This window comes from Colossoma macropomum, unplaced genomic scaffold (genome assembly GCF_904425465.1).
Source record: "Colossoma macropomum unplaced genomic scaffold, Colossoma_macropomum, whole genome shotgun sequence".
NCBI classification, from domain to species: domain Eukaryota; kingdom Metazoa; phylum Chordata; class Actinopteri; order Characiformes; family Serrasalmidae; genus Colossoma; species Colossoma macropomum.
The window spans coordinates 26,861,527-27,003,955 of record NW_023494788.1 but is presented as its reverse complement, the minus strand read 5'-3'; the positions used below and the strand labels follow the sequence as shown (position 1 = coordinate 27,003,955).

The 142,429-nt window shown below is 39.7% G+C and overlaps 10 protein-coding genes and 1 long non-coding RNA gene across 15 annotated transcripts; 7 read left to right on the top strand and 4 right to left on the bottom strand.

Moving 5' to 3' along the window:
- The first annotated feature begins 34,398 nt into the window (after positions 1-34,398).
- clint1a (clathrin interactor 1a) lies at positions 34,399-47,890 on the top strand. Its single transcript, XM_036568969.1, has 12 exons — positions 34,399-34,597; positions 37,973-38,077; positions 38,220-38,316; positions 38,407-38,515; positions 39,081-39,245; positions 40,287-40,458; positions 40,814-41,036; positions 41,563-41,650; positions 42,451-42,528; positions 44,143-44,405; positions 45,630-45,813; positions 46,092-47,890. The coding sequence occupies exons 1-12, from the start codon at positions 34,557-34,559 to the stop codon at positions 46,427-46,429; spliced, it is 1,863 nt and encodes a 620-aa protein (XP_036424862.1). The 5' UTR covers positions 34,399-34,556; the 3' UTR covers positions 46,430-47,890.
- A 2,833-nt stretch (positions 47,891-50,723) lies between these two features.
- lsm11 (LSM11, U7 small nuclear RNA associated) lies at positions 50,724-56,344 on the bottom strand. Its single transcript, XM_036568966.1, has 4 exons — positions 55,830-56,344; positions 55,576-55,715; positions 55,382-55,465; positions 50,724-51,213 (listed from the first exon to the last, which is right to left on the bottom strand). The coding sequence occupies exons 1-4, from the start codon at positions 56,293-56,295 to the stop codon at positions 50,884-50,886; spliced, it is 1,020 nt and encodes a 339-aa protein (XP_036424859.1). The 5' UTR covers positions 56,296-56,344; the 3' UTR covers positions 50,724-50,883.
- Positions 56,345-56,873: 529 nt separating this feature from the next.
- On the top strand, positions 56,874-60,017 carry zbtb3 (zinc finger and BTB domain containing 3). Of its 2 annotated transcripts, none has more exons than XM_036568965.1 (3): positions 56,874-56,980; positions 57,419-57,498; positions 57,882-60,017. In XM_036568965.1, the coding sequence occupies exon 3, from the start codon at positions 57,895-57,897 to the stop codon at positions 59,692-59,694; it is 1,800 nt and encodes a 599-aa protein (XP_036424858.1). In that variant the 5' UTR covers positions 56,874-56,980; positions 57,419-57,498; positions 57,882-57,894; the 3' UTR covers positions 59,695-60,017. The 2 variants fall into 2 exon arrangements, with proteins under 2 accessions (XP_036424858.1, XP_036424857.1); XM_036568964.1 differs by having other exon boundaries at positions 56,900-57,108.
- An 816-nt stretch (positions 60,018-60,833) lies between these two features.
- Positions 60,834-63,859, bottom strand: rnaseh2c (ribonuclease H2, subunit C). The gene is made up of 5 exons (XM_036568968.1): positions 63,725-63,859; positions 63,329-63,482; positions 63,119-63,231; positions 61,825-61,944; positions 60,834-61,717 (listed from the first exon to the last, which is right to left on the bottom strand). Exons 1-5 carry the CDS (start codon positions 63,761-63,763, stop codon positions 61,694-61,696), a joined length of 450 nt encoding a protein of 149 aa, XP_036424861.1. The 5' UTR covers positions 63,764-63,859; the 3' UTR covers positions 60,834-61,693.
- A 1,398-nt stretch (positions 63,860-65,257) lies between these two features.
- trmt12 (tRNA methyltransferase 12 homolog) lies at positions 65,258-70,938 on the top strand. The gene is made up of 7 exons (XM_036568963.1): positions 65,258-65,774; positions 65,876-66,056; positions 66,153-66,351; positions 68,416-68,566; positions 69,169-69,278; positions 69,366-69,523; positions 70,465-70,938. The coding sequence occupies exons 1-7, from the start codon at positions 65,722-65,724 to the stop codon at positions 70,879-70,881; spliced, it is 1,269 nt and encodes a 422-aa protein (XP_036424856.1). The 5' UTR covers positions 65,258-65,721; the 3' UTR covers positions 70,882-70,938.
- A 552-nt stretch (positions 70,939-71,490) lies between these two features.
- On the top strand, positions 71,491-82,533 carry sytl4 (synaptotagmin-like 4). 2 transcript variants are annotated; one of them, XM_036568961.1, is made up of 18 exons: positions 71,491-71,630; positions 72,871-72,975; positions 73,636-73,774; positions 74,743-74,958; positions 75,115-75,224; positions 75,463-75,577; positions 76,149-76,256; positions 76,355-76,472; positions 77,525-77,621; positions 78,124-78,224; positions 78,771-78,863; positions 78,964-79,142; positions 80,009-80,111; positions 80,667-80,828; positions 81,034-81,139; positions 81,228-81,336; positions 81,438-81,646; positions 82,044-82,533. In XM_036568961.1, the coding sequence occupies exons 2-18, from the start codon at positions 72,933-72,935 to the stop codon at positions 82,184-82,186; spliced, it is 2,151 nt and encodes a 716-aa protein (XP_036424854.1). In that variant the 5' UTR covers positions 71,491-71,630; positions 72,871-72,932; the 3' UTR covers positions 82,187-82,533. The 2 variants fall into 2 exon arrangements, with proteins under 2 accessions (XP_036424854.1, XP_036424853.1); XM_036568960.1 differs by having other exon boundaries at positions 73,588-73,774.
- A 20-nt stretch (positions 82,534-82,553) lies between these two features.
- Positions 82,554-90,760, bottom strand: srpx2 (sushi-repeat containing protein X-linked 2). Its single transcript, XM_036568962.1, has 10 exons — positions 90,539-90,760; positions 87,646-87,735; positions 87,259-87,450; positions 86,340-86,516; positions 85,915-86,038; positions 85,704-85,825; positions 85,089-85,268; positions 83,553-83,686; positions 83,342-83,463; positions 82,554-83,173 (listed from the first exon to the last, which is right to left on the bottom strand). Exons 1-10 carry the CDS (start codon positions 90,609-90,611, stop codon positions 82,993-82,995), a joined length of 1,395 nt encoding a protein of 464 aa, XP_036424855.1. The 5' UTR covers positions 90,612-90,760; the 3' UTR covers positions 82,554-82,992.
- A 1,405-nt stretch (positions 90,761-92,165) lies between these two features.
- tspan7 (tetraspanin 7) lies at positions 92,166-97,069 on the top strand. Its single transcript, XM_036568959.1, has 8 exons — positions 92,166-92,347; positions 93,342-93,530; positions 93,730-93,804; positions 93,890-93,985; positions 94,292-94,447; positions 94,725-94,808; positions 95,007-95,084; positions 95,962-97,069. Exons 1-7 carry the CDS (start codon positions 92,261-92,263, stop codon positions 95,073-95,075), a joined length of 756 nt encoding a protein of 251 aa, XP_036424852.1. The 5' UTR covers positions 92,166-92,260; the 3' UTR covers positions 95,076-95,084; positions 95,962-97,069.
- Positions 97,070-97,405: 336 nt separating this feature from the next.
- On the top strand, positions 97,406-99,240 carry mid1ip1l (MID1 interacting protein 1, like). Of its 2 annotated transcripts, none has more exons than XM_036568957.1 (2): positions 97,406-97,638; positions 97,979-99,240. In XM_036568957.1, exon 2 carries the CDS (start codon positions 98,042-98,044, stop codon positions 98,528-98,530), a length of 489 nt encoding a protein of 162 aa, XP_036424850.1. In that variant the 5' UTR covers positions 97,406-97,638; positions 97,979-98,041; the 3' UTR covers positions 98,531-99,240. The 2 variants fall into 2 exon arrangements, with proteins under 2 accessions (XP_036424850.1, XP_036424851.1); XM_036568958.1 differs by having other exon boundaries at positions 97,524-97,638; positions 97,938-99,240.
- Positions 99,241-105,556: 6,316 nt separating this feature from the next.
- LOC118806449 lies at positions 105,557-107,554 on the top strand. Its single transcript, XR_005007119.1, has 3 exons — positions 105,557-105,660; positions 106,396-106,442; positions 107,293-107,554. It is a non-coding gene; the product is annotated as an uncharacterized LOC118806449 (long non-coding RNA).
- Positions 107,555-117,937: 10,383 nt separating this feature from the next.
- On the bottom strand, positions 117,938-139,704 carry bcorl1 (BCL6 corepressor-like 1). 2 transcript variants are annotated; one of them, XM_036568956.1, is made up of 12 exons: positions 139,517-139,704; positions 128,881-128,969; positions 126,083-128,731; positions 125,805-125,940; positions 125,213-125,674; positions 124,806-125,014; positions 124,295-124,555; positions 123,913-124,079; positions 123,561-123,706; positions 122,990-123,067; positions 122,565-122,739; positions 117,938-119,231 (listed from the first exon to the last, which is right to left on the bottom strand). In XM_036568956.1, exons 2-12 carry the CDS (start codon positions 128,884-128,886, stop codon positions 118,919-118,921), a joined length of 4,602 nt encoding a protein of 1,533 aa, XP_036424849.1. In that variant the 5' UTR covers positions 128,887-128,969; positions 139,517-139,704; the 3' UTR covers positions 117,938-118,918. The 2 variants fall into 2 exon arrangements, with proteins under 2 accessions (XP_036424849.1, XP_036424847.1); XM_036568954.1 differs by lacking the exon at positions 139,517-139,704 and adding an exon at positions 135,122-135,281.
- Between the last annotated feature and the right edge of the window lie 2,725 nt (positions 139,705-142,429).

Genomic DNA, 142,429 nt, shown 5'->3' with positions numbered 1-142,429 from the left:
GGTTTGTGTGTGTGTGTGTGTGTGTGTGTGACACTCCAGGCTCTGTTGTTCTTATAAAATACAGTACTTAAAATGCTGCTGTCGTCATTGTTGCCATCAGTGCATCGTTCTATTTTTACAATATTGTTTTGGCTGTGTTGTGTTTGCGCATAAACGGGCCACATGAGACGAACGTACGTTTTGTAAGTGCTAACTATGAAGCTTTAATCAGAAAATGATGAACCTGAATCCAAACTAAAAGGCCCACGGTGTGAACACAGGCCACAACAAGAGTTGGATCATCATGTGAGTTCCGCCTCTCTCCAGAACTTAGCCCAACTTTCCGAGTAAACATGAGTTACAGCTCAAATATCAGCGCGGGATCTGTAAACAACAGCGCCCATAACCTCATTAAAAAATTATTTATTTTCATCGCTGCGGCGGCGAACGGGCACTTAAAATCTGTCAGCGTTCTGAAATGCCAGCGATTGTGCCATGGCGTGATTGCTCCATTTCTCAACAAAAATATGGCCTATTGTGCATAAATAAATACCAGGGCCTGGTGCGGAATTATAAAAATGTCACCACAAACCAACAAGTGCCGCCGATGCATATTAAGACGCTGCGTCGCGAGAAGAATGGGAAGAAAAATGTGACGCTTAAGAGTCATTAAAATTGTATGATGTTGTGCTGCATGCAAGTCAAATATGACTTCTTCTCTGTTCGTAGCGGAGGGGTTGCGGGGTGGGCGGGAGTGGTGTTTGGGGGGTGCGGATAAACAATGCAAACTGCCACGCAGCATGGTCCATAAATGTCTCCAGTATAATGTTTACATCCGAACTGATCTGTCATCAGCCAGAGCCGTGGCTTTTAGTACCCCGGTCCAACAGCCTAGCGCTCCTCAGATCCCCCCAGCATTGAGAGAGAGAGAGAGAGAGAGAGAGAGAGAGAGAGAGAGAGAGAGAGAGAGAGAGAGAGAAAACATTCCATTCTGGCCCTTCCTGGAATCAGATGGCTTGTTTTCACGACAGCGTCAGTCAAGAACTAGAGGTCTAGATTTATGTCTGCACTGGAATAATATTTGATTTGATATTGTTTCTCTTATATCTAATTTCAGTCATTACATTTATTTCAAACCACAGCTTATACCTACTAAAAAAAAGGAAATATAGAACACATGTGAAGTTACTAGTGAGTGAAATGTGACGTGTTCTTTCTGGCTGTGGGTTTTAAAACACATTCATTTTTGTGTATTAGCGCACAAAATTATGCATGCTATAAATAATGTCTTTTATTAGCGCTTTATTACGGTGTCATAAATCAGTTTCGTGGATTGTTTGGATGAACTGGTCGGAATGTAGACTGAAATCGTAATAGTAGATAAGGTTTTCAAAGCACGAGAACGTTACTGCAGTTTAAAAGTTTGGCATCATCTATAAAATGAACTACTGCTTTGAAAATATTGTCCAAGCATATTTTGTAAATTAAGTATATGTACAGTTGAAGTAGCATATGCTTTTATAAAGTGGCATATGAATTTTAACATGCAGACTATTTGTTTTAGGCATGCCACATATCTGAACTGGGCAGTATTACAATGATAATACAAATAATTGTCATTATTATTATTATTATTATTGTTGCTGTTGTTGTTGTTGTTGTTGTTGTTTGTTTGTTTGTTTATTTGTTTTGTTATTACTTTATTCGTCTATCCATATGTCCTGCGCCCTTTCATTTTCTGATTTGCACACAAACGCTATGATTTTTTTTAACCGTTTTCAACGAACACGTATAACGAGGAGCCGGTGATGTGCCGCTGTAACTGAATCCAGCTCAACATGTCATGTGCTCACGCAGAATTCCTAAGATCGGTTCCGTGGAGTCAGCTTTGGAAAGAGAGTGCGTCCTCTTATCAGCGGCTCTATGCTGCCCTCTTTTGGCTAGATGAAATCATATCAGATAGGGTCGGAGGTCAGTGGGAGAACAAGCGGAAGGAACCGAGGGTGGTCAGGGATAAAGAGGAACACTGACCAGGAGAGTTTTCTCACTGAGATAGGAGGATCAGCATGGAATGGGTCAGACGCTTCAGTTTACAATTCCATTAACACCAAGGTGTAGGCTTCTGCTATGTGTGGACAGACCTGGAGAGCAAGCCATTGGGAGCGGAAAAAAGTGAGATAAGGGGAGTGATGTCTCCAACATATTCCCAAACTGGAAAACGCACGTTATAGAATTAGACTTAAAGGGAAAGTTCACCAAAAATCTAATTTACACAATTTTCCCATTACCCGCAATGTAGTGGATCAGCCAGGACATGTTTGGTGTCTGAGGTTTGCTTCTGTACTTCTGCACTAGAGCTACAAGGCTAATACAATAGCAGTCTATGTCACCCAAAAAGATTTCGGGTGACATAGGCTTCCATTATGTTTTATCTACATTAGCCTCACAGCTCCAGTGCAAAACTAAAGAAGATTTACCAAAGGTTTTTCGGTGAACCGTTTCTTTAACGTCATTGTTTGAACGGCCTATTCAAAGTGCCAATCTGACAAATCCATTGCCCTCTGTCGTCCCGGGCATCTTGGCCATCTCCATTGAGCTTTTTGGAGTGCCGGTGTCCCCTCGTAGACGAGGCTAATCTGGGCCGCCCTGCACCACAGTGGGAAAGCATATGCTCTGGAGGCTCTGGACCCTGTCCCATTCGCCCCTTCTTTGAGGACTGACACCAAGCCCTACTCTGCCCCACCAGCTGCTGTGAAAGACGCCTGCCACCAGGGACGACTCTCTCTGGGAGGCCTCCTGAGTGGGAGAGAGAACAGAGAGAGAGAGAAGGAGAGAGAGATGTTGATCCTGTTTTGCACTTGTATGCTTATCAGCGCTGCTTAGCGGCCTTTCTCCTGCTCGCTAATACGCGCAAACAAAAGCGGCATTAGCAGGGCTGCTGCTGGGCAGGGAGGGAGCAGCAGAATGGCTGTTGCCGGAGCAGGATCTCCCTGTGTGTCCCTGCCGGGAGCCGAGCACAGTTGGAGTGTTCGGCCTCCTGCGCCATGAGAAGAACAATTGCGGCCGCCCTGTGAGCATATGGGTGCAACGGGTGAATTATGTAAATGTGCGCAGAGCAGCTTGTGGGGCAGCGCTTACAGACGCCTGAGTGCGGCAGGTCACCACCCTCTTCCTCACACGCTAAAAGCCCTCTGTCACCGGCAAAACAAAAGCCTGACACATTTTACACCACGCATTTACAGCTCCGTGACATCTATATCCACCACCAAGCATGAAGATGAAGGCGGAGAGTCTGTGTGGCGCTATACAGGTTCCTGAATGGTTCTCGACTCGGAAAGTTTGATTCTAGGAAAAACATTCTTCTGGTATAGAGGCTTTACATCATGGTTCTATGAACTTTAAAGCGGTACTTCGCACTTTTAAAAGGTTCTTTAGGGAAGCAAAGGTGGTCCTTCGATGGGAACACTCCAAAAGTCCCTTTTAGACACGTTAATTTTTAGAGTGTACCTGGCTAAAAGAAAGCTTACAGTTAAAGGGAGATTACACACCGATTTTAAAAAAATCACTTGCATAATTTAATTACTAAGATGTAAACAAAGTCATTCAGAGTAGTCTGATGTTTTGATGTCTTTATTGTTTACTATGGTTGCGATAGGAACCAGAGGTCTTTAGCGTTTAATGCTTCTCAAAGGTCCCTCATAAAATGTTCTCACATGGAAATGATTACGAATTACACTGCCTGATGCCTGAAACATGGTTTCAAAATAGTTTTAAGACAAAGTTTTGGTCTAAAACGTCATGACAGAGAGGTACATGCAGGACGTTGTAAAGAAATCCGAGTCAGTACGTTTCTCTGCAATGAACCATTTCACATCAAAAACTCTAAATGACTTTGCTTAGATCTCAGATACTGATTTCGGCGGAATTCCGCTTTTAACACGTGCGCGCGCCTTTTCACATTTTCTAAAGCAAATTAATAAAATGTTTTAGATTTCTACAGAATGTTCGCAGATGTTTATCTCTACCTGAAAGTCTCAAGAGCTCTAGTTGTTTGACTTGTTTCTCGTCTATCCCGCCTCAATCCTAAAAGAGGGGATTTGTGTTTGTTTCCTCCAGCCTTTGGGGCTTTCTAAAATAATTAAAATGGGGAGGCGAAATACAGACGCGTCATTAAATATTCACGTTCAGCGGTCACCCAAGCATGCTGTGTCTCTCCGCGGTCTTTTCACATGCTAAGTGTTAATAAACTCCCAGAAGAAAGCAGACTTGATTGAATTTCTCATGGACGGCGCTGGTTCGGGCCTGTCGAGGCAGAGCGCGCGCACTCGCCTAAATTGTTCCTGATGCGTTTCGTACTAATTACCGCCGCCCCGAGGAATCTCCCCAGATTACTGCAAGCTGTCACAAACAGCGCGCGAGCGGCTCGGCGCGCCACCGGGGGACGGAGGTTTTGTCACTTTTTATTGTTGCTCCGCTTGCTCTGACAGTGACGAGCCACTGAACGCGGGGTTAATTTGCCCCTCCCGCCCCTCGCGCACTTCGTTATCTCCCCGCAGATCGAGCCGCTGCTTCGGCGCGTCCCCGATACAAGCGGAGTTTTAAATTCATTTTACTCGCTCGGCGGCTTCCTCTCGGTTTCCGCCAGGTGCTGGTCGATTGGCTTTGACACTGTTTCGGAGAAGCTGGAGTTCGAGGTGACTCGGGGAGCGCTGGGACTGCCCCCATAACCACGACCCCTGCTCGGGGAAACACATAAAGAGAACTGCTGTGATCGGCCGGTCAGAGGCGCCTATGAACCCTCAGCACTACTTTTGATCTGGAGCGACAACCCGCACACTCTTAAAACAGGGTTCTTTAAGGGTTCTTTAGTAAAGACAAATGGTTGTATGCAAAACCATGAACACTCAAAGAAAAATCTGCATGCTTATATGGTTCTTTGCGTGGAAGATTTGCACAGCACCACGAACGGTTACAAGCTTGACATTATAACAATAGCCGAACCCTTTGTGAGCTATATAGAACCATTTTCAAATAGGATTTATATAGAACCATATACAACACATTTTTTACCAATCTTAAGAACCATTTCACCATGCAAAGAACCACTCAAGCATTCAAATGGTTTTTGGAGTGTTCATGGTTCTATATAGAACCACTGTCTTTACTAAAGAACTCTTTAAAAAGTTCTATATAGAACCATTTCTCCATGCAAACAACCATTTAAGCATACAAATGGTTCTTAGAGTGTCCATAGTTCTATATAGAACCACTGTCATTACTAAAGAACCATTGAAGAACTGTCTTTTTTAACAGTGTTTATAGAACCATTTGCATGCTTAAATTGTTCTTTGCCTGGGGAAACGGTCCTTCGCATTGATAGAGAATGTGTTAGTTCTATATAAAATCTTTTTGAAAAGGGTTCTTCTATTGTTATGATGTCTGGCTTGTAACAGGAGAAGAACCCTTTTTGGTGCTATATAGACTCACTTTCAAATAGGTTCTAAATAGAACTGTACACAACACATTCTCCATCATGCTCCAAGGACCATTTCACCATGCAAAGAACCGTTTAAGCAAGCAAATGGTTTTTAGAATGTTCGTAGTTCTATGTAGAACCATTGTCTTTATTAAAGAGTTCTTAAAAAGATGGTTCTTCAACGGTTTCTTCAGTAAAGACAATGGTTCTATATAGAACCACTTCACCATGCAAATAACCATTTAAGCAAGCAAATGGTTCTATAGAACCATTGTCTTTACTGAAGAAGTCTTGAAAAACTGTCTTTTTTAAGAGTGTATACAGAACCATATGCATGCTTAAATGGTTCCTTGCCTGGGGGAAATGGTTCTTTAGACTGATGGAGAATGTGTTCTATATAGAACCTTTTTGAAAATGTTTCTGTATAGCATTGTTATCATGTTTTTGGTGCTATATAGAACCATTTTCAAAACGGTTTTATATAGAACCATATACAACACATTCCCCATCAATCTGAAGAACAATTTTACCACACAGAGAACAATTTAAGCATGAAGTGGTTCTTTACAGAAATGATGATCCTAATTAGAACCATTGCCTTTACTAAAGAACTCTTGGAGAACCATCTTTTCTGAGTGTGTATAAATTATAATGGAGGTAGATAAATCTTAGTAGGTGGAGGCTGACACAGGCGCATTACCGGAATCTGTCATATTGGCCTAAACGATCACATCAGCAGTCCAGAAATACACATGCGCGTCCCCAGCATCCCTGTCTTTGATATTAATTGGAGTGCTGCTGTCTCGCTATCAAAAGAGAGAGCTGAATGAAGAATAAAAACAAACAAACCAACAAACAAGGTGAGGGACAGAAGCAGTTGGTGTTTGTTCCATAAGCTCGTCTTCAAACGGCCATGAAAGCGAACCAGAGAGTGTGTTAGACCTGACAGACACATCCAGCGACTCGTTCCCTAATGGGAAGTGAATACAAGTCAGCCTGTCCACAGCTTTGAAGAGTCTCGCAGCATATCAAAAGGGAAAAGAATGCACTGCAGCACAGTTGCTGTTACTGTTTTCTCACTACACACCTACATAAAGGAGAGGCAAAGATGAAGTGCTGATCCTCATTCAAGCACTGAGGTGTTAAAACTGATCAGTCATGTATTTACATTCACTGTATAGTGTAGGGATGTGGCAATGTCACATTTAAAATGTGTGACACTTTTGTTCAGCTCATTTGAGAGAATGAATTTCAAAACTCTATTAACTTCTCTCACAAGATCTGAAAAATCTACACGATTAAAAGGACCGTTCACCGAAATCAAACATCTTAGGTGAGTCAAAAGTTCACTCTGTATTTTAGATCTGCTTCTCAGTTAGCTAATAGTATAAGTTGAGTTAACTCAAGCAGTGTAATCAGTTACATTATCATTTTAAGTTGAGCTGACCTCTTTTTTTAGGGTGTAGTTAGAACAAGCTTATGTTGGTAGTTGATCTCAGATTGTTGCTGGTTTCAGATAGTATAGGCTGGTGTTGGTGGTCTAAGTTATTGGTGGTCTAAGATGTTGAAGGCTGTACATCCAGCTGGTCAAGGCAAGGCCAGCTGAACCATCAAGCCTAAATCATAAACACTTCCTACTTTGGTCTACCAGTTTAACCAGGTAGAACTGACCCACCTCCCTTAGTTTTCAGCAGAGAAAAGACTTTAAGCGTCTGCATATGTACACACATTAACCATTTTTATTATATATTGTCCAGAAATGGGTATGATAAAATGGATAATTCCTAAAATCTGATTGGCTGAGCCGCATTCAAAGCCATTGTAAAATGATATATGCATACCTATGACCGCCTCATAACAGCTAAACTCTGTATTACTGCACCATGCCACGAAAAGTCCCTGTGCTGTGAATGGAACAATCTCTGACTCTGATGCTGCCCACATGGAACACCAAGTCTACTGATGAAGTAAGAACCCATTTGTGTTTAAACTGAGGTGCTGACACTTTATGTTCTCAACTAGAACCAGGCTGGTCAGCTAGCTAACAAGCTAAAAGATAGCAAATATGCTAAACAACTCCAACATTAATATTACAGGCTTGAATAGAAGTACTTACGATATGATGCAATGTAAAACGGCCATATAAAAGTCTAAAGATGGTCACGTGAATGGCTTACACGCTTCAAATGTTTGTGTTTCAGTCAGAATTAGCATCAAATTCGGGCTAAGTCTCAAACGGCTCCATACTCCCTAAATAGTGTGCTATGTAAGTTTTGTTATGTAAATTCTAGCTTCTACATCCAAATAGTGCTGTATTTGTTTAGTATGGATGTGGTGGAATCCCACATTGCTATTTTTTAGCGATATTATGCACTGCTGGGGTGCAGGAGTCAGTACATGAATTCCTATGTAGTGCACTATGTAGGGAGCAGGGAGCCATTTGAGATTCAGCCTCAGCTCGGGAAGAGGGGTGCCATTAGATTGGCAGAAACGACTTGCAGTGGGTATTTGGTCACCAAAAAGTATTATAAAGCAAAGTTTTTTGCATTTAACAGTGCTATGTTATGATATGTTCACTGTTATATAACAAAAAGTTAAAAAAATTCATGAAATGACAGCAGTATACAGTCATGGAAGACCAAACATTCTTCTCCTCATTCAGCAGTCCATGGTCGCTTGGCAACAATACCATACTCTAAAGGAACTATATTTTTGGCACAATAATTGTTTATGTCAATTATTATTAATAATAACTTTAAAAAAATCCTAAAACATTGTGTGTCTTAACATATTTTATGTTGGCTGCCATTTTATAAAAGCGATAAGTCACTCAAGGCCATATGTTACTGCGATTTAATTACAGGGCAGGGGGTTTAGGCATGCCTAAATCTTGCCTAGGAACACTCTAGTCTGGGATAAAACTGCAGCAATGCATGGCTTCAAGTGGCTTATTGCTTTATTAAAGCAACAAAAAATTAATAAAAAAAAATACAATTTGTACCTTATTATACTTTTACTCAAGTACATTTTTGGGAAAGGGCTCTACTTTTTTTGGGAAAGGGCTCTGCTTTTTTACTCAGTTCCATTTCCACTATTGGTTCCAAACTTGCTGCATAATTAGATAATTAAGATGTAAGCAAAGTTATTCAGACTAGTTTGATGTGAAATGCTCCGTTCTAGGGAAACTTGCAGAATTTCAGTCAGAATTGTTTACAGTGTTGGTGACAGGAACCAGACATCAGAAGAGTTTAATGTCTCCTAGGGCAACACCACAGGAGGTTATTACATGAAATGGTTATAAATACGCTGCCTGACTCCTGAGACATTGTTTTACGACAGTTTTCAGGTTAAGTTTTGACCTAAAACAAATATTTATTGAAATCCATTCATGGCAGACGGGTATATGCAGGGTGCTGTAAGGCCAAATACTACCCTAAAAGATTTACCACTCTTCTACTATTATAACATCACATACAAAAGACACGTGTAGGTTCCCTGATGGTTTTTGGTAGTACATAACATAGATATGTGTTTTAGATTGAGACCCCTGGTTCCCATCACCATTATTATAAAGAAATTTGAAATCTAGTAATTTTCTTTACAATGCACTATTTTACATCATAACACTCTAAATGACTTTGTTTACATCTCAGTGACTGAATTATGTAGAAATTTTGGAAAGCTGTTGGAATTCAACTTTAAATCATCAACATTGCTTCTTGTGCTATGACTTGTTGGTAACAGCATCTGTACTGCTGTGTGATTGGGCGTCTCTGACTTTTGTGCTTTGTAAATTCATTTTAGATTAAGACAGCATTAAAACGAGAACAATAACACATAATAAACTCCAGTTCCTGTGTTGATAAATGCAGGATGTACGAAAATGTTCTGCTGCAGTTGTATAAGTTACTAGGTATGTAAGTAGTTTTTTGACCTGGTACTTTTGTACTTACATACCCTTATAATGATGTTACCTTTTCTGTAGTAAGACTAATTAAATTGACAATAATGTTTGTGATTACCTTGAACACTGTACAAACTCAACACAGACACTGGCAACACTGATCCAACATCCCAGCTCACATTCACTGAAATAATATTTTGTATCCAGTTTCCACTGAATCCATTCATCTGTGCTAAAAAGGCACTGTGCTGTGATTAAAATAAGAGCATTTAACAGGTCCCGCGTCCCCAGCGACTCTGTGCCTCTTCACATCTGACCTTGGTTTTGACTGGCTGACTGACTCACGGCTACATTGTGGCTGCAGGAACGCAATCAGAGTGCTGAGACAATGCACTCTTCCGCCCCGCGCTCCCCTGTGTACCCTCTTCACAGAGCAGCCCTGTTTACCGCCTCTCCAATAGGCCCTTAATTCCTCTTTTGTGCAGGGAAATGGGAAATGGGAAAGATCCCCCTTGTGAGAGCGCCGGCGATGGATGAAAACTAATGGAATCCATTCAAAGGATGGTGTCTCCTGTGGAACGCATGCAAACGCCTCTGTCTCCGGCTTTGACTCCTCTTTCTCAGACACAAAAAGCAATTACGGCCCAAGCCTCCCAGATGATAGCCCTCGCTAAGCTGCTGTCCCACAGGCAACACTATGCACAGTACTTCATTTCCCAGATCTCCCTGCTTTCTCCGATTGCAAATGAAGAGCTCCTTTCGCTGTGTAGAATGGATGGGATTAACACGTAGACTAATTGTACTGTATTTGCTTGGACCAAACACATAGCAGTGCCGCTGTCCACTTCCATGGATTTCGCTCAAAGGTGCAAATTTCCATTGCTTCGTTCTGCAAGTGGGAACCTGGAGTCTCAAAACTGGCATAAAACAATGTCCCAGGCAGTGTATTTGTAACCATTTCATGTAATAACTTTCTGTCAGGATTGGGATAGCTACTGAAAAATTAGTTGCTAACTACTTAGTAGCTACTTTCCCGAAATTTGTAGCTAGCTACAATTTAGCTACTTTTCCAGAAAAAGTAGTGGCTACTTTTTAGCTACTTTCAAAACACGACTGTCAGAATGTTTGTGAATCTCCATCTGACACACCAAACAAGCCCAACTGAAAGTGTGAACAAGACACTGCATTTAATCATGTGCCAGAAAGAAACATACAATTGAAAAGCTGCAAATATACAAAAAGATCACCAAAACATTAGTTTAAGTATAACCAACAATCAAACTTACACAACCAAAGACATGATATCTAACAAAAATTTAGACTAAGTAAAGGCAACATCAATCATTCCAGGTTTTTCCTAACAATAACCAACAAAAATAACCAAATATCAAACAATTTTGTGCAAAGCATTGTCAACTGTTGAAATAAAACTGTTCCAATTTAAACATTTCAGCAAGATATGTATAGACATGACACACAGAGTCCTTTGTTAAACTTCAGCAATGCTTTAGCCTCAAAATTCTCATCACTGACGCTGGTTCTGTTTAGGGTGAGAATCAGGCCTGAATAATCTCTCCACTGCTGCAGAGCTGTTGCGGCTCCACAGCAGAACTAGATTTTCAGGTAAAATAACATAATCCTCCTTTGCTGTAAAATCGTTATAACACACCGTTCTAACACAGTTTTTACAATAAATGGTCTTCAATGCTGGATTTTATAGCATAACTGCTAATTCACCAACCTTTAACGCTGAAGACTGACACACAGACTGCTGGTCACACAGCAATGCAGATAACAAAACAGCAAAGAGAGAGATTTAAGACGAACATCGATAATTTGGAGACAAACGGACTTATTTGCATTTATAAACACTCGGCTGGTTTCCTTATACATTTGATCTGCAACAACTCACCAAGCTGAAGTCAGCTTCTCATTCGCTGGTGAATGAGAAGCGACTTCAGCCTCATAAAAAGTCGAACATTGAGAGACATTTTACAAGAAACTTGAGGAGAATTGGTTTCCTGAGATGTGAGAAAAGCGGCTATAGCTGAGCTAAAGCTTAAAGCAGAGCAAAGTATGTCTGCATTTTTGTTTATATTATATTTTTAGCCTGTACTAGTACATTAGCACATTCTGAGACATTTATAGCCAAGATGGTGAAATGGACATAAAATGCTGTGGCTCCCAAGTTGGTTTCATTTTTGTTGAAAGGATAGAATGACTCTTCTTAATATTTTGGTTGCCAACCCCTAAGCTAAGCCTGCTAGTAAGGGGTGATCAGCACATGCCCGTTTGCTCAAGGTGTCCACAGTTTAGTCAGGATTGCACAATCGCCACCAGCCCAGTTAATGACCGCGTTCTATGATTTACAATTTTCACAGATTGCCTAAAGCCTGTAGTGAAATTGTAGCAAAAATTATCGCTATAGCTACACAAAAATTTGTAGGCGCTACAGCTATTAGGTACATTTCATAAAACTGTAGCGGCTACAGCTATTAGCTACAAAATTTGTAGTTAGCTACAAAAAGTAGCACTCTACTTAGCTAACCCCCATCCCTGCTTTCTGTGAGGTAGCTTTTAGAGGCATTAAACTCCTCAGATGTCTTTTTCCTATCAGCACCCCTGTGAACAACTCTTACTCAGTAAGTTTCTCTAAAACAGAGCATTCAACATGAGAAATATTGATGGATTACCCCTTTAAGCAAATACTGTTACAGTCTTTCAGAAGGAAAATGGGTAATAAGAGAAAGAGATTGAGTTTTAAAGCATTTGTATCATAAATGAGGGCTTTCTGGTTATGGTTTCCTCTAACTCTACACTTTTAAAAAAGTCGGTTCTTCAAGGGGTCTTTCATAAAGAAAATGGTTCTTTATAGAACCATGAAAACTTAAAGAACGCTTTGCATGATTAAAGGGTTCTTAACAATGTGAAAGGGTTCTTCAGATATATGTAGAATGTGCTGTAGATGGTTTTGTATAGAACCTTTTCAAAAAGGGTTCTATATAGTATAATAGTCAAGACAGGACTAAAAAATACTAAAATACTACAAATATGGTACAATTATGATCCCTAGCTAAAGGTACTGAAGACAAACCCCAGAGGGGATACTCTCAAAAAAGGTGCCACAAAGGTTTCTTTTAGTGATGCCATATAGGAAACAAATTTGGTTTCTTAAAGATCTATGTTAAATTTCTGGGTTCTTCCTGGAACCTTTACATTATGTGAATGCGCTTTTAACCTTAAAAATGTTCTTCACCCCCACACATCTCATTGACATAAAAAGTCCTCTAAAGGACCATAAACTAAAAGGTTCTCAAGGGAACTAAAAATGGTTCTTCTATGACATTGTGCAAAGAACTCTTTGTGGTATCTTTATTTATAAGAGTGTAACACCCCGTTTGTATAAAAAATATACAGTTTTACTTTTTTGCTGGGACTGTATCAAAAGAACTAGTGATAATGAAAAAAAATATGTTGTTAAGCAACAGATGTGTTCCAACACATCTCACAAAACTTATCAGCTAATCAATAAGTTCAAAAATGAGTTCATTATAGCATACTGAGAACCAGGATTGGGGAGCACTGGAAAAAGGACCAGGACTAGATCAGAGTCTATCACACTGCACCAGACACTTTCATTCAGCAATTCTGCAAATGTAGTGAATAACGCATTTATTTATTGCATTCTATAAAATGTCTACACAGAGCTGTTTGTGTCAGGAGCTTTAAGTATATGGTATTTGATGTATGTGTGTGATCTTGTCCTTGAGTGTGCTACACTCGTCCGACAGCATCCCTCTCTAAACACGGGACAGTGAAGGTCATGGTTGAGGAGTGTGAGTGTGCTTTAGTCCATCACAGCTCCCATGTGAATTTACAGAACAACTTCAGAGCCTCCAACACCTGCACACAACTCCCTGTTTCCTATTTTCCTGTAGAGGAGAGGACAGAGTCAGGGTCAGTCATGGTGCCTGAGGCCAGGAGATGCAGTTGGCATGATGCATGTGGTAGCTGTGTGTGTGTGTGTGTGTGTGTGTGTGTGTGTGTGTGTGTGTGTGTGTGTGTGTGTGTGAGAGAGAGAGAGAGAGAGAGAGAGAGAGAGAGAGAGAGAGTTGTTTATGTATATTTTCAGAGTGAAAAGTCCTACAGAGACAGAGAAAAACAGAGATAGCCTACCCTGTCAGCACCAGCAAAACATTCTTGATTTTGTAACAAGTTTTTATGTAAAAGCTACTTGTTACATGTTAAAGGGTAATACCACCAATTTGACAACATTTCTAGAGAAACTTACAGAGTCAGATTTGTTCACAGTGATGATGATAGGAACCAGACCACTGAGTTTAATACCTCTAAAATCTGCCTCAAAGAAAGTTATTATTGAAATTGGTATGAATATGCTGCGTGACACCTGAGACATTGTTTTCTGATAGTTGTGGAAAAAAGGCCTAAAATACATTTTTAAAATCCATTTATGGTGGAAAAGTACATGCAGGCTGCTGTCCAGCAAATATTTCCAAAAGAAAAAAATGAACACTATTTTACCAGTATTAACATTACATATAAAACTCAGAAGACATGTAGGTTCACTGGTGATTTTAGACAGTAAATAAAATGACTATATTTGTGTTGTAGACATTGCAACCCCTGGTTCCTATCACCACCACTGTAAAGCAATGTGAGTAAGTAAGTTTCTCTACAATAAACCATTTCACAACAAAACACTCTGAATGACTTTGTTTACGTCTCATTTATGCAGAAGTATTGAAAAATCAACAGAATTCCTTTTTAAGGTTAAGTCAAGTTTAGAAAACTCTTATCATATAAACACTAGGTGTTCAATAATTGGCAATCACCATTGTTTTACATATGTAAAATTACTTTGGTTGAAAATACATTGATAAAAAAATTCTATTCTATTATGATGTTCCAACATACGTTTCAATTAATTTGTGAGAAGCAGTAAAAAATGAAGAAATGTTAGGAGGAATGGTGGACAGAGCTACAAGCGAGAAGGACCTGTGTTCAACGACCAGGGTCCGTTTTGTGTGGAGTTTGCGTGTTCTCCCCGCATCTGCGTGGGTTTCGTTCCACGTGACATGACATGCAGTCATGCAAATTGGAGATGCTAAATTGCCCCTAGGTGCAAATGTATATGTCTGTATGTCTGCCCTGTGATGGACTGGTGACCTGTCCAAGTGTAAACAGGAAAAAACATGTTTTTACAACTAATGTCAGTGTTGTGACCAATTCAATGTACTTTGCATGTGCATATAATATCTGGAACACTTCTTTAAAGACTTTGCTTGTGTGCATGTGTATGTGTGTATGCTTATACATACATGAGCATGAGTATGTGTGTCTGTGCTGCGTGTGCTCGCGAGTGTGTGTTTGTGTGGGTGTACAGCTGCCACTCCTCCATGCTCCTCGGGTCTATTAAGAGGGGCAATTAAACAGAGAATATCTTTCTGTGAGCAGTTAATGAGGTTTAGTCCCATGAGGAGGCGGCTGATTGGCTGAGACTACGGACTGGGGGAAGTCAAGGGCACAGGGTGAAGCGGTGCATTGTGGGAGATGATGACATCGTGCACCAGGAGACTAGTAGCTTCTACAATCGCTGCCTCCAGGCCTGTTTGTCTCTCAAGAAAATAAGTGTCTTATAATAGGAAGCAGAAGCGAGTATTTACGACAAACTGGAGAATGATGTAAATAGCCACTCATTCTGCAGTGCGTTTGTGCAACCACTGGACAAACAACCTTACTATGACTTTTAGAATTGCCTGAGCTCTACCTGGTCTTGTTTTGAGACATGACCGTCATATATATGTTGCAGTTTTGGATCATTGACCCATAGGTGGTGTTTTGGTGAATGGAGACAGTTCAAAAATCAATAATAGGTCCATGTTTTAGTACAATTATAGAATGATAACTTTAGAGGATGAAGACAAAAACGTCCTTCATTTTAATGTATGTTAATGTAACAACATTTTATTCTAAGTAATTTTGGACTGTTTCTATTGGTCTGTTCAATATGAACATTAACACAATGAAAAGGGAAGCTGGCATTTTTAAATGATATAAAAAAAACTAAAAGTAGAGTTACAAGGTTTGATATTGCAGCAACAATTAATAATTGTGAAGGCTCACTGTGGGTTTTGGCATGGTACCTAAATTCATTCTATTCAGAGTGGATATGAGAAACATGGTTTCACTGATTCACTAAGATATTCATTTCAAAATCAATTCCAAACACTAACTCCAAAATCTGGAGACATCCAGCCAGTTTGTGCCTGCTGCAGGGCTGCAGGCACTCTCAAGAAATGCACAGAGGCATCGAGATTTTCTGCAGGATATGAAGAATATAGAACTAATGCATTAGAAATGACACAACTCTCTGTGGAGGCATAACATGGGTCCTTTTCCAGTGTAATTTAACACTAAAACACAGTGCAATTAAAAGCACAAAGCCACTTTGTTTAGAGCCCAGTTAAAATGTGAATGATTTTGCATAATATTATGCCTATGAAATATTAACAAATCCTGGGGGAATTAATCTGTTCTTTTAAACACATGCAAATTATTTGATTTTGGTTTTGTGGTTCTGGTGACTCTATGAGTTGTGTTTGGATAATTAAATGAATATGTGTGGACTTAGAAATGCCAACCTATCACATCATAGAGCTCCATTTCTATAGTAATTGCAAATGCTTATAAATCAGTGTGAATCATTTTCTTCATCCTGCTTCAAATTTGGTCACTTACAACTTAGCAGTATTATAGCAAAATTATACATCATTCTCTGATCTCATTTAAAGAAAAGCATAATAAATAGGCTGTTACAGCATTATGATGACATTAATCACCAAGCACATTTCTCTCTCTTTAGTGAAGTGAAGTCAAAATTTATTTGTATAGCTCTTTTTACAACAGGCATTGTCACAAAGCAGCTTTGCAGGAAATCCAGGTTCATGCCTCAGTGAGAAAGCCGAGGGCGACAGTGGCAAGGAAAACTCTCTAAGAACAAGATGAAGAAGTCTTGAGAGGAGCCAGGACTCAAAAGGGGAATCTATCTTCTTCTGGTTGGCACCGGATAGCAAACAACAACACAAAAGCAATATGAAAAGATGTCAGGACATCCTGTGAAAAAACAGATATTTACCATTTCACCTTTTTTACATTATCAGTTATTTTGTTTTCTATTTTATTTTGTACAATCTTTGACATTAAAAAGCCATACAATGCTTTATTTACAATTTTGTGGCCCTTTATTTTAAAAACAGGGCATCAAACAATGCCATACCATGCTTATATGATTTTTACAAAAAGTATCACATAAACTGTTTTTCGTTGCAAGGGCTCAATTAATGTATGATATTGTATATAGAAAAAAAAGAAAACAGGATATCATAGGACAGAAACATTTAAATTAACCAATGATAACCAATGACTACTGCTAGTGGCCTATCAGAGTAGCAATGAGAAATAGATCTATGAAAATCAGTTACTGTTACCAGTGTCGACCAGTGACCATTGTTAGGAGTGTGTCGCAATGAAAATGAGAGTTAAATCCATAAACATCAATGACTACTGTTAGAATGTCTTTGATTAAATTGTTCTACTTTGAATCTTTGCAAGCAGCAGTATCACCAGGAGGGAGAGTGGGGCATGCAAGTGAATCTTTCTGCACAGCAGTAGACAGCAGGAAGCTCCATGGTGATCGAACTTATCCAGAAGGTGGTGAGCAGGGGCACCTGCTCAAGGCATTTGAAGCAACAGCAACTGACTGCACAGGGTGAGCAGCTTGGCAAAGAAACATACAGACAGTTAGCAGAGTGCAAGCAGAGACTCCATCAGGCCTAGCCATTACAATCTAACTAAAAAGGGAATACCAGAAGGCAGCAAAGACATCAGGGGTCCTTGAGATGTCAGTGCCCTTCCACTCGACCGTCAACAAACCTGAGTGAGTGTGTGAGAGTGGCAGACACTACTGAGCTGGGTTTCTAATTTATTCTTTAGTTTTCTTTGTTCTTAGTTTAGCAGCTCTGTAGTCTACTGTCTACTATCTCATTCATTCACTCCTGGAGGTTTACGTTTGCATTTTTACACTAGTGGAGCCAAAAGAGCCAAATTACTTCAGTACCTCAAACTTGTCATGTTTTCCTACCATTCTAGGAACATTTGATCCCCACAAACACCTACATACATGTCCACTTTATTTGGCTCAGTATAACAGCTGCCCCTAACTTCCTTTCCCTTTCTTTTTTTCCACAGGATGCATGCAGGGTCTTAGGGTCCCCTCCAATTTCATATCCCCACATTTGAGTTTAATTGCCCCTGTAATTGGCCTGTTTTCTGGCTGAGCCTGCAGTGGGTCTGGGATATTGGCAGGCTGGTGGCTGGAGTTTGACTCAGTGCCGTCTTAACGCCTCCAATACTGGACCATATTGTGGACAAAAAAAGGAATGCTCATGATTCAAGAATACCGCCTCATCTGTGAAGTGGGGTGGCATGAACATTTATGGCTGCCAGTAGAACTGGTTGACTTGTCTTTAATAATGATGTATCAGTGGCAACTAATTCTTAAGCATACAGAAGCATCTTAACTGCTCAGATCCAACAAAATAACTCAAAATTCAGATGGAGGTGCTTCAATTTGCCACAAATAAAAGCCAAAACATATTGCTAAATCAACTGCTTTCTATGTCCACATAGTGGAATGTTCAGGTCTGACCAAGTAAATCAACTAATCTGAGCCCTACTGTGCATGCATTTCAGAGTAGACTGATGGCACAAGCTGAAACAAGCAATAACTGAAAATGGCACAGGCTTAAACAAGGAAAGAATTAAACGTAGCAACTTTATTTATAGGAACAGTTAAGTGAAAAAATCAAATTTATAAAATTTTCTACTTACCCCAGATGTAGTTAATTAGCCAAGACATGCTTCGTGTCCAAATTGGGCATTTTTAGTTTAGCTGGAGCGAAGCACTTAATGCTGCTTGCAAACACTAGAAGTCAGTAGTTACACAAATCTTTTCCACAAATACATGCCCAAACCATCTCTCAACTTGTTCAAATTACATCCAGGTCTTCATTCAGGTTGCACAATTTTGTCAATGGTTTAGACTTTATTGTAAACAAAAATGAAGAAAACACTTGCTGCAGCAACACATGAAGAGAGTGAAGTTTTGTTAAGTTTTATAGTTCATAAAAAAGTCATAATCTGTTCTAAACAATATCGACAGGTCTGCTCTACCTCAACAAAGACTTGAGAGAAGTGCAGGTTAAGAGAAGTTTTGGGTGTTATTTTATGGAAAAAAATTGGATGACTATTGACTTCTAGTGTTCATTAGCAATGTTAGCCACCTAAAAATACATTTAAAAGTGCTATGATTTCTATATGATTCACCTGTTACATATATAAATACCTTCAAATTTAAGTTGATGTTCTTCTATTTAACCTCACAGTCAGTGTTTTATTTAGTTCATTCACGACTAGCAACTAAATTTAATTTGATAAAAACAAAATGGCACAGAAATTGTTTTGAATGTCTAAAGTGTTGTCATTGTGTAAAGTTACATATTGGATGAACATTTGATTACTCATGGGCCAATGTGAGAGCTAATCACATTTTTATTTGTCTTTTTGGGATTGCTTGCATTTTTTATACTTTTATTTTTAGTCAAATTTGGATTTTGTATTTAATATGATTAATTAAATGCTTGGCCATATGATTTGAGTAATTTCTTCTGATTTACGTTCAGGTAAGCTCAGAGGGATATGGACCAACATATGGACAGATGGACCAAAGGAAAGTTTGAATATCAGTTGTGTACTCTATGTACTACGGAGCCAAAACAACAAATATTCTGACACTGTCCAATTCCTTGTGGACTGCACCATATGTAATTTTCAGAGCATACTCATAGAATTTGTCTTCATTTTCTAATACTCCAGTCTAACCCAACACGCGTAAATTCAATGATTTGCTTCCTACTATTATCTCATTCCAACATAAAGGTCTCAACAAATTTGCCCAAGCTGAGGAACAACTACCACAGCTTTATCCCCCAATTTCCACCGTTTCCACTTTTCCCATCTACTTGGAATTCCCAAATCTCGTCCTTCCCTAATTACCATATCAGTTCAGCCCCCTTGCATACCTTACCCCCTCCCTACACCCTCTCTCCCTCCGCTTTCTGTCAGTAAAGCTGCCCCATTAGCCCCAGTGCAGGAGTGTTAAGAGTAATGGCCCTGCCAATGTGAGAGCCAACACAGGGGAAATAACGCTTCCCTTGCCTGGCCTGGAAACCTCAGTGCAGGGTAATGAATCCTTATGAGAACCAGGCAGGGGGATATTGTTCCCTCCTTTGGGGGGGTGGGGGTGAATGGGGGGGATGCGGGCGAAGGCGAACGGAGGAAATTCGCGAGCCGACATTGTTTTTGCAAGTCATTAAGCCTGCGTTAATCATTTCGAGCGTTTTCATAAGTTTGCAGGGGAAATTAAGAAGGATGAAGGGATATAGTGAGGGAAAGAGGAGATCGGAGAAGTCAGAGGGAGAAAGAGGCAGTGGAGGGATTTGGGTTTGGCGTATAGATGTCCGTGCTTCCAGGCACATTATTTGTGACAACGCTTCTCTGCTGATTAGCAGGAATTTTTGCTAATGGAGGTCAGCTTAGAGAACCTAAGCTAGACACAGTGTCTTTGCTGAGATCACTGTGGCTGGACCATCCCCGAACAAACCGCTCCAACACCTTGGAGGACCAAAAGAGCACTCTGTAAATCTGAATGCCAATGTGTAAGATTTATGGTCTGTGGTTTATGGTTTGAAGACTTTTTGAACCTCTGGCCAAGTCTCAAGAAAGCACTGCCTCAGCCTAGTATGTGTTGTATCGATGAATTACCATTGACTCTCCTTCACACTACATTGTATTACACTTTAATTTTGTGGAATATCCAGAGCACTTCACCGATTGGTGCTTCAAAAGGAGGGGTGGTCTTTTCCCCTTACAAGCGCCTCTGTGCGTTTAAGAAGTACAAGGGCTTCTGCACTGAGGATGGAATTTGTGAAAAAATTAGAGGAAGTTGGGTGTCGTTTGTACAGCAGTGCTATGAGAAGTAATGAGAATCGATGATATTGTGTATGGAGACAATACAGCAGAGGGCTCACTATTAAGCACTGAGAGCTTTGTTATGACTGGTTGAAGATATCAGTGGATGAGGTGGAGCTTCTCAAGGAAAGGTTTTGTAAAGCACTCGCAAAACCAAAGCAATCCTATACTTCAGTTGTGACCTTTAGTTACATTATGGACTGTACTTTTGGAACTTATGGACATGGGCACCTTGTCAGTTTTTATTAAGATCACTATATGGCGTCCTCTGCCAAAATCCCTATGAAAGACTTGAAATCATGAACAACACCTATGAGATCTATGAGTGTAGACCTCTCTTTCCTCAGGCACAACATGAGTCCTCTGCTTATTAACGCACAACACATCATGAATGTCAAATCACTCCTTTTTTCAGCTTGGAGGTCAGTTCCCACATGTTACGGGACATGAGATTGCTCAGTAAATAACTGAATTCTTCTTCAGGCATCATTTTTAATGTCCTCACTAACTTCAGGATAACAAATTGCACTCCTAATTTATAGTGCCAATAATGGCACAAGTAGATGTGTTATTAACATTTAAAGCAGTCTTCCAACAACACATTTTATATGCGAATTCATACTAAATAAACATAATCTATTCGAGAATAAAGCCCCCACGTACCTCATATTTGCTTTAAAAATATTTTCCATGCAGAGAACATTTCTAATTGCGGCCTGGCACAGGAGCTCCTATAAACCTCGCGCACTGAACCCTGCTTCCCTAACTGTGGGAGCTGACCATCTTTATTTCTCTGGCTCAGTAAATCTCTGCTGTTTATATAAAACCTACGCGTTTCAAATGACATCATTCGCAGTTTGCCTGCAATTTCTGCTGGGTCTTTAAAGCCCAATCAGGAATGGCTGCAACTGGCAGGCTGTTTTTGGTACACAACAGGTTTTTAAAGGCCTACATACTATAATGTAGAAATGTGTAGGCCTATGCTTATTTTCTATGCTTTGTGTTAGCTGATCTACCAAGCTAGTCTTCAGATTGCCGTGTCATGACATATCTTTGTTAAATACTCTGCTGTTTGAAAGTTCTTCTTGATTTTCCAGTAAAGCAAAAGCTCCTTTTGGTAATTCTCATTGGGAATAACTGTAGAGTTTAGAATCTAGGAGAAGTTACTGTAGGCTAAATGTACTGTTTGTGGTTTGAATGATAGGGAGAGAAAGACTTTTTTGTCACGTTTGTATAGCCATTACACCCCCTTGTGGCCTAGCTAATTATGTATCCTCCACTCTCTCTGCCTCTCTTCCTCTGTATATCTTGTTCTCTCTCTTTCTCTCTCCAGCAGTGCCTCTCCACAGCTGGATCTCATTTACTTGTCTTATTTCTCTTCCCTTCAGCTTTTCTCTTCCTTTTCTTTTTTGACACGGAATCATTTTTCTTCTCATGGCAGCGATACATTTGTCTGTTGTATTTGGTTTTTGTACAGTGCGAGTCTGGGGTGTGAGAAGATAGAAAATAAAGTAATCACCCCCACCCCAATCCCCTCCCTAACACTTTTTGGCTTGTTTCATCAAGCAATAACATTGAACAGCAACATTTTTTAAAGCAGCATATTGAACATTTCAGCTTTTTAATGATACTGCAGGTGTTTCATCATTAATGTACAGCCCTACAGCTAAAATGTCGTTAGATTACAAAATATTTCTTATGGACAGGTTGGGATTTGTTATTTATCATATATGACAGTACTTTCTTTTTGGAGAGCATCTGTGATCTTCTACTGTCCAGTCGTACTGTATTTTAATATGTATGTTTGTGCGTGTGTCTGTGTGTGTGTGTGTGTGTGTGTGTGTGTGTGTGTGTGTATTCATTGTTTGTCTGTGGAACATATTTGCCATGTATGAAGCACTCTAGGAGTCCACGTCCTTGAAAATCACACACTAGCATATTTTCCCATCTCCCTCCGCCTTCAATTTATCACATTAACAAGTAACGACTCCAGATGTTTTCTCCTCTTTTTTATTCAGCTAAATTGCTAATTGAATCTGGCCATAAAAGAGCAGATGCTTTCAGACCTCGAACACAGTGTTTCAAGGTAGAGATATGACAGGAAGATGTTGCAAACTGGCTTCGGATTTAACCCTTTCTTTGCCAAGTTGCACTAACATGAGCCTTAATGTTTTTCAGTTTTTATGATCCAGAAAACTGCATTGATATTATAAATTGAAAATCTCTAATATTACAGCTTAATTCCTCTTATTATATTCCTATTATTCCTATTATATGTTAGAATAGCTATATAAATATGCTTAAGTTTATCGTAGCACTGGAGTTAATGTTCAGTATAAACCAAATTAAGCCCACATTTCAGACATTTCAGTATTTAAAAGAACACACAGATTTGTATGCACAAGTTTAGGTACCCTGTCAAAATACTAATAAATGTGACCTGTGCAATGGCTATTGCACCTTTTATATTTAATTTGTTTCTAATATGTTAAACTGTGCAGAAAAAGACAGTTAATTTTGCTCTCTGTAGAGGATGTATTAACTTGTTTTCACTCAGAAAATCAGCAAAACATGTCATTCGACCGCATACACCTTTGCATACACCTGTGCAAAGAATTAATCCAAATGTGTTTTATATTAAACAAAGCAGTTACAATCTCACTGAGACTTCCTACAGTAAACCTATACTACATCACAGCATATATCTACATTGTCATGCATGCACCTGATGCAGATGTTACAACAAATAACATTTTCATGCTGAATTTCGACACGTGTAACACAGGCTTGCTGGCAGACTCGCCCGAAGAGACAAGAGCATTCTGGATTGAATTAAAGAGGATTAGAGGACAATGAGTGCTTGTCAGTTTCCATAACTGTTAAAAAAAAGGAAAGAAAAAATAGCACCGTTTAAACTATTGAATTTCCCATGACAAATGTGGTCAGAACATCATTTCAGAGCAGGGAATGTTCTCTGAACCTTTTTTTTCTTTCACACAAAAGAAATGCATGCAGTTATACACAAATCAACCATGATTTTTTTTTTATCCTGCATTTGTTTCCAATTTGCAGAAACACAGCATGACTGGGTTTTTTCCCCTCACTTTACAATGCCATTACAGAACAATGTTCTTTGTTTGTGGCATTTGCTCTAATTTTACAGTGCTTATGCCGAGCCGTGCCCACTGCTTACTTCTCAGCTTCACAATCAGTGAGTTGGCGGTGGGATATGGGGACTCTTTCCGTGCTGTTTTATTTAAGGATGTTATTGTTGGCCTCCGTGCAGCCCACAGCCAGCCCTCGGGTCTTTTTCCCAAGCGATAGAACCCACCCACATGTCATCCATCATCTGACCCCTGTCTGCATGACAGGTCACTTCTGCTTTTCCACCAGGATGCTCTCTCTCTCTCTCTCTCTCTTTCTCTCTGTCTCTCTCTCTCTCTCTGTGCATGTGCATGTGTGTATTGACAAACAGTACTGGGACAGCAAGTATAGGCCTAAGAAGATCCTATTACAGCAAACTCATCATTACTGCTATGCATATCTTTACTCTTATGCTATACTTGCTGTGTTGTTCTATGTAAGTACAGCTGCCAAACGCTAATTTACATCAATTATGGATCATGGACACACACTGCTAAAAAGGCTGATTACTGAATTGGTTGATTACCATGGAACTCCGCTACTTCAAATGAAGCTGTTACAGATGATGTTGGGATGTGAATGTAAATAAGTATGCTCATCAAAAGCATGAATACAGTGAAGTGAAGTGGATTTGCAGTAATAGAATCATTTCTCATGTGATGTGACACTGCCCCCTACTGAACCATTTCTACCATATATTCTGTATTCTGTCTTTGAAGAACTATGTTGTAAAAAGAGCCGTATAAAGACACCACAATGTGAGTTTTTGTGTGATTCTGCACAAGAACATTATTTCTGATCCTGCCATTCACTTTTTATGCAAAAGATGAAAGCTTTTATGCATTCAAAGCTACTTCTCAGTGAAATCTGGATGTTGATTCAGGGACTTTCTTGTTAGATCACATATCAAAGTGAGGAAGGCTGCTTCTTTGTGGGGGACGTTTTACACAACGAGGCCTTGGCAGTAGCTGAAAGATCTCCATTACATATCCTATATGAATTTGTGTACATTTAAAGCAATTTACATTTCCAAGCTTTATCACTTCCCTATTTGTCCTCTTATCTCCCAATATCTAAAGCAAAAACACAGCATGTCTGTCCATATTAAAACATCCCACTGCTGTGATCAGTTGCACATGCTGTGCAATGCAAAAAAAGTCTACAACCATGTTAAAAAATCTGGGATTTTTTTTTCATTCAAAGTTGGAAATACACAACAGATATCATGTAAAAATGTTTCCTCACTTTTTTATACAACTTTCAAACTTTCAAACTGTACCATTCACTCCTCAGTGCATTCAACCCATGTATTTAAACTAATTCCTTGTTTTTGTGATATATCCATGAATTTACATACATCCACATATTTAGTCTAAAGCAGTTTAGTTCAGTCTATACACGTTATAAGGAGTGTTTCAGCCTAGACTGCATTTTAGTAGGGCGCAGTACAGGGTATCCGATCAAAGCAGAGGTTGTTTACACATATCGGTCTTAAAGGTACAGCAGCAAAACTATGCAAATGTCATATGTAGACTTCAGGAGGAAAATAAGACACAAGAAAAATGTATTATATCGGCCCTATAAAACAAAGAAAAGTTGTAATATAAAATAGAAATACTCAAGATACACTCAATATTCCGTACTACTCAGGAAATACTCAAGATTTCTATATCACTATTTAAATATAAGCACATTTGTGATACTGACCATGTCAATGTCTTTGTAGAAAGAAGGCTTACCCCCTCCATTGATGCTGGTCTTCAGATGACTCAGATGGATTTGATCAACTCATCAGAGGCTTTTGTACAAACTTGTGGAGTTCATGCCAGCTTGATTGCATGCTGTCAGTAAAGTAAAAGGGGGACATACCAAATACTAAGAAATTCTAAAGTTAATTTAAATTATTTCACAGATTCACATTTTTCACTTAAATTGTTTTGGACATAATATAATTTGTAATGAATTATAGTATTCAGCTCTACATGTTGCATATGCATTTAGATCCATTTTATGGGCAGTCTTAGTAAAGATGGGGAAAAGGTCATCAAATTGTCTTTAATTATCTCAATCTCACACTGAAAATATAAGCAAAAATCTAACCTTTAACTGATGGAAGTTTAAAAAACCCTTTAAAAATGTTTTTTAACCTAACCACGTCATGATTGCACCATTGCATTTGCTACTTCACATAACCTCTCTTTGCCAGCATAACAGCAATGAGTCTTCTCTTATAATGGAAGATTGGAGATTTTAGAGTACAGAGCAAGAGGCCACTCCTCAATATAAAATCTCTCCAGATCCTCCATGGTCTATATTTGCTCTAGATTTTGGACTCCTCTTCAGCTCACGCAGCAGGTTTTCAATGGGGTTTAGGTCAGGGGACTGGGATGGCCAAGTCAAATACTTGATTCTGTAGTAAATCAACCACTTTTATGTGGACTTGGATGTATGTTTTGGATCACTGTCCTGCTGGAAGGTCCAACCATGACCTAGATTTTGCATATTTAGCCCAGAATATGAATATGACCACAAAATGCTACTATCTTCAGCAAATCTCCAACTGTAATCCCCTCTTACGATTCCCTTCATTGTGCAACTTTAAAAAGTGAAATATAAATAAAGACATGCTTCAGTTACATTTTATTCAAAAGAATTTCTAGAGATGTTAATATTGTGACACATGGTTTTGTATGAAAAATATAGTTTTTTTATTTATTTTTGTGATCAACTTTTTATTGCATTTTTTTTTAGACTAAACTTCAATTAAAGTTAGAGTTCCTTCATATATTCCGTGTGAGAGTGATAATTAGCCATGACCATCATGACCTTTTTACATCTTTACCAAGGGTGCAAATAATTATGGAACTGACTATATGTTAAGTGTATGTAAATGCTTATAATGTAACTGTACATAATATACCCTTTGCACATCTTACATATTTTTCTTTATTTTGTGTATTTTACATATATATTTCCTATATTTCATTGAAATTTACACTGATGAGCCAAAACATTATGACCACTCACAGATAACAACACCACTTGAGAAGGTCTGGGATATATTAAATGGTAAGCAAACAGTTGGTCAATGTGTTCCTAATAAATCCTATTAAATGGCAGATGTGAAGACCTGAGCAACTTTGACAAGGGCCAAATCGTTATGGCCAGATGACCAAGTACAGCAAGGCTTGTGGGGTGCTCGCAGTCAGCAGTGGTGAATACCTGCTTCAGTGGTCTAAAGAAGGACAAGCCATGGGTGTTGGGCACCTAAGGCTCATGTGAGGGCAAAGCAAGTTATCCTGTCTGGTCTGTAGTGATAGAAGGGCTACTGTGGCACAAGTCACCAAATTTTTATATGAGTTTATACTAGGAATGTATCACAACAGACAGTGCATCATACCGTGCTGTGTACGGGGATGCATAGCCTCAGACTGGTCAGACTGCCCATGCTAACCAGTGTCCACCGTCAAAAGCACCTACAATGGTCATGCAAGCATTGGAACTGGACCCTGGAGCAATGGAAGAAGGTTGCCTGGTCTGATGAGTCACATTTTCTTTTACATTATGTGGACAGCCAGGTACATGTGTGCTGCTTACATGGGGTAGTGATGACATCAGGATGCTCTCTGGGAAGAGGACCAGCAAGTGGAGAGAGTGTGATACTCTGGGCAAAGTTCTGCTGGAGAAATCTCTCAGTTCAAGCATTCATGTGGACTTAAATTTGACATGTGCCACCTAATTAAACATCGATGTGGACTAGATACACCCCTTCATGGCTATGGTATTCCCTGATGGCAGTGGCAACTCCACCTCACAATGAACAGGACTTTAAGGATCTGCTGCTAATGTCCTGGTGCCAGATGCCATAGTCCATGCCACAGCGGGTCGGAGCTGTTTTAGGCTCTTTGGCATACATAAGAAAAATTTCTTACATAAAAAAATTTGGAATAAAGATCCCAAATGTTTTTCTATGACTCAAGATCCTCTTTGGTTAACGCTGGATTTTGCACATAAGATTTCATTTGCTTTCATTTGCATTTGTTTTCATTTAAGCTACAATGCTGTGAAAAAATATTTGCCCTTCACCCAATTTCTTCTATTTTTGCTAATTTGTCACAAATGTTTCAGATCATCCAAGTCCTTTTAATAGAAGATAAAGACAACACAAACACAGAATGCAGCTTTTAAATGATCATTCCCCTTATTGAAGAGAAAGATTTATTCAAAGCCTGTATCACCTATGTATAGGCTCAAGCTCCCACGTGGCCCATAAGCGGCTTAGAAAATGTGTTTTTGTGTGTGTGTATCACGTGTGTAAAAAAGTCATTGCCCCCTAAACCTAATAATTGGTTGTACCACCTTTGGCAGCAACAACTGCAATCAAACATTTGCGATAACTTGTGATGAGTCTTTTACATCATTGTGGAGGAATTTTGGCCCGCTCTTCATTGCAGAATTGTTTTACTTCAGCTACATTGGAGGGTTTTTAAGTATGAACTGCCTGTTTAAGGTCTTGCCACATCATCTCAATGGACTCAAGTCAGGACTTGGCCACTCCAAAATCTTAATTTCGTTTCTTGTGAGCCATTCAGAAGTGGAATTGCTTGTGGTACTTCAGGTCATTGTCCTGCTACATAACCCAACTGTGCTTGAGCTGTAAGTGATGAATTAACAGCAGGCCATTTTTTTTTTAGGATTTTCTGTTAGAGAGCAAAATTCATGGTTCCATCAGTTATTACAAGTCATCCAGGTTCTGCAGAAGCAAAGCAGCCCCAGACTGTCACACTACCACCACCATGTTTAACTGTTGGTATGATGTTCTTATGATGGAATGCAGTGTTAGCTTTATGCCAGATGTAACAGGACCCATGTCTTCCAAAAAGTGTCACCTTTGACCCATCAGTCCACAGAATATTATCCCAAAAGTCTTGGGGGTCATATAGAAGATTTTTAGCAAATGTGAGACAAACCTTGTGTTCTTGTTGGTCAGCTGTAGTTTGTGCCTTGCAACTCTCGCATGGATGCCATTTTTGCCCAGTGATTGACCTTAACCAAGACAAGCGAGGCATGCAGTTCTTTAGATGTTCTGGGTTCTTTTGTGACCTCCTTCATGGAAAATGACTCTCTCTATGGTTCGCTGGAGTCTCAAAGCCTTAGCAATGGCTTTGTAACCCTTTCCAGATGAGCAGATTTCAATGACTTTGTTTCGCATTTGCATTTGAATCTCTTTAGAATGTGGCATCATGTGTTGCTTTTTGAGATCTTCTAGCTTGCTTCATATTGCCAGACAGGTTGTATTTAAGTAATGTTTAGATTCAACAGGTCTGGCAGTAATCATGCCTAGGTGTGGCTACTGAAACTGAACTCAGCAGTCAACTGAATTTGGTTAACTGGTTGATTTAGTGACTAAGGGGGAAATCACTTTTTCACATATGGCCAGGTAGCTGAACAGCATTTTTCCTTCAATAAATGGAATCATCACTTCAGCATTTTGTGTTTACTTCAGTTGTCTTTGTCTAGTTTTAAAAGTAGTTTGATGATCTGAAATATTCAAGTGGGAGAAATGTACAAAAAATAGGAGAAACTGGGAAGGAGGTAAATATTTTTTCACAGCACTGTATAAATTGCAGTACACTGTGTGATGGTTGTTTGATCTTTGCATTACTGATGCCATATCAGTATCTTTCAGCAAATATTTCCTTATTTAAATCAAACTTTTAGCCATATAAACCAAATAGTAATATTTTCTTACTGTTTCAAAGACCATATCATTACTAAACAGGTCTTTTGACAAAGAAAGTTGCCACATACTTGGATTCTTTTGTATAGCACTTTTTAATGAACATGTAAATTTTCTAAAGACTTATTTTACTACTCCCATGGCCTTGCAATTGTAAGTGCTTTATTTGGTGCTCAGAGCATTCGGTACAGATGGTACTGTCAATCAATGACACACCTCAGTGTCTACAAGGAAAATTGTTTCTGAAAGATTCTGTCACTGAAAGCATTTTCTCTTTCTTAGCCTCTATCTCTGCAGTCACTCCATCCCTGGTTTTCTTCATCGGATGTGCGACGGTAATTGAGGCAGTTCCCATGGGTGTGGTGCATTTGGGAACGTTAAGTGCTGTCTCTTGTCACACAGTATTTTTTGTTAAATGGGTCTTTTTTGTCAGTTGTGTGCATTTTTTTCTTCATTGTTCTTTTTTTCATTTATTTATTTATTTATCTTGTTAAAGTGTGCAAGAAGCCCCTAATGGTTGTTTTCCATAAGAGGTTCTCTTCTGTCTCAAGGGGATATGGGCCTGGGAGGGCATCCATTTCACAATGGCCCCTTCACCAGAACACACAGAGCCATGGTGGCTCACCTCCTGAGAAATGGACTGGCTATTGGAGCTGACACCCAGAGACCTAAGCTATTCCTTTGTCCCACTGTTGGTGTCTCTAAGTTGTCAAAAGTGTGTGATTGACAAAGGGTGGCAGAGACACATTCCATGTAGTACAGCAACATAGTAAGAGGTTATAGTAACAGGTTATGGATCTGGAATATTTGGAATATACACCCACTGGCCACTTCATTAGATGCACGTGCTTTGTATCTTGTCCATATTATCAGGTCCTCTTACCATATAGGTGCATTTTGTATTTCTACAATTATGGACTGAAGCCCATCTACTTCTCTACATAGTTTTGCTAGCCCCCTTTACCTAAACCTAAACCTCAACACTCATTAAAGCCCCCGTCAACATGGTTTGAAATGTTAAAATTTTTGTTTTGATAGTAAAGATATAGCACAGCAAAATTGGTTACTAGTGTTATATGCAAGAAATACATATAACAGAGAACAATTTAACAATAGATAAATGTTCCAAAAATTCAGCGCTGCTGCCTTCTCTTAACCCTCTAGGCGTGTTAGATCACAAAATGATTGTCAGTGGTGTTTCCCAGGCAATATAAACAACGTGGCTCCAGTAGCAGTGGGGACTGACACCAACAATTTGTGTGGTGCAGGTCTACACATTTAAGCATCCCTCAAAGAAAAAGACTGTTTTGCTCTTCTTAACCACTCTGTCATTGGTAAGTGCTAAATGTAGAACAAGCTGTCGAATGGTCATCTTAGAGACCACATTTTGCAGATAAGCATTTCATTTAATGACAGGTATATCATGGACACATCTTGTCAGCTTAGCAGCACTAACATTATATGCCTAACCTATGGCTAGCTAGCTAACTGCTGGGCCGCGCTCTTGAAACAGAGATCACACAAGCTCCCACAGTCAGCACAGTCATATTTGCGGACATGGTGGAGAAATTTCTTGTTTGACTCATTGTGCACCATGCCTGTAAAGTACAATTGTACAAATACAAAAGTAGAGGGAAAAACTGTGAGCCTTGATGTTAAGGGGCAGTTAACGTGTTAGCTTTTTCTTCCTACATTTAAGTTACCTATCGCACTTAAGTAAATGAAGATAATTGCTTATAGTGGAATCCAGCAACAAGTGACTTACATAAGTAGGAAGCAGCGTCTAGCTACTAAACAAACAATGATGTAATAAACCTTCTTAATAAGCACCGTTAATAAGCACCGTTAACGTGTAGAAAAAATTAAATAACCTGCTTGCTAGGAGTTTTCGACCACGACTCAGAGTAGGAGAACAGTGACATCATGTGAGAGAGAGCAACGCAAGTAGCTGACGTATACATATTGCTAACTCTGGTTGGTACTTTGGCATCACTTGACATCACTTGCGCCAAATTTTGTCATGCCCAACTCAAATTGAACAGAAGAAAACAGCAGAATTTTTTTTTTTTTAAATCTCTCAACAGCAACTGCATTGTTTCTCATCCCGTTCATAGTAAAACCACATTAACAATGCTAGGTGATAGTTCATCATGAAAAAACTCATGAAAAATCAAGAAAATTAGTAGAGAGGGGCTTTAATAATGCGTAGATCTGTGAATATGCAAATTGTAAACCCCGCCCCTTCCCCCTTACTGTGCACACTGTCTCTATCTGTGTTACAGACTGAACAGACTGAGATGAGGCAGAGCAGAAACAAAAATAAGCTCCCACTCTAACATGAACAATCAGAAAGTGTCAATATCAACATCATGTGCCTTTCATGGCCCCAGCACAGTTGTTTAAATTTCACACAATATTGTGAAACAATTCAATTTTCAAGTCTGATGTGCTGCATAGTTACTTTGACTAAATGACTCTTGTAAGTGGTTAAATAACACAACTCTTTTACATTTTTTAAATATTCTTAAAGTTTTAACTAAATTTGTTAATAACTTCATTCATTATTCATTTTCCTTTTTCATAAAAATATCAAGCTATTAAAACCATGAATCCAGTGAATCCATGAAGTCCAAGAATTGCTTTCCACCCTGTCATCTTGACCTCTGACATCAGCACCGTCACAACCTTCATATTGTTTCATCTTCAATGGACTGAAGACAGCTGCTGCATGTTCAGTAAATGTATAAGTTAATTTTATAACGTAATATTTCTCACATTGTCTCTATACTTAACTGAGGTTTAAAATGCCCACCCTGTTATGGTGAAATACTGAGTTAATTAAAATAATATTAGAATATCAAAATATATCTTTGAAACAAAACAAGATCATCTTGACTATTTCAACATGTCTGCGACTGTAGGACCAACCATGCTTTCATTGACCTACAAATGCTAACTTTAGCTAAAATTGTCCACCCTGTCATTGTCCATGCATCTTGCCATGACAGGTTGGATGCATGCACAATAGCTGGACATATACATGCCTTTTGTTGTTTTCATGTTTTTTAAATAAAATAGTAGGTCTTACTAACTGTTTAAATATTGATGTTTTAAGTGGCAAATTGTTTTTGCAAGGTTTTAAAACAGGTTCACTTTATTTCCTGTAATTCATCACACTGCAACAAAGAGACTTCAACAGTAAGCATGACCAAAACACAGACACATTCAGTCACACACTGTCCCCTGTCAAATATAAGCTTAGGTGTTTATTATGAACACACTGTTAATGAAACTGCTGCCATTTTTGTAAATATGAAATGTTCTTGTTTTCCCTGTCATTTTCATATTTTATTAAAATAAATAGTAATTCTTCACAGGTGAACAAACTGTTATAAGTGATTTACTATACATAACAGTGGTTCAAGTAATTTTATTCCTATTTTTGTGCAAAGATGTTTATTTTTGCTATTGTTTGGAGAAAAAAAAAGGATGTCTGATGCAGATACGGTGAGGAAAGAAACTAATTTTATAACAAAATCCATAACCCATAAACCCCAAAAAATTGAATTGCTGTTGGAAAAGGGGACACAACATATCTTAGAAATAGACCCTATAGTTTCTACAAAACTTTATATATGTAATTTATATATTATATGTTTGTCCACAACAGAGTGGACACAACGTGTGGTTGCGTCAAAAGATGTTGGCTTGCCATTGCAAAATAAAGAGTTTAAGCTTGACACAGATATTTTCTGGGTAGTCTGTTGTTTTATCACTTTGATGAATCTTCAAAAGAATTAAAAATCTTTTTTTCAAATTATCAGGTCCCAATGGCACAGTATGCTGATAATAACCGCAACTGATTTAAACTTAACACTTTACAGGACATGGCAGAAACATTCTCAGCTTTTATTGAGGGTTACTGTAAAGAGGTTTTATTTCAAGTGATTTTGAAGTGATTCTATTTGTTCTTTTATGAAATTTTCACACAATTATGTCGATTTTTTTCAAAAATCCACAAAAATTAAAATACATGTTCTTTTTGGACAGCGATGCTATATAACCAGCCAACCAAAAGAAGATAACCATTTAAAAAACACATTTTTGAGAGCAGGAGGTCTTTAACCAACTCAGTGTTACTGCTGGGCAGATAAGAGTCCACCACCAAAAAATATGCTGTAAATGATCTGTGGCCAGAAACAGACCTCTGATAAAAGACTAGGGCAGGGTTTGGGAACTCTGGTCCTGACTAACACAAACTGTACAGTAGTTGACCTTTCATGTCTGACTTTACACCTACAAGGTGGACCAACAAGCCAGGTGTGTCTAACAGCAGCAGCACTGCTGTGTCTGGTCCACTCGTACCAGTGCAACACACATTAACCACCACGTCTATGTCACTGCAGTTCTGAGAATGATCCACCACCCAAAAAGTACCTGTTCTGTGGAGGCCTTGTGAGAGTCTTCCTGACCTTTCATAAACAGTGTAAAAGGGGACTATTAAATTATGCAGAGAAACAGATAGACTACAATCTGTAATTGCAGAACTACAAAGTGTACCTATACAGTAAGTGGAACTGATAAAAAAGACAAAGAGGGTACACAAGCTACAAGGAAGGTGTATCTAATTAAGTGGCCAATAAGTACAAACATTTCAGTAAATTTATAAGCAGGGCGCTGTCTGCCTGTCTGTGTGTAGTTTTTACATAAAGTCTATTCTGTACTACGACATGCACGTGGTCTATTTAACTTTGCTTCACAATTCGTCGTTTTAGGTTCAAATTTGAAGTGAAATCTTATTTTAGCTTGCTGTTAAAATCACTGCAAATCATACAAAGACTTTTTCCACGAACCAAAATGTAATTTTCCCTTTAAACTTAACATTCTCGCAAATAAGCAGGTGTCGAGAAACTTATTTTATTAAACTCTTGCTATTTTTTTTAATACAAATGACTAAATGACAAGCTTACAAGTTCAACCAACTAGCCAAGCTGCTACCTTACGCAATGCACGTAAGTGACGTTTCTGGTTCATCTCCGTAGTAACCTGTCTGTCCGGCCCACAGTGAGACTCCACCGCAGCCTCAAGTACTTTTTGAGAGTTCAAGGTTTTGCTTTCGTGACAGCTCGGCTGGCACAAACGCTGGATAGAAAAGGGCTGGAAGACGTGTTACCGCGACGGAAAGCCTCGTCATTAACGACAAGATGTTGAACATGTGGAAAGTTAGAGAACTGGTTGATAAAGCGTAAGTATTGTTCGTGTTTTTGTCGACATTCCGCGCTCGCTACTTGTTCTAAACCTGTTCCTGTTCGACTAGAGACACGTCCTCACTCTCCGACGTCACCGCCACACTCTTTTCAGAGTAGCTAGCTCGTTAGCCGACGCTAGCTAATCACAACAAGTTTACTGGCTAATTTAGCTACTTAGCTGACCGGCTGTTTGGGTATAGTTGACCTTCTCAGTTGACGAAATTGTTGGCAGCCAGGTCTTCGGTGCTCATATAGCCCGTATATTAATGTTTTAGAAAAGAATTCTCAAGTAGAAAGTCGTTCACGTAAAACATTAACCCCAACGTTAACATTAGCTAAATAGCTAGCTGCTTAGCTAGCTAGTATCGCTACTGGCTATAATAATTCATCCAGTCCAGAGAAGTTAGCACGCTAGCTGAGAGTTTTGAAAGTACTTTCTGACCAAAATTGTAGACGGCTATTAACGTCCATACAGACAGACGCTTCATTATGTGGGGTTATTGCGAATGTTTTAGGCGAAATTGTAGCTAATAAATGGCAAATTTAGATATTCTCAGGGAGTTTTAAAAGTACAGTTTTGACAGCGACTCGTTTGACATTTAACGTTAGCTGACTTTATATTAGCACTGCTAACATGACACAGTGCTAGTCTTTATCAAGTTTCTGTGTGGGCCAAGTCAGTGGTTAATCGATTACTTAGCTACAGCGTCTGTTTATCTTAAATGTTATGAAGTTACATATAAATGTTAGCTGGCTAAGTAAGTTGTGTTTTCTGGTGTACGTTTACACTGTAGGTTAAGTTTTTAACATTTAGCAACTTGTTCAGCGCAGGTATGAGTTAATAAGAGTAGCTTAAATAGCCTGTTCGTGTTGTTAAAAGTTCCCATTGTGGATGCTGTTGGACTTTTTGTCATCTAACTTAATAATTTCTTTCTCAGTTACGTCAACCATATATGGTAGTGATGGTTAGATACCTGTAGTGTTTGTGTCATTTGCGAACATAACAAAACTGCCTCTTTCATTGGGAGGCCTGTGGACATGGCCTACTTTGTTCAGTTCTTAACAACGAAGAAAGCTTGTTAGGATGCAAAGTAAATGCCCCCGTTTGTCTTCAGTTAAAAAAGCATTTTATTTTCAGTGAAACTGACCTGAGATTCCTTTGAGCTAGAGCTACTGTAGGTCTGTTTCTGAAGAAAAATGTTCAGTTTGGGGAATTCCAAGTCATTCAGAGTAACCTGACCTTATACTCAGAAACTTGTTTTATTCACCATTTGGACCACAAGATAAAAACTTGCCTGAGAAAAACAGAACTTTTGTAGAGATTTCTGAGTCTAACTCTCTGAAATGCTTTGTGATAATGCCTGAATTTTTCAGGTCTCAAGCATGAGATGTGAGCGTTGAAGAGGATATTGCATAATGCCAACGCAAGCTAAGCAGGTTGCTTTGACGTTGTCATTTATATTTTTCTTATGATGGTTTTGTAAAGGGACTTTCACTATCATTTTTTCCAGGACTCAGGATACAGTTTGGTAATAGCAATAGCCTGTAATAATAACAGTATTTAATTATTTCACAAAAAGTATTAAGGAATTACCTAACAGTAATAATAATTCAATAATAAATCATTCAGTGTTTCTTCTTTTAATGGAAGAGTTTAATAAAGTGTGGAATAATTTCTTTTTAATATGGTGCTCAGTAATAAACCTCTGTTTTCCTGAGTGTTCAAATACTATTGCACAACAAATTGTCGTGCTGTTCAGTGTTTTTCTAGTATTCCTTGGTCAGGGTCTCCTGATTTATGTAGACGGTGAAACGTCTATTTCAGTTTGTGTTCTCAGCCTGTGGTCAGCCATGTTGGCAGAGTCAGTTTAGAGAAGTGAAGGAATTTAATTTTGTTCCCCAAAGTTCTCTCCTGATCTGTTCCCTGCAGTTTGACCTTTTACAACTTGGTATTCCCAGTTTGTCAAGCATAATTCAAGAGTGCCTGGGTCCACTTGTACTAAAGGAAAAAATTACATAATAAAACGTTTTTAGACCATTCTGGTATTGTCTGTTACAAAAAGGATTCTAAGGGTTGCTCTACGTATGTTTGTATGGTACATGAACATAAACAGCAGATACCGAATGAGTAGTGACTCTAGAGACCAACACAGTTCTCATGAAAACCTGCAGCACATAGCAGGAAGTGCAGAAAGTGCAACACATATCATTGCAACTGATCTTTGTTGAGGAGAAATGGCCAATATGGAGAAAAATGCCCTGCTTTTGGAAAGATGAAATAGCTGCACCTTATGTTTGCGGATAAGTAGAATATTTCTGATTTTCTTTTTTTAACCAGCATTTTTACATAAAATCTAGTTAAATTTTCCTTGGTGCTTGTGGGTGTGATGTGTGTGATTACTCATTTTCAGGTGTCAGCTATTTGTTGCCTCTGTTGTGCTGAAATGTGATTGAGGTTGTTGGTAATTTTTTTTCTGCTTAGTAGAAAGTGTAGCAGATTGTATGGGGATTTTAATGTTCGTGGTAGCCTATTTACTTTGTTATTTGATCTTAAGTAATTTTCATATTATACTACATTTTCATAACACTTTTTTTTTTTGTAATGTAAGAGGTAAAGTATTGTTTATAGGAATGCATTAATAAAACACCGGCTCACCAGTCTGTCCAAAACCAGTTTGGATACAGCACACAATAAAATATTTTGTAATATGTCAGTGTGCTCATTTGTACATTGCTGTCTTCTGCAGTATCAGCATTGCAGAGACTAATCTTGTGGTAAAAATTCACAACTGATATATTGTAAAATATGTGCATAGTGTTTGCACATATAACTCTGTATGTTTAGACCTTATACTATCTCTCTTCTCTTAGAGGAGCCGAACATTAAAAATAAAAAAACTTACAATGAGCTACATGGAGTGAAGTTTCATGGAACACTTGTTTGATCCACCCTTTACACTCAATGGGACCGTTTGGTCTAAATTTTCTGCACCCCACCCAGTTACTGAGCTCTTTTGTGTCTTGCACAATTAGACTGTTTTTTTGTCTGTCATTTCAGTCCCTGTAGTGCAAAACAGGTTTCACGTATTACTAGTGGACCTGCCCTTGTGACCAGCTGCCTGAATTATTTGAATAAATGCTTGATTGTACTGATACTTTTTTTAAGAGTTATCATTTGAATATTGTGGTATTCCTCCTTTAGCTTTACCATGAGAGCTTGGTCATTAAACAGGCCTACTTGTGTGCTGTCTAAGGCCTAATTATTACAGGATGCAACTGAATTGAAGCTTGTTAATATTATGAAGCTGCTTGTTTTTGAATAGCTTTCAAAAAGTGTCATTGAATTTTCATTTGTCCTATTTGTTTTACAGAACCAATGTTGTCATGAACTATTCAGAAGTTGAATCTAAGGTTAGAGAGGCCACAAATGATGACCCGTGGGGACCCTCAGGCCAACTAATGGGAGAGATAGCCAAGTAAGTGATTTTAAAGGCTGCACACTCACTGCTGGTGTAAAAGGATATTCTGCTTTCTCATGTTTTCTTTCTGCATGTTATTCTTGGATGAGCTCTGTGCTTCATTTTCGTCTGCTATACTTCTGATTTTGTTACCCCTTAGAGCCACTTTTATGTATGAGCAGTTTCCAGAAGTGATGAACATGCTGTGGTACCGAATGCTCAAAGACAACAAGAAAAACTGGAGAAGAGTTTACAAGGTAAATATTGTGACTGAAACTTCTTTAGCAAAGTGAAATTAAGGAAGTATGATATTTAGAATTGTGAACTGCATCGCACTGTTTTCTCAGTCTTTGCTGCTGCTGGCTTACCTGGTCCGAAATGGATCTGAGCGGGTGGTCACCAGTGCGAGAGAGCACCTGTATGACCTGCGCTCCATTGAGAGCTATCACTTCGTAGGTGAGTCAGCAGTACTGAGTGAGTATGAATGAGTAACTCATTCTTCAGTCGTAAGATCTGTCAGATACCTTCTGTGACCAATTCTACATGTTTTTCAGCATATACAATATATTATGCACTCTAGCTTTGTAGTCTTTATAGCCCCAAGCCCATGGTCACATTAAGACACTGTAAATGATGTAACTTGTGTGTTTTCCAGTGGTACAGTGTTGTAGCAAGCACTCAAATGTCAGGTCTGTTTAGGAGTCAGACAATGGTCTCAGTGTTGCAGTACTGATAAAGGGACTAAGGCTTACCCAGGACCCCAAAGCTGCTTTGCAGCCTAACTAGTTACCATGGTTACCACAGTCTCAGCTTGGTGTCAATGGTGCATTTAAATGTGCTGCAGTAATTTCAGTTTTAGGGCAAATTTAAAAGAAACGTCTGTTGTTAATTTGTAATATATTTTCACTTAATTTGGTCCCATTATATTGTTTTGTTGCTTTGTCCAGATGTTGTTCTGAACAGCTGAAGTGTGTTTGCACAGACTGATAAAAGTAAGTAATTTTTTGCTGCTATTTGGCAGATGAGAATGGAAAAGACCAAGGCATCAATGTGCGGCAGAAGGTGAAAGAGATGGTGGAGTTTGTACAGGACGATGACCGACTCAGAGAGGAGAGGAAGAAGGCCAAGAAAAACAGGGACAAATACATTGGTGTGTCCTCTGATAGCATGGGGGGCTTCAGATATGGTGGGTCCCGCTCTCAGAAATGCCTTTCCCTCTTTTCCTCGCTCGCTCTTTCTCCATAACTCTTATCCTAATGCTCAGCAGTGACTCTGTCATCACATCTGTAGCTCAATGCATAGTTGGATGTGCTGAGAATGGGGAGTTGTTTATCATGTCTGCTTCCATGGGGTTCCTCTGTCTCCTTTGTTCTTCGATTCTCACTCCCTCCCAGGAGGTTTGCATTGCCAGATGACTGAGCTCTGGGTTTATTTTGATATCCAGTAGGACTTCTTTTTTCTCACCACATGACAGCATAGATTAGATTCATGTTTTTGATTGAGAGGAAAAAAAATGCCTCCTTTTTTTTTTTTGTAATATTTTGAAATAGCTTTTGTTTCAAATATGTGTGCTATCCATTTTATGAAGGGATCTGAAAACCCCCTTGCTGTTTCATTAGTATGAAGAACAATAGAACTCATTGGTGATCTATAGTGTGTAAGCATCAGGATCTTATGATTCATCATCCTTCATTGTTTTGTACATTGATCTGTTTTTGTGATATGTGTCAGTACAACTAATTAAACATCTTTCATTCGTTATTTCAGTGATTACATTAATCATTTGAATAATTTAAGAGTATTTCATGTGAAAACACCTAAAAAATAAAATATATATATATATATATATATATATATATATATATATATATATATATTATTTAAACAGGCAAAATTCAGGTCTTCCATAAATTGTTCCTCATTTAGGGATCAGAACTTTCTACATCTTGAGTGGTTTTTAGTCTAGAACCCTCTGTTCTGCTCTGCCTGAAACCTATCCTTATGTATTTCCTGTTTGAGCGGTGGTTAGTGATTCACAATCCATATAACCACACCAAAACACTTTATAGGCTATAGTTAAAGATTCAAAATGAATGTCTCAATTATTACAGTTCAGGATGGTAACACCAATTTCACTTGTTCTAAATTTTGAGAATGGAGTTTGATGTTTGCCAGTGAATATGTCTGATGGCATATCGCTCTCTTCATTTTACATCTGCTCAAGCAGGAGACAAGTTTGACTCACGCTCAAAGTGGGACGATGACTGGGAAGGCAATAAAGGGGCTTTCCCCTTCAGTGAGAAACTGGGAGAGATCAGTGACAAGATCGGCAGCACCATCGACGACACAATCAACAAGTTCCGCAAGAAAGACAGAGATGACTCGCCAGACAGATTCAGGTTAGTGCCCCAGGCTGTTTCACCCCCTCCCCTTCTCTCCGCTCAGGTCATACAATCCTGCAGTAACTTCACAAACCATTTCTTGATCTCCTATTAAACACAAAAGCAGAACAGAAGTGAGTGAGCCAGAGTGGGCTATGGTCTTCAGAATGGATATAGAAATGATTTCCAGGGACCTTCTGCTCTGCACATTTCAAAGTTAGTGGGTGCATAAAGTTAAAACTCTTCACCTTTTCATGACTTCAGGACTTGTCTAGCAGGACTGTTAATTATGGCCACTGTATGAAGCAAATTTGGCTTATAGTACACACAGGTGTGCACAGAAACTCTTACCCAACCATTTCTCTCCTTTCAGTGAGAATGAGGAGGACAGGCAAGGGGCACGGAATGGGCAATCTGGCAAGACTGAGTTCAAAGACGAAGAGGAGACAGTGACAACCAAAAGTGTTCAGATCGTTCAGGCCACAGAGACCACTGCCACTCGAAAGCGAGGGGGCATCCCCTCAAAAACCATAGACCTGGGGGCAGCCGCCCATTACACCGGAGATAAGTCTGCCACTAATGTAAACAGCAGCAAGGTAATAAAACCCCTAGAGAGTCATAATGATGCGGTCCAATTCTCAGACAAATAAACCAACTAAGTTAGCAGTTAGCTAACATTAGCAAGCTAAAGTTATCTAATAAAATGCCCAGCTGCTTTTATAATATTTTGGAATCATTAGCTGCTTGTAGCAAATAGCCTAACACAGTTAAAATTATGTAAAAATGCAGTTATTGAAGGACAGAGACATCCCACTATTTGAAATTTTTCTGGCCTCCCCCTTCCATAAGTGTGACATCCTGTGAGTGCAAACAGTGTGCCACACTTACAAGTACATCATCAGAGAATTAACAGTACATTACATCCCATTTCATTTGCCAGTGGGAACACACTGCTTGCACTAAAATGGATAGTGCACTGTGGAAGTAATCAAATTGACACACTGGGTGAGAGGAAATGTTTGATCATTATGAGCCAAAATTTTACTCGTATGATTTGTGTAGAGCCATCTAGTGGTCACTATAGGAAGTGTATTTCATCATGCTCTCTTTCTTTTGCCTCAGACAACTGACTCAGGTGCCAGCCAACCCAGTGGTGGTCTTGTGGACTTGTTCATGGCAGATCCTGTACCTACACAGCCTGTCTCTACAGGTGATTAGAGCCTCATTAATTCCTTTCAGCATGCCTTTCATAGAAGTGATAAACTTCCCACCGGAAGAAGTTGTAAATCAAATAGCATAGGCTTGCAGTTGATGTAATGAAGTCCCATTAAATCCCAAATTTCACACGCAGGAAGATTTCTTTGTGTTTTGTGGTGCTACTTACTTGTCTTTCCCTGCCTTATTTAGAATGTATCAATTGGTGATCTGGTTAGAGCAAAGCTTTATTGTCTAGCAGCTTACTTTCGTGATCCAATACTAAAGTGAAGGAAAAGTGATGAGAAGGATGACTCAGAGGTTGAGAAGATAAATGAAGGTGGCAAAAGAGTTTAAGAGCCCCTTGCCATTAGCATGGCCTTGTGGTTTCTAGGGCCTTGGAGAGTGAGGGTACCAGACGAGGAGGGGTGGAGCACACTGTGTTAAAGTGCAGCAGATGGGCTCTCCTGTAGCCCCTGTCTGCTGCTGGAGCATTTAGCTGCTGGGGCCAGATGTTAAAGTGGTCCCAAGTGGGAGTGGAGTGCTGAGCAGATGTGTGGCTCTATCTCTCTCTTTTTCTCTCTCCCTCCCTCACCTCTTTTCTTCACCTTCACCAGTCAGACAGCTGCTTCTACCCCCCACTATTAGTCTTCTAACCACAGGGCACTGGAATTCAGAGGAAAAGTGTGCATGTTGCTATTTGCTACAGAGTGATATCTAATTTTAGAATGCAGTTCAGGGCCTGTCAGCTTTTGCATGCAAACATAACGAAAAAGCAAACTTCTCATCTTTCCCTCCCCCATTTCCCTTCTGCAGGTTTAAGCTCAGACCTAATTGGAGGCTTTGCTGATTTCTCTTCACCTGCAGCTACAGCCAGTCTTCCTTCAACAACTGGTATGTGTGCATGACCACTATCTCAAAGCATGTTAATGTCAAAGACCTGACAAAAATATATAATTTCTGTTGTAATAACCAATTCAGCATTCGGCAATTCTGAGAGAAATACAAAATTTCCTGGGTTATATGGCTCATAATTTAATAATATTATAAAGAATAGAGCCATCATGCTATAAAAGCCTTTTTACTATAAAAAGCCATCTAATTTAGACACAGAATTTAACCCTTGCGTGGTGTTGATGTTTTTGTTACTCAGTGGTCTGGTGGATCCACTGCATTATTGGTGTTTTAAATCAATACAGCCATAACAATTTATGTAAAAATACTAGATGATTAAAATATCACAAGTGATCAGCATAAAGTTCTCCTTTAGCAGCTGTATCCAGTCTGCAGCCTGTCTATGTTGTCCACCCTCACACACACACACACATGTACAAACACACATACACACGCACAGAGACACTCACACACTTACAGCAGGCCATGTAGGAGGAGAACAGAGTAAGGGGGCACAGCACCTCCACACTTTCATTCCCTGCAGGTTAACCCGAACACCACATGTGTAATATAAATGTGTAGGGGGTGTACAGTGTCATCAAAGGCCAAGGAATCCGGTGTTGAAATATTAATTAAGTACATAATTTTTTCTTTGGGTCAACAGTGAAAATGGGTCCCACAGACCCGAACACCCCATAAGGGTTAAGTATGTGATAACTAGTTTACAATGAATTAGAAAGAGAAACAGTTGATTGTCTTAATTATTTGGCAAAATACAGTTTAGATACATACAGTCATGTGCGAAAGTCTGAGAACTTCGAGTCAAAACAGAAAGTTACTAATTTTTCAGAAAACAGTTCTGTGGAGGTTAGATATAGGATAATCCGCATGTATAAGGAAGGGGAAATTCAAAGGAAAATAAGTTTAAAAATGCAACCAACTTTTAAGACTGAACTTTGGAAGTGTGGAAAAAGAGTGAAAGCTATAATAAGGCTATACTCACTAAATACTGAACATTTAGATATTTTATTTTGTTGATGAAGCCTCTATGCATTTTCAGCTATAAGCAGAAAACGCAAAAAGAGATCAGAGGGCCAGACTTTTCTTATTCCTGGTCCTATTTCCGACTCTGGCTATTTTGAGAGAGTGACGTTAATGTAACAGAAGGCTGTTAGCATTTGCAGCAGGGCCCAGAGCCTGTTGTCCTCATCTGCCTGTTTATGAAAAGCAGAGAGCATAAAGCTTTTAAATATTGAAAAGGAAAGTGAGGGCAAGCCATATGGTTGAGCTCTGTGCTAAAGCTAATGAGGACAGACACATTTCATCTCGTGTTGGGCATAACACATCTCCCTCTGTCTGTGTGGGAGAATAGAAAACGAAATGGACAGAGTCTGCAAACGCTTCTTCTTACCATTGCTGTTTGTGTCCCATACTCCTTTCAAGCATACTTTGTTTGTGACCATTTTATTTATGGATGTTACGAGGTAGTTAATGAGTGAAGCACTTTGATGCGGTATTAAAAGGTTAACACATGATTTGGGTTACTTTTCTGTCCAACCCAATATCCCTTTTTTCACTTCAATGTGTTCATTCAAAACACTTGTTTTGTTTTAGCCTCAGCATCCAGTGGTAATGGGGAATTTGGGGACTGGAATGCTTTCTCAGGAGCACAGCCCGCTGCACCTGCTGCTACGCCTGCAGGGACAGAACTGTTTGCAGGCCTGCAGACTGCCCCTGTTTCTGCCTCTGCTGCACCCTCTGCAGACCTCTTCGACCTCATGGGCCCATCTGTCACCACCAACATCAGTGCGTCCCAAAGTATGAACTTCTCCATGATCAGCACTCCGAACACGGGACTGCCCATGTCCAAATCTCAGGTGACTGTCACTTCTGTCCACTGTCCTGCAACCCTGCCCATTAATGAATATGTCTGGAGCAGGTGCGCCCAATCCTGGTTCTTCAGATCTAACATATCTGTCTCAAATATTCAGATGCCCTTGAAGGCCTTCATTACTCGGATCAGTGGTGTTAGATTAGGATTGGAGCTAAACTTTACAGGGTAATAGATGAGATGTCCAGGACCAGGATTGGACTGTCTTAGAATTTAGTAGTCTCCTTCATTGCATATGTAAATTTGTTATTGAAATTGAGTGGTAATCCTTTAATAACTGTATCTTCTAGAAAGTTATAGCTAACCTGTACTTAACATTAGGAGAGGTTTTGCTAGGCACAGTGAGTAGTACACATTTCTTTGCTTGGTACGCTATCATAACTCGTTTCAGAATAACTCTTTACATTATCTCTGTCCATCACCTTGTGTGCATAAGTCACATAAGCGTGTATGGGGGGAAAAATTGATGTATTCATGTAGTTGCATCTGAACCCCCATCTGTAAATGAAAGTAACATAATTAGAGTTGCAATGCACATAATTTACTGAGGGAAAGACAACACTTGCTGAGATTTCAAGTCAGCAGTTTAGAGAGCAGGAGAACATGAAAGTGAGACAAGCGAGGGTTAACATGCAGCACTGCCACAATTTCCACCCACCCCCCTCCACATTACCCGTCAACCCTTGCCCCCTGGGACACCCATCACAGAGAATGGCAGAATGAGGGGGAACAAGTTTGAGTCAGAAAACCATTAAATTGAAAAAAAACCTTGTGCAAAGATGATATTTGCATGCTAAAAAGCTGACCTAGTTTAAAACAGCAAGATTTGTTTGGCTGAAGAAAAAAGTTATGCCCTACCGCCCCATTCTGACTAATTAGAGGGGATCAAGATGCATTTTAACATGGTTTCGTAATTTTAGGGAAGTCAAAAGCTCCTTAACCAATTTTATTATAAGTCAAAACACTGACCTTTGTCTTTGTCCAGTTTTTTAATTATTCTTGCTTCAGAGAAAAGGAATTACTATTTGCAGTGGTAAATTTCATTAGCAGTAATACACTGCTCCATATAAAGCCCTTCAAATTACAGCAGTGTTTCTGGTGCAGTTAGAAAAGAATTTGGATATAGAACATTTCATGCATCAATATGGGGTATCTGGATTAGAGTTCACTCCTCAGTAACTGCTTTGCACTTCTCTGTTTTTGGTTCCAGCCTCTACAGAGTATGGGGACTCCACTGGTACCCCAGCAGCCTGAGGTCCAAAAGCAAGAAGCCAAGCCTCCCATTCCCTCCACCTGGTCTGATTCCAACGTCAATATTAGCCTGGACTACCTGGGCCCCGGCATGCAGCCTCCCAAGCCATCTCAGCCCACGCTCAACATGATGCAGCAGCAAGGTGTGCACTGAATACAAGCACAGCTGTGTGCTTGGTAGACAGAATGCAGTAGATTTGATATGAAAACGCCTCTATGCATTAAGTTTATGTTTTGGACTAATATGATTTATTTAAAGCACTTTTTGGTAACTACAGCAGAAGTCTAAAGGGATTTCACTAAGGGGACATGTAATGCTGACTCAAACTTTAAGAGCAACATCAGGCCATTTACAGTACTGTGTATGTATTCTACGCTCTGGGAGTTAGTTTGATAATCTTTATCTCATGTTGTCCTCTAGGAGTCCCAGTCAATATGATGACGCAGAGCTTTGCTGGCATGAACCTCGGCATGCAGCCCAGCCAAGCCCCCATCCGACCCCTCACCAACCCCATGATGGGAAACATGGGCATGCAGTCTGGCCTTGCGGGAGGTGCTATGGGTATGGCTACCATGGGAGGCATGCCACTCAGTCAAGGCATGATGGGAATGAACATGAACGTGGGCATGCCTACAGCCAGCATGGGAATGCAAGGCACCATGGGGATGGGGATGTCAGTGCCAGTAATGGGTATGAGCTCTTCCATGGTACCACCGAAACAAGACGCCTTTGCTGATTTTGCCAAATTTGGGAAATGAACAGAAGAGCCAGAGCCTGTGTGCTAGGACAATCTTTTCGGAAGGTGTGACTATGAAGGATTCCTTATGAGCTACAAACAAAGAGTACTTGAAAGATGTCGATTACGGCCACCCACACTTCCTTGTTCCTCAAACAATAGTAGAAAGGTTAATATGCTATGCTCTTATCAGTCTGGCCAAGGAGCCACAATGAGAGTGGCAGGTTTGTTTTTTGTATAAATAATTAGTGATTACACAGGTTTCTTCCACTTTGAATATGACATTGCTTTAAATCTCAGAATGGCATAAAAGAATGTGATGACAATGAGTAGCCTTAGTCAACTATATACTTATCCCATTTTCTCTCCTTAATTTTAATATAAGCCCAGGCTATTAGACTCTTTAGGTTTGGGTGATCTTATCAGAAGTTATCCTGTGTCCTTGTCCATCTTATACAGATTAACTTGTACCTTGTAAATATTGTTGCAAACAGACAATAAGTTATTTAAATGCAAGATTATTAATGAATAATATTAATAATGAGGCCTTCTGACTGATTTGAATCAGTGCTGCCCGGTGGCGAGGCTGTTTGCTGTTTCATCTTTATACTTGTCAAAATATCCACACCGATGTGCTGTGAAGTAGTTTTGATCTGCGAAAAAGAATGAGTGGAAAATCGGACAAGAGCAACCAGCATGGCCTTAGGGATGGATATATTTTTTATAGAAATCTGTTTTACATCTATATGTAAATGTATGTCAGTTGAGCGCAGAGGCTGCGGTCATTCAGTGTCCTTACACACACGGTGCCTATCAACTTGCCTGTATCTTTTTCGCTTAAAGATTTCTTACCTAAGACAATATGAGAATACAGTATTTATTACAGGTACTGTAGAATATCCAGTGGTGTATATGTGTGCACACTTTTATTATTTATGTTTGTCCCCTCATTTTCAGTGCATGGCTAATTTATATGGTGGTGACTATAATGTTTTGTTTTTTTTGTAGTAAACTAGGTCATGGTGAGTGATTTATATGAGACTGTCCTAAACAGAATGAGGTTTGCCATGCCATACTGATCTGCTCTGAGAGTGGAATGTCATATCATTAGGACCATCACTGTGTTGTCAGGAGCATCTGTTTCTTCTTCACTTTGCACTGACTTTAATTACTAAAGCCTTCCATGCCATTCAGAAGCATTATATACACACACATGCACACACAAACAAATGACCAAATTCTGCCTTTTGTGCTCTTCTTTTTGTAAGGGACTGTTTGTTTTTCCTAGTCAGTATGTATGTTTGGTAGTGGTGATGTATGAGGGGTTATGGATCGTTACTGAGAAACACTATACTTTTATGCAAATCTAAAACAACCAACAAAACGTCCCTCCTTTCTAAGTGTATGTCTTCAGATTCATACACTGACTTGATTGTACCCATCATGATCTTTTATGTAAAACATATTAAAGAGTTGATTTTCATTTGGTGTTTGGAGTCTTCTATAGTTCTCTTCTTAACAATAGCTGCTCATACCACAGCAGGCTTAAAAATGGATTGCAAGTAATGCAGTCTTTCTTCTTCCTTAAAGGAGAATTTCAACAATTCTTCAAAAATTTCTGTGTAATAAAACCAACAATCCTTTCATAGCAAAGAGGTACATGGAGAGTGTTTAAGGCAAAATGGTACCCAAGGAAAACCTTTTTTTTTTCAGGTTTACTACTTTTTCAGGTGGAACTTTATTCTGAGTGGTCCTTTTAAAGTGAAATAAACACTCAACAGACTTAGTGATGTCAAAAACATACGAGGGTTCAGATTAGGTTTTGGGTTGAGGTTAAGGTTCAGTTTAGGATTAGGGCCAGGGTTAGGGTTAGGTTTTGCATAATGGAAGTAACATTAACAATACATATACTTAAAGTAAGTAATGTATCAACAGTACATCTACAAGATATTTACTTCCATGTATTCAAATGCTGCACTACTGCTACTTCACTGATATGTTGTTGATGTGTTACTAATAATCTGTAAAGGGTTCATTAATCATCTAAAAGAACCGCTCCAAATAAAGCGTTACCCTATTTTATCATTATCATTTATCAATGGACATCAATGGCAACCTACTAGTAAAAGGATTTTGTCTATTTTTAATCATAAAGTCTTTTACTTGGGTTATTCTACATTTTATCAGTATTGGACACCACGTTTTGAGGCTTACATCTCTTAACAGTCAGGGTGCCCTTTAATTCTGCTTAGTGTGAAGAGAAAAGCAACATGCACCTTTTTCATTGTTACCTTTCCCAGTAACCATATTTAAGAGGTCTAAAATCTATGGGAAGTTGATTTTGGTAAACATGGAACAATAATCGTTTCATTAACAGAGCAAATTGCCTGCATGCCTGCATGAGACATTCACTTATCTGTTGACTTTTTTTTTTTTCATGCTAAAATATGGTCATTATAGTTACTCATATCAAAACGACACTAGGCCATGGGCTTCGTCTACCTGAGGTAGTAGTTAATGCTGAAGATGCTGTGCACGACTTCTTTGCGCCAAGATGCAGTGGAAGGAGAGTCAGTGCCAGTTCAGGAGAGTCTCCATCTGGCCACATGTGCATTCCCATAGCCAAGGCCAGCTGGTCAGCTCATGAATATGCAGAACACAGAGCCACTCATGAATAAAGAGCAGTTGTAAGAAGGCAGAGCTTTTCACTACGCTGAGCTAAGGAGAACTGTGAATTAAAAAAAAAAAAAAGCTGTCAAAAGCCTTAAACGTCTAACACCCAAAACAGATTTTCCTTTACCTCAACTCTTTTGATAAATTTCAAAACTAGGATCAATACATAAATGTTTCAATTTCAATAATAACTGTAATACACCACTGGAGCTTGAGTAGAATCCAGTCTTACAGAAATGCTAGACTTGTGCTTGTTGAACATTATTAGAAATGCCTACCTTTTAAAAGTACACACTGCTGATGTAAAGACCGTACCCCATCTGTTGATGCACAATTTGTTAGCCATCCTCTAGACCAGTGGTCACCAATATTATTCAGGACAACCAATCAGGAGCACACCTCATATAACTCAATTGTTTGAAGACTGAAATCAGCTGATGAATCAAGAGGAATCAGATGTGCTTCTGCTTGATTAGAATGAAAACCCGCAGCCACACCGGCTCTTTGTGGAGAAGACTGTGGACCTGTGTCCAGACACTTTGTGGTCAGCTTTTAACCACAGAACCAGTTCTGGCTGAATATTTTTAGGTGGTAAACCACTCTCAGTAGTGATTCTGATGTGTGTAACAAACTACAGCCACACCACTGTGCCTGACACTACTACAATATCAGTATCACCCACCCAAATGATTATTACCATCAGTTGTGTGGTCAGAAACTGATCGATGTTGAATGCAGTAGAGGGTAGCTAATCAATTGTGCATGAACTTAACTACTCCTGCAATTTGGACCCAACCCTAAAAAAAAAAAATGAAAAAAAAACAAAAAAAAACATATATATAATGTGGAAAGGTTCCACTACTCAAAAACATTAAGGACAACAAACAGTAAAGCTTAATTGATCTCACAATGTACTCAAATGGATTTTAGATGTACGCATTCACAGTACATTCACAAGAAACTTTTAGTCTAAAATTAGAAAGCAGGAGAAAATGGGTTTTTAAGAATTCCATGAGCCGAAGTAAGTAGTGTGTTTATGGCTAATGTACGCATTAAAGAATAATCGCAATCAAAAGCATCAGGACAATAACAGCCTCTGAGTGCCATGTGCAATTTCCAACTTCAAAAGCTCAATTATTCATGCTGTGTTTTTAAGAAATCCACAGAGACCCAACTGTCATTTCTAACTGACAAAGAAAGAGACATACCACTAACAGGGCATCCATGTTTCCTCTGCTCTCCCAATTTAGTGAGTTTGAAATGAAAATAAGAGCATTTTTAATGATGTATACTTACGTTTTAGAAATGGCAACTCTTCGTTTTTCTAACATTCCTCTGTTCTATGCACATCACTGTCAGAAATTATGCTTTTGTTAAAAAAGTTTCGGAATCAAAATCAACCTTGGTGTAGTGGACCTCTCAGTCTTCAAGTAAAAAGGAGCAGCATGTATTAACAAGCCAGTTAATAATTATTTGATTCAATGAAGGACAAGCAAAATATCACTAGAGCATTAGTGGCATGCCGCCATCTAGTGGACACTAAGTTAGTGCTTTCTAAGCACTAAGCTTATCTTTTTCAATTGTGATACCACAGCAGTGTACAAATAACTGTAAGCAAATAACTGACTGCAAAGAACTATGAGTTTAATTCAGCTTTACTTTCCCCACCTCTACAAGGAGCTCTACATACATATCAATATGACACAACATGACACATAAGTGTGATTTGCTGCCAGCCTTTACACATGCTCTTCGAATCAGAAACGATGATCATTTCATAAAACTGATAAGAATGAGATTTCATTACTCTTGCTGAACGTTCACAAGGAGGACATTTTCTCCCCGGATAAAAAGCTGATTGACATGACGTGTCCGCATTCTTCCATACTCCACTTTTGGCTTGGGAACTTTGGGTCTCTGCTCTGAGCCAGCGTCAGGTCCACTATCTGCTGGGCCCTTCCCACACAGCGGCTGTCTTTGGCCTCGACTGCTTCTGATGCTGCTTCTGGTGGTGTAGTGAGGCTCGCTGCTCTGGTCAGCTGGTGTTGAGGTGTTAGCTGCTGCTGTTTTTCCAGAGTTTTTCTGTCCAGTGCTGAGCTCCTGGCCCTCTTGTACTTGTAACTTTTGAAAGAGCTGTAAGCAAAATGGTTCAATAATGTGGTGTCATTTCAGCATATGCTAAAAATAAATCAGATTTCACGTTACTCTTCAAAAACAAAATATTTTCTCAAAGATTAAAGGTTAAATGTACAACTCAGTTTCCAAAAAAGTTGGGACGCTGTGCAAAATGTAAATAAAAACAGAATGCAATGCAAATCATTTACACCCTGCACTTAAATGAAAACTGTGCAAAGATAACAAATCAGAACTTGAAACTTTGATTAAATTTTGATTAATTTTGATGCCAGCAAGATGTTTCAAATAAGTTGGGACAGGGGCAACAAAAGACTGGTAAAGTTGTATAATGCTTAAAAAAACAAACAAAAAAAACACCTGGTGGAACATCTCACAACTAATCACATTAACTAGCATCAGGTCATTAACATGATTGGGTATAAAAAGGGACAAAGAGGTTAACGACAAAGCTTCCCCACATAAGCATCACTAATCTCCTATTTACGTGTCCAACAGGTTTGCCCCACTCAGTGAGACACCCTCCGAGATGCCTGTTGAAAGAGCTCTGGTTATAGGTGAAAATAGCTTCTCCTTTAGGGGTGCCAGTAGCAGTTAGTTGTATACTGGGAGCCAGGGCGACAAACATTAGAGGCAACCGTGAAACTGCTAGCTAGCTGTAGATATTCTAGGATTGTCATTCACATAGGTACTAATCATGTTCATCTGTGGCAGCCAGAAACAACTAAAGACAACATTAAAGTTGTGCAAATTAGCCCGGACAATGTCCGATGCAGTCATATGCTCTGGCCCCATCCCAGTTCAGCGTGATGCCGAAATCTACAGCAGGTTATGGTTGCTGAACAGCTGGTTGTCCAAGTGGTGCTTAGAAAACAATGTGGGCTTGTAGACAATTGGTCTACTTTTGAGGGCAAGCCTGGTCTTCTGAGTCGGGATGGCATCCACCCCTCGTGGGACGGTGCTGCTCTCATTTGTTGTAGTGCATGTAGTCTCTCAGACAGCCGTCAATGTAGGACAGTCAGTCGCTGACAAACCAGGGCCAAGGCCAGGCAGCAGACAGACAGACAAAACCAACCGTCAGCTAGCTGCCTTGAGACACCATATAGGTTCCACCCAATTGAGAGGGTGTCTGTCCCCTGAACAGAGTTCTAGAAGTAATAAAGTATTAGAATAATTAAATTAATAATTGTCAGAGACTTTAATATCCACTTCGACAAACCACTGGACCCACTAAGTAAGGCAATTGTGTCTATCTTAGTCTCTTTACTGAAACCACAACATAGATAATTAAGCCATTCTCCCCAAAGCACAGCAGTCTCAGATCCTTACCTAATCTCATATGAAATTCACTTTAGTCATAATATATGTTCATCGCCACAATATTGTGTTAAGCGGACTGTAACACCCTCCACAGCTGGCAGCTTTATCAAAAACCTCCCAGCTCTATCAGCTTTTTTTAGCTGTCTGTCTGAACCTACCAAATTAGATATTATAACCTAGTCTTTAGAAGATGCTTTTTGATCTACTGTAGATAACGTGGCTCCATTAAAAAGTAAAAGAATAAGGCAGAAAAGTTTGCCCCATGGTACAATGATCATTCTCAAGCTTTAAAACAGACTGTCCAACAACTAGAACATAAATGGCACCTGACTAATCTAGAACCAGTCTACCTGGAAGGATAGCTTTGTAGACTATAGAAAGGCACATACTGCAGCATACCCAACCTATTTCTCCTCTCTGATTGAAAATAATAAAAATAATCCCAGATTATTATTAAGCACAATTTCTAAATTGACTAAGAACCAAACAGCTACTGAACCCCAGATGCCATTTGCTTACATTAGCAATGAGTTTATGAATTTCTTCAATTATAAAAAATTGGATCAATCAGGCAAAATATTCAAAACACACAGTTAACCTCTACAAACCTGCTGCCCTACAAAGCTAATCCAGATCTGGAGTACAGTGTAACTACTGCAGAGAGGCTGGAATCATTTACCTTACTTCAACAAACAGAGCTAGTTAAAATTATTTCCTCCTCCAAATCTTCTACTTGCATATTAGATCCAATTCCTGCAAGTTTACACAAAGAAATGTTGCCAGAAATCACCAAGCCTCCTCCGTCAATAATAAACTCCTCTCTTAGCCTTGGCTATATACCAAAAACTCACAAACTAGCAGTAATTAGTCCTCTGATTAGAAAATCTAATCTTGATCCTTGTAAGCTGACAAAAATGTTGGAAAAAACTGTGCACAACAACTAAGTTCGTATTTTTGCTGGTTCTGTTTGATCTTAGTGCGCCCCAATTGATACAAGAGACCAATCTATCTTACAAGAATACCTTGTAGGAGTAACAGGAACAGATCCTTCCTGGTTCAGATCTTACCTACTGATCGCTATCAGTTTGTGAACGTAAATGGCGAATTATCTGTTCTTACAAAAGTTCGGCGTTCGATAAGGCTGTTTTAGGATCCCTATTGTTTACATTATATAGGCTACCCTTGGGTACCATCAGCCTTCTGGCTCTCCCTTTTAGTTAGGCTGTAATAGTTGGCCTGCCGGAGTCTCTGCTGCACTCTGTTAACACTGTATACTGTAATCAGTTTCTCTTAACAGAACTGTCTGTGTGTTTCTTTGCTGAGCTGAACAACAGCCCATCCTGTGCAGTCTGATGCTGTGGCTTCATCTAACTTGATCGGGTACCCACTGCTCACCCGCCATCTGGACCAGTCAGACCACCATGCTTCCTGCTGTACGATGCTGTGCAAACCTCAATTGCATGCCTTTGGCCCTCCTGATGATACTGCTGCTGCACAAACTAGAACCATTTAATCCTAGCCATCACCTGCTTTTCCCCTTTCTGTATTTTAATATTACTAATAGTAAAACCTTATTCTCCGTTCATATTACTTGTGTTATTGTTTTGCTATCCAGTGTTGATCAGAGGAGGAGGGGTTCCCCTTTTGAGTCTTGGTTCCTCTTAAAGTTTCTTCCTCTTGCTCTTAGGGAGTTTTTCTGTGTCACTGTTGCCATTGGCTTACTCATGGGGGCTTGGAGCAGGGTTTTTCTGTAAAGCTGCTTTATGACAATGCCTCCTGTAAAAAGCGCTACATAAATAAATATACTTTGACTTGACTTGAATGATGTTAGAAGAAGAGGTGATGTAACACAGTGGTAAACATGCCCCTGTTCCAACTTTTTTGAAATGTGTTGCTGGCATTTTAATTAAATGTAGGCTTTAAATGACTTACACATTGTTGCATTCTGTCTATATTTACATTTTGCACAGCGTCTCAAATTTTTGGGAACACGGTTCTAAAATTAAAATACTTAAGAAAGACTTTCTAACCAAACACTAAAATTTATGTTATTTTTCATGTTCTGCAGTATTCTGCATTAGAGGTCTGCACTCCTGCAGGACTCCCATGGGTCCCACCACAGTATCTTGCAGTGTGGGGATAATTTTAAGAGTTGGGAATGGGCAGTTAATTAGCCCTGTGTAGACAGGAGCAGGACATGTCTGTAATAAAATCCTGAAAATTAAAGAATAGCCCAAATAACATGACAATCATTCAATAATTAGTATATATAAATTGTGCAAATGGCAGCAAAATAACAAAAATTAATAAGCTCATTTTAAATAGTTGTAAAGCAACCAATCATGTCAACAACACATGAACAACTAATTAAATGGAATCACAAACCGTGTCAAACTGATGAGGCTGTGTAACATGATGCAGATTCTGTCTCTAAAGCAGCGCTTACCAACCTTCCCTCTGGGGATTTACTTTCCTGCAGAGCTCAGTTCTAACCTGTATTTTACATCCTGCTTCTCCTTATCCAATACATTTGATGCAGCCAATAAAAACATTCTGAAGAAGTTAATTAGCTGGAGGTGAGGCAGACTGTGGTTGGAACTAGACTCTGCAAGAAAGTTGATCTCCAGGACCAGGGTTGGTGACCACTGCGGCACTGCTGTAGAAGGCGAGAAGACATTTACACAACAGATGTAGCAATGGTGACATTTTTCAGTTTTGCAGGATAGTCACCTAACTCTTAAAAGGGACAAACAGGGCTGATATGTGATTTAACATGACTATAACTTCCCGTAATAATTTACAAAACAGCTGGAATGAGTGTGAATTGAGTGTTTGTGTCATGCCATACCCTTGTAACGGTCAGTGCCTTCTCATGATAAAAAGCCTCTCCAAGTAAGGGCTCCCTGTATGTTTCATCAACATCCACCATTGCCTAGCCACAAAGGAAAATGGGGATTAAAACAGACAACATTGGGAATGAAGGGTATCATTAATGTCATTAGAATCATTATTATTAAAACTAATGTAACAGGTTGCATTTACCAAGTTCCAGAACTTGTCAAAGGCCACCACAAAGCCAGTGCAGACCCCACGAAGACCCTTGAAGGACCGAATGTGGACCTTGATTCTGATTCTCTCCTGGACGCAGCGGTTCAGCTCTCCTAAAGGACTGCCGTCATGCACTGTTACAGAAAACACGGAGAACAGCCATCAGTCCGGAGACCCAAAACATACTGTGTCTCTACATACACTCTACAGTACAACTGCAGAAGTTCACAAAGACCTGATGTACATACGGGGCATCCTCGTAAGAACATTTTTACGAGCTTTCTGCTTTCTTCGACTTTGTTTCGCGCCAGTCTCCTCTCCCTCCTCTACTGGGTTGTTCACCATGAGTTTTTTCAGCCTTTCTATTCTCTCTGGATCTGCTACACCCCTCCGCGATTTGCGAAGCTTTTTCTCCACATTTTCAGGTTTTGCTCGGCCACGACCTCCTTTAATAAAGCTCTCGTACTCAGCGACGTTGTTAAAGCACCTGATGTTGGGGTAGGGCAGCGGAACTTGGGGGGAGTACAAGGCAAGCAGTGGATCAAAGAGCTCCGAACTGATGTCCAGTTTCTTATCGATATCATCTTCGTCAGCCTCTGTGTTTTCGCCGCGGTCCTGCTCCGAGACTTGCTGTTCACTTGCGTTTAACGCTGCACTTTGACCACAAACAGCCGAACTGCTTTCACTCCCACCTTCCCTCTCACTTTCCTCCATGTTTGAAAGAACCGCAGTGCTCCAGAGAGAGGGTTTGTGTGAAGCCAGCGGGCAAACTGGTCATGACCGCCCTTCAATTTAAAAGTGGGAACGAGTGTCTAGAAGAGGACACCAACAAAAAACAAAACAAAACAAGAAAGAAAGTGTCATTTTATAATAATAATAAGAAGAAGAAGAAGAAGAAGAATAACAATAACAACAACAACAACAACAACAACAATAATAATAATAATAATAATAATAATAATAATAATAATAATAATAATAATAATAATCGTAAACAACATATATGCATCAAAATAACTAAAAACACTAGCATGGGCTGATGCTCGAATGGCTTCCTACTATCTAGTAGTTGACTGTGAAATTTTAGCTTTTTCAGCCAGATTGTGTACCGTATGTCCAGTAAGGACATACATGTTTTATTACTGTTTGGGTGAAGGATCAGATATGTTAAAATCTACATTGTGCACTATGTAGGGAGCAGGGGAGCATGTGAGATTATGCCGTGTTCGAACAAACGAACTCTCTCATTGTTGCCAGACGGACTGTTCACATTAACGCACCGGTTTCCTGTTTGCTCTCAGACAGCCAGCAGGCGGCGAACTCCAACTACACAAACAGAGCAGCGCGTTCAGAGGGAGCTTACAGGAGCTTCGTTTGTGTTCTTATGGAAAAGCACTCGGTACTTGTGGCTCTTTACATTATATCAAAGCGACACGTGGTGGTGTTATTGTAGCTGTTGTGCTCGTAGACAGTGAAATGAAGGACTGCCGTTTACAGCTGTGCCTCAGGGTCCTCCTCAGTGTCCCGGTAGGGCCTATGTGTCTTTGTTTTAACGAGTTTGCTTGTTTTGCATTTCTACCGGCCAGTTTATTGTGACTGGTATCCGAATTTCACAAGTCGTTGTTGTGCATTCACAGTTACACATTCTAATCATTATCAGACTACCTACAGTTTTAATTGCATTTTGACAAAGTACGAAATATACGAAGTGTTAAGAGATTTTTGTTTCGTGACAAATTAGCTTGACTGCTAGCAGCCGCGTATCCATGTCCGTTGACTAGCTGAACAGTTTCTTGGAGCTGTCTTAATGATGCTGGTTTTATTTTATTTTTTTCAGGGGACATGGAGGTTTTAGTGCTGTATTCGTGGAGTGATCGCCTTCCGTGGAGAGGATAAAAAGGGTTCACATTCTAAAGGGTACAGCTGAGTAAATACATTATACAGGGGACAGTGCCTGTAGTTTGAGTACATTCTTGCAAAACATATGTATAAAAATCTCGGACGTAAGATTTATCATCATTCATCAGGTGTATATTATCTGTTATCTTTTATTTTATTTACAAGATCGCAATATAAAACATTGGAAAGATTAACCATTTCAGAAATAACAGCACAGCAACAAACTTTAGAAGGAAGAAAGGAAACAATACACTAGGCAGATGCTATCCTGTTTTTAATCTAGACCAACTCATTTGCTTGAGGCAAGTTAACATCAATGTTTTGCATATGATTAGGGTAGATTTCACCAGAATCTAAAATAAGTGTTTTACTCTCTCTAATATTTCACTTACTTCTTACAGGTTACCGAAGGTCATGGAGTTCCCAGGACATAGTCAGCAGCTCTTGGCTAGTCTGCGCTCCCAGCGCCTGCAGGGATTTCTGTGTGACTGCACTGTAAAGGTTGGCCCCACTCGCTTTCTGGCTCACCGTGCAGTGCTGGCTTCCTGCTCCCCATTCTTCCACATGTTCTACTCTGAACATCCAGTTGGCAATACATCCACAGTTAACGGTGGTCCAGAGAGAGACACCGTCACCATTAATGGGGATATAGTGACCCCTTCAGCATTTGGGCTGCTCCTTGATTTTATGTATGAGGGTGTGCTCCGCTTAGCAGCTCACCCACCTCCAGAAGATGTGCTTGCTGCAGCAAGTTTCCTGCACATGAATGACGTGGTTCGAGTATGCAAGAAAAGACTGCAGGGCCGTGGACTGGCTGAGGCAGACAGCACCAGGGCAGAAGAAGGAGGGAGTGAGGCTGGGGGAGATGGTCCATCTAGAGAAGGAAGATCAAATGAAGCAGGAGAGAGAAATTGTGGAAGGGGACCGGTAGCAGATGGCGAACAGGGAGCTGTCAGTATTTCAGTATCAAATCCATCCTTATTACCCTCAGTAACGCAGTGTCTACAGCCAAGCCAGCAAATATCTTCTCATGTTGACACAAAAACTGAGGCGAGGGTGGGAGTACCTAGCCGAATCACACACAGTGCTAATTTGGGTAGTCCAGATATGGCAGACACTACTCAACCCGGTATGGACTCTCTTCCAGCAGCAAGTGACTCTGGGCCAGGCTTGTACTCTTCCTCTCCTGGGCCTGTTAGAGCTGGAACTTCAACAATATCTGGTAGTCTTGAGTCTGCACTTTCAAGCCCTTGCAGCACAACAGAATCACTTCAGACAGGCACAGAAGCTCAGACCAATGCATGTACTGTCATGGCTCTGGCCCATATGGACAACAATCAGGCTGGTGACTCCTCTCAAAATGTACCCATGTCAAAAGAAACCAGCACTGTATTTACACATGGCAGCACTCCACAGGGTAAAACTACAAAACCTAAATCGCTTCAGCGCAGAGGACAGAGTTGTGCTATTTCTCTACCACCTCAGCACACTCTAAATCAGGCTGAAGGAAGGCAGTCTTCAAGAGGTTTGGCTGAACAGCCACATTCTCCCATAGCACTATCCTTAGCAGGTAGAGGAGCTGAACGGGAGGAGAATGAAGAGGAAGGGGTGAAAGTAAAGGTGGAGGCCATTGTAATCTCTGATGAAGAACCAGAAGATGTGGAGGAAACACTTGTCAGGGTCAGAGAGCAAAGAAGAGACGCTGGCTTAGAGGAAAGGGAGGATTATGACAGTAACCGTGATGTGGAGATCACAAATGCTCACTTCATCCCTCCACACACATTAATACAACTCCCTCATGATCACCAAGAGCCACTCTCTTTCCCTCTTTCACCACATGGCCCTAGTGCTTCCTCTTCTGATCACACTAGCTTTTCATCCTCACTTTTCCCAACTGCCTCCCAGCAATCAGAGCAGCAGGGCATCTACTTTGAAGAATTTCAAGATTCTCTTGGGAATTACGTGGAAGATGTACCTACATGTAACACTTGTGGAAAGACATTTTCCTGTGCTTACACGTTGAGGAGGCACGCCATAGTACACACAAGGGAGCGTCCCTATGAGTGCAGTTACTGTTACCGTAGTTACACACAGTCTGGGGACTTGTACAGGCACATAAGAAAGGCACATGACCATGACCTGCCAGTGAAACGCAACAGAACAGAGACTGACCCTCCTCCATCCCCACCTCTTCCTCAGCCTCCCCAGACATAACTATGTATATGCCAAGTCCTATCAAAGCATAATCTTTCAAAAGTTGTACTTGAACTAGAAGGACAGACTATTGTAATGGTTTTAAAAAAAAAAAAAAACACGTGTTCCCAGGTTGTTTGGACCAACTTTATAAGACTGTAATTGTTAATATACTGCCAGAGAGCATTTGGCATGTAATTACCCACGTTTCATGCAATACACTTATACAGAAGGTATCCATTCACTTCTGCATATGCCTTTTTGTATGCAGTTGTTGCAAATGTGAAAAAATGGATAGTCTGGAAGTTGTAGTTGTCCCAATAAAGTACAGCTGGTTTAACATACCCTTTGAAACAGACTAACATGCATAGATTAAATACTTTATAACCTATTTAGGTGGATATGATCTTGCAGCGTTGTTGTTTGAGGGCATCTGCTATTCTACTACTACTGCTTTTTTAGTAAAACTGGCCTTGCAAAATGGAAGTTGAAGCAAATACTACTAAAATGGGTATTAAAGGGGAATTTGACCGTTTTAACATTTCTGCATTAAATCATCAAGATGTAAGCAGATTCATTCAGTGTGGTTTAGGTGTGACATCTTTCTAGAGAAATTATTGAGTCTTAATTGTTTACAGTGGTTTTGACAGAAACCAGATATCTGAAGCATGTAATGCCTATGAAAGCTCCCTGATTGAGAGATTGTTTTATGATTCATAGTGGACCGGTAAGGCAGATGTACTTCCCAAAGAAAACTGATTATGCCATTATCAGCAATACATAGATTCACTGATTTGAATAGTAAATAAAATGGCTATATTTGTATTGTAGACAAGGCCAGTTTCTCTACAATAAACCAATTCTCTGCAATTTCACATCAAACCACTCTAGATGACTTCTCAGCTTAATAATTGAGTAATGCAGACATTTTGAAAAATCTGTGGAATTCACCTTTAAAGAAGAGTTTCACAAGTTATTTTACTGGATTATATGATTAGTACGTATGAGGTTCCAGTGACAAAGTCCCAGGGAATTTAGTATGAAATAGATCATTTCAAACCTGAGTGGTATATTAGACATAAGGCAGAGTTTGAATGAAAAGATACACTGCTCAAAAGCTGAATGTCTATCAGACCTGAGAACGGTCCAGACACAGATTCTTACATTCTAATGAGCACACTTTATTGACATTTGTCTATCCAATACTATCAGACTGTTACATAAGTCAATCAGAACTATATATAGTGGTGCATGCACAGAGAATCAAGATTGTTCAGTCCTACATGTATGAACCTACCAACGTGGTGAAGGAATTGCTGTCACAACCATACAACATGGTTGTATGTTTGCTTGAAGAGATTTTCAAGCAGAAACGCATAGTTTTGATAAAAGCCACATGGGAGGGTCATACAACATCAGCCATGTGTCTGGTGGGGATAAACTTTATATAACCTTAACATCAAAAGGGGAAATGCATAAGTATATGCAGACATTGGAAAGGTGTTCATTGGACCAACTTATGAATGTATGAGTACATGCATAGTGAGACCACAAGGCCAACATTAACATACTTAAAGCTGGGTTGCTTGGTGCTTTAACTAAACATTAATCAAACAACCACACCCAGTTGATCTATTAGTTTCAAAGTGCTCAAACCAAACATAAATAGGGTTTTTCTTAAATCCTTCAGTGTTTGGTAATGAGAGATTACTACTAGGTCTGTTTTTTTCCTCCTTTTTGAAATATTGTGTACTGGTCTGCTTCTAAATATGTAGTATGTTAACTGTAATTATGAACCAAAAATATTTGGAAAACAACTTTACAAAGTAAGTCATGTCTCTAATTCAACTCCGTACGTATTCGAAAGAAATGACACTGATTAATAAAAAAATAGCTGTACAATCAAATAATCAAGCAGCACAGAGCTCTCTTTTAGCCTGTAGTTCTGGTAGAACAGAAACACATTTGTGGAAATGTAACGGCATACTGGGCAAATCCCTCACTGTTGTAACTCTGACTTTCAGCCATCCACTGGTGCATGTATCTAAAGAAAGTAAAAAAGGAAAAAAAAGAAAAAAGGATGAAATTCTATGGCAGAACAACAGAGCTCATTCTCCAGTCTAATGTAGTTGTTTTATCAGTATAACTTACCATCTCAGCCAGTTTAGGCCACGCCATTGCCATCACAACACAATCATCGGATGTAGGAGGGGTCTCCAAGTTCCAATATGTAAAATTATGGAAAACTGAAGAAACTTTAACTATTCTGTCCTACAAAATGACAAAAATTGAGACTATAAGGCACCTCTTCTGTAAATAAAGTATGTCAAATGCATATTTACAAACTACAGGATGTATACAATGTATTATGTAAGAACAGCTGCACACATTATGATGTTCTTCAATAGCACAAACTATGTAATTTCAGTGTAAAACCATGGCCATTTTTAAAAACAAAAGCACCACCCATTATTCTATGCTTTTTGTAAGACTGTCCTTCCAGATCTAATAATCTGGGAATTACAGAATTGGGTTTCTTGCTGGGTACAGAGAGATTCACTCGAAAGAGGCCCCGAATATTCTGCTGTAACTCCCATTAGGATGAAACAATCTGAACCAAAAAAATACGCTACAAATCTTGACCTACATGTAGTCGATTGCATTACATGCGATGCTGGAAGTGATCTCTGTTTTCTAACAGACACATGAAGGGGTACAGGGTATGCACCCGGAAGTTACAAACGGGGGTTAAACTTGGTGACGGCTGTCCAGCGCCTACCTCATCGCTCCGGCGCAGGGGCGTCCCAGCTTGTGAGTTATTACAGAATATTCGGGGCCTCTTTCGAGTGAATCTCCCTGTATTATCTTACATACTATATCTTATATACCAAAAAACAGATTTAGTTTGGAGAAATCAAAAGACACATGAAGTTAAAGAAAAGAAGACTTTCAGGAGTTTCTGCAATCTATGCACAACACACCCAGAGAACTCCCAGTAAATTATGAAAATTCTGGGGCACTTTATTACCCCTCTAGCCAATGCTTGGCATTGGACATGGTGACCTTAGGCTTATGTGCAGCTGCTCAAGAGGTTCCTATTCTACTGGCAGTGCTTTTCAACAGAGAGTATTTGAGGTGTGTGTGCGCAATTCAACCCGTGTCAACAATCAAGCTCCTTAACTTGAGCGGTCGTTGTCTTGTCTGTAAAACGCCATTACCTGTCTGTAAAGCACTTTAAGCTGTCAAAGTGTAGCTAAAACCAATCACTAAAAGGGGTGTCTTGATACTTTTGGACATGTAGTGGCCATGGACCAATCTTATGGTTACATGAAACATTATAAGAAAAAAAATTAAAGCATAGAGTTCAATGAAATATAAATGCATACAAATAGCCACACTGATCTGCTGAAACCTAAGACCTGCAATTTGAACATGCTCAACTTACCTCTTGATCTGAAGATGGTCTTTGAACTTCTTTCAGTACTAGTCCTGTGTAGCCCTGTGGACAGTTCACCTCCTGACCCTTCAGCCCACGACCTCTGAACGACACAGTCTTTTCTACAGTATCAATAAGACAGCCGTGTTACAGGGTGCGTTTGAAATTCATCGCAATCTTTAAAGCCAGCTAACAAAAAATAACTTGTCGAAAACAAACCGCATTTGTGTTCTTTCACTGTTGGGGTGAAAAACTTGGCCACCTCAGCTGGCCCGTCATGTTCAATCTCGCATGGTAAAAGATGAAGCTGTGATTTATCCGCCTGGCTGAGGGAGCCGATCTGGACTGCAGTCACACAGCCGTTCGCCGCCATCTAACAGCGGAAAACGACAGCAGTCAGAACTATCACAGCCGGACTCAGCTAACAGTTAGCTTAGCCATCCTACACCACTAGACACACATCTGCGACTAAAGGGTGAGATAATTACAGCCTGATCAATAACTCTGTACAGGGTTTTAAAGCCCTGTATACGTTTACAGTACAATCTGTATTCACACTAAAACGATAACTTTAGCTGGCGTTCATGAACTCTAAGTCGCCGCCGCAGCTCTTACCTTGTCTGTTTTGGGTAAATCCACGTCCTGATTGGACATTCTTTCTCTTCGCCGCTGCGTGAATATTTTTGGCGGGAAAAGATCGGAAACACTGCTGCCTAGAGGGCGGTTTGTAACTGCTACGTTTGTGTTGACAATCCGTAGCCCCACTCTCTCTTCGCCTCCCCCCTCGCCTCGCCTGGACTGCTCAGCAGTGGGGGGAGTGGGAGTGGACTTTAAACCCCGCCCACAGTGAGGACTAAGACTTACCACAACACTCAGTAGAGCACGGTTAGTAGGATGGAGGAGGAAACAACATCTAGCCCACACATACATATTTTATAATGCACTTAAAACTTTGTTTAGACAGAAGACATTTCCTTCACTTGCCTGTTTACAAAATCACAGACTGTAACGTTATGTGGTGAAGTTAAAGCTAAAAAGTAACTATATTTATCCCCTAAGTTGAGTTGTATGCATGCAGACATCAATTAAAAATTATTTCGTCTGCGCGTTGTCGTAGATGTTTTTTCTTCTGTAAACTCAGAAGTTTAAGCTCCTCGCCTCTTATATATGCTGAAGCGCTAACGCAGCACATTATGGCTGTGTCCCAAACTGAAGGCCGCTGTCTCGATGCCTTGCTGCCCATTCTGCCCCATCCTGCCCCCGGGTCTCTCTGCTCGTCGCTGGTGAGCTTTTCTATGTCGTAACGGAAATTAAGGGACCATATTGAACAAATCTGGGGCCGAGAAAAATCTAATATGCTGTTTGCTCGGTCTACTGCTTTGTACTGTATACGCCTGATGGAAGGTACACTGTCTATTTCCTGCCAAAATAAAATCTTTAGTTAAAATAATCAAAGCCGCAGCCAATCACAATACAGCTAAACGAGCAGAGCGTCAGTCTGTAGCCATGGTAACGGCACCTTCTTCCTTACATTGGAGAGCGGCAGAGGCAAACAAACACGAACTCAAACAGGTGTTTGTTCTTCGTCCTTTATCGTCAGTGTGCTTCACAGCTGCAGAGTAACTTCATACGGAGTGACACTCCGTACTGGAGGCGATGGATGTTGGAGGAGGAGCGCTTCTTGTGAAGACGGACAGTTTGACCGGCAGTGCCCCACCCAGCTCTCCCAGCGGACACACATCAGACATAAAAATTCTCTGAAGAAAATAAAATTTAATTTCGCGTGTGCAAATAATAACCACACTCATTACAAAACACGAGCCGTATTCACTATAGCTTGTGTCTACATGGTTTCCGCGGAACTTCTTTTTATTGATGCAATTATTCATAACAATCGCAACACACGTCACAACTACACTAAATGGGTAAATTAACAGCAGCAAAATAACCTAAAACAACAAAAACTGAAATACAATCGAATAAATAAATGAACAAAATAATCTTATACCTTCCCAAATTAAAGGACTTTCCTGTGTGAAAAGGTTAGATACCATTTCTGTTAATCTCCATTAACCCCCGTTCACTGAGGACTCGCTCGCGCACGCCCTCTAGCGTTTTTCAGTCATTGTTGGTGTAACGGGAGGAAAAGGAAGAGCAGAACCCCCTTAATCTGGCTTTGCTTTGTTGTTGTGTGTTTGTTTCTTTGTTTCGACGTTAACATAAAATCCCAATGAGATTGTAATTCATCAAATTTACGCACTTGTATCTAATTGTTGGATTTACTAAAGGTCGTCTGAGTGGTTGAATACAACTATTTTCTACCAGCGGGCTGATTTTGTGTGATCTGTAACTCATGGCCTCGCTAAAGATATGGCAGGGCTGAGTAGTATGTAGATCCACATGAAGACAACATCAAGCAAAAACCAAAAACCTGACAAGCGAAAGGAGCTGCCAGGAGCGTGCAACACCAAAAATCTTCCGACAAGCAAACCATAAAGCATGCTGTTCCGTCTTCTCTCGCGTCTTAGCCAAGTGAAAACAAAGTGCAGTTTTCGTGAAAAAATTCAGTTAGAGGGTTTGCTGGCCACGTTTTTTTAAGTCACTGCATAAAAATGGAAGGAATTCCTGCTTTGAAGGTGCCACAACACTATGCACAGCAATACAGGTGAAAGACATTAGCGTTAGCTAACTAGCTTAGCTTCTAACTACCAGCGGCGACATACTGTTATTTCTATCGTGTTACCACTGTTTTCATCTTTTCTATAGACGACATCTGTTGGCAGAAGGTGTTTTAGACCTGCACTACTGTGTGCAAAAACACTCCAATGGAACAGTGACTCTCCCAGTCCTGCCATCCGCTCTACCGAACCTGGATCTGCTTTCACTTCAGAGCGCTGTGGCTCAGGACAGTCAGGAGAGCAGCTCATGTGAGATAATTAATATACAGGTAGCCTCATAAAATAAGCCATGTAAAACTGTTTGTCGTTCCATTCTATCCCGAAAATATTTTTGCATTTATTTGTTTGTTTGTTTAAATCCGAAGATTCCTCAGCTGTCAAAAAAAGGAAAAGTGAAGTCATGTCGAGAGAGACTTGTACAGGCTGTGCAAACACTAGTAGTTACCCGTGGAGAAAAATGGAGACAAGAACTAGATGACGACCTTCCCAGAGGATGGCAAAAGCATGGTGATCTGGTTCTGTTTGGTGAAGGATGCTTTTCTTATACAATCTGGAGAGAGATTGGTTAGTTACACTCAACAACTGACATATTATTATTAGTAGTAATGTTGTTTTGCTGCTGTTAATAATACATACATACATACATCATCTAAACCGCTTATCCTTCTGGGTCGCGGTGGGGTGCTGGAGCCTATCCCAGCTGTCATTGGGCGGAAGGCAGGATACACCCTGGACAGGTCGCCAGTCCATCACAGGGCGGGCAGACAGACAGACACATTCACACACTCACTCACACCTAGGGGCAATTCAGCATGTCCCATCAGCCTGACTGCATGTTTTTGGACTGTGGGAGGAAACCCACGCAGACACGGGGAGAACAGGCAAACTCCACACAGATATGACCCTGGTCACCCAGCCGAGAATCGAACCCAGGCCATTCTTGCTGTGAGGCGACAGCGCTACCCACTGCGCCGCCCGCTGCTGCTGTTGTTGTTGTTGTTAATAATAATGATAATAATAATAATAATATTACTACTACTACTACTAATACTACTACTACTACTAATAATAATAATAATAATAAGAAGAAGGTATAATATAATTTATAATAATATTGTACCCTGAGAGTTCTCTTTAGCTCTTTTGAATGCTATATTTTAGCCTAGGACTGTACTTGGTCTTAGAAATTAAGCGAACACAGTTACTGTATTGTGATTTGCTATTGATAATGATAAATAGTTCAGAACTAAGCTTGAACTACACCAGTAAGTCAATATACAATTATATTTGACAAATAAATAAGTGATTTTCATTAATGGTTTATCTATTTCTGTTATCATTAATCATTATTAATTGACTTTTCTTTAGGACAAATTAAGATTTCTATCATCATTAGGATTATTCAGTGGTATAATTGCACACAATCCATATAAACAATATTTTTGGTCTCTCCTGGTAAAAGTGCACAGGATAAGAGATCACTGTGGGTATGGGGTCATTTCACCCCACCTGCCATAGATCTCACTACACAGTAATGTCAAAAACACTGAAAATGTTCATGAGCTGCATAGAAAGAATTCTACTAGCGACTTTTTCAAACACTCATGTACACTGCAGTGTCAGGAAAAATCAAAAGTTGAAAATAGTGAAATTATCTGTTTGATGAGCTTGAGTATGTTAGTAGTTTGCTTTTCCACATCATGTGTTAGTTAGTGTTGTAGTTGATGTTTGTGGGGTATCCATGATTTTCATGATATGCTTTAGAGGGGCCAAACGGTTTTCCCCTCTACTAGGCCAACTGTTGTATTTTTAACATGCTTAATTGGGGGTTTTCTTTTCTGTTCCTTGCATCTCTTCTCGTGTCTTAGCTCCTCCTTTATAGTCGCATACTAGAATATATATGGACTGATGATTTTTGCACAGCTGTTTCTGAGCTTATAACGGGACCCTTTTAGGCACTTAATTAACATCACTGTGTGTGTACATGTTTATGACATGCCTAAATGTTGATGTCTGAGCATACACAAGAGCAAGCATGATTTATTACAATTAATAAGAAATTTCATTGACTTTGATCCTCTTGCAGTACCATCTTTTTTCTGTCTAATCAATGTCAGTAAATATCCAATGACTACACAGGGTGGTCATGTTTGATCAGGTGGAGAATTGGCACCATATCGTCTCTCACATACTTTGTTCATGTTTAAAGAGGAATTCTACCGATTTTATAAATGTATCATTCAAGATGTGAAGATTTGAGCAAAGATGTGAACATATTGAGATGTGAAGAAAGTCAGATTGGTTGGATGTGAAATGCTCTGTTGTAAAGAAACTTGCTGAGTCAGAACTGTTCACAGTGATGATGATGGTATAATTTAGCCAGTATCTTGGGTTTTTGTTTTGATATATTCAACACATTTTCTTTCTGTCTTCTGATTTCTGATCAGAAAAACAGAGGAATTTGAAGTTACAGAAGAACAGAAAACCTGAGAAGAATAATAATGCAGTAACATAAATTGCACATGCAGCAAGTTTAGGATTGAGCTAACATGCACACACTTAGACTCACACTTAGAATCTTTTTAAAGAAACTGTTGAATGTTCTGAAGCTTTTTATTTTAATTTAAGGATCTGAACTGTGGTTGGCAGTTGCCCGAGCGCTGGGAGTGAAGCGTCTAGCGCAGATAAAACAGATCTCCCAGGATGAGTTTCGAACGCCAGTGGTAACAATGCTGTTGGGGGACAGCAGCTATGTCACACACATCGATAACCACATCAGGTAAAGCCTAATTACTGGACAGAAAAAAAACAAAACAAAAAAGCATTTTCCATAATGTGGGCCCTTTAAGACTTGGTTTTCTTGCTTGGTCTACTGTAATTAAATTTATGAAAAGTTTACAAAAAGAACATTTTAGTGCACAAGTTAGTGGCTGGGTGTTAATTTAAAAAAATCAGATTCATAGCAGCCGGTTAGTTATTAGTTTGTAGTTTTTCAGCTCATAAGCAGCTTAAAATAGTTTTCTCAAGTACCTACTTCATAGTTTGAATGACATTAAGTTAACAAAATGACACTCAAATTGTCTATCATCAAATCAAAATTGTAATTGAATTGCTGTTAAGACGGTCATTAATGTATGAGGTCCTACCGCTGTTAGGACTGTCACCAATACCAAGCAACAACACACAAAAAACTTGTTACGACAGGATTACAGTCTTTCATTATGCTCAGTAACAATATATGCATTATTGTAGACTGAAGATTATTCTGGATCAAAGCATTTTAACTGTTACACTCTGAAATGTGAAGCATAAATAATGTGTAATATAAATGAAAGTGAAATATCAGTTATATCAATCCTCAGACTCTAATTCAACTTCCAGGTATGAATTTGATGTCACCAAGTGCATGTTCTCCTTTGGCAACATCACGGAGAAACTGAGAATAGCCTCCTTCAACTGCACTGGCGAGACAGTCGTTGACCTGTATGCAGGTGTGTACTATGCTTTTGTTTCACTCTGTTTTTAAATCAGAGCACTGCACTTTGTCAGCTGAAATTCAGGCTTTGTTTCACTGTCAGGTATTGGCTACTTCACCCTGCCATACCTGGTACATGCGGGTGCCGCCCATGTTCATGCTTGTGAATGGAATCCAGATGCAGTAGCTGCTCTGCAGCGAAACCTGCAGCTTAATAAAGTAGCAGACCGCTGCACTGTGCATGTAGGAGACAACAAACAAGTAAGGGCTACTGTTACTACATCAGTTTACAATAATGATGTTTGCTCTTTATTTTGTTTTCTGCTAGAGACAAGGATACACACAGTCCCCCCATCCTTTATTGAAGTTCTGAAAGGGCCCATATCTTACATTTCTCTGTAATTTTTATTCCCCCCGAGATCCGCTTATAACATTTGTGTGTTTCATTTTCACAATTTTCCAAGCTCTTTTTATCCTTTAGAATTCAACAGGGAGTTTTTCACTGTGCCTTTAGGACTGATTTATGTAAATAAGCCCTGTTTGGACGGTCTACCCTGTATTGTGCTTAATTTAAAAAGCACTCACCCAAAACAGTCTGTATAACTTCAGTGTGAACGGGCGGGGCTGAACTGCTGTAGCACATATAGATACTCATCACAGTATTTCAAAATAATTAAAAATGGGCTGTTTTTGCAGCTTAGCCTCAATATATGGATAAAATGGAGTGGAGAGTGATTATGTTTAATTCAGTTTTCCATAATATGGGCCCTTGAGGACTTGATTTTCTTACTGTAATTCCGTTTTTTATGAAAAGTTTACATAAAGAAAAGTTTAGTTCACTAGTTAGTGGCTGCATGTTAATTAAAAATTTCAGATCCATAGCAGCTGGTTAGTTATAATTAATGTGCAGTTTTTCAGCTCATAGCAGCCTAAAATAGTCATCTCAAGTACCTACTTCATAGTTTGAATGGCATTAAGTTAGCAAAATGACACCTAAATTGTCCATCATTAAATGAAAATTGTAATTTAATTGCTGTTAAGACTGTCATTAATGTATGAGGTCTTACCACTGTTAAGGCTACAACACACAAAAAACTTGTTACGACAGGATTAGTCTTTCATTATGCTCAGTAACAATATATGCATTATTGTTCATTGATGATTATTCTGGATCAGATGGCCACTTTGCATATTCCCCCTAGCTCTCCCTGAGTGGCCTAGCTGACAGAGTCAATCTAGGTCTGATACCCAGTTCTGAGGAGGGCTGGCCCGTGGCATGCCACCTCCTGAGGAAGGATGTTGGTGGAACACTGCACATCCACCATAACGTCACCACACCTTTCCACCGTCAGGAGCTTGAGGAGTGTTCTGACTCACAGAGGGCAGCTTCTGTGGAAGATGAGGACAAAGGAGTTGTGAATGGATCTCTAAAGATCCTGAGTGACAGAGAAGTGTGGAATGCCTGGGCCAAAGACACAGCCAGTCGCATAGGTACACTTCTGAGAGACATCACTGGAGACGACTGGAGGACCAACATTAAGCATATAGAGCATGTGAAGTCTTACGCGCCACATATCAACCACATAGTGTTGGATTTGGAGTGTAAACCACTTAAATAAGTTGGCAGACAATCTGTTTATCTTTTCTTTGTAATAATAAATGGACTTACTATTTAACTTTGCCTGGTGTCTTTAATGCTTTGTCTACTGATCACAAATAACAGTAAACAAATTTTTCCAGTGGCCATCTGCCCTACAGTGTTCATTTGAATTTTCCAGAGAGCAGCAGAATAACAGGCTGTCTGTGGTGTGTCTATGTATGTGTTGTCATCCCAACATCAAACCTGCGTATATACCTAGTATGTTGTAGTACTTAATTACTGCTGTTTACTTATTCTGGATATAATCATAGGTTAAACTAGTGTTTAGTTATGATGTGTCAAAACGACTGAAGTACTAAAGAGCATGTTAAATCCTTTTAGTGATGATTCTCATTTGCATTTTCGTTCTGGGGGAGATTACAGATTGCTAAACTTCCTCGAAATCATTCTCAGTGATCTTGTACATGTAAGTAAAAAAAAAACTCTACAGCGTTAATCAGTTCATCTGATGTGTTTAGGTGGGAGTTGACTGGAGGAGGAAACTGACGTGTGCAGCTGTCGCAGAAAACGAAGCTGCTCTACACCTGTTCGACAGTTTGAGACAGTCGAGTCGTGTTTGCTCCTTCGGCCAAATGTAGCTTTACAAAGAAAAGGTTTTTGTCCGTCTTCAGGGAGTCTGCTGGCTTTTTTGGAAAACACTTCGTGGTCGAAGGAAACTAAGAGCCGGATAATAAGCAGAGTTTGACAAACAAACTCAAAGCAGCCTCGGTAAGTTAGAGCAAACAACAAGACGAATGGTGGGCTAATGGTTTTCATATTCGACAATGCAGCGTTAGTGTAGTTCAGTAAAAAAGGAAAGCTTGTATTGTGGTTTAATAGTTCATTTAATAATGGCCAGGACTGGTTTGGGCTCGCTGTCCAGCGTGTGAACTGGGTGTGAGCTTTCTTCGTTGTGCTACAGGGTCATCTAGCCTGCTGCTACTATTAACTTGCATTTTCAGCTCGACTGCTTTAAAGTCGGCATTTGAACAGAGCTTTTAGCAACAAATGTAAATTGAAGGGCTTTGGGGGTGAAACATTAAGTTTCATTTAAATCTCCAGAGATTTGACACTGAAGTCACATGTTTTTAAGTAAGTAAGTTAAAACATTTCTTCTCTAAGCATTTACAAACAGTATATTTAAGTATTTTGGGCGGGAAAAATGCTTGAATGTAAGTACTTAGTTGCGTTTTTATGTTTCATTTTACATTTTATTCTGTTTTGCTGTTGCTCACACTTCTTATTTTGGAACTTTAGCTTTTCATTTTGGACCAAAACCTTCCCAAAAAATGAGAAGAATAGAGCCTTACTAACTTCAGTTCCTTTGCTAAAAGACGCTGGATGTTCTAAAAAGTTCCACTGCAGTCCTAAAGGGAACTCAGTACTTCAGGAGTTTTGTGACCTGATACCGTTTTACTTCATCATGAGCTGTTTTTTTTTTTTTGTGCTCTTACTTGTAATATCATTCTTTTATTGAAGGAACTTTGTATATGTACTTAAGTATGGTGAGGCTCTTCTGCTCACCTCTGCATGCCTTAAAGCAGAACAAATTCTTCTGGCCTTATCTGTGACCATGGTCAGGTAGCAGGTTGAAGATAGGCTTTGTCCAGGCAACAGTGGAGGGCTGTTTACCTCTGAATTCCTTTCACAGAGAGTTTAAACAATGAGGAAAAAGCCTGCCACTGAAGGCTAATATTTGTGTTATAGGATATGCACCCTCCCCAAACCAGTTTTACTGAGGGGTTGTTTTAATGCTCAGTGGTTTGTTTTCATCACTTTCTCACACTTCTGCTAACTAAAGTTCAAATTGTATGGTTCGTTGGAGCTGGTGATTATTAACAGCCCTGAGCAACATCATTAAATAAATGTTAACTAAAGAACTCCACCCATGACTCTGTGGCCTTAGAGGGTGGGAACGTTGTGATACGCTGACTTCTTGATGTTGTTTTTGCCTTTCCTTTTCTGCCAGGCCCTTTTCCCGTGGCACCCGTCGTCCCTTGGAAGTTCCATGCTGAGTAGCACAAATCATGGATGTTTGATGCTTGTCAAGTATTTTGCAGAGCAACAAATCAAGGTGACTGTTCTCATGCTTCTAGAACTTGTGGTCTCCTATGACTTATTAGTGTAGGTTCTGAAGACATGCTGATTTTTTTAATGCCGCTTGTGTGTGCTGGGAAACATGAACAAAATGTAAATGGCCTCTGTGTTTGCCAAACAAATTTAGCTTCACAGAGGGCAAATGGATCCCAAAAGTGGTGCAAATGCAATTAATGCTATACCTGGTCTGGGCTCAGTGCCTTTAGATGATGGCCTGTGTGTCTCAAAGCCTGCCAGTCCCCTGATCTGCATATTATGCTGAACATTAGGTTGCCTTTCTTGCCTTGCTAAATTACACAGCTCCTGCTGTGAGGTACAAAGAGCTACTGCCTGGCTGGCAGCAATAGCCACTCTGCATAGAAGCACCAAAAAAAAAAAGTACACTCCCTCTATTTGTCACTGCAGCCCTGTATCAAAGTCTCTACCCTTTCTTCAAATAGCAGAGTCCTGCACTGTTTGTATAACAAGAATTGTGCACATATTCACACAGCCAGCCTCTGCTAATGTGTGTTTTACTCAGCATGTTTTGTCAAATGCAAAGTGGCAAATGTAGTTTTTGTTGACATGAGCGCTGTTTTGTTGGCTTTAGGCGTTGGTCCAACTCTGTCAGCTTATAGCTGTCATTTGTCCTTGAAAGCAAAAGTTTGTTGGGCTAAGATGATGCAGACCATGGAGACAATCAACGTATCCTTCCTGACTGACTCGGAGCGGAAGCTGATCTTGGATGTGTTGCACAGGGACGAGGAGCTGAGACGACTGGAGGAGCAGCGGGTTAAGTGAGTGCGGAAATGCTGCTGTCTGTGCCCTCACATCAGTGCTTTAGTTGAGTGGTTTCCAATCCCATGCCCTGCACATCTTTGTATTTTTTTTTCTAATCTAATGCACCTGTTATTGTAGCTGACGCACTGCCAACACTGGACAACAGTGTTATGAGCACACGCAGGGAACTTTGATGTGGTGGGGGAAAAAGCATAAGTTACTTATCTGACCATTCTCATTACATTGCATGGCCACTTATCAGATATGTAATCTAGGAATACATATGTTAAGCTTTGTTCAGGCAGCTCAAATCCATTTTTTTTAACATATTCAACTGGAGCAGGAAAGTTTTAAATGGCAAAATTCCATTTGACTTTTTCCAATCAGATTCAGGCCACATTTATATGTGGTTTCAGATCAAATCTCTGGACATGTGGCTGGTCAGATGTTTGTTTTTTATGTTTCTTAATGCCAGAAAGTGCAACAAGTAAATTGGAAAATCATACTTTAACCTGACACAGTGCTAGCCAGCATACAAATGCCAACATCCTTATTGTGAACCAATGTGGATATGCATGCAAATGTGACTATAATCTGATCATAATAATCATTATAATAATTTGGCCACCTATAAATTGCAAACAGATTTCGGTTACAAAAAGATAGTATCTCAAATCAGAGTTGAAATATCTTGTTTGTGTAAGCATAAAAACAACAGATCTGTATCACAGTTGGGCAAAACATTCGATTTGTGAATGTGACCTAAGGTAAAAATAAGTACAAATCCTCTCCAGAGAACAAACTTCAGCACATTTTAATGGGTAATTACTGTTTATTTGCTGAATTTAACATACTGGGGAAAAAAACTTTTAGCAAAAATGTGGCCTGTGCAAAAGTTATGCCACATGCCATGAGTTCAAACTTTTGTACATGACTGTATGTACAGTGCTGAACGCCAGATGAGTGTAGCTCTTGATCTCTACAGGAGGCTGAAGACAGAGCTGTTGGAGATCAGAAGGAAGGGAGCAAAGCGCAGCAGTGGGAATTACATTGAGCGCAGCTGTGGACGCTGCCAGGAGCCCCTGGGTCGTTTAGGCTCTCGCACCAACCAGTGCCTGGCATGCAAACACCAGGTGTGCCAAAACTGTCGCTCCGTCCAACCCAACAGATCCTGGGTGTGCAGTGTGTGTGCCAAGGAGGCGTGAGTATATAATCTTTCGCTCTGATTCAGTCCAGCTGAAGTGCCGGTCCTCATACTTCAGAGGCACAGTGGACTGGAAAATTAAGTGTTTAGTTTAATGCAGCTGGTTAATGTTTAATGGAAGAAAGCACTGTTTTTATTGTTTCTCCTTCCCAGAGACCTAAAGAAGAGCACAGGCGACTGGTTCTATGACCAGAGGGTTAACCGCTTTTCCACAACTCCAGGACACGACATAGTGCGAGTCTCCCTCAGGAAGAGGCCTCCAAGTGAGTGCAGGAAACAGATACCAGGCAGTGTGATAGTGACGAAGCTTACATTCACTTTGTTTTTTAGCGATACAGCCAAAGAATAAGGGGAAAGAAGTGAGATATTTGGATTGAATTGTAGTCTTTTAATATGAAAAAAAACACAGTGAATTAGTATGCACATATTTTCTACTAATCATTAAATGGACTGTGACAGTATGAACTTCCTGTTTCTGAAATTTGCATGGCACCATTCCAGTGAAGAAGCGTGAAACTACAGGAGAGGTGCTGCTGAACAGTACAGAGTTAAACTCCAGCCAGACTTTACCTGTACCTAGACCGAGACTGAAGGACCTTGCTCAGGCCAACCAGACGTAAGTACATCTCACCACCAGGTGGAGACAGTCCAAAGATTTCAATAATTAGCAGTGTATTTAAAAAGTAGCAGTTATTCAGAAAGTAAAGCTAAATAGCGTAATGATTTTCTTAACTTTATAACAAGTGGAATGGAGAAGGAGATCGTAAATATAAAGAATGAACATTCTAAAACAAGGTCCAAACACAAAAATTAAATCAGTGGTAGCAATGTTTATTGTAAATTCCAAAAAAAAAAATCTCTATTGTAATATATACCTACAAAATACCTGATGCATCTTTCAATGCATCTGTAATAACACCTTTTGTGACCAATGTAAAGCACAATGAACACAAAATATTATGTTTGAGGACTTTGTGTTGACCTAAAAAGTCCCAAACGATTAAAAAAAAGCTATTTCAGCATGGCGGAAAATCAAATAGGGCATAACACCAAAACCTGCAAAGATAAATTCACAAAACTGGACATTAAAGAAGAAGACTGTCAGCTTACACTAAGCCAAGCCTTTTCTGAGAGAATAAAATCTGTCAGTAGTACCACAGTAACATTTGCATTTGTCTGACCCTCAGCCCTTCTAATGAGCAACTGCAGCGCAGTGACACCGACTCAGAGAGAACCAGCATCAGCAGCAGCCGTGCAGACACAGATTCCTTGCACAGTACTCCGTCACTGCAGAGGTAAAGCCTCTTTTTAAGTATGGAACAAGTAAAGTATTTAGTAGTCTGTATTGAGCACAGTAGCTATTAAATAGAAGCTGTTTTTCTTTTTCTTTTAGGAAAGGAGAGGTGGTGACCAAGTCCAGTCCAGCAGGCTCCACTGTCAGTGTGACCGCTCCTGCTCCTGCACCTTCTAAAACCCACAGTCCTTCTGGATCCACCTCTGGCACTGAGACTGTAAGTGTACGGAGATGTCAGATTGAAACATCATAGAATCCTTTTAATAATAATGATAAGACAATGATATTGAGACACAAAAGCCCAATTATTAGTCTTTGATTACTTATTTATTAATATTTTTTTTTTTTTATGTGGAACTAATAGATTAGTCAGACACCAAGTAGTTGTATTGTATTGTATTGTATTGTTGTAGTGTATCTGACCAAACGGGTCTGCTAAATATGTGAACATAGGAGGAAGTTTTTTAAAGGTCGACTGAATGTTGCTTTGTTTACTTCACGATTCTGTTTTGCTTCAATAAAAAATGTTAAAATGAGATGAGAAAATTTCCTTTTGGAGCCATAATGTGCGCTGAAAGTTGCCATAGTATGTCATATAAAATACTGTCCGTAGGACATCATAAATCTTTTAAAAATCTCCATTGAACCCCTGCTGCTTTTTTGCCTGTGGTCATCCACAACCTAGCTGAGGAAATGAATGTTCCTCATATTATAACCTCAGTTGTTTCCATAAGCAATATTGCAAGATCCTCCATTCTGATGATGCACACAAAAGCTACTTCAGTGCTAATAGCTCTCCCTTGTGGAGAACCTTCAGCATGTAAAACTGAAGTGTAAATTACAAGCCAGGTCCAAATGATCCACATGACAACACAGCTGGACAGCACATATTATCAGCATCAAGTACATCAACCTAGAGATAAACAGCACAAGACCAAGTGGATCCCATACATGGTGAATTACCCTAAATATATAAAATATTTAAAAATGAGATAAGCAAGTCTAGCAAATTGACATGCCAATATATACAGATCATTTAGCCATGGAGCTGAAAGATCATGACAAAAAATGATCAAAACACATACAGCATATACCTACTAGATGGGTAACGAGAAAAGTATAGGTTACAATTATAATAATAAACACGAAGCATTGCCATAACTTTACAGAACATGATACCACTGAGCTTCCGTATATTCTGCTTCACTGTCTTTATGCATCTGTTCTTGCATAGCTAACAGATTTAATCTTTCTCTCCCCTCTCCCCAGTCTTCTTTAATTCATCACATTAACCCCTGCTCAGAGAACTTCAGTGATGTTGATGGGCTTTTCAAGAAGAGTGTCAGACGAGTGCACAAATTATCAGGTAGTGTCTAGTTTCGAACGACAGGAAACAAGAACCACATGCTATCCATATTCAAAAAAAGTACATACATTTTTATACTTTTTCTAACATGAGCAAATTCTGCAATGTTTAAAGTGCTGCACCTTTCCTAAGAATAGAAATGAAAGGTATTTTTCAGAGGTAATCCAAAACTAGAGATAGTTGTAGCATTACTGGAGGTTGACCCTGTGGTGTGCTTGCACAAACAGCAACTGTGGTGTACACTGTGGCATTAATTTCCTCTGAATGGTGGTTTTGAAACACTCCCCTTGGGTAAATAGATCCACCACTTGATCTAGGTCCAGTAACTTTAACAGACTCATTAGAAACTTGAATTCACTGTAAAGTAAGTGCTTTTTTTTTCTACCACCTCAATGATAAGTTGATCATGCAGCATTTACATTGCTTCTGTCATTCTGCCAGCAGTGCAAGGCAGTTCCATCTGACCTCTTAATGTATTGTAAACCACTGTTTCTTCATTTAGATTTCAAGCCAAGCTCTGTAACGGACGTGCGTAAAGACAGCGCTGATGTCACCACATCCTCTATGGGAGACAGAAGCAAGTCAGTCCCAGGGCTCAACGTAGTGAGTTTTCTATTTTGACATACACATGGACTGGGCCATCATCATCATTGCTCCATCAAATTCAATTAGAGATGGCATGATGCCACTTCCTTTATTGCTGCTACCAATATTGAAACCTTCAGTATTGGTTGATAACAATTGGATAAAGATTTAAGTTTAGAAGCGCTAAACTTAAGATGACCGTCTAAAAGTAGGCCATCATGCTCAATCTACTCAAACACTCTACTACCTCACAGGAAGAAATGCACCACAAACATCACACAGTATGAGTGTATATATATATATATATATATATATATATATATATATATATATATATATATATATATATAATATGTGTGTGTGTGTGTGTGTGTGTGTGTGTGTGTGTGTAATATATATATATATATATATATATATATATATATATGACAGGCTACCGTTTTTTTTTTCTGCTACAGGCTGCTGTTTTTTTACCATAGCAGCCCCTACACATGTTTCTCAGCTTAGAATCACAGTAAACACAAAAGGTTCTTGGAATCTCAGTTTACCTCACTGTTTCTCCAGGATGAAGAGGAGGAGGAGGAAGACATTGACAGCTTGGTCAGCATGCACAGAAAGACTGTGGGTAATAGTACCACCAGCCTTCGGAGCTCCAGGGTAAAACGCTGAATCCTTATTTACTGTAGTTCTTGTTGTTTTATGTAAATTTGATTCATGTTAACATAATTTACATGAAAATATGTTTGCATTGTTACAGAGCACTCTGGGCAGTATGACAAGTGTGTACAGTGAGGCAGGAGATTATGACACTGTGGACGTGACGGGAGAAATCGTCTTCTCCCTTCACTATGATGAAGCGGCTCAGAGCCTGTCAGTTATGGTCAAAGAGTGCTGCGGGCTGGCTTATGCTGACGCTGCCAGAAAGAAGTGCAACCCGTTAGTATTCAAAATAGATTTGTTTTTATTTGTTTTAAACAAATTGAGAAGAATTCTACTGATTTTGATTTCTGCATAATTTAATAGTTGAGATGGAAGTCAGAGTGGTCTGATGTGAAATGGTGCATTAAAAAGAAACCTACTAATTTAGACTTTATGTTTAATGGTGACAGGAACCAGGGGTCACCATGTCTAATCATATCAATTTATTTGCTATCCAAAATGACCAAAGACGAGTGAGTTTTTGTGTTGGTGATGGTAAAACAGTGTGAAATATGAAAAAAAAAAGTAAGTTTCCATTGCATGCTGTATTGCATTAAAACACTCTGCATTTTATCCCTGTACCAAAATGGTTTAAAAAGTGTTTTAGGCCAAAAAACCTTGTCTTAAAACTATTTAAAACAATGGTTTATGCATCAGACAATGTATTCATAACCTTTTAATGTAAGAGCTTTCTGTGATGTAGCTTTTAGAGGCATTAAACTCTTTAGACATCTGGTTCCTATCACCACCACTATAAACAACCCTGACTTAGTAAGTTTATCTAGAATGGTGCATTTCACATCAAACGATTCTAAATTACTTTTTTACATTTTAACAATTTAATTATACACATATAAAAAATGGTGGAATTCCCCTTTTAAGCATTGTTGTCTAGTATTCCTCCTATTTTGTGCAACTCATCAGTATGTTGTTAAGAACCCCAACTGGGGAAATTCTCTACTCTCAGCCAAGCAGTATAACTTTCCAGCTGTGTAACCTACTTTAAGATGCTCTGGTTCCAGAAGGAAAAGTAATCAGTTGTGTGGATGGGGGTAGACTCCCTCCACCAGAATGCTGAATAGAATTCTGCTTTCATCCCATAGATATGTCAAGAGCTACCTTCTACCAGACAAGTCCCGTCAGAGCAAGAAAAAAACTGCTATCAAAAGTAAGACTATCAACCCCAGCTACAACGAGACCTTAAAGGTATTGCCACATTTGTATGCTGCAGTATATTCAGTTTTTAAAAGAAATTGTATAGTATGGGTTATCATAATGCCAAACTTGAAGAAAGACTAGGGAATAAATACCATATCGCCTGACTCAGTGGTTCACAAATGTGTTCCAACTACCAAGCCCTTGTAAAACAATATAATTAGAATAGTGGCATATATATAAAAAAAAATATATGACACCATGTGTAACCTGGCAAATAGAATCGGACATACGCCCTTGATAACCAGGCGTGCTCGATAATGTACTTTCCAGGGTATGCATGAGGTGACCTCTGGCATATCATTATGATATTCGTACCACCGATAACTGTTATCTCTGAGACAAATATTGATTCTTATGACTGCTTTCTCTTTAATTCACAATAGTAAATGGGGCATGCATTTAAAATCCCAAGTTTAAAAGGCGTTTAGTGTAAACTGGTCCACTTGGAAAGCAAAGCCACATTTTGACACGCTCATTACCTCATTCATCACTCTGGATTAGGAGCAGATGTGTACACCTCCCTCACTTGTCCATTTTTTATAGTACTCCATCACTCGCTCCCAGCTGATGACTCGTATCCTCCAGCTGTCGGTCTGGCACTATGACCGTTTTGGGCGCAACGCGTTTCTTGGGGAGGTGGAAGTGCCACTGGACTGCCATGACATTGACTCTGCTCACGAAGAGTCTGTGGCCCTCAGGGGAAAGGTACTGGAACATGCTCTCCTAGCTCAAAGGTCTAATCCTTCGCAGTTCATTTGTTTTCATCTTTCTTCTGAGAGATAAAAGAGGAAACGTCTTCACATTCTCAATCTCAGTCTTTTGGTAATTTACAGGTATGCCATTTTAATTATGTTTCCCTCTCTTTATTAAATTTCCAGTATTAAATGATAGTCATCATTTCTCTTTGCAGGCAACCAACTCCTTGGCACAATCTGCTTTTGCCCAGTCCAAAGGAGAACTGGTGATTTCCTTAAAGTACATCTCAGAGAAAAAGACACCCGCAGAAAAGTCACGAGGTGAGAAAACTTGAGAAAGTAGCTTGTCACGACGCAACATTATCTTAGAACCGAGAAATAATCTCTGCCCCTTTTCTCTTCCACTCAGGCAAAAAGGCCAAAGTAGACAATGGTGGAGAGCTGCATGTGTTAATAAAGGAGGCCAAGAATCTTTCTGCAATGAAAGCAGGGGGCACTTCCGATTCGTTCGTAAAAGGGTTAGCATGACTGTCCCATTCTAAAGACAATTTCTTGACTTATTTCTTAAGTTTAATTTTAAGGGGCTTCAAAGGTGGGCCATTTTTGGGACGTTTTCCAGATACCTGCTGCCATCCAAGGGAAAGTCGAACAAGAAGAAGACGCAGGTGGTGAAGAAAACAGTGAACCCGCACTGCGACCACACGTTTGTTTACAAAGAGCTGAGTCTGGAGCAGCTGAAGGGCATGTGTCTGGAGCTCACTGTCTGGGACCGAGAGGCCATGTCCAGCAATGACTTTTTGGGGGGAGTCCGTCTGAGCTCAGGGGCAGGTGAGTGGACATAAAGCACCAGCTTTGTTCTGAATGATTTCTTTGTCATTAAAAAGGTTTGCATATTCTTTTAAATGTATAAACATGGACCTGCTCCAGCTAAGTCTTTGATTGGCTGGAGCAGATGTTTTGATGTAGGTATAGGGAGGAAGTAGAATGTTAGATGCAGGTTGGAATTCATATTTGCAGGAAAGTAGATCTCCAGGAGAACAGTAGGTGACCACTGTATTAGAGCATATACTGCATTTTTTCTGATAGTAATGCCACTTTAGCTGGTTGATTTTACATAATTATGCCACAAAAATATTGTGGTATTACTTCAGAATTGTGATTATTTGACCTTTAGACATAGCTATCTGCTAGAAATAACTGATGTTAAGTTGACAAATGCCCACAGTCCGGCTGAAGGAAAATAAGCAGGAGTGGGTGGCCGACTCTACAGAAGAGGAAGTGTCTCTGTGGCAGAAGATGATGCAGTTCCCAGACTCGTGGGCAGAGGGCACTCTCCCGCTGCGTTCCTCCATGGGCAAGGGCAAGTAAGGACACCCTCAAAAACCTGATGTCAACAACCTAACATAGGAGCAGGACACGTTAAACCTTTCAATTTAATGAAAACACTCAGACTTGCCATATTAAAGAGTAATAAACACTAAAGATGACCCCAAGGTTGTAAAGGAACAGTTTTAACATACATTTTAGTTGTACATTCACAAAAATATAATTTTATTTTTAAGAAAGTACAAACTCACAAGCCAGTTTAAACAGTTTAACTGAGTGGGGTTTTTAGAGCATGGCTGAGTATTTATTTTTTGTTACCTTTTCTATGTAAATACTTTTAAATTTCATATAATATGCAATAAATATTTCTTAAAGATTGCACAGAAAAATTGCTGCTTAATTTGGGTCCAGACAACTTTTTATTTTTGTTTTATTGCAATCATCCCTTATGACTGCCCTACAGTTGCATAACACCAAAACCTGTATGCTGAAATGCTAATTATTTGCCTTGTAATGATGCAATCCCAGTGAACACTCTGGGCACCATTTAAAAACCTATATACAAAGCACTTAATAAATATTAAATTACATTTTCTACTGTCCCTGTTGTCTGTAGTGAGTACAAAAATACTGGGGATTATGAAATACCCATTTATGTGTAAAGGTTTAAAAATGTAACCTATAAAAAGCACTAAAAGTCCATACAGACTGGCCATATGCTCAAGAAAAAGATGTTTTGAAACCATATGAATGCAATAGTAGCTAATGTAGTATGTCTACAAAGCACAGCTTTGCTCTTCACAGCCTTTCCTGTGTTGGGTGTTGATGTAGAGTTGATCGGTCAAGGCTCAGTCACAGAGGTCTCTGTTTAGCTCCAGCCTTTCTTGTTCCTCTTCGGAGAGCAGGTACTCCTCGATGTAAGAGTACAGCTCATCTGAGGTTGTGGGGTTAATGAAACGCTCTCGATCTACACCCATTTCATCCAACAAAACCATGTTGAAGTAGGATCGAGAGATCTGCAGAGCTTGCCTGTTGTTTACAGATACGTGACATAAACAAATGCATTACGGGACAGTTTTATCTTTAAGGCTGTAGACTTAGAATGTGGCAACTTTACATTTCGTTGTTTTCACCATCAATTGCAAAGCCATTCTGTGTGTAATCACTGTGTGATGCAGTAAATGTGTTGAAGCTTACCTGAGGCCCTCTATGACCTCAACATCTAAATACTGCTCTTTAATCCGGCCAACTTCTCGAGGTGGAGTTCCTAATAACTCGATCACAGTCACGTGTCGAAGATCCAGACCACATCCAGCTTTCTGAGAAAAAACATTTTGAGAGAATGTTCAATAATGACTGAACCCTCTATATTTCATATATAGGTTTATATATGATTAAAGTTCCAGACCTGTAGCATGATGTTCTGAAGCTTGTAGTATTGGTCAGATACGCTTGGGGTGGACACAATAAGAAGCCTTCTTTTCTCATAGAACTGGTCAAGCAGGGCACCAGCAGATCTGATGTCAGTTTTGATCTGCATCACTAGAAAAGGCACCATTTAGAGATCTATTAGAAAAACTAAACCAAATCTAAATCCTAATTAGAGAATATCTTTTCCCTCTCGTTTCCACTTAACACATACTCAATAACTGTTTGAATTGAACTGACTGAACAAAATGTATATTGTCGCTTTTAGGAATGTATCTATACCAATACTGATAGTGGGTGTTGTCCGCTACTGTTCTTATTTACTCGTACTTGACCATTTGCTACCAAAGTCTGTACATGCTGACTTTTACTCTGTTTGGCTGAATAGAATTGCGATGTATAAATCATTTTTATAAGTCATTTTTGTTTTAACCTTCTTAAGTGTAAAATAAGCTGTAGAGAGACTGTTTTGTCCTACCGTGTATATTTCAGTGCATAGTGTGGTTATCTATGCTTCTGTAGCACAGTTTCTCAGTTTGTTTGCTCAGTACTCAGGTACGCATGTTGTTTTGAATGAAACAGCTGTAATGATAATTGTCCATTGACAGAGCTGTCTGTAGAGGCTGCTTTTCACATAGCATGTCAATTGGACTGAGTGTTTTTGTACAGTGTGAGCATATAAATCACAGTCACCAAAGAACAATATTTCTTAAATTGTACAGTGTTTGTTTAGAACTACAGCTCAACCAGCAAAAAAGCTTCATTAAGACTGTCACTGTGCTACAGAGACTGTTGTTGAAAGAGACAGGTGAGGAGCATGAGAACAAACCTGTGAAACGTATTTTACTTGCAGCTGTGCAGAAGAGCTTTTATGACGTGGAACAAAATCCACTTTTCTCCACTGCAGCACTGCTTCATTTAAGGTAACTAATGTAGCATAGTTAGCTAATGCATGTTTAAAAGCAGCTAGATTTTAATTATTTAACCGTTAAGGTACATTGCACTCATTTGCACTAACAACTAATTAATTAGTAGGTAATTCATTATGGTATGAATTGGTTCATTATGGTATTTGCCTCGGCGATTACTCAAGAATAAGTACTCATACTAGTTCTGAAAATGGTATCATGCATCCCTAGTTGCTGTCCACAAAAAAGAAAATGTGTCCAAAATTGTAACTTTTACAGGCAAAGACAAAAAGGTCATAACTTTAAATGTGAGTTAATGTGAAGTGAATTCCAAGTAATTTTGGACCATTTCTGTTGGGCCAATCACAATTAAATTTTCACACAATGTAAAGAGCAGCTTTATTCAAATTATGAAGAGAAATGGAAATAAAAAAAAAAAAAAGATGACATTTAACTACACTGTATACACACTTTAAAGCAACTTGAAATGCCAGTAATCATGAAAGCAGTCAAATTATATTCTGCATTAAAATTAAATCAAATGTCAGTAGATTTGGATAAAGTGAGTTTGCCAGGCTATTTAATCCCTGGTGGTATGTGGTACTCACAGACACATTCAGGTGCTTGGTCTGACCAACTGCGGTTCAACAGGCAGACCCGGGTATCAGTGCCTCTCATCTCGTAGCCAGCATCACAGTGGTATTCGCACACAGCTCCATAGTTATTTCCATCAGACGAGCAGGTCAGATATCCATGCAGAGGTTCCTTCAGCACTGGACATCTCTGCACTGGGGAGAAGGAAGCAATCAGTTCAGTTCATACAGCTTATTGGTAAGACACTGTATTTAGCTTGATGTGGCTTTTCAAGAGCTTAAAGGGGCTGACAATGTATTTGATTTCAGTTAAGAGATTCTAGTACTCTTGTGTTTCCTTTGTTGGATTTTAGTTGGATGTGACTACATAGGGGTGGCAAAGGAAATGCTGAATAAATGCATGGTGGGCAAGTGCATGTGTGAATATGTTTGAAAATGTTTTAATTTAGTTAACTATCAAGTCATGTTTTTTTTTAGTATCACAAATAATATTGCAAATATTATTATTAATAAAAATAAATTATAGAACAAATAAATTAACAGCCCCTTTAAGAGATATTAAGGGAGTGTCTGGTTTGTCCAGTACATATGTTGCTAGTAAAAAGATCAGCCCTGGTTCTGCTGATGTACCTTCAACTCGCACAGTAAACTTGCAGGTTGCCATGTTGCGGGCCTGGTCATAGACCTTGAAGCGAATCACATGTTCCCCCTCACTAAATTCTGAACCTGATTCTGGTCCATTTCGTAAGACCCTACAAATTAATTAATGAAAAGTCTTAGGTTTATGGGTCTCATGTTTACAAATCTGTTATAGTTTTGCTAGCAAATGTGGTATACATACTGCAGTGATCTGTCAGCAGTATCTGTGGCAACAGGTCTCTCCCACGACACCCTGACGGTAAGTTTTCCTGGTTCTGCAATCTTCACTCTGGACAAAGGACATTTCAGTTTGGGAGGGTCGTGATCTGAAACAGTTAAAGTTGGGTAGAACATCAACAACCGCTTTCTCTTTTTTCTTGGGAAAAAAATGAAGACAGCTCTATAATGGAACGGTAGCACTGCTAAATCTGTTTGCCTCAGAGTTTATGGGGTGATCTCTTGGATAGATGAAACCTGCTAACCAGCCTGAAAAACACATTCCTGAGTTTAGCATACAACACTAACTGACTATTGAATCAAATAATGTACAGTTTTTATTATCACTGCATGCTTTTATACTGTCAATGGTATGATTATGTGACTATCCAAATGTAGCCCAACTTATACCTGCACAGGTGGGCTCTGCTCCACTCCATGTCCCCCCTTCCTGGCAAATGCGATAACGGTCCCCTTCAATCTGGTAACCTTGAAAGCAGGTATAATCACACCTGGAGTCGACCACAAAGCCATTGGTACAGGTGTAAGTACCTTGCTGGACCAGAGGAAGCACAGGACAGCGCACCCCTGAGAATCAGACAAAACATAAACATGTATGAGCTTATTTGAGAAGGCCTTCAGAACTGAAGCTATCATTAGACAGTTCCAGAGTTAGCTTTGCATTCATGATTATTTTGGGCGAGATATGACTGACTGACAAACTGATGACACTGACCAAAAGAAGGACATTTTATGATTTTTATGGAAATGCAACACAAATTGACACAATGGATTCAGTTTTGCTTCAAATAGTGTGAGATTCACAAAGTGTAAATTTGATTGGATAAAATTGAGAAAGCTCTCTGCTAAAAAAAACAGCTTAGACCAGCATGAATTCCATGATCATGCTGGTTATCCAGCATACCAGAATCCAAAACACAACATATCACTGCTGTCGAAACAAAACCTCAGATCTCCGAAAAGATAACTTTACAGGAGAAGAAAAAAACATAGTTTCTTTTAAATGTAAGTCAACGGAACCAGATTTTTTTCCAAATAATTTTGGGCCATTTCTTTGGGTCTATTCATCATAAATTTACACACAATTTAAAGGGCAACAGGCATTTATAAAAGGCTTTGTTCCGGCAGCAATATGCTGGTTTTATGGTGACCAGCTATGCTGATCTATGTTGTTTATTCTGGCAGGGATTATGTCACATCTAAGTACTTAAATGACACATCTTTAAAATCACAATAAAATTGTATCATGACCTAAATATGATAAGACTGAATCTCATCCCTAATATCTTGGCCTATGGAGTTTACTTACTTCGGCAGTGAGCGGTTCCTGACCAGCGACGGTTGGCCATGCATTGCACAGACAGTCGTCCCAGCAGTTTATAGCCCCGTTCGCAAGATAGCAAGCAGCGTGTGCCCAATGAGCTCCGATGGTTTCCACCTCGGGGGGAGGAACATGTCATCTCTCCATTGGGTAGTTTAAGTGTGTTGCACCACTGTGGGTCTACCAGATAAATGGACTTGGAATGAGGTGAAAAAAGCACTATCTATGAATATCTAAACCAAAATTGAGGCAGTCAGATCTCTTGCAGATTGAAAATGACAATAATGCAATAAAATTAATTGAGTTCATTTAACATTAAGAAACAAGTCCAACTTGAGATAAATTGCTGTTTTTTAAGACCAGATTATTACTTACGTTTATAGTCCAACATTGGAGTGTAATGTGTCTCCTGCTCTTGCTCAACCTCATTATAGCTGTTATGATGCATGTACCCAGACCCTGAGCCTGTGGGTAAATAGGTTTTGTGACAATATTATAGATATGAAAGTGATTTTAACACATTGGATTTAAAAGAAATTCAGCCTCAAAGCAAAGGCATTTCAGGTCTTTTCAGTGTTAAGGTTACATTAAAGGAGTTTTAAAACCCCCACACACTTGCATGCACAATTAGAGAACAGAAGAAGGCCAAGATTCACAAAAGCTGATTCTATTTCCTGTATACTCAGTGGCACCAAATTGCACCGTGGGGTCTTGGTGAAGAAACCAAGCATACACAGTAAACGCCCATTTTCCATTTAGAGTTTCCAAGCATTATTGTTCAGAGCATTGGCCAAAAATCTTCAGTTTCTGCTATATCATTAGTATACTGTGACTTGAAAAATGGAAAAAAATCCCCCCCTTTAGTTTCCACAGACCACATTCACCATCATCATTCTTTCCTGTCACACTGTTGTTCTTGTTTCATGTACAGTATGACTCGCCCAAAGCTCTTAGAAAAGCACTGGAAGAGGATTGCTTCTTGTTGTAAGTGGCAGTACAATGGACATATTATTTGAGTGAATACAGGAAGTACATTTTAGGCATCTTGTTTTGGCACAAAGATGAAATCTAGAAGGTTTCCAAAAGAAACAACTGTGCCACGAGTCCCTTCTCTCAGCATATTAATGAGGTATCTACTGTAGGTAAGTTTGATCAAGTAAACAAAAACAATTTTGTGTAGAGCTGGCAATTACAGACCAAAATCCAAACACACAATAATATACATTGGTGTAAATTCAATTAGTGCTGCAGGGTTAGTGACTTCCAACAGTGCCATTTTTCTGGGCAGAGGTCCCAGAAAGATTTGTTGTGGCTTAGCAGTCTCATAAGAGAGTGAATCTGGATTTTACATGCCCCATCTTGAAGAGACTAAGAACGAAATATGGCTTAGAATGACCCAACCAAAACATACTGTATAGTATTTACTTGTCACTATTATACAAACAAGAAAATATCCTTCAGCTGGAAACAAATAATGACATTCCAGAGGTTTGGGTAACAGCCCCTGTCCCATCTGCAGTAAATTCAAAACCGGGTCTCTAATGCTGCATGTTTGGGTTTTGCAAAGCTTACTAAGCAGACAATAATGACGGTTTCTTTGGAACATTAGTGTAAATGTTTGAAATGGCCTTTCCTCTCCCAACGCCCCACAACCACATTCTTCTACCAGTGTCAGCCTCCCACATCCCACAATGTTCATGCATATCTGTAACCACAATGCTGGTGAGCCAAGTGTTTCATGATTTCTAAATGGAAGAAATCCAGATCTAATGTATTCACACACCACTGCATATGTGGAAGAAAATTAACATGCACCGCAGGCAAAACTAAGAAATTGAAATGCTCTTCACCTGCACTGCAAAAAATTGAAACTTGTCTGAACAAAGAACAAGAAAGAATTCCAGGCCTAAATACTTAATAAGTGGAAGAATATACCATATCATTCAAAACAGTACATGTCCTGTATGGCCCACAGATGTAGTCTTCTCTGAAAAGCCATGAGTAATACAGAAAGCTAAAGATCAGACTCTCAGCACCAACACTCAATGCCAGTTTTCCATGTTCTCAAAACAACTGGAAACACTCTGTCTGATGACTGAGATGTTGTAAAATACCAAGACTCTGACACAGCCTGCATCAATAATGAGCTTTAGTTGACTGTGGTTCCCATACCTGGAGAACTTAAAGTATTTATGAGCTTAAAATCATAAATATTTTTATTCAGCTACAAAACATTTGTAATTTTGGTTTATTTGTCTCCTCCGTAAATAGTATTTTTTTTAGCATAGTCTTTACCACATTGCTTTAAAGTGACCTTAGGAACTGACCATCTTCAAATAGCCAAACCAGGCTCCGTCACAGCTGGTGTGTGTCCACCCTCACTAATCCAGCCAAATAGGAACCACTCAGTTAATTACAAGGGTTGAAGTTTGGATAACATGGTACATGTTGTTAAAGGCTTTGGGAGAAACAGTGATTTACAGTGATTCTACTCTATTAGGAGACTGACCCTTCAGACAGAAATGACATATATTGGCTCCATAGAGAAGGATCAGTTCAGTTTCAGTGCAAATTCAAGTGTATTCTAACATTAAACGCCAGTGCTCCCTTCCTAAAAGAAAATGTCAAGCACTAGATATTCCCTTCTGCTTAGTCTGCTGCTTAGTAGTGCTTTCAAATACACACTTGATATGATGTTTCCTTTCAGGACTCACTCATTTCCTTAAGTTCTTCACAAGAGACTGCAGTCACATTCACCACTGCACTGTCTGACAGTGAGGCTTTTTCTGCGACTGGAAGAAACAAAAAGGATGAAACTGATTCTAAGATTAAGCGAGGAAGTCTTAAGGCACCTCATAAAACATCCATTACTGTGGAAGGCGCTAATATCCTGTTTCAGAAAATCTTAACTTACTTAAACTTAGTGGAATGAGGTTAAATAAGTTAAGATCGTATCTGAAATGAGCAGGTTCCCATGCATTCTGTCACAAGGTACAGATAAACCCAGGCACAGACGGTTTTCATATGAGCCTAACAGAAGCATTTCCCAAAGAAGAAGTCTTTCCCGAGGTTATGATAGAATGAACGAGACGAGCGCAGCAGGAAAATGAATCGAACATATCAGCTCTTGCTTTTCCTCACAGTTTTCGCTACTTTTTAGTTCTGCTAGAATCGAATTAGCACAGAATTTCCTCAGTAAGGTTACTTCACCGACAGAACTGGTTCACTACGTAGCTGCGTGCTGTAGTCTCAGAAGACGGTATCTTACCTTCATTATTCAGTCCCAGAATTTGGCAAATCGCGGACAGTTCAAAAAGCAGAAGGACGTGAAGTATTTTCATAGCCCCAGTAAAGAAAGAAGAGTCAGTGTGGAAAAATGTGGCGAGTGCTGAGTGAAGCGCGGGATGGAGGCTCCGGGCTCGAGACGCTGAGGAGAAACGCGCGAGGCGAGCTGAGGGGCGAAGAGTTCGAGCGCAGCGCTGCTGCTGGATCAGCGTTTGGAGAGAAAACAGTGCAGAGTAATGACGAGGCAGCAGCAAAGCAAAAAAAAAGACTGGAAGCTCCCCCCGTCACAGGCTGGGGTTAAGGTGAATTCAGCTGAAGTGAGACATAATTTAAGAAACATAAAAACAGTCCAAAACTCAGTACAGGTGATATTCCTTTCATTTAATTTGATATAACTCCATCTATATACTGATAAACTGGTATCTAAACTGGTACCCACTAAGGGCCGCTTCTGCCTGAAAAGATCCCGTCTCTGACCAATGAGATAGTTGGAGAGATGAAGTAGTATTATCAACTGCCCATTACCAAAAATGATTAAACATTTCACACACATGTTGGTAATAGTTTGAAGAAAAAAAAAGAACAATTTCATATTGTTTTACAAAACTACAGCGTTAACACTCTACAATATGACATTTTACACCTCTATTGGCACGCTTATATGAGCTTTTCTGATACATTTGATTTGCTTTAAAATACAGCCAAGTCATCAGTGACGATACCACTTCAGTCAAGAAACATTTATTCACAGTCTGCATCATCTGAGTAAGACTGTCATTGGATGACAAAAGCAAGAGTCACTGAGCTCAAATGTCCCTTAATGTCCCTTAACTTGTACTAACCCTACAGTCCGTCCTAACTGGAAAAAGCAGAGTTAATTATAATAAAACTGGCATTTTGAATGAAATAATGACTTAAATACAGAAAATAATTCTCCTGTAGAAAAAAACCTACTAATTACACAGACCAGATTACTTAGTTCTTCTGCCCTGATTTTTGATATTTTAATTTTAATAGTACACTTATGCGTACCCAGACTTCGGTAACAAATGTTTTAATGTCTGTAAAAATGCTGCTTTAACAGCAAACGAAAAAAGTCATGACAAAACTGTCATTTTCCTTTTATGGCAGACTAAAATGTAGTTTATATATTTTGTTGCGTACTTTTTTGTTTTTGTTTTTTAATGTTTTACAAATGACAAAGAACATTTCATAAAGGAGAAGGAATTGTGTCCATAAAAATCAGAAAGATTCCCAGTATTCCAGGATTCTCAGTTTCCAAACCCTGATACATGCACACACGTTCAGTTCTTCAGTCTTGATGTGTGTCTGTATTTTTGGTGTTAATAATGAGGCCCTGGCCCACTTTATAGGCTCCTTCGTGTCTGTTTCACACAGAACGTGTTGACCATAATGAATGGACTATGATGAACTGATGTGCTGTGAGGGGACAAACTCTTTACTTTCTTTTTCTCGCTCTGCTAAAAGTTAAGTAAAACGATTATAAAGCTCAGCCGCTCGAGTCAAGATCTTTATTCGAAGTGACAATTCTGTCTCCTCACCGGAAAGTAAAAGCCTTCGATCGCCTACGACATTTCCTTTCTACAAAAGTTTTCCAGCAGGAAAAAGTCCTGAAGTTTTCCTCCCCCCTCCGAGCAGCGAAAACCCAGCCAGTCGCCAGCACGACCAGATTTAAGGAACCGAAATGTCTCCTCCGTCTAGAAGACTGCAGACCAAACCAGTGATAACATGTTTGAAGACCTTTCTGATATCTTACAGCCTTATATTTTGGGTGAGTTGTGTCTTTTTCAAGTTATTTACACGGTGAAAATTGCAGCTTTACTAAATTAAACAGTTAGCTAGCGGAGTTAGCCTAGCTGAGCTAGCCTGCACTGTGAAGAAAACAATGAGCGGAGCTGCGTTAGCTCACAGGATCTGCAGCAGAAACAGCAGCCATGCACTCAGAACAACAGCTGCTTGACGGATTTTTTAAAACTTGTTTTGATATTTGAAGGAAAAGCCAAAAGGTACCATCTGTTCTGTGAGACTGTTTTTGCAGCTCACTAATTTGATGGTCATCAGAGATGATGGAGGAAAGATTCGCCTCTTTTGTGGTTGATGTTTAACTGGCTAGCTGTATCCTTGTTTTTGTTCTTCTCTTCATTTTTTTAATACGAAGTAGCCAACAGGTGGGGGTTGGCCGGCAGAAGTGACCTTCTAGATTTGTGAAATCGATATGTTCTTGCAAACCTTTGTACTTTTTGTGGACAGTGTTTACAGTCGAAGGTAGAATGACACGTTTGAAAAAACGGTTTGCTTTGTAACTTGTGGCCCCTCTTGTAACTTGTAGTTTTTCCAAATGTGTTTGTATGTTGTGAAAAAGGCAGGTTCCTATGAGTGTTAAAGAAAGAAATCCTTAAAAATGCTAATAAAGTATGTAACGTGGTCTTAATTGGGTCAAAATCCAGGGCAGCAGTTATATCTCTTCTATTTATTGCTCTTCGCAGTATGCCAGATGGTCTGATAAGAAGAAACAAACTGAGCACCATGTTTAGATTGAATCAGTCAGGCCCTTGAATTCACAGTTGATATTAACATTAACAAAAAATAACTCATGATTATTTTCAGCAAGATACTTAAACTGAGTATAATAGCGGTGAAGTGGTGTAATTACAGTGTTTGCAAGGGTGCCATCAAGAAAGGGTTAGGACACAAGGCGTGAATCATCACGCACAGGGAAATATAAAAAGAAAGATGTGTTTCTGAATGTTTCTGCTTTTTCTCAGTTCACAGGGGTGATCCTGTTGGCAGTTGGCGTATGGGGAAAAGTTAGTTTGGAGTCCTATCTTTCTCTGGCCTCAGACACAAGCACCAACGCACCATATGTCCTCATTGGCACAGGAGCCATCATCGTCATCTTTGGCCTGTTTGGTTGCTTCGCTACCTGCCGTGGCAGTCCATGGATGCTTAAACTGGTCAGTCATAAACTAAAATGAAAATGCTGTGAATATTATACACATGGTAGGATGACATTAAATGATTTATGATAGACTGTAGACTCCTAATTTTTATTCACCAAATTGACATTACACTGTTTAGTATTTGTCTTATTTACTGTCAGAAGCCAGAGTTTCTGATATACATTTTTTTCTCTTGTTTTCTTCTTTATTGTAGTATGCTATGTTCCTGACTCTGGTGTTCTTGGCTGAGCTTGTGGCAGGCATTTCAGGCTTTGTTTTTAGACATGAGGTGACATATTGACATATTTGTGTTGAATGTTTATACACCTATGACATAAAATGCTCTTGATACTCATGGCCATTTTCTTAATTAGATCAAAGCTGAACTTAAAGATGCCTATTGGAAGGCTGAAAAAAACTACAATACTACGGACAGCAGAAGCCAAGCGGTGGATTCCATCCAGAGAACTGTAAGCATTTTTGACTCAACCAGAAAAGCTGTAGAACTTCCAGCAAACCACACTGTGTTCACTTTTGTCTTTACACTTACTTCTTAAATAATAGTTCATGTGGAAAACTTCGCTGTCGTTCAGTGTCATTTTTTTTAAACACTAATGTTTTATGGTGATCCTTGCCAAAATAGCTAATTTACAGCAGATGATGATGAAGGGGCAAGCCAGACTTAAGTATTTATTCTACTTTCTCAGCTGTATCTCTCTAGCTTGTCCTTGCCTACTGTAATCCTATCATTGATGGTGTACTCATGTTTTATACAGCTGAAGTGCTGTGGGGTGCATAACTACACTAGCTGGGCAGAGACGGCATACTTCAAGCAGAATGGCATTCCCCCAAGCTGCTGTATGCCACTGGCTAATTGCACCCCTGAAAACCTCAAAGACCTCAAGTTGGCTGAGACCGTGGTATACAAACAGGTATGAGAACAGTCTCCAGTCTATGAACATGGGTCAAATTATTACTGTTATTTTAGCAGTCCTTTTTTTAGCTTCCTTTGTTGTTAGTTAATATTAGAATGGAAATTTAAAATTAGATCAAAAATATTATATGTGAAATTAGACATTTGTATATTATTTATATGTGCTGTTGACATTTTATAAATGATTAAGAAATAGAATTTGGGAGTAATTAAATCATTAAGTTAGAAAATAATATTAAAACAACATTTAAAAGTTACTTTTATTCCTGACCCAGGGCTGTTTCGCTCTGGTGACGACTGTGTTGGAAGCTAATCTGGGAATCATTGCTGGGATATCTTTTGGAATAGCATTCTTCCAGGTAAAAATGTATTAATGTTAAATTACTTAAAAGGCACTCTGGACATGTGCTAGTCTTAACCCTTCCAGATAGATTAATGTGGGACCCAATACATCTGACATTCACTAGTACTACATTAGGGGTAACACATAAAAATACAATGGGTTCTTGTCTCCATGAACATTTATGTCTACTAATCTGTTTTGACTTCCTTTACAGCTTATTGGTGTATTCTTGGCATGCTGCTTGTCTCGCTACATCACCAATAACCAGTATGAAATGGTGTAGGAATCTCAGGTATGTGTGTCTGTCCTAATATAGTGGTCAAAAGTAGTCTGAGACACTCACTGAATACAATTTATGTTTTGTTTATTTAAACCTTTCCCAGTTAGATTCATCATTTATTTAGTTGTATCCATCAGAAAGTTCTAATAATGAGCAATAACAACCAGGTTTACTTACTAACTGAAACAAAAATTATAAAATATAAAGTAATTAACTGAAAATAGGAGTAAGGCAAGTAAAAGTACTTCAACATTAGTGGGACAAACAGTGTCTATTTTCTTAATGTAGGTCAGTATTTAGCACTTTATTAGGTTAATATTTTGTTGTATATCCCTTCTTTTGGATGGTGGCATGGAGACTTTTAGGCATTGAGCACATACGTTTGTCTCTTTTCACAACTTTAGTACATTTTTTCACTCTCAGTTTAGGCATTTTCACCCTATCTGGAATCTTTCTCACAGACATTTTATTACCAAGAGACTATATATATATATATATATATATATATATATATATATATATATATATATATATATTTTTTTTTTTGGTCAGATTAATTCAACTACATTTTCAGGTTTTCTAAACTTCTTTATGTTTCCATATGTCAATGAAATTTAGAGTCTGTTTTGCATTAGTTTTGAAATAAAATGGTGGGGTTAGGTGAGCTCAAAGTATTGATTGGTAAGTCATAATATAGATGAAATGATGTATAAACAAATAAAATAATAAAAGAAAAATTGGTTGTCCCAAACTACTTCTGAGCACTATATGTTTAATTATTTTCCCTGAAGTTTGTAAAAGTCATTCATTTGTGTTTGACAGTATAAATGAAGTATGTTGACACAGCTGTTATTAGTTCTCATTTCCTGTCATTCTTGTGTGTTTGTAGGATGCAGACGTGAAGTCACTCAAGATGGCATTTGACACAAAGGGAAACCATATACTTTTAGTATAGTGTGCGCATGTCTTACTTTAATCCATTTCATTTTAGAAAATCCTCCAGCTGCTTTTAAAAAAATAATGTTTTGTCATTGACAACTAGATGGAAGGGAAAGAATTATTTTGCTAGGTAAGGGATCATATATTTTCACAATGGTTCATCATGATACAATTACGTGTGTTTTGTAGAGTGTTAATGAAGTTTAAGAAGTAGAAGGGTGTAGCATGTTGCAAGTTTAAGCCATTGTTAAACCATCAGTGTCTATTGTTGGTGGTGCAACAGATAATGTACACATTGATAGGTTTATCTGAATTAGTTGGTATTAACATGTGCTAAAACTCTGAATTTAGTATTCGTTAGTAAAGTTTTTCTCAATGTTCTGAATTGCAAATTGTTGTTAACATTGAAATGATGTGAACTGAGGGAGACCAGTTGGGTTAAATAACTAAGTGATGTTATGATGTGGCCTTGTAAGCCCCAGCCTTATTTCACATAATAATGCCTTACAAATGTTGAGCTGTTTTCAAGGGTCAGCATTTAATATACATAGAGGGTCCACTGACTTTGTAAAAATGCTGTGGTTTTTTTCTTGGTGTGTCTGAATGAAAATAATTGTATGATAAATATATGCATTGCTTTTGTTAATTAACAAATGGCTTTACTGTAGTAATCTAATAGAAAATGCACACTCCCTGTAACTCCCAACGAAGACGACCACACCTGACCTGAGGGTGGGGAAGACGTCTCTTTCTGAAAAACATTCCTGTAGTTTTGTGCTTTGTGTGTAATACAAATACTAATAATGATAAAAAAAAATATTGCTCATTTTTAAACACTGGTATTTTTTCCCAACCCTCCTTTTCCAGCATTTAAGACTGAATTGTACTCTGGTCACAACATTTCATGGTCATATATGTCTGAAGGATCAGTTAACCTTTAAAGCATGTTCACTTTGTAGCCTACATATCTTTCTGTACAAATTCAGTGTTAATAGTTTGTTGTTCAGTTGTGGAAACAGCATGTAAAATACTTGAAAAAAATAAACAAACGTAACTTATTTGACGGGGTTGTGTGAAATCACTTACCGAACTAAGACACTAACTACAGTGCTCGACCATTACCTCTGAGAGGAAAAATGTTCAGCAGTAAGTCGATATCAAGCCTGTGTGCCAGCGCTCGTTTCTCAACAGGTTAGCGTCCCTAACTGTTCTGAAGAAATGCAGCAGGTGGCAGCATTAAGCCATGTCTGAGCACTCGGACACCATTAATTATGTTCCTTTTTTAGGAATTTATGGGAATGCATCATCAGATATGTAATTCAGTCGATTGACTGAATTACACTGGTCCGTGTTGAAAAGCAATATAGGAATATAATCTCAATTCGAAGGTTGTACAATAGGCTAAAATCGTGATTGGCTAGTCTGACTGTCTGTCATACACTAGCTTCTCTTTCATTGGCTGAGCCCGCCCCCGCTGCTCGACTGCATTATATAAAGCTCTCAGCGGCTTCTGCAGCCGGCAGAAGAGGGCATCGGGTCTCGTGTCTGGGCGGTGTGAGGAGCTGGCGAAGCGCAAATCTGACCAAACTCTGAGAGGAAAATTGGTTCAGTCACCGGTTTAATCCAGGTTAGTCGTGGTTGTTCTTCATTTACTTTTTCTGTCCTGTTTCGTGTTCTATTGTGAGCTGCGTTGCTCAGTGTGTAGCAGGATGCATGCTCCTTCGTGTGTGCTAGCAGGCTAGGCTGTGTTTATACAATGCGAGTTTACTCTGAATGTGCATATTATTCACTATTATAACAATATTTATTATTAGTAGATGTAGTATTATTTGCCTGTAAATCTGGTAACGGACCCTCAGGCTGCGGCTTTCACTCTGACGCCCAAAAGGCAGAATTTACTAACGTTAACTCTTGTGCTTCTCTCAGTCAGTCTGCATGTCTGATGCACTGATGTGGTCTCTCCCCAGGATCCACCAGTCTCCTGTTAAACTTCACTTGTCTACTGGTATAACTCTACAAACAGCCTCATCATGATGCAGATCTGCCAGGACTCGTACTGTAATAAGCACTCGCTGCTGAACGTGATGAACCGCTTCATAGCGGCGGCTAACAACATGGACGAGACCATCATGGTGCCTAGCCTGCTGAGGGACGTCCCCCTAGACGAGGAGGACGAGGCCTCTATCACTCAAAACAACAATGAAAACGAGCCCACCTGTCCAAGCAAACAGAGGGACATGTACGAGCATTACCTGCTGCTCAAGTCCATTAAGAATGAGATGGAGTGGGGCTTGCTGAAAAGGGAGATGACTGGTGGGGCCAGCTTCCTGGAGATGGCTGTGAAGCAGGAGGAACAGCAGGTAAATGGAGGGCCAGCTGAGGACTGCTCTGATCTAGAGAGCCAGTTCCACTTTCACCTCCGTGGACTCTTCGGGGTGCTGTCCAAGCTGACTGTGCAGGCTGACCACCTCACAAATCGCTATAAAAGAGAAATCGGTGGTGGCAGTCTGCTAAGATAGGAACAATGACAGACCTGATACTGACTTATTGCTGAAGCTCTTTTTTCCCTGGGAGGTAATGGACAAGCACTGGACTAAGCGAAAGACCCAAGATGACCTCTTGGGCTATTTAAATTTGATTTGATCTCTTTCTGAGCAGTGATGCTCCTAAACTTTGGTCACTTTCCAGCTACACTACTAGTCATGTGTCCTGCTCTGATTAGAGTTAAACTGAAACTGTGTGAGTTGAAAAAGGGCAATGAAAGTAAATCTTGTTGCTGTTGAAGTCTTGTTCTGGCCTTTTCAAGTCCCTTTATTTCAGAATGTGTATTAGATGGCCACCTTTATATGATGCTATATGGCTTTAAAAACCTGCTGTAGATGTGGTAAAGTGGTCATTCAGAGTTTGGGATTTGTTGGGGAAACCTTGAATGCTGGTAATTCTGTTTCTTCCTTTACATTAACCTGAATTCTGTAGTATTTAGTTTGGTCAACTCTGCTCAAGGAGCTTTAACAAGATTCATTTTAGTCTGCTGGTCTTCTGCACTCCTCAAGCAGAAACAGTGCCTTGTTTTCACATAAGGGATGCATTTCCTGCTCATTGTATCAGTCTGGCCTGTCAATGTTTGTTACTACTTTATTTTAAGGATTGTTTTTGTTCTAAAATATTTCTAATTTTATATGAATTGTAATGCAGTATGGAATATTAAATAAAGTAGACTTTTTTTTTACATTGGTATTGTTCTCTTGGAAATGTAAGCATGTCTCCAGCTCATCTGGGTAGTATTGCAAATCCTCAGATTATTTGAAGGCAGTGGCAGTCTAATCCTGAATGGAGGCCCTGCGTCTTTTGCTAATCTGGTTTAGTAAGATGTGCATTATGCCTTCATGAAATGCACCATTCAACTGGCATGTTTGAACCTGAATGCTGTCTCCTGAATGGTTGTCATTATACACACCCTGAATCATACTTAAGGCTCTCTGATCAAAACCCACAATCCAAACCTTATTCCTAGTAGCATTTATCTCTTAGCTACTGTTATGTAACTAGGTTGGAGTGAAGCCATTGTTTTGTAGCACATTTTGAATGGTTCATCTCTAACCACTCGTTTGCTCTTCTGATGTGCAATTTGAGATCTGGTGTTTCTTGTAAAGTCTGTCTTGAGTCAACAAATCCACACATGAGAACAGCTGCTTGATTCTTCTAGCTAGAAATTAGTTTAGCTGTCAGGAGGAACATGAAGGGTGATATGAAAAATGCAATGTGTGTTGGGACTGGAAGTTCTATAACAAACTGAAGAGCAGAAGGCTTCTTGGCTAGTATACCTTCTTGTAGTTTTCCCTGGAAGCCTGAGGTGATTGCAATTTACTCCTGCCACTAAATTTGTGTTCATATCCCATCACGCCTGGCTTAGCAGCACAGGGTGCAGATGGGGATTTATCATGTTCATAAACAGGACTGGCCTGGTCTTCCACTCCACACCTGAGTCATTCTCCTGGTACTTCCCCTTAGCAACAGTTTTCTCAACTGTGGCCAATCAGATAATGTTTTTTCCTTTCCCACTCCAAGGCACAATGGTGATTAAACAGTGGAAGGTTGGGAGTAAGGAAAATAAAGGCCCACAGAGCATTCAAAAACAAACTGACCCCGGTGACTGCAAGGGTCAGAGCCACCATAAAGACTGCAAGCTGATGCTCACTTCATCTTGATTGCAGCATGACATCAGAAAACAATCTGTCAAAGTTGGTCAAACCATGTGTCCACTCAAGTGAACTAGGTCACACACCATTTCACGCAAACCAGGCCAGGCGCTCAAGAGCAGATCGGCGTAAACTATAGAACATAAACTGATAAGTGGAAAATGGGTAAGTCTTCTACTTCTTACATTGCAATTCATTAGAGTACTGTGCAAGTCAGACACCATCTTTTCACTTATTTAATTTCTTGGCAAAATGGCTATTAAGTACAATTTATTCATTTTCAGGAGATATTTCTGAGGAGCTCAGGTATAAGGCAATCCCCTAGCAGAATGAAGGGGAAAATGAAAAGAAAATAAGTTGGGAAAATACACATTTCCAAAACTGGAGTTGAAAAAATAAAAGATATACAAAAAACGCGACTCCTAACAACCATGCAAGACCTGATCGACCACAAAAACTGTCATCATCAGATAAACAGGTCTTGTATCTTTGAGATGAAAATCAAGCTCCACTCTTGCTTCAGATTAGAAAAAAGTCCACAGGTGTTTTTGTCCAAACTTCCACTCAGAAGACAATTCAGTGCTATGGGTCTGATAGGATGTGTAGCTGTCAAGAAGTCATTACTGAGAGAAGGAAACAGATAAAGAAGAAAGACTAAGACTGAACTTTGGAGGTATGGAAAAATATCCCTGCAGATTTCTTTGAAAAACTGAAAGCAAGCCTCCTGAAAACAATGGTGGCTATAATAAAGGTTCAAATTTTAAAGGTTAAATTAAGTTTTCTGTTAAGTATATGTTTTGTTCTTTTTGGAAGCTGAAGAATGAATAACATACTTAATGACTGTCTTGACTGTATTTAAATAAATGAAGGGCCACCTTTGCTTTTTGCACAAAGCAGTACATGTTATTCTGGTGCTCTGAAAGAACTAGTATTAAGTACCTTGTTACAATTTTGGTTTTGTTTTCCAGTTACATTTAATAAGTTAATCATACTATTTAAACATGCAAATAAACGCATGTGTTTTTAATATGTGTGTTTACTGCACGTTGTATTTTTATCATCCCATACTAAGAAGCGGGAACCAGTGTATAAACACTTATACTGCAAAATATGACACTCAGACATCATTACTGGGAAACTGCCACTGAGTCACGTTGCATCTCACTTCCCATCTGTACCCTGCAAAACATCTGAAACTAGATCACAAAGATACTTATTTCTAGTGACTACACAGCATCTCTTGGATCTCATATGTTTTGAAGGATCCCCAACTTTGCCCTATTGATGCTGATGAAATAATTTACAACACAGTGAATTGAAAGTGTTTCAGCATTGCAACGGTCATGTTTAAAGGTACATTTTTATGGATGTGACATTTTACTGTCTGGTCAGATGCAAGCAATCTTAATCTGAGTTCAACAAGCTAGACTAAACTGATTATTGCCATATTTGTCTTAGATACAGAATCTAAAAGACAGGATACTTGTTTTTTAAGATTCTGAATTATAGACATTGCCCAATGGATAATAAAACCTATTTTGAGTGTGAAATGACTTCTTGTTTTTGTTGTTGGTTTGTTGTTGTATTGATGAGATGCACTGTATGTGTCACAGTTGTATGAAAAGGTCATCACAGCATGATCCTGTTCTTTGGTGAGTATCTGATGCCGGGACACTTGACCATGACAGAAAGGCGATGGCAGGAAAACTAGGGTACACATGCTGTACAAAAGCATGGCAGCATCTGAGTCACAGACTCAGGCAGCAGAGCACGGCGTGACTGCGTGATCAGGCGGATAAGACTTGGCAGGGTGCTTTGAGTCGGCACGCCGCTGTGACAGCTGCCCAGACCATGCAGAGTTATGTTCTCTGTCACTCGCCAGAGATACTTTCTCAACAGCTATAAAATAAATGACTGGCATGGATGTGCTGAACGTGCCAGAATGTACCACTGTCTGTGCCTAGTTACCCAAACAATATCTAATGTAATCTAATGTAAGTCTACGATTTAGTGTTATCACAAGTTGTGGCAATCTAATGGTGGCATTTGCAGATCCAGCCTTAAAGTCTGATAAGAAATTACTGATACAGCACTGTAGTCAAACTAAGACAGCCTCTGAGTTCACTAACAGTGAGCACAGAAAGCCAGCCTTACTTAAGGTCATCATAATCATAATAAAGTGTTTCAGTTGACTCTCAGTAAAGCCTTAGATATTTACAAGGATTGTGTTATGATCTAAGTTAACCCAAGACTAATTGAGATCATCATTTATTGGGCAGTTTCTATTGGGAGGTGACTGTCCTAAAACCTAACCCCTATTTATTTATTTTTTTTCAAATTTTAAAGGTTTTTTTGTTTCATTTCTTTTAAACTAAAGTTAAACAATTTAGATTCACCATGAGTTACATTTATAAACTTAAAGATTAAAATAAGATTAACTTGTGAATGAATATGAATGTCCTATGTTTTTGTGTCACTACCAAAACACAAAGAGTTTTATTCCCTAGGTGGAGCCTTATTTTAGCCTCACCCCTGCATTTCAGAGCAGGAAGTGAGAGCTATAATTGAAACAAATTGGAACAGTCAGTTTAAAAGCATTATTGTTGTATTAATAGTGGCAATATAGTTAAATAAATAAATAAATAAAATAAACATAAGTAAGGCATAAGGTCAAAGGCAAAAGGATTTTTGTCCAAAGTCCAAGTCAGTTAAAAGTGTGAAATGTGTTTTCAACTCTAACTTTAAGCAAATTCAGCCAAATGGTCCATGTATGGTACAGTTTCTTTACTTTGCATACCATATATTCTTTTAATTTACCATTTTATTTGATCACATTTTACAGATTTTTTCTGATCAGACATATAAAAATGTTGATATGTAATATCTTTATCAAATCAGATTACCATGAAAAAATCCTCAGGTATTTCTGTCTATCCTTTACTGTGAGAAGACAACTCAACGCAAAGGGTCTGAAAGGATGTGTTGCTGTCAAGAAACTACTAATGAGAAAGTAAGAAAATACAAAAGAAAAGAACATTTGCACAAGAAACTGGACATCTGAGATAAAGAGTAAGGTTTTAAGGACTGATGAGTCTAAATTTAAGATCTCCAGAAGTGACAGAAGGCAGTGTGCATGCTGCCGAAGCAATTAAAGACTCTTCAATGTCTACAACCATCAGTCAAGCATGACTGAGGGTTTCTTAAATAATGATAAGTACAAAAAATGTAATACATCATGCAATATCATTAGAAATTAATTCTACAGCAAGATAATGACCCTAAACTTACTGCTGAGAAGATCAAGATGTACTTATCAAACAAAGAAGCTGCTGGTGTTCTCAGAACAATGGGCTGGCTGTCCCAGAACCCAGACCTTAACATCACTGAACGTGTGGGATTACATGGATCATGAGAAACAGAAAATGCAACCTTTCTTTAAAAAACTGAAACAAGTCTCCTGAAAAGAATGGAACCTATAATAAAAGCAAAGAGTGGACATACTGAAAATTTTGGTATTATATTTAGCTGGTGAGGCTTCAGTGTAATTTTCCATTAAATACATTTTCTGATTTTTTTCCTGATGCTGAAAAACGAATAACGTGTTAAACAGCCATTTCAACTGGATATTAAATAGGTGGGTGTATGTGTACTACATCAGAAATCTAGTAGTGTTCATGGCTACTAGAGCTCTGTACAGGGTGGCTTTCCCTCTACCATCCATTGTAATTGTGTCTGCCTGTTGAGTGTTAACTTGGTGGATCAGCTGGTAAGGATAAGGCGACTCTCACCCCACTCGGCCGTACAATACTCAGCCTTGTGCCGTATAATGAGAGCCTGTGTGCTCCATGACAGCACTGCCTCTCTCCCTCAGCACAACGGTCACAATAGTGAAAGAGACGATCCACTTTCACATGCTGTGGTCATTCAAACCCCCCCCCCCAGTGGCCTGAGAATGTTTCATGGTGGGCAGAATTTCATTGGTTTTGGTTGTTCATTTGATCAGTTGCCCTGACAATCCAGTGACTGTGCCTTCAGGAAAGCAATGCAGACATCTTAATTACACCAAACAGCAATAAAACTATGATTACTTTGTATGATTACCTTTTCTTTATTATCAGGATCATTAACCAATTTTTGGCTGCACCTGCAGACTTATGATAAGAGAGTTCAAAATGTGTTTTGAGGTCACTGTATGGGAATGCAAGCAGATTAATAAATGGCAATGCAGCAGGATGTAAAGCAGGTCATTTGCTTGGAGTGAAGCATTAGGGAAAGTACGGTAATTACTGGAGAGAGTTTAGTAACTGGATACCACCTTTGCAAAGGGATATACAGGACAGGTCAGCAGGTCCTTATAGCCCATTAGTTTACTACCTTTCACAAACCTTATTACAAAACTTTGTTTCTCCAAAGGGTTAGCTTTATAGGAGAAGGAAACACAAAGTTCTTAACTTTAACGCATGTTTTATTCCAAGTAACTTTGGACCATTCATCATAAAATGTTCTCATGACATAAAGGGCACTTAGCATTTGGGAATCATGTAAAAACAGTTGCAAGGTTTTAATAAGACAATGCTGCTATTCTCTTTCTAAAGTATTTGCTAATGTTTTGTGCATGCTCTAACTTATGTGAAGCTCCACTAGTGTACCTGCTGATCTGCTTTGAGATCAGGAACATTGTGTTCCCATTTTTGCAGATGGCCTTCCCTCTGAGCTCTTACTACACGCTGCAAGCCCACAGACACGCCTCCCCACTCTGCAGTTTGTCATAGGAAACCCTGCCTGCAGACTGTCTAACGTAGTGGGTCAACACTGCACAACTTCTGTCTGCAATGAACAAGTGGAGCACATTCTCTCTGACAAGCTTTGATATTGACATTACACCTTATTTGTGAAATGTTTACCCTTCCACAAGGGTGAAAATAGAAGGTGAGCCAAAAAAAACAACAAAAAACTTGTAATCATTTCATTTACATCAAAGCTGCCCAAGTCAACTGATGAAACCTCTTTTACAGTAACATTTATTTCTCTGTACAAGCAATGGATGGTAGGCAGATTTCATAGAGGTTTCCCTGCTATTTTGAGGGTCTCAGCTCAGGTTGCATTGCTTACCATTGGGCCAAAATGTCTAGGCACCCTTCTACTAGAGGCACAACCTACATTAAAAGCAGGCTCTCCATATAGGATCAACATGGACAGAGTACATGATCGGCCCTCGTGCAAAACGTGTAGCTGGAGGAACGCATGGAGGTTATATAACTGAGTGGGTGTGGAGCTCAGCTGGAGCTGTTTAGGGCCTGACACACACACACACACACAATCGCCTTGGTCCCTCCATTCAACGTTGTGTGCCACCAGCAGTCACTCAGGCTGCTCAACATGGCTGATGGTGGTCTTATCTCTTCACCGCATGACCAGTCTCATCTGGTTCAGTCTAGACCCACCTCTAGGTGATATGCTTTCCAATCTTCTCTGACTCATAATTCACTTTCAATCACAATTCCAGGTGTGTTTCCTTGTAAATTGTGTACTTTGAGACAGGCCATAGGGATGTCCTGCTGTGAAAATTAACAAAGCTTAGAATGAACAGACAAGTCACAAAATGAATCAAAGCACTCTGTTGTTGATTCATATTGCTTCAGACTGTGTAATGTAAGTCAGTATTGCATTCTTCTTGAAATTATGCAAAAAAACAACCCTAGTATTCTCAGTTAGTATATAATACAGGACTATTCTTAAGTACACTAATTTTTAAATTGTATTATTCAAATCCAACACAAGACATTGGCTCATATACTGCATTTTTCTTGTATTCCTGATGTGCACTTAAGACGTTCATGTGCATGTCATTCTCAGCACTGCAGTAACACTGACGTGGTGGTGGTGTGTTAGTGTGTGTTCCCCTGGTATGTGTGGATCAGACACAGCAGTGCTGCTGGCGTTTTTAAACACTGTGTCCACTCACTGTCCACTCTATTAGATACTCCTACCTTGTCAGTTCACCTTGTAGATGTAAAGTCAGAGACGATAGCTTATCTGCTGCTGCACAGTTTGTGTTGGTCATCCTCTAGTCCTCCCACCACCCAAATAGTACCTGCAGAAATGCTCCAAAGTGCTTGGAAAAAAAATCTGTTTCCATTAACTTCTATTCAAAGTTAAGAATGTTTTTTTCTTCTCCTGTAAAGTGAAAAGGGGGACATCATGAGCAACACTGGTGCATCTTCAGTAGCAGGTTTGAGTGCCCCTTATTCTTATTATCTATTCAAAAATAATTTGCACAATGCATCCTTAAAGTACATAATGCATTTCTAACATACTACTCCAAATACACTTAATGTAACAGTGATTTAACAGTCTGGTCAATATCCCCTAGTACACTTTGGTCATGTCACTCACGGATATTTTATTGATATTTTGTTATGTGCTCCTCAAGCTTACGCAGTTGAAACGTAGCTCTAACGAAACAGCAATACTGCTGTGTCCAAAAAGTCAAAGGTCAAAGTTGATTGTATTGAAGCATACGCAAATCAAAAGCATTTCCGATCAAAAATTAAGATAGGATGAAGCACATTTTGTTCATTTTTCTTTTATTTTAGTTTTTTCTCTCAAGGTCCAATTATTACATTTGTGTGGTTAAATGTACCAAAAATGGTCATAATTTATTGTTACATGACAATTTTCCAACCTCTCTTTATCCCTTAGAATTACACATGCTGTCTTTATTACTGTGTCTTTATATGTAATTTACCCCTGTTCTGATTGGCTATCCTGTATTGTCCCTCATTGAAAAAGCTTTCAGAGATGAAACACACCTTAGAGCTTCTCTATGAATGTGTGGGGCAGAACTGCTGTAGGCTGAGTAGGTGGATAGATGTAAATAAGTTGGTTCTTGTGACCTCACAGAAACAGCGGATTCAAAACGTGTTGTATTTGCAGCATAATTACCATATATGGACTGTGTGGACTGGGGAAAGTTAAACAGTGTTTACATACGACTTTAAATTAAAAAAACAAGAAAGTTTTCCAGTAAATTAACCTATTTCACTGAAAAACGCCACATATAATAAAATTTGCTTTCACAGGTACAACTGCTGTCCCTCCATGTGATTAATCCCATCTGCTGGACAAGGGCAGGACAATTGTCATGCACTCCACGTAACAGTCAGTCAGCAGTTCTACAATGCTGTAGTGGAGAAGTGGAGGCCTCAGTCGGGGATTCCACTTTAACTTAAGGTAATTGTCTCCTTTGAATCTAGTCATTTAACTGAACTGTAAATATATGGACCATTCTATCGAACTAGTTTAAACTGCGGTCCCATAGAAAAAAACACAATTTAAGAAACAATAAAGTATTCAGACTTCTGATATTGACAAGACTTTTGTTTATATAAAACCAAGGCATCAATATAGATAATATTAAACTAAATATATACATAATCATCATTTATAGGGTGCTTTCTATCGAGAGGTGGCTGTCTCAAACTCTAACCCCTAAATGTCTATTTATTTAAAAAACGTTATTGAAAAGCAATGCTATCCCACATTTTCATGTCTCTACCAAAACACAAAGAGTTTTAGTTCATAGGCCAGAGCCTTGTTTTAGCCACACGTTGCGTTTTAAAGCTGGAAGTGAGACTGCATCCCTGCCCCTGATGGCCACATGGGGAGGACTTAGATCCCTTTTTTTGACATAAATGTGTCCTAAAATCTGAAAATCAGCATGTAGCCTCCATAATTGTCACTAGTGAAATACATATTTTATGAAATTATGTAAACCTTTTCATGATTTTATGAAAAATATTATTATTCTATGTGCCTATATGTGCAAAGCTGTGTTTGCTAGTCATGTACTGGCTGGCATTTTTAAATTATGCTCAAAATTAGCTAAAATTAAAATAACCTACCAAAACATATGGTAAAGTTTTGTAAGGTATTTTATTATATTGCTATGGAAAGGACCGTCATTAATTTTAATAAATTAAATACATTTAAGGCATAGGGTCACTTAAAGCAAAAGGATTTGTCTAAAGTCTAAGTCAGTTAAAAATCTGAAATATGTTTTCAACTCTGAACCAATTCGGTAGAAAGATCCATACACGTTCTCTCTGAGAATGCAATCTATACAATAAATGTTCTCAGATTTGTGACTCCTGCACAAGACTCGTATGGATAGCGACGTGTCAGCTGTGAATATCAGACAAGGTACTTTGGTTTCTCCTAGGCTTGTCAAACACAGTATGACATATGGCACTGGCTGCTTGACAGTCATTCTAATTCTACTTATTTTTAGTGTCCAAGAATATCTGGCCCTTAAAAAGTGCACAGTCAGAAATAGCAACAGAATACATCCCATTGAAGGCTGGTTAATAGCAGTTGGGGGGATTAAATTAGTGATATTAACCAGTGACAACTGTGCTCTACCATTACTAAGCACAGCTGTCCAAAGCATGTTAATGCATATAAAGCATGATAAGAAACTAGGAAAGAGATTCTTTATTGCTTTTACTAAGATAAGCATTCAAACCCTTTTGAAAAAGGTTGAGTGCATCAGTTCAGTGTAATACTGGCCTGATTCACCACTGTGGGAATTTGGGCCAAGTAATCCCAGTATTAAAATGGTAACCTAGTTAGCATGTAAGTGGTGGCTTGCTCAAGCTGTGAGAAGCTTTTTCCCTTCTTTAGAAGAGAGGTTTTTAGAAGGGAACTAGCAAAAGAGGAAGCATCTGTCTGGGCTCAGTTAAAGAAAAAGGCCAGGCTCGCAGGACCTCCCCTTTTTGCAGGCTTTGAAAGCAAACTCTTACATAACCTTACTTTTGACAAAGGAAAAAAGAAGTGGTCGAACTCCCTGAACCCTGCAACAGCAGATAGAGCTTGAGGAGTGAATGAAGAACAAGTTGCTCTACTTTGTGTGGGACCATCCAGTTTTGGGAAGACTTTTGACATTGTCGAAGCCTGTTGATTTCAGTTTTTCTAATAGGAGACCTGTGCAATGAGCAGTGGGAAGACTATCAGTTGTGCTCCAATGCTGTCACACCCAACCATTGTCAATAGGAGCACTCCCAATATCCTGCTTGGCTATTATTCTTCAAAGGAACAAGTCACGCAAAGGTCTATCTGTTCTAAAGGTACTTATGAAAGCACTGCATTAGTCTTTCAGCAGAAATGTATTGCTGTGACAACATGTTCATTAAAGTATTACTGCATTGTAGTAAGTGTCTCCACAACCGTCTCTATGGCTCATAACTATTCTTAAGTTTTAAATGCTGGTTTCATAGAAAGGTGCTGGGTTTCTGCATGTGTCTCATTGCCAGTAGGTCACATTAAGACTTGCCCCCATTTTAGACCAACCAGAAAGCGGCTGCTGCACAAAAGCCAGCCAATGGCTAGAACCAAGTCTCAGGGGTTTGGTGAAGGAGTGTCTCTGAAACCTGAAGCCATGGATGATGTCACTGGGTTCAACTCTTGCAAAGCCACCAGCCGTCTATCTTCATGGTCATACTGATCCAAATCCCATACTGGAGCCCATAAATGGGCCTATTCCACACCATGTCAGTAAACAGAGACTTTGGACGCTACACGCCGTAAAATTAAAAGTACAGTGCAGGGAAGCAATTCCTGCTTTTGTAACTGTGCTGTGAAAAAATATTTGCCCCTCAAGATTCAATGTATTTTTGCATATTTGCCACACTTTCAGATGGTTTCAGATCCTCATAGAAAATGTAATAGAGGATAGCCAAGGAGATCATGAGGGAAGTTTTTACATTAAATTAAATTAATTACATTAAATCACCCATATGAAAAAGTAATTGCCCCCTAAACTTAATAACTGATCGCGTCATCTTTAGCAGCAACAACCACAACTAAACAAATCCTCCAACTGGCGTCTTTCACATCGCTTTGGAGGTAGTTCTGTGTACTCTTCTTTGCAGAACTGGTTTAATTCAGCCGGAATTACGTAGGTCCATCCTTCTGGCCACCCTAGTTAAGGAAAGTGAGACAGCCACCCATCATTAACAAAGCATCAATTATACTTTATTGTGAAAATCTGCCATCAGGGTAGTTACCAATCAGTTAGGAGAATCTGCTGACACAGCATTTTATAATTAGTGTTTCTTGCTGTGATAGGCTAATTTACTCAGCAAACAGGTGAGTGCATGTGCACTGGGTCCCTTCAGCAGTGCAGCTCTGTGAACTACAATAATTCACAGAAATAGGCTATTCAATGATAAGAGGCATTAACCTTTAAAAATGAGTCAGCCATAATCATTTATAATCCTAATTTCTTTTATAATTGAAAAAAGCATAATTTGTTTGTTGAATGTTACCGTATACAGTGTTGTCTGGCTAGCTTTCTAATTGTCAGACTCATGTGAAACTTGTAGTGAATGCAAATGTAAATAAATGATAACTTCCATGGCCTGTCTATATTTTAACTTTCAAAGTTAACATTGTGCACTGAAAATATGAGGCATTAATTTACTTGATTCACTCATCTAATACATTTCCTAAAATGACTAAAATATATTACATCACCATATTTTGTCTTTCAGTTTGCTTTTGTCAATAGTTATATAGATGTTATATTTTATTCAGGTGGAAATGATGGAAAGATTTAGGTATGTACAGAGAAAAAATGCATTCATTTCTGTGTCATTTTATTACATGCACACTTGAATTTATTTAGGGTTTTTTCTTAGTAGTGTGCCATCCCAAAAAAATGCCTCTGCTTTGTCTAATATTACATTTCATTTGAAGGAGGAGAATCAGGAGGAGGCAAATACTTTTTCATGGCTGTGTATTCCATTAATTAATATAATTACTGGCTGTTACAGGCTTCTGGGTTTCAGTATACTTGGAAGCAGCCACCGGGCTCTACTTCACATCAACTGATGAACTGTAGTTACCTCATACGTTTTCAAGCATAGTTTGCACTGCTGAGCAAACGAATGCCTGAAGCTCAAGCTTGCACTGCTAGGCAGACAACTGTAAAAGGCCCCCTGCCAGTTAAAGATTCACTTGTGATGAATATTGGTGACTTGTGGTGGCATCTAGTCTTTTGAGGCCACTCTGGGCAGTATACAGAAGCCTACTATCTCTGAGTACACCTCTTAAGAGATGAGTTATTTGTATTATTATCTTGTTACACAGCACGTGTCAAAGTACTAAGGAAAGCACATCTTGATTTAGTGCTGTGTGATTTGGCCTCAGGCTGTCCTCATGACTTCATTAACTCACCTTATGTGGATCTCTCACCTCTTTGCGACACAAACTCAGCTGTTCTTATCTTAAAGCACTGCACAAAGTCCTTCTGTATGTTCAGAGCCTCAGGCATTTCTTTCAAAGTCCACTGGTTCAGTCCAGCACCAGCTACTAACTCAACACTTCATGTAACAGAGTTTGGTCGTGCTTATGTTTTAAAAACTGGTAAACACTGAATCACAGAATATTACAGCTTTTGATTAACATACCAAAAGCCTCTGGGGTTTTCTTTTCTGCAATGCACTTCATTTCATCAAGTTTTACTGGGCCTGCACGATTCTTGATTAAATGCTCAGTGTTGAGATCATGATTCTCACTTGGTGTTCTCGGTGTTTTTCAGCATACCAATTTTAAAAGATAAAAAGTTTCTTTTTAATAGAAAATAAGGTGACTTTTTTTGCACATTTTAGTGCACAATTGGCTTTAACATATTGAAAAAAATAAAACATAAAATATAAGATGCACCATAACATTTGCACAGGCCACATTTGATGTTTTATTTTTTCCCTCAGTATGTTAAATTCAGCAAATAAACAGCGACTGTGCATTAAAATGAGCAGAAGTATGTTCTCTTTAGAGGACATGTATTATGGCAAATTAAAATCATTACGCTCTACACATCATTCCTGAATTTGCAAGGTACAGTCCAATCGACTACACCCAAGCTCCATTTTACTTTCTCAGCCATTCAATGACTGTTATCCACTATTGCTTATGCCTTCAGTTTATCAGTGAAGCAGTGTCTGAGTTTAAAGCTCCAGCTGCAGTCAAACGATGTACCTAGGTGACCTATAATAATAGAAAGAACTGATTGTTTTTTGTTTTTTTTTTTACTTCAAAGCCCAAAACAAATTTTTAAATTGTCATTGTCATCAGTCTCATCAGTCTGCAAATTTGGTACTTACAATGTTCTTTTACCACAAAAGTTAAAATGAGCTCTGTCAAAATGTCTAAGCAAACATCTGCATCATTGCATTAAGCCGTCAAAGGTAAGCAATGAATGGCCCATAAACATTTTTCATGCCTGTCATAGCAGAATGCTTTAGCTAAGTATGACTCGGTTTTGTTTGCTCTGTTGTTTTTCCATGTTTTTATACATTTCAGCTGCCTGATCTTAACACAGCTATGTTGTTTTCATTGGGCAAAAGTTGTGCCTGTTGTGAGTGGACAAATGCCTTATAGTGAACAGTGCTGCAGTGTTGCTTGAGTTAATTATATAAATTTAATATTATCATTGATGTGTACACAGTCTTGCTATTGTTTTGTATCACTATAGGAAGTAAGCATTGTAATTGGTAGCTGTAGTCTAATGGTTTGACCTTGCAGAAGGTGTGTTTAAAAGTTGTATCTACCAAGTTGACCTACCCCTTTTTCACAGGCCTATCCAAAAAATTTATTTCTGCATACAGCACTGCCTGGAAGGTAGTATTCTACAACCCCATTTCCAAAAAAGTTGGGAGGCTGTGAAAAATGTAAATAAAAAAACAAAATGCAATGATGTGCAAATCATTTAAACCCTATATTTCATTGAAAATGCTTCAAAGACAACATATTAAATGTTGAAACTGAGAAAGTATTGTTTTTTGAAAAATATATGCCCATTTTGAATTTGATGTCAACAACACGTTCCAAAACCGGGGGACGGGGGCAACAAAAGGCTGGTAAAGTTGTGTAATGCTTAAAAAACACTTGGTGGTTAATTGGCAACAGATCAATAAAACAAGTCTTTCAGAAGTAAAGATGATGAGGCATTCACCACACTGTGAAAGACTGTACAGGCAAATAGTGCAAGAATTCAGAACAATGTTTCTCAATGTAAAATAGCAAAGAACAATTGCTTTTAATCATCTACGCTAATTTCATTAAAAGAAATTGGAGAAATCTCTGTATGCAAGGGAGAAGTCCAAAAAACAGTATTTGCTGGCTGTGATCTTTGGGCCCTCAGGCGGCACTGCAGACATAATTCTATAGTGGAAATCACCGCATGGGCTCAGAAACACTTCTGAAAACCACTGTCTATGAAGTGTTTTGTGCTGTGTTTTGTGCTGCATCCACAAATGCAAGTTAAAACTCAAAGACACAAAGACAAAACCATATATAAACAGGATCCAGAAACGCTGCTACCTCCTCTGTTCCCGAGCTCATTTAAAATTGACTGAGGGGAAGTGGAAAAGTGTCCTGTGGTCCGACAAATCAACATTTGAATTTCTTTTTGTAAATCATGGACACTGTGTCCTCCGAGCTAAAGATCACTGAGATTGTTATCAGTGCACAGTTCAAAAGCCAGTATTCATGATGGTATAGGGGTACACTAGTGCACATGGCATGGGTGACGTGCACATCTGTATATATATATGTTTTGGCAACATATGCTGCCATCCAGACGACACCTTTTTGAGGGAAGGCCTTGATTATTTCAGCAAGACAATGACAAACCACATTCTGCATGTATTCCATCAGCATTGCTTCATATTAAAAGAGTCCAAGCACTAAACTGGCCTGCCTGCAGTCCAGATCTGTCACCTCTGAAAACATTTGGTACATGATGAAATGAAAAATACGATAAAGGAGACCCCAAACTGTTGAGCAGCTGAAATCCTATGTTAAGCAAAAATGGGAAAACATTTCACTTTCAAAACTACAGCTGTTGGTCTCCTCAGTTCCCAAACTCTTACAGAGTGTCGTTAAAAGAAGAGGTGATGAAACACAGTGGTAAACATGCCCCCGTCCCAACTTTTTTGAAATGTGTTGTTGGCATCTAAATCAAAATGGGCAAATATTTTTCAAAATACAATAAAATGTCTCAGTTTCAACATTTGATTTGTTGTCTTTGTACTATTTCCAATGAAATATAGGGTTTAAATGATTTGCACATCATTGCATATTGTTTTTATTTACATTTTGCACAGCGTCCTAACTTTTTTGGAAATGGGGTTGTACTGGAATTAATATATCTGATTCAAATCATCAGCTATTCAGCTATTCAGGTCTTCATGAGTTGACTCATCAGCTGTTAAAAGAGGAAAAACAGTAATCTATGCTAGACTGTGGCCCTCCAGGACCTGAATCTGACATTTCTTAAATTATAAATTGGACCTCATGAAGCAGCCAAACTTTAGTGAAAACACAAATCAGGCGTTCTAACAAAGAGGACGTTGTTTATTATTTACACATTTGATATGTTATATGTTCTCCTATGTGTGAAAAGATAAACAAACACAAAAGGCTGTAGACTATGCAAGTAGACCAAATTGGGCAATTTTAAAGACTCAGGGCCATCAGCGTTACAACAGTAGTGTCCCGATCTGTGCTCCCACCGAACTTACTGAGTCAGCAAGTTCTACCGTGAACTTTCACCCCCCAAACACCCTACTATGTCTGACCTCCATCTCCAGAGACCTCAGCCTGGACAGACACCTCCAGTTTCCAAACTCTGTCCCCTCTCTCTTTCCTGTCCCATGTGCAAGTGTACGGCTGGTTTCCCAATGACTGATTGCAGGCCTCCGTACAAGTGCGCCAGGCTATCTGAATGACCTCCTGCCTTGGCCCACTGGCCACTGTCTACAGCTTTCTGTGCGTCAAAACTGTGGTGAAACTGTGCTTTCTTACGTTGTAGCTGGCTTTAACCTAACCATACACAGCTGTTAAATCACAGTTAAAATATACTAATATGTTTAAAACTTTGTGAGTGAGTATTGCCCCCTTGTGGACTATTGTTCAAAACTGACAAGCATAAAGTGACTTCAGGCAAAGCACTGCTGGTGAAAAGTTTGGAATTACTTGTCATATTAATAACTGTTACTCAATAAAAATAAAAGAAGCGTAGATTATAAACTAGATAGTGAAACGTGAATTACAATTATGAATGTTTTCAAAACAAAACATTTATGACGTAGAAAAAGCAGTAAATGTTATTAAATAATAAACTGATTATTTATAATCATTTCTTGATCTAAAATAGCTATGAATAGCTATTAGATCAGCAACATTTGGTCACTATTTTTAAATATGAGGTATTCTGGATGTTCATTCTCAATTCTATACAGCTTTCCTATAGAAAACTATAGAATATTAGCATCATATTATTATCATTCTATACATTTGTCTGTAGCGAAATGTTTTATACACCAACCAGCCACTTCATTAACTACATCTACATGTAGCTACACTCGTTGTCTATTTTATCAGCTCTTTTGTCATTCTTCAGTTACAGACTGTAGTCTATCTGAACTACACAGCACTATCATTTTTTGTTAGTTTGCCAATTCCTTGTTTCGTTCAGTGAATTATTGGAAAAAAAAAGGCCTTTATATGAAGCCCACCTTTTTCGAAGGGACATATTTTTTGCAATCATACTACGCTCTGCAGAATCGAGACCTCAGTCTGTTTGCACAGACCTGGATTCTGCCATGTCAGTGTTGCTGCTGGTTTAAAAATGATCTGCTATCCAAATAATATCTGGTCAGCAGGGGTTCTGTGTTCAGAAATGATGAATGAATTGAGAGGGTGGCTGACAAACTGTACATGAGAAGTGGTGGACTACACTACACAAGGGATATATTTATAATGCTGTGAAAAATTATTTGGCCCCTTCCGAAGTTTTTTTTATTTTTGCTTATTTGTCACACTTGAATGTTTCAGATCATCAAACTACTTTTAATACTACACAAAGATAAGATGATGATGATTTTATTTATTGAAGGAAAAACGCTGTTCAGTCCTACCTGGCACTATGTGAAAAAGTAATTGCCCCCTTAGCCACTAAATCAACCAGTTAAGCAAATTCAATTGACTTTTTGATCGTTCCACTGGCCACACCCAGGCATGATTACTGCCAGACCTGCTGAATCTAAACGTCACTTTAATAGAACCTGTCTGGCAATGTGAAGCAGGCTGGAAGGTCTAAACATGATGCCACATTATAAAGAGATTCAAATACAGATGCGAAACAAAGTCATTGAAATCTACCAGTCTGGAAAGGGTTACAAAGCCATTGCTAAGGCTCTAGGACTCCAGTGAACCACAGTGAGAGCCATTACCCACAAATAGAGAAAACTTTCAACAGTGGTGAACCTTCCTAGGAGTGGCTGGCCTACCAAAATTTCACCAAGAGCGCATCAACGACTCATCCAGGAAGACACAAAAGACGCACAAACCCAGACGAACATTTAAAGAACTTCTTTCACTTGCCTCTGTTAAAGTCAATGTGCACAATTACACAATAAGAAAGACAATAGGCCAAAATGGCATCCATGTTAGAGTTGCAAGGCGCAAACCACTGCTGACCAAAAAGAACACAAAGGCTCGTCTCACATTTGCCAAAAGAAAAAAAAGAAAAAAATCTAGATGACCCTTAAGACTTTGAGATAATATTCTGCAGAACTTTTTGGAAGACATGGGTCCCCATTACATCTGGCATAAAGCTAACACTGCATTCTTCCACTAGAACATCCCACCAACAGTCAAACATGGTGATGGTAGTGTGATGGTCTGGGGCTGCTTTGCTTGCGCAGGACCTGGACGACATGTCATAACTGATGGAACCATGAATTCTGCTCTCTATCAGACAATCCTGAAGGAGTGCAGTTGGGTTACGCAGCAGGACAATGACCCAACGCACAAAAGTTGCATTTTATCGTGTTGTTTTAAATCTTATATTAAAATAAGTTCTTGAAAAGAGTGAGAGTATTTAGCTTCAGTAACACTCAACAAAAGTACAAATCTTATAAAATAATACCTAAGCGCAGTAACAACGTACATTTACTTAAGGATTTTTCACCCCTGCATACAACATAAGACACTGTGAATGATCTGCACTAGTGAAATGCACTAAGGCAAAGCACTAAAAGCACAAGCAAGACTTGACAATCATGCTTTATTCTGGTCGATTTCTTTTAAAAAGGAATCAAATAAACGTATCCTCTTTGAACAGAGATCACACAAGCAATAATCCTTCAAAAACCAGGTTCTCTCTCTTCATGGCTCGGTGTATTTCCATAGGTAATGAAACTAAACTCTCTCTTTACATTTCTCTCTCTTCAGTTAAATAGCATTTATTGGTTTCAATTCAAAAAAACTTCATTGATTGTCAACACAAAATCTAGCTTAGCACCAGTACAATAAAACTGTACTTTTGCTTGTTAAAATACTGTTTGCAGTGAGGGAGAACAGAACATCCGTAGGGTAAAGGGATCATTAATCGTACATTTCAAATAAAGCACCAACCATACAAAGAAATGTTCAATATATCATTTGTTTGATGCACAAAAAGTCAAATATATTAATGACTATTAAATTAAGCACAAACAACAATCAAACGATGAAAATAAAACACACCACGCACCACAAAGCTCGCTGGAATCAGGTACACCAGGAAAATGAGTGACGTAGGAGATGGCTCCATTCTCATGACCTTGAACTGGGCAAGGTGCTGGACAGCATCCAAACAAAAATCTCTCACTCAAGCACTCCACAGGTTTGCTTTTTGCCTGTCTTTTATGAGGACCATCATTATAGGTGACATCAAACAATCTCTTCTTCAGGTTTTGTAAACATGATCATCTCTGGAAAAAAAACAAACTACTGATTCATTGACAACATTTTCTCTGGGGAAAAAACTAAACTTTATAAATAGAAGAGAACAGTCCTTTAGAAAGTAAAAAAAAAAAACCTCTACACAGCACGAAGAAAAAGGTGATGCGGAGATGAGGTGCTCAAAGCAGAGCTGCAGTAGTGAGGTGAGCTGAGGTAAGGTGAGGTAAGGAGGGCAGGGCTGAGGGACATATGCTCTGGGTTAGGGGTCCTCACAGAGAGAATGAGCCTCTCGCAGGTTTACAGAGGAACCATCTGGCCCAGAGGCCTTCCTGCCACAATTAGCTGGGCATAAGCCTCTTAGCTACGCGCAACAGTTCGCCGAGATAAACAAGAAAAAATTGCCTTGCACTGGCACCCCTTCACTATTATTCACACCCCCTCAAGAAAAAACAAACATTAAAACATATCAATGAAAAATTACAACCAAACATGTTCACCCTGATGTCAAGATATACATATATATTTACATATACTTATAGGTTTATATATATATATATATATATATATATATACATATATATGTATGTATATATAAAAAAGTTACTGGATAGTGAAAAACCTACAGATCGGGACCTGAAAGCTGCTTTGCTAGCCTTCTCTAGCCATTCTCTTGGGGGTGACTCCAAACCAAGTTAGTCTCATAGGTCCCTTTCCACTACTGTGAAGGAAGGTGTCTGGGACAAGGGTGTCTTCTGTGAGAAACGGAGCCTTTTTCTGGCGGACACTGAATGTACAAAGTGCTGGTACTGGTAACATGGCATCAGTTGCCAAGGAAAGAGGTCTCCACACCTGTGGACGGCTCCTTACTCATCCCTGGATGTGGCGTAGAGGGAGTGCAGAAAGGGGGAGCTTTTGCTATCGGCCTGAGAGCCTGACTGTTGCATCTGAACTCTCCTCATCCTCCTTTAGAAGCTGTATGGAGGAGCCCAGCAGTCCCTGCAGCTCTGGCACACAACGCACCAGATCCACCGCCTCTTCGTCTTCCTCCTCTTCCTCAGCCGGTCGGAGCTCATCGGGTGCTACGCACGTCTGACTAACCGTCATCTGCCTCCAGAGCTCCGTCCTTGCGATGCTCGCCACCTCAAACTGAGGGTACCTCGCCCGGAATATCCGAGCAGAGACCTTCAGCCGCTTCAACACATCCGTCAGCAAAAACCAGTTGCAAAAACTGTTGAGTAGAGAGAGTTATTGGACTTTTATTATTATCCTTTATTACAATACTGGGTTAAAGTCAGAGACCACCATGTCATTTATTCATTTCTAGTTAAACATTATTCATCTGTCAGCCTCAAGAAACATATATTTAACAAAAAAATTACACAAAATTACTCAAAAACTAAATTTATCACTTTTTAGTATTTAGTAATGTCCATCCTCTGTTTTTATTACAGCTTCCATTCTTTTTGGGAGGCTTGCTTTCAGATACATTTAAAGTTCAGTCTTGGAAGTTGGTTGCATTTTCTGCTTCTCATGGTTCAAGTAATTCTAATAACAAACTCTGATTACACACACATCAGCCTTTTTCTCAGATCTGATGCAAGAGTGGAGTGATTTTCTCCAATCTCTCAAAGATGTTTAAGATCTTTAAGTACTGATTATATGATGGTGACAGTTTCGTTGTTTACCAAGCCTTGCATGCATGTTAGGAGTCCCATTTTCTCTATATCTTTTAATAACCTTTTGAAATTCACATAACGTAACATAGCGACATCTTTGGGAACCTTTTGCTGGGAGGACACAGCTGTAACTCATTTGTTTTGAAAAATAAAATTCAATGCTTTTTAATACCTTTTTCTCTATCTTGCACACACACTCAAATATAGCATGTATTCATGACTATTTTATTCAACAGATTGAATGTATGTGATACATGCTTTGAGACTACTTGATCCTTACACAGTCTTTTCAGTGTGCCTGACTATCAGCTCCGCTGTCCTCTAGCCCTTCATCATCAGTCAGTTTTGACTCTTTCCAACAAAGTCTTTGGGCATCATGTTACAATTTAATTAGGGATGTCCCAATTCGGATTCTTTTTGTCCCCTCCCCAGTCTGATCCAAGTCCTTTAATAATGAGCATCAGCCTATGCCAAGTCCAATCTGCTACAGATAATACACCTCACCTGATGATTTGCTTCATTTTTACTTAATTTTTATATGTGCACAGGAGTATACCCTCTGAACTGACAGCTTTTGTTTTATTAGTCTGAGACTGAATGATGTGGAAAATATCTAAATCTATTTTTTTAAACCAATACTGCAATTGCAGTTCGAACACAATTATTTGCTATAAGCTCTAGGCCTTTTTTTTCCAGCATATCCATTTTTTCAGAGTTGAGGCCTGAATACTGAATGTAGTGTGCCAGACTGCCAGTTCACAAGCTCAATACCCATTTAAAACTGTAAAGACATTGAATAATGTAGGATGTAATTAAAACTGCAGCTCTTATGATTTGAAAACTGCATTTTCAATATTATTTAATTGTTCAGCCCTATACTGGTGTGAAATAACCGTTTTATTGTGCCATGAATTTCACATTGCTCTAATATGACACAGTAGCCACCACTTTCTCTGGGTTTTGAATGTGCTGCTTCTGCATGGCCAGTTTAAACCCGTAAGCGGCATGGTTGGTAAAGCAGAATGTTTCCACTATAGTTTCATTTTTAACTGGTTGTAAAAAACACTGCCGTGGTGTATTATCATATTGTTTTTAAAACAGTCACAAAACAGTTTGTCACATCTTGTTTAGACAAAAAGCGGCGACTATAAACACAGTAGAAACTCTAGAGCTGAAGATATTACAAGTTTTACAAGTTCCCACTTTAAAACAGTTCAACATTGCAGACATTTAAATTGCACTGTTAACTTCTGAAAGCATGGCAATTTGCAGCAGGTTGTAAATTCTGTCCCTTATGATAGTAAAGTAAACAGAGAGCGAACATGAAAGCAAGAAGTGGATCATTATTTTATCTTAGCTGATACCTAATCCATTAAAATGCCGGTAACATACATCCCTAAATGTAATATCTCTGAGAGTAAAAAAAAGACATTTTCAGACATTTCATGACTTTACCTATTTGAATAGGTTACTTATTCACACCTTGAGGAAGGTCTCTGATTTTTGCACAGATCTGAGTGTGCTTTTTCACATTTAGATATTTCCATCCATCCATCCATCATCTAAACCGCTTATCCTTCTGGGTCGCGGTGGGGTGCTGGAGCTTATCCTAGCTGTCACTGGGCGGAAGGCAGGATACACCCTGGACGGGTCGCTAGTCCATCGCAGACATTTAGATATTTCATGACTTAAAATTGTTCAAACCTATTTCAAGACTATATTCAATTTTTTAAGGAGCCATGGGAACTTGAAATTTTGTTAATGCTCATAAAGACAAACTTTTATGTTTTTTTGTGTTTTCATAGAGAATACAGCTGCACAATTGAGGCAGACGCCAAGCTGCCAATTAACACTACACTAACACCTCTTCAGTATGTGCATACTGAATAGAAGAAAACAGAGAAGATAGCCATGTGCACACTTTTTATGTGCCGGTATTTAGACGGATGATAGATAGTCCAAACACAGTAAGGCCAAGCACTGCAAATATTGCTAGCTTTCATTTTCCACCCTAAAGTAGTTTGATAGACTGTAGATATTTAGACCAATTTATTACCTTCTGAAATGTTTCTCACTGCTGCAGGTTTTGAAAAACATACGTTTGTGGTGCCTTTTACGACAGCAGAGTAAACAGCGCAAACACAAAACAAAGGATCAGAATTGGATTTAGCTTATTTAGCCTTTCCCTGATCTATTAAAATATGGCTGACATCTCTAAATGTAATACCTGTAATGGCAAAACATGGCATTTTCAGACATTTTACGACCTTAAAATTTACACGTTTATTTAAGGACTTAAAGGATCCACAGAAACCCCTATTGTGTGTGTATTGTGTTAAGTCGAAATATGCACTGAAAATATACTAAATAACAGAAGTACCTGGATTCTTTTTTTCCCCTCACTGCAAAAATAAATAACATTTATTATTTTGTTCAATGGGTGTTTTGACTGAAAATTAAATAAACAAAAGGCTGGTCTCTGATTTTTGCACAATACTGTATGGATCTTAGACAAGCTGTCACTACTGAATATTTCTGTGCCTTTGATTTTTGTTTTGCAATGCTGAAAAAGGTAATTGTTCAAAACTGGAAACAGAGGCAAACTGACATGAAGAAGCTGGATCTTCACTGTTAATGAGTTATAGTTTTACAACAGAGAAAATTAGAGCTTTAGAGCATTTTCTTAATTATTTAACCTGTCTTAAGATCTATGCAAATGGTCAAAATCGCTGCAGCTTACAGTCATGTACACTAGATCAGATAAACCGTACTGTTTGCAAGGGAAATTTGCTTTGGACACAGACAGTGCCACTACTTTACAAAGAACTATACACATATACAGGTGTACAATACACGTGTGTGTTTGGGTTGCTGTGGTCACTCACCCCTGTGTTAGTGATACTTGAACATGGTAACACGGTAAGAGGGGCTCAGAGGAGAACTCGAACAGAAGGCAGTCCACATCTGAATCCCTGTCCTTCCCTAGCTCTCTACATTCCTCCCCATCTTCCTCTTCAGGCTGAGACAGCAAAAAATCCCAGCAGGCCTCCTGATCCGTCTCTGAGAAAGGATGCGCAAATGCAGATTGAAGGACAGGACAACTCACGCATGAGTGCTGCCCTCTAGTGGACAGTCATTAAAATAACTGCTTAGACCACTGCGGACACTAATTAGGGAAATTCACTCCGGAGATGAAAGACTGTCCTAAATTGGATGTAGCTGTTGTTTAAACTTCATTAATATAAGCTTTAAATAAGAATGATGGTCACTTTTAAAAGTCAACAAACAAACTGGTTTATAAAGTTCTTACCAAACACAGAGCTGCTATAGAAATCCCACTGTAGACTTGGATCCTGATCAGTGCGTCCCTCCAGGTCAGTGAAGTATTCTAAGAGAAAAAACACGTCACTGAATTCAATGAAAATGTAACCAACTTATATTTATTTTCAAGTCTTCTGCTCCATTAAAAGGTTGTACTTACATGCGTCTTCACAATTAATGCAACTATTAAAATAACATTAGTTTTAGAGCTACTAACAGCTAGACTTTGCAGTTCTTCTAACCACTGCTGAAACTGCCTTTGAAAGTGGTTACAGTTGGCACTTTTTCAAATTTGTACAGATGCTACATAGGTACCTGTCAAAATTTCAGAGTGCTGAGCAAACCCATGATGTTCAACTTTAAAGCAGGCAAGTTTCACTTTTGAAAATTCTGAAGAAAATGTATTCAGCAACTGCACTTATCTCAGGCTTTAAATTTATGTAAATGATTATGATTTAAATAAAATTACAGTATGCTTGCTTTTTATGTTTTACTCAAGTATCTACTGTGATGTCCAAAATAGAAAATGAACTGGGATTTAAATGGCATGTGAATTTTACCTTTAAGGAAGGTTTTCATGCTGGGGCTTTGCGCCAGTTTAACAGCTGTCTGGCCAGAGTAGGTGGCCAATGTCGGATCTGCCCCATGGTTCAACAGCATCCACACTGCCGCCAGGTTATCAGCTGCCACTGCATCATGAATAGGGCTGCGGGGATGCAACATTAACAGCTTAACACTTAGTTAATATAATATACGCTGAATACTAAGAAAGCAGAAACCCAAATCTCTTAAGAACCATTGCCTTTCCAATGATACTCTGATTATAGTTGACTGGTAAGAGCACTTTTATTATGTCTATAGCTGGCTATACTTTTAACTGCTCTCGCTCTCTGGTAAATGACAGCAGCTTACCGCGTTCCATCCTGGGCGCTGCAGTTGACATCCGCCCCATGCTTCAGTAGTACCTGCACAATGTGCGTCCAGCCACGAGCGCATGCCTCATGCAGCGCCGTGTAGCCGGCATTGTCCCGACGGTTCACCTCCCTTACATCCTTCTCCAGGCAATACAACACCACTTCCTTTTGAAAAGAAAATCAGAGAAAAAACATTTAAAATCTTGTGTAATAAGCCCAAAACACATTACACTGTATACAGTGATCAGACACTACAATTTCTTGCCTTCTAGCAAAATATCTAATCCATTCCAACCCATTTATAAAGCCTACAGACAGCTGATGTATTTTTTGCTCTTTAACCATATCTTAGCCTGGGAAATACAAAAAATATACTATACCTGGTATCCCAGTCTAGCAGCTCTTTGTAACAGTGTCTCCCCAGCATTTTTGTTCACAATCAATCGCCGGACCTCTGGGGGTACTGGACGGCTCGGGGTGGAATCAAGAGTCCCACCCCTTCCAGGCCCCTTCTTTTTAGGCACAGGAGATGAGGAGCCCTTGGGTCCAGCAAAAGGAGCAGACTTCTTGATGACAGGGCTATCCTCATCTGCGGAAAGGGAAGAAGAGCGCTTCCCAAGTAGCCCTCTTTTGGTCTTAAGCTAAAAAGAATAAATGAGAAATTCATTAAGAAGGACATGACATTGAAAGGACAGCAGCTGCCTTGTGCACTGCACTGGGAGAAGCCCAGCTGCCATATGCGAAAGGGAAACTAATGGCTTTGTACGAATTCCATCTGCCAGTAGGGGGCACCATAAGACCAGCTATTAAGATTAAAAATATGTCACAAGAAGCCACGGTCATTAATCAAGTTCGTTTATCACAATAAAAGTGACCCTTTATTAAATCTACCTTTTTCTGCTCCTCTGTATCACACAAGTGCTTGCTCTTGAACTTCCTCTTTCCTGGAGGTTTGTCATTTAATTCTGGGGAGGTGGGGCTCTCTTGGCGTCGCATGGTCCCTGAGCGGGTGTACAGGGACCTCCTGGGGCTGAGGTCGGGACCGGGTGTTCCACTTGTCAAAGTGGCACTAAGACGTGGGTAAGCACTTGTCTTCTCATCTGCAACAATTTCGACAAAGACTTCCTTTCGAGTCTAATTCGCTACTTCAATTTCATAACAGGATGAACATCATCATGAATAAGCATACCTTCAATTAAATGAAGCATAGGTTATACTTGCCTAGTTCAAAACCACAATTAATGCAACTAAAGCTTTACTACATCTCCTAAATCTGTTCAAACGTTTTTTCCATTTACCTGTACTCTCGTCTTCTTCAGCACCTAGCCTCTCATCTTTCTCCCCGTCTGCCACCTTGTCCTTCTCTGTGATGTACTCCCCATTCTGGTACTTGCGGTTCCTACAGCGCTTTCTCTTTTTCATTGACGCTGTGTCTCCTCCATCTGCTCCCTTGGCCTTATCTGCACCCCTCTCCTCACACCGGGGATTGAGCCGAGGCCTTCCCCGCGGCCGGCGGAGTGGGGCTGCCGGAGTGTGAATTGGTGGAGGTGGGGAAGATGGGGGATCTGGAGGAGGAGGTGTAGGCGGAGAAGCAAAACTCCAGTCTCTCAGCAAAGCCTCATCTGTGCGCCGACGAGCTCGTCTCAGTCGCGGAGAGGCCTCCTCCTGAGACTCAGACTCTTTGCTAGGTCGTCCAGGGCTGCTGAGAGAGCTAGGGTCCTCATCACCCAGGGTACTGCTGATTGGGCTGCTCTCGCAACCTGGGGCAAAAGGGCAGGGACAGACATTCAATCAAGCTTCACCACGAAGGTACGTGTTGCAAGGCACCGAAATGAATTTCTAAGGCATATGGAAACAAGTTAAAGAATAACATAAAAAAACGAACATTACCGGTTTTGTTTGTGGCAGCACATTCCATTTTAACAGGAATGCTCCTCCCTTTGCGAATCTTGCCCCCTACTTCAGGGGCCAGACATGTGCTATCCTTCAGCGGACTTCTCTCCACAGCAGGTAGCACATTTTTCTTCTGTTAGAACACAAAAACATCCAAACTAAAATGAATGAACCTGAATTTGCTTGACTAAAACTACAATTAATATTAGTAAAACAGCTGTTAATATTTAGTTAGATTAAATATGGCATAACATTTTATAACAAATACAACTCACTTTTTTAGAGGTAGGGCCTTGCATTATTGTGGCACTCTCCTTCTCTTGCTGTTTTTTTATTAGTGTTGCAGTCTTCTTCGGTGTCGCAGGAGACGTCTTATCCTTAGTGGGCTTTCTTGCTTTCTTTTGTTTGGTGACTGGTACTTTTCCTTTGGAAGGGCTATCCTCTTTGGCACCATTTGTTTTCTTCTCTGCTTCTGTTTCTGTTATAGTCTGAGTCTGAAGAATAGATAGAGCTATCCCTTCAAGCTTAGAATGAGCAGAGGGCTCCACCTGTGCTATAAGCTCTTTTCTTGTTATGTCCTCCTCAAGGTCTCGGGCCAGTTTATTCTCTTTCCTGCCAGCTTTAATAATACTGGAAGCACATTTTTTCTTGGGGGTGCTGAGCTTTGACCTCTGGCCACCATCGCCTGTCAAATTTTCAAACTGCTTTGTCTGTTTGTCATGTTTCTTTTCTTTGGACACAGTAACAGTTGTGGCCTCCTGGGTGTTAACTAGTAGTGGGACATCTTTAGGTGGGGAGGTTCTGTCTGGTTTGGAGTCCTGCTGTTCTGAGGCTCTGGATGGCATAAAGCTGGTGGCCACAGTCTGCAGTAGTGGAGGGTTCTGACACCTGTTGAGCAAGCTTGCCACTTCAGGCTTCCTGGACCCTACAGCAGACAGATTACAGTAGTTTTCACCAGTCAGTGCAGTGGTCTCAAGAGCTTTCTGCTTCACTATTGACTCTAGGTTGGACAAAGGGGACTTGGTTTTCTCCCATTTTTCTTCCTCCACTTTAGTAGGACTTATTTCAGAGCTATGAAACAGGGGGGTCTCACAATGTATGCTGCCTTTGACTTTAGATGGGCCTTGTGTCTGACTTGGTGGTTTCGGCACTGATGTCTCCTGGGAAAGAACACTAGGCTGTTGCCATGAAGAATTAATAACTGGAGGTGCATACCCTGCTTTTCCACCCAAAGACTTTCTAGGTGATTGTGAGTTTGCTGTAATGTGTAGTGGTGTGGATAAAAGCTCCTGTGGTCCAAGTAAAGAAGTACTAGCAGAATGCTTGATGCCTTTATTTTGCTGGGTTTTAACTGTGCCTGGTGGTGCCTTCTTACCCCTAGAGGCCAACTGCTCTCCTTGATCAATAATGGAAATAGTCTCCTGTTTAGCATATGTCTGAAGATCTTCCACGAAAGCAGCACTTTTTCCATCTTTGCTACGTAGGGTAGATGCTAGTATGGGGCTTGCCACGCCTACATATGTACCTGGTAGACTGTTTAATGAACCTTGAGCGGAGACTTTGCCCCATGATGCACTCGGTTCTACACTGTGGTGATTGCTGAGTTTTGAGGAAGATCTCTGAGCTGCGCCATTTCGTTGGGTGTCTGGTAAAAGTGTGTAGGTTGTGGCAGTACCAAAAGCGGCAGTCTGAGGCCTTTTGGAGGCATGAATGTTCTTCTGATGAGGTTCGATGGAGCGATGCTCAATGGCAGAAGTTGGGCTATTTTGAGCATCTTTGACGCTTTTTTGACGTTTCGATTTAGAAGACAAATCAAGGGGTACATCCCTTGCCTCTGGGGAACAAGAAGCATTGTGCTCCTCAGTAGAGGATGAAGGCTTCGGTTTCAAAAATGCCATGGTCTTTTCAACCCCTCTGTACTGTGGGCATTTTTCTACGAGGCTAAGCAACCTGCTCTGAGTGCTAATGTTGGCTAGTGCTGAGCTACAGCAGATGGCAGCGGTGGGAGAGATGGTGTAACGAGTTGGTGGGGCTGAGCTTTGTGAGGGCTGTTGTACTGGGAGAGCAATAGCTGGGCTAGCAGAAGAAGACACTGTGGATTTGTGCTCTCCTACATTTTTGCAGCCCTTAGTGTTAGCGTTAGAGTCACTTCTGCCTTTAGACGCCGGTGACAGAGGTTTCTTCTCAAGAGCAAGGCCTCTACCCACAGAAAAGTGATAAGGGTAAGTTTTGAGCCTTGGCGTCATACTTGAGCCAGAACTCGCCGTTGGACAGTCCTTTTGAAACTGACTAGCTGTGGCTTCTCTCAGGGCGGCAATCTGGCCCAATCCTGGAGGCAAGGTGATCTTACAAAGAGGGGAAGAAAAGTTAGGAGAGGGCAAGAAAGCAACAGGTTGCCCTGTCTTAAAAAGTGTTGAGCACTGGAATCCTGGGGGAAGGCTGATCACAGGCTGGGTGTGGCCAGGGCTATGAGGAGTTTTCTTATTTGGGTTGATGCCACCATGAACAGAGTTCACCGAGTCCTCTGCACCAACTTTAATACCACAAGGCCAGTGGTGAGTGGGGTAGATGCCAGCACCATCAGCCTTGGCTTTGGGAACCTCTGTCCTATCGGGCAACGGCGTGCTCAAAGGATCAGTGCTGAACACAGGGGCATTGTTGCAAGGTTGGGAGGGAGGGACTTCAGGACAATGGTTTGAATTGCTGGCCTTGCTAGCCTTGCTGGCCTCTGAGCAGACACCAGGCGTTTTGCAGCCTGTGGATGTCCTCAGCTTGTTCTGCTGACTGTGAGGAACGTCTCCTCTGAGTTCAGGAGGCAGTGTCTGCTGTGGATTCCCCACCATGCTCTCAGAGGCCTGGGCAGGGGCACTGCTCTCTCTGCTCACTGTGCCTCCATCCCCCACACTCATTGGCGAGGGATCCACCTGGACAAACAACAAAGTATTGAGGAATAACATAGATATGAGACAAATAAGATAAGCTTATACAATTCTAAATAAAATGATTATTTATATATATTATATATATATATATAAGATGATAAGGTCATCTAATTATACATTTAAATTTTCACCTGCATAGGCGTTTGTTTCAACACAGCATTCCTCAGGGTGTGCTAACAGGTGCGTGTTTACAAAATTTTCTTCTGTATATGGCACAGAGCTTCAAATGAAAAGAAAATTTCAGGTATAAGAAACAACTCTGATTAGATAACAAGACTTTCCAGAAACAAAATCACAATAATTTAAAATCTTATCATTATTAAAATATTCATAGCCATCCATGCAACATCTCTAATAAACACTGACCCTGTTTAAGTGTCCATGTGAGATAATAAAATCCATACTTCACTATAAACTAAAACCTTCTAATCCATACCACTAAGTGTTACATTTTGTTTGATCTGACTTTATTCTAAGCTTGCCAAGAACATGAGGGTAACAAAGATGTGTGACAAGCTCAGCTAAGATATTTTTTGTCCTATTAATGATTACAGTATTCCACCAAGATTTGATTTGATCCAACTCATCAAATCAGTAATTCAATAAAAACGTTTATCAAAAAGTTTACCTACATTATGGTTATTTCCTAACAGTTGTGTTTTTGTTACTGTTTTTGGAATTCCTTGTAATGATATTGTTTTTCAAGTACCTTCCCACTAAGCAAAGAAAACAAGCATCAAACTATTCCCTATTCTGCTCTATTATCTTTACCCCAACTTTAATTGACAGTTCACAAACATTATAAATTCATAAAAAAAAAACACTTCATGGCTTTACAATGTTGTGGGTTCCAGAGGGCCAAGACCATGGATTTTATTTAAACAAACAACACATATGGATTTCATGTAAGAAAACTCATAGAAATTATGACAGAAATTTTGCTAAACTAATTAAGATCTATAACAGATGTTTTAACAAGGTGGTACTGCTTTATGTATTAAACAAATACAACAGAAGCAAAGTGTTCAGCAAAACAGAGCAGAGCAGTTAAAAACAGGTACAGGTTTTGTTTAAGGTATTCACACTAACTCAGGAATACAAAAATCACTATAATGAAAACAATTACTGAGTATGTTAGAGTATTGCATAATATGGTCTTCTCAAAGCAAGCTTACAAACGAAGGCACTGTAAATAGAAGGCAAGGAGTTGCATAAATGCTCATTCTCTAATTTACAATGTAAAATGTCGGGAGTAAGAAACTAGTCAGAAACTTCCTGTAAGAAAGGTTCCTTTCAAAAGATGTCACAATTTCCTTTAAGTTCAGAGTTAAGCAGGAATAAAGATCTCTGTGCTGATGTAATGTAACATCCTGTTTATAAGGAATCCAACAATAATCTTGAAACTTTATCCATAGTCGAGTCAATAATACTATCAGTCAGCAAGATGACGTATCATCATAAGGCAACTATTAATTTCAACAAATATTTCACCTGAACTGTGACTCTACATTTCAACTTTTGAATGTCAGGGAAAAGAATCATCCAAGCACGTTTTTGCAACGGTTCAGATCTAATCTCAGCAGTGCAGCATTTTTGATCAGGACTCAGAGGGAAGGCAAGTGGCTGCATTCCTGGGGTGGATGGACCCCAGTAAGGGTCAATAAGGGTCACTGAGAAACGGAGTGGAGGACATCCTGATTCAAGTTTCCAAGAATGTCCGCCACCTCCTGCAGAGGTGTCACAGTATTACCATGTACTATGGTTTGAAATCTTGGAATTAAAAAAAATGCCTTAATAGAAAACTGAAAAAATATGGGCATTGTCCAGTAATGTGGCAACAGGGACTGACTACCCAGGGTCCGTACTGCATTTTTCCACTAAGCAGTACAGTACAGCACAGTACAGTTACAAATCTGAACCAAAATCATCTGTACCTTGATCAAGTACCTGTGTCCCATCGCATAACAGAACTGTGAAAGTAGGCAGAGTTCTCTTTTGCATTAGGAGTAAACACAAAGTTCTGATTCACCTTTTACTTGCCTATTTTTTTAATGCAAGTCACAGACAACAATTAAGGACAGGAGCTCTAGGTAATGTTTTTTTTTAAATGGCAGTCATCTGACTCTAGCACACAGCATCATGATTCTGTGACAATTGCGTTTGACCAATCAGCAGTGTGCACCAATTCTAGCTCCACCCAAAAGTTCTGATTAGGTGTGCTTAGTACTCCGGCCAGGAGGGTATTCAAATGAAGCACAAGGTACTCAGGTACAGTACAGCTCACTGGACAGCAGAAATCACAAAAAAATTCAACAATCACGGATTTATAACCCTGCTCATACTGCACTGCTCTGTGGAAAAACACCACAAGTTGAGGGAGCCCTTAAAAGCACCTGGACTAAATTTTTCGCTTTGCTGTACAATTTCAAATTTTAGAAGGGTGGGATCACAGACGCTGCATTTGCACAGGGCCCAAAGAAACTCATGGAGGAGTCCAGACTCTATTGCTGTGGCACCACCATAAACTAGACTTCATTTACATGACAGCGGGTCCCTCTTAGACTAATGGGTCATCTGACTCCACGTGATGATTGCATTTGACCAATCAGTGGTCTGCACGATTTCTGGCCCCGCCTATACATTCCAGCTCAGTACACTTGGTACCCCAGCTAGAAGGGTAACCAAATTTAGTTCAGGTTCTCAGGTAAACTACCGCTCACATGGCAGTGGATATGACAACAAATTGTGTGATCATGGACTTATAACCATACCATTCCCCACTGCTCAGTGGAAAAACATCTTAAGTTGCAGGGGGCTTCAAGGAACCTAGACTAAATTTTTTGCTTTGCTGAACAATTTTAAACTTAAGGGGGGACCAAAAGGTTGCTTTTGCACAGGGCCCAAAAATTTGTGGAATGCCAAAAAGAGACATGGAGGAGTCAGGACTCTATTGCTCTGGCACCAACACAAACTAGATTGCATGTGCAAGACAGCGGACCCCTCTTGGTGCTCTCCTTCAGAACAAACACGATCAACAGTGACCTAGCTTTGAACATCACTGCTCAGGCCATGCAGCAGGAATAGTGGGTGCTGCATAGTTGGCTGCTGACTGCAGCCATCTTCTTTGTACACTGCAGTTTACTCCTTTATGCCACTCTGTACTCTCTATTCTTCCATCACATTTTACCTGTTGGTAAACACTAACCTTGTCCACATGACCTACATGCTAGCTTTGGAATTTTCAGAACCTCAACCTTTTTTAGTACAAACATATAGAAAAAACAGATGGTGCACTTTTTCCACAAAGCATAGCACAGTAATACATTTGGTACAAGTGGTCGTCTTTCTTTTTTTGTCACACCCAACACCAACACTTGCATTACTCTTGCTCTGTTAAGGTAAATGTGTCAATACTTCAAGGGGAATTCGACTTTTTTTTTCAAAATTTCTCCATGATTAAATCACTGAGACGTAAAAAGTCAAGCAGAATGGTTTGTTGTGAAATAGTGCACTGTAGAGAAAGTTACTCAGATTTATTTACAATGGTGGTGACAGAAGCAGGAGTCGCAACATCCACAGCACAAATATAGCCATTTTATTTACTATCCAAAACCACGGTAATGCTGATACTGGTAAAAGGTCAAAAAAGCAGTAAATCGCATATTTTTTTTTCTTTGGGTATTACTTTGCCTCAACTCATGTATGTACCTCTCCACCACTGATTTGGAATCTAAAAAAAATAAATGAATAAATAACCTTCTCCTTTCTAACCTAATCTTATCTGAAAACAACATCTCAGACATCGGACCACGTATTTATAACAATTTCATGTAATAATTTTCTTGGAGGCTGCTTTTAGAAGCATTAAACTCTTACGGTATCTCGTTCATATCACTACCACTGTCAACAATTCTGACTCAGTGAGTTTCTCTAGAATGGTTTATTTCATATAAAACCACTCTGATTGACTTTTTATATTTTAAAGGTTTAATTATGCAGATATTTTGAAAAAATAGTGGAATTGTCCTTTAGGCTCCCCGTTTAAGCTTGGGTATGACACAAAAAAGAACAATCACCAGATTTGGTGAAAAATACTAATTACACATTATTTTATGTGCATCGGATCAGAACATATTGTATTGCACATGAATCCACACCTTTGCATTTTGGAAACACTGAGGATTTCAATATATGTGAAATAATCATCAAGTACTCAAAGTACTAGTGCTATGTTATGAGATTAATTTCAAGAAAATATAGTCTTAGAATAATAGAGATGGTGTTTTCACAACATCTCAAAGAGCAGACGTACAACTAAACAAAGACTAAAACCATATGGAAACTCAGCTTCAACAAACAACTGAGAAATACGTTTTTTTGCCAAAAGACAAAGAAGTGGAGTAACAACAACGCAGGTTACAAAATTTGCCAATGAATCGGTTTTCTATAGCGCTCTAGTGTTAGGGCAGGTTTTGAGTAAGGCCCGTTGATAAGATGCTCAGAAGTCAAACGGAGGTAACTGACTGGAAGAAGTTCATCTGACTCTATGTAGTACATATCAAAATAACTGAGGGTGACGTCTTTCAGTACTTAAGTGTTCTTCTATGGCCGGGTGGCTAACTCCAGGTCTGAAGGGCCAGAGTCCAGCACAGTTTGGTGATTTTCCTACACAAACACACCTAAAATCATCAGTTAATTGCCAAGTTCAGTTGGTGCGGTAAGAGCTGGAAAATCACCACACTGAACAGAATCCTCTACTTCGAAGTGGCCAATTTTTCATTCCGAACAAAAGCGAATCGAGACTGCAGAAACACAGGAATTAGTTTTTTAACGATGTCTCTGAAAGAATCAAACAAGCGCGTGCAGCAGTCGGACAGACCGAGCGGTCAGCGGAGCTCACAGCTCTCTCTCTCCAGGTCAGACGGAGCGGAGCTTCGTCTGGACCGGCAGCGGTGCTTATTTGTAAAGTTCAGGCTCCGCCGTGAGCCCACACGAGCTCGTGTCGGTGCCGTTTTTAGCGTTACGGTCAAGCCGTCTCGCCCCCCTCGCCGACACACTTCACGTGAGAGACCCAAAGAGAAGCCAGAAGCACAAGCTCTGCACCGAGTGGACACGGGGCCCCGATCTACCAGGGTGGCTTTATTGTGCTGGTACGGACCTACACGGCGCCGAAAAGCGAGGGCTGAACACGGCAACACCACCCGGTCTCCGCCTATGTAGTCTGGAGCCGGTGGCTCTGGGTCCGCGGGCTGCGCAGCCCTGAGGCTCTCACAGGCACAAAGGAGACAGATCCGAGTGGCCGAGAGCCGAGTGGAGAGAGACGACGAGCACAGGTGATCACGCCTTCGCTGGGATAAAACAGCTTGTCCGCAGAAAAAACAATGTCCTATTACTCCAACTCTGACCAGCCCGGCTCGTCGACCGAGCTCAAGGCTGATGAACAATCGCAGGCTCACACACGCACACAATACTGGAGAACGGAGGTGCCGGGGGTGGGGGGCTTCGGTCTGTTAAAAATAGGCTAAAAGCACCACAACAACAACAACTCCCCGAGATCCACAAACGACTGAAAGGGCGAGGTGCACAAACACACCAGCAGCACAATGTAGGTCTCCTGCGCGGGGATTATCCGAAAGAGAATTTGCTGCGCGGAGAGCCATAGCCACACTGTTGATGCACTCGTGCGGCCACAACGCGGCCAAAAACTAACGACACGTTCCTCCCTGTGTAGCCGGCTATCAAACAGAGCCCGAAAAAAGCCACAGATCCCTGTAAACTGAACAAGCCGAGACGTGTTTGGCAGTGACCACGACGAAGTAGCCCGAGCATGACGTCTTTTCCCAAGGAGAGCTGGCTAAAAGAAAGCGAGAGAGAGACAGCATTTAGAGGGTGATATCACCTACATGAGGAAACATCGTACTTTTGGCTGTCTCTGCACATTCTCTCATGGGCTGCTTGAAGAAAACAACATAAAATAACTGAAGGTTCATGTACAACGAGCACGTTTAGGGATCGCTAACCACCGCGTGCTACTCGGACTGCTCGACGGAGAACGAGCCATGTTCGTACTTAGCAAGGTGTTCTAAATTGAAGCAGCACATTTCAGCTCCCTGCGCAGCGAAGTCTCCTCGAAGCAACTATCCGTGTGCATTAACGCTGCCTGTTAGAGACATGTTAGAGACTAGCCGTCTGACCGCGGACGGAAAAAAGGCTCCGAAACAGTGTTTTTGTCGGGCCGCTCCGGGACTGAACATGTTCAGAAACGTGACATAGCCCCCCGAACCGAGCCTCCGTCTACAGCCCTGAATAATTCCAAAAAGATCATTTAGGCGAGCGAGAGAGCGATGGCAGGAGGTACAAACATTCACCAACCCGTCTGACCGACATTTGGGGGATGTTGGTGCATCGAGAGAAAGGCTTTACTCCCGTCGTTTTGGTATCCGTCGGTCGCAGTTCACTAATCCCTACGATTTTGGTTCCGAAAGTCCGGGGGGTTCGTCAAGACAACCCCGTAGCGTAGCTCAGCCACTGCTCTCTGGTGGGAGAGAGGGGCAGATGGAGGCGCGCTGGCGCTGGGAGTTGTAGTGTTTCTAAACCCACGCCCTCGCCGTGTCAACCCCGAGCTGGGAGGAGCGGGGACTGCAGGTACCGGCATGCAACGCGGGAGTCCAGCCGCTTGAGGGGGGAAAAGGGGGGTCGCAACGGTGCGCTAAAACTGAAAAAAGCCCTTACCCAAGTAACAAAGTGAAAACACGGCGCCTAAACCAAGCGGGTTACGCGTCCCCAGACTCCGTGCGTGTGATATAATGAGCCTCGGTGGTCGCAGAGGATTTCTCCTGAGATTACGGGTCGCGTTCATGTAGTCTATTCGAGAAGGCAGGCACAAAAAAAAGAGTTGGAGAAGGTGCTGGTCGGTTGAAGCGTAGCGGCGAAATGAACACGCGGGGCTAAGGGCTAGTTCAACTCGGCCATGAGAGTCAGGGCTGCGGGGCGAGCTTCGCCCTCAGACATCGCCCACAGGGAACGACGGCACCCCGTAACACATCCCTGTGTTATTTCATATTTCTTAGACTCGCCTCCGGAGAAATTCTCTTTAAAGAACTTGACAACACGCAAGTCCACCGTCTTAACAAACCGCGACCCGCAGTTTTTGTAACGGTCGTTCTTAAGTTTCTGAAGAGCAGTTAAAAAAAAAATAATAAAAACATACCGACACTAGTTCACCCATTCTATGTTTAGACTAATGCACATTATTTATTTATTATTCCACAATACCATATGATAATGCTTATTATTCGTGCTCTGGGGCACATTTTATATCGTTTAAATATGAAATATTAAAAGACTTAAGTATTCTGGTCATGGCGCGTTTACAGACTGTGGTAAATGCTACACAGGCTGCGAGAGTCCGGTGGAAAGAGGTCATGTTTAATACATATTATAAATTCAGCCAGCGACGCAGGACTCCATACATCTAATTTCAACTCATTTAAAGTCCTGTGCTCCCCTGTATGAACATTTCTACCTGAAATGCACAACAGTTTAAATCTGTGTGTTTATCGGGAGATATTAGTTCGGAGAAGGATAGTTAGCCAATGCAGAGCGTTTATAAGGCTTTCAGAAGCCACACCTCAAGGTCACAGCAGCAGTAGACTGTGGCTTAGTATGTGTATTAATCTTCTTTATATAAAGTTGACTTAAGCAATCAACTTTACATTATTATTATTTTAATTCTCCAAAAGCCTCTGAAAGAGCATTCAAAGTATAATAACAAAACCAAATATATCAGTCTGTTGTCAACAGACTACATCTTTAATTAATCTCTTTGTTTTGTTTTCTGTAGTTCACTAGTTATAATGAAAATTATCCTGCAGGATAATTCTCAGCCAAGGGTCACAATAGCAAAAGGTGACAACTTACAAGTTCATTATGCCCATTTTCGCATCAGTATCAGCTTTTCCACAAGGCTGCCTATACATGTTCACATGTTCAGTCAGTGAAATAAGTAAAGAATCAAAGGTGCTTTGTGTTTTGCTGGCATATTTCTGATTCACTGCTGCTCACCTGTCTATACACATGACTTATCATGACATCTGAATTTGAAGTGACCACCACTGTTAAATCAGTGACTGGAGGAAAGAAAGGCTTTTCCTCAGCTTGTGAGGAACTCCCCACCACCATTAGGTCACATCATTCCTGAGGTCACACCAAGTAAAATCACATCTAGAAAGAAATATATGGCTCAAACTTAAAAAAGGAACACTCCATGCACTTAAGTCATCCATGACTGGGGGATCACAAGGATGCAACTAGCTGTGCTCCCAATAAGATGGAAACACAACAGTATACCTCTCTTTCCTTCTGATATATGCTAGGTATTCATATTTAGGCATTTTCATAGTCATATCGTTGAGGTGGTTGACAATTGTGCACGTACAGTGTTTTGATGACATTTAGTGCCAACTTATTACACAGTGAAGGATGTGTTTACTCCTTTTGACTAACTGGTGAAATGTCATGCAATAGAGGAGACACCTGCCACCCTAGGAGGTACCTGGCTACACATGGCTACAAACTGAGCTTCATGATCGCTAAGCCAAAATGTGATTTTTTTTTTTTTTTGGTAAACTGTACTTACTCTAACCTTAATTCATTATACAACATAATGGCAATTCGAACTGTTTGCATGAATGCATCAGGAAATTACTTTTAATAAGTGGACGTTTGCTATTCTGTCTGTATAAATCTTAATGCTACACAAATACAAGATACATGTATATCCGTCATTCTTTTCATACTTGCAAGTGTATGATATTTGGAATCTTTATTTCAGTGTTAAAGTTTACAGCTCTTGAAGTTGCAGGTCTCGTGGCTTGTGTTACCTATCATTGATCAGCTAACTAATTTAAAATTTTAACATGCAGTTAACAAGGTGGTTGTCAAGTTTAAAAACGAACTCTTTATTATACCCTGCCTTGCCCTTATTTGCTCTGCATCTTGTCCTTTTTTTTCTTCACACAGCCTGCATCTCTTGGGCTTTGGCCAGACACAGTGTGACACTACAACCACAACTTTAACTGTCTTTTAACAACACTGTTCAGAGGCACTTTATACTGTATTGGAGGCTGCAGCCTAGAATGAGGGCCAGACTCCACGGCATAGCCAACATTTTCTTTCCCAGGGTTATTCTAGTTTTTCTACATCACATTCTTGACCACTGACAATTCACATGGATGGACCACAGCATAAACTAGCAACGTAGGCCCAGAGTAATTAGCCTAATAGACTCTCCCTCAGCTGTGTGGCGACACTGATACATCCTCGGAGTCGACGACTAGCAGAAACCCGGAGTGAATAATATAGCGCTTCTCCGCACCTTCACATCATTATTAAAACTCCTTAATAGAAACAGCGGTTTAAAAAAGTATATTATTTACATTTACCTCGGTTGACAAGCTATCTGTAATTAAAGACGAAGGAGACAGTTTGCCGCCTTGGACTATTGCAAAGTCAGTTCAGTCGCATTAAAACGGCCTGAGAGATGTGATGAGCAGTTCTTCCAGACGATGACCTATTTCTCTTTATTAATCTCACATACTCAAATTTGGGATCCCAGAAACAGCAACACAGCTCGACCAACTCGTCTACGCGTGTGAACACATACAATTCGAGAAAGCCTGTCCGCCCTCGGCCATTTAGTCCACTAAGCCTACACAGTCTCATGTGCCATTACTAAGAGAGAAGGCATTCCACCGAAACGACAACAGGAGACACAAACATTGCTAACAGCCTAGCATGCTGTGAATTGTGGTCTTTCTGATAAAGGGGCGAGAGTGCGACAGGCTACATGCTGCCTGGACCGCGCAGGACTGATAAAGGTAAGTTAGGTTACTGAATTTACTGAAGCCAGACGCCTTCACACAGGCTGTTCGGAGCTTTTTCCAGTTATCGACTAGAGACAGAGAGAGAGATGGAGCGGTCTCTGCCGCTGACAGTCCGAGCAGCCGCCGTCTAGCATGTTCCGAAACGGCAGGCTAATGTTATGGGCTCTCCCGCCTCAACTCCCCACAAAAGCCTGAGGTAAAACAGCCCTGCGTCTCACCACGACTCTGACATTCAAAAGTTAGACACAAAGACTGAGCCGTTAGTCCGGGCCTGACTCTGCGAGGTGGCGGACGGAGAAAAGACGGTGTCACCTCCCCCATTTAGTGGCACGAAAACGACAAAACCGAAGATTCGACTCTCGCCGTGGTGCCGGACGCCTGTGTGCGGCACGGGACAGTTTAACGGCAGGCCAGCGCGTGGCTGAGGCGGGCCGTGTCCGAGGTGACAGCCTGAGAGAGAGGATGCAAAACATCGCCACACACTCGCGAAAGCACGCTGAAGGAATTAAAGAAGCACGGACTGCACTGACCGCGGGGCCGCTGCTCTTCATCACTTTTGTAGGCCTAAAACACATGTCACAGCCTGTCCCAGTCGCCTGAAGACTGCGGATGAGTTACCCTTATCATTAGCCTCTCACTCATCTGAAACGTAACGGCAGTCCTGAGTTCGGAAGGCTGCGTTAGACCACCATTAGTCCCGGCTGACAAAGAGCAGACACTCCGCTGGAGTAAATCCGGACCCTCACGTATGCACTCGTGCAAGCGGCAAAGTTTACAGAGTTGGCTATCGCCGTCCATGGCGTTTTGCAGTGTCCCCTTTAATGCCCCCTCGATCGCCGCTCCGGCTCGCCTTTGTTAATCGCGTGGTGCCGCGCCGCCTTACCTTACCGCCTCGAGCCGACCCCGCGCGCCTTCCAGCGGCCAGTGTTCACGAAGAAACCGCTGAACCTACGGGTGCCTGTGGCTTTCGCTTCGGTTCAACAGAGCGATCGAGCGTAGGATTGAAGCCAGTGAGGATTTCGGGCTTCTCCCCGCGATCTTCCCTCATCGCCAGTTTTCGACCGCAGCAGCTGGAGAAGAAAGTCGCGCTTCCAGGGTCCTAATGCCTGCCTTCTTCTCACAGGTGAGCCGAGTCTAAAGGCTGATCCTGGTGGAATAAACTAACTTCATTTATTTACGCGGTCATGTTCGTAGCTCTTGTTCCCACGTGTAGAGTGTTGTCAATCTGCATTTTGTTCTTTTTACTTATCTTTTAGTTATTTGTTTATTTTTTAAAGGTTTCACTTATTAGTCCGTGGGCTCCCACAGCCCTGGACAAAAGGGTTTCCAGTCCAGTGGAGAGTCATAGTTAACTGTACTGTTCAGATCTGATGGCACAGTATGTAAGATTTCTGACATTTAAAGTTTGTTAAAATTTAAAAACCCTAACTGTAATTAAATCAATATAATACTGCCAGCATCCTTGGTACACTGACCACATGGTAATTGTGTATCAGCCCAGCTCAGGTGCTCATACATAAAAAAGAACACAAAGAAACAGTAGACTAGTGAAGCAAAAGATGTAACTTCTTGCACCTTTAATCAGTATCTGTGAAAATACGGCCATCATGAGATTAAATGGACATCTCAGTTAGGCTGAAACATTTCATGCCAACCAACGATGTTTTCATTTCTGTTCTGAAACATCTGATGTAAAATGAAAAAGCATATAGAAGCCAAATTATAGATTGTCACCTTTTATTGTAAAGTATTTATGGGAATAAGTACACTGTCAGAAAAGGTTACTGCTGAGGTACATTTTTTGCTCACCAAGGTGCAAAAAACATAAATATACCATCAAAGGTACAATAAAGGTCTTAAGGTCCAATTGTGTAAATAAGCTGTTTTTTTCCAGGGGAAAAATTTGCATGCACAAGTAAGGAAATGGTTAAAGATACATACATAGAAGCTGGGTGGAAAAAAAAGAAAAAAAAAAGTTGTCTTACTATGTCAGCAAAACTGACCCCTGTGTAAAGTGAATTCAGCAAAAGTGAGACATCAGGTAAAGTGGGACAAATATATATCCTGTGCTGTATTGTCATTTTAGTGACAGGAGCTAATCAATTGTAACTATCATGAGCAATTAGCCATAGGTCATTAGGTCATTTATTACGGGCATAATGAAGCACTCAACCCACAATTCAGTTCTCAATACTGGTTTCACAATTTGATATTCTCACCATATATTGAACATTGTTAGAATGAAGAAGAATGATGACTGTATCCATGTTGTTGCACAATGAACATGCTGGTGTGGGTTGTTGATTTGTGCTGGTTGTCACACTTTTTTGCATTTCTGGATATTATGATATTACACTGCATTGTTACATCTCTCTCATTCAGTATTTGTTATCACTGACATAGTATGAATATTTTGGGTGTAATTCCACCAAACACATGCTTAGTGGTACAACAAATTGGAATACTTTTTATGCATAAAAATATTATGTACAGTCATATGCAGAAGTTTGAAAACCCTGGTCAAATTACATATTTGTAATTTTGTATTTAAAGTTTTGTATTTAAAGAAGTTCACACATCCTCTACAAAGAACACACTTAAATATGCCATTTTTCCTAAAATGTTAGTGCTCAGTTTGTATTTATTTTAACTGAGTTTAGCATATTGGAAAAAAAAATACAATGCACAACCTAAAATGTGCCATGACCTTTGCACAGGCCACATTATGTTTTTTTACCCTTCAGTATGTTAAATTTAGCAAATAAACAGTAATTGTGCATTAAAATGTGCAGAACTATGTTAGCTTATTTTCACTAAGGAATTCAACAAAATGTGTAATTTGACCAGGAGTGCCCAAACATTTGCATGCAACTGTATATTATGATCATTTGCAAGGCTGCAAAGTGTGTGGTGAAGATGACTCAGAGAATCACCAGCACACCCCTCCTCGCAACACAGAACGTTTACCATGCATTTACCTCAGTAAGGCAGCCAACATGCTGAGGGACACCAGTCCCCCTGCATACGCTCTGTTCTCCCTTTTTCTGGAAAACGGTGCCAGACAATCAGCATCTCAGGCCACGACATTCAGAAACTGTTTTTATCCTCAAGCCAACAGATGGCTCAGTATGCACTAAATCACTGTATAATACAAATGTCTTATTATTATATTGTGTGGACTCCAGTTTACCTACTGCACATTGTTTACTTCACCTTTAACATGCGTATCGTTGCTGTCAGGACAAAACCTCGTGTCAAAACCTTGTATTTTTGTCATTTCGAGATTTGAAGTTGCCAGCTTGTGTCAAAATTTTATGATGAATAGGCCAATAGAAATAATCCAAAATTACCTGGACTAAATAATCTCTCCACTAAAGTTAAGAATGTTTTTCCTTGTCCTGTAAAATTACCTTTTTGGAGATTTGAAGGTTTTGTTCTGAGAGCGATGATATGCTATTTCAAACTGTAATAATGTGTACTTTAAATACAACTGTAATTCTGATTGTTAGTGTGCACTTCTAGAATACGCTGTACTGTTCTATCGTATACTTATACATACTATTTCATTTAAATAGGCAACTTTATTTTACTGACTATGTTTGTCAATTAAATGCTTTACCATGTCAAATGTTTAATGTGGGTACAGTGTAATGTATGTACGTACATATCTACAGTTGTTTGCAAAAGTTTGGGCACCCCTGGTTAAATGACATATTTTGTTTAATTTCTAAGTGACAAAAAGCTAACACATCCTCTACAGTGAACGCGCTTTTTTTGTACAGTTTCTGTTTATTTG

Bases quoted from the DNA above. Each gene is read 5' to 3' on its own strand.
- clint1a (XM_036568969.1), top strand. From the start codon at position 34,557: ATGTTGAACATGTGGAAAGTTAGAGAACTGGTTGATAAAGC. The intron at 38,317-38,406 runs GTAAATATTGTG...CTGTTTTCTCAG, and splicing joins ACTGGAGAAGAGTTTACAAG to TCTTTGCTGCTGCTGGCTTA. The intron at 41,037-41,562 runs GTAATAAAACCC...CTTTTGCCTCAG, and splicing joins CTAATGTAAACAGCAGCAAG to ACAACTGACTCAGGTGCCAG.
- lsm11 (XM_036568966.1), bottom strand. From the start codon at position 56,295: ATGGAGGAAAGTGAGAGGGAAGGTGGGAGTGAAAGCAGTTCGGCTGTT. The intron at 55,716-55,829 runs GTATGTACATCA...TTTCTGTAACAG, and splicing joins TGTTCTTACGAGGATGCCCC to TGCATGACGGCAGTCCTTTA. The intron at 55,466-55,575 runs GTAAATGCAACC...CTTTGTGGCTAG, and splicing joins TTGACAAGTTCTGGAACTTG to GCAATGGTGGATGTTGATGA.
- zbtb3 (XM_036568965.1), top strand. From the start codon at position 57,895: ATGGAGTTCCCAGGACATAGTCAGCAGCTCTTGGCTAGTCTGCGCTCC.
- rnaseh2c (XM_036568968.1), bottom strand. From the start codon at position 63,763: ATGTCCAATCAGGACGTGGATTTACCCAAAACAGACAAG. The intron at 63,483-63,724 runs GTAAGAGCTGCG...TTCCGCTGTTAG, and splicing joins ATTTACCCAAAACAGACAAG to ATGGCGGCGAACGGCTGTGT. The intron at 61,718-61,824 runs GTAAGTTATACT...TACTTTCTTTAG, and splicing joins GGCCTAAACTGGCTGAGATG to ATACATGCACCAGTGGATGG.
- trmt12 (XM_036568963.1), top strand. From the start codon at position 65,722: ATGGAAGGAATTCCTGCTTTGAAGGTGCCACAACACTATGCACAGCAA. The intron at 66,352-68,415 runs GTTAGTTACACT...TTTTAATTTAAG, and splicing joins TACAATCTGGAGAGAGATTG to GATCTGAACTGTGGTTGGCA. The intron at 68,567-69,168 runs GTAAAGCCTAAT...TTCAACTTCCAG, and splicing joins CACATCGATAACCACATCAG to GTATGAATTTGATGTCACCA.
- sytl4 (XM_036568960.1), top strand. From the start codon at position 72,933: ATGTTTGATGCTTGTCAAGTATTTTGCAGAGCAACAAATCAAG. The intron at 73,775-74,742 runs GTGAGTGCGGAA...TGATCTCTACAG, and splicing joins CTGGAGGAGCAGCGGGTTAA to GAGGCTGAAGACAGAGCTGT. The intron at 76,473-77,524 runs GTAAGTGTACGG...CCCTCTCCCCAG, and splicing joins CCACCTCTGGCACTGAGACT to TCTTCTTTAATTCATCACAT.
- srpx2 (XM_036568962.1), bottom strand. From the start codon at position 90,611: ATGAAAATACTTCACGTCCTTCTGCTTTTTGAACTGTCCGCGATTTGC. The intron at 87,451-87,645 runs GTAAGTAATAAT...TTTATCTGGTAG, and splicing joins TCCAATGTTGGACTATAAAC to ACCCACAGTGGTGCAACACA. The intron at 86,517-87,258 runs GTAAGTAAACTC...TCTGATTCTCAG, and splicing joins AGGAACCGCTCACTGCCGAA to GGGTGCGCTGTCCTGTGCTT.
- tspan7 (XM_036568959.1), top strand. From the start codon at position 92,261: ATGTCTCCTCCGTCTAGAAGACTGCAGACCAAACCAGTGATAACATGT. The intron at 93,986-94,291 runs GTAAGCATTTTT...TGTTTTATACAG, and splicing joins TGGATTCCATCCAGAGAACT to CTGAAGTGCTGTGGGGTGCA. The intron at 94,448-94,724 runs GTATGAGAACAG...TTCCTGACCCAG, and splicing joins AGACCGTGGTATACAAACAG to GGCTGTTTCGCTCTGGTGAC.
- mid1ip1l (XM_036568957.1), top strand. From the start codon at position 98,042: ATGATGCAGATCTGCCAGGACTCGTACTGTAATAAGCACTCGCTGCTG.
- bcorl1 (XM_036568956.1), bottom strand. The intron at 124,080-124,294 runs GTATAGTATATT...TCTTTTCAAAAG, and splicing joins CTGCTAGACTGGGATACCAG to GAAGTGGTGTTGTATTGCCT. The intron at 122,740-122,989 runs GTAAGAACTTTA...ATCCTTTCTCAG, and splicing joins CTATAGCAGCTCTGTGTTTG to AGACGGATCAGGAGGCCTGC.